The sequence below is a fragment of the Sabethes cyaneus genome, chromosome 3 (assembly GCF_943734655.1).
Source record: "Sabethes cyaneus chromosome 3, idSabCyanKW18_F2, whole genome shotgun sequence".
NCBI classification, from domain to species: domain Eukaryota; kingdom Metazoa; phylum Arthropoda; class Insecta; order Diptera; family Culicidae; genus Sabethes; species Sabethes cyaneus.
In genome coordinates, this window is record NC_071355.1 from 39947326 (window position 1) to 40080746 (window position 133421).

A 133421-nucleotide genomic window follows, 5' to 3' on the forward strand; every position below is an offset into this window, starting at 1 on the left:
TGGCATTCCCCATCAAACCAATCATTTTATGTACTCCGAGGTTCAATGTCTAGTGCCGCGATCTCAACCTCTCCGATGGCCGAGCGTATTCTGCCCCAACCGTCTTCGAGGTTTGAAGCACCTAACTCCTCGGAAGAAGACAGTGCCTCATTCAGTATTCGCGTGTAGTTCTAGGCAGCTTACGGGTTATCTAGCTGCTTGATATTGAGCCGAGGAGGGCGGCTTTGACGTGTCCGGTATACAGTGGACAGCTTTGAGCGCACATGTACTGCTACTAGGTAATGGACAGAATCAATATCCGCACCCCGTCGGAGCGTACGTTCGTGATGTTAGCGAAAAACCGGCCCTCTTTGAGAACTTGGTCAATTTGGTTCATTGTCAGTTTGGTTCATCGTTGGCCAGGTGATCTCCAGGTGGCTTTGTGGATACCCTCGCGCGCGAAGCTGGAAAGTTTATACATCGTTGGCCGTTATCGTTCGGGTCGGTGTGTAGGCTATGGGGTCCTACCACCGGTCTATACATTTCTTCCCTACCGACCTGGACGTTCATATTTCCGATGACGATCTTGATGTCCCGTGACGAGCAGCTGTCGTACGTTGCCTCCAGCCTCACGTAGAACGCGTCTTTCTCATTGTCGGGTCTACCTTCGTGCGGGCAGTGCACGTTAATGATGCTATAATTGAAGAAACAGCCCTTTATCCTCAATACACACATTCTCTCGTTGATCGCCTTCCAATCTATTACGCGATCTTGCATTCCGCCCAACACTACAAAGCCCGTTCCTAGTTCGTTGGTAGTGCCACCGCTCTCGTAAAACTGGGCCTTTCCGCCACGGATCTTCCATACCTTCTCTCCTTTGCGACAGATTTCCTGCAGAGCTACGATGCCGAGTTTGCGGGGTTCAAGCTGTTCAATCAGCACCCGCTCGCAACCTGCGAAATTTAGAAATTCCAAGTACCGAGTCTCCATTCGTCGTCCTTGCCCGTTCCCGAATATTCCGCTCCGAATTTGCTTGAATTTTGTAAGTTACTTAATTTAGGTGTGTAGTCGTACTGGGGCAACATTACCGAGTCTCGCGATGGGGCTGCCATCTTATAGTGCCGAGACTCACTATACCTACTTCCCGGTTAGTATACGACGTTAGTTTCCACCGAGGTTGGTTACCCGATCTCCGCTAAGGTTGCTCGTATTCCGCCTGGTACCACGGGGAGGTCGGGATCGGAGTTGCTGGATAAGAGGCTAACTGTCAAATAGACTGATGGTGAATGTTTTTATAAAGAAATGTGGCATTTCAGGAGAACGGCGAGACCGATGCATGAAGTTATCCAGTGAAGTGCCATTCCTAATGGTTCTTGGTCATTTTCGAAGAATTTCGTCGAGAGCCAGTCCTTTTCGGTTCTTCAGCTGACCGATTTCTCGCCGGATCTCTTTGAGATCGGGAGTTGATACACTGTTATTGTTTGTAGGCTCTCTACGTTAACTTTCATTTCATTTGCTTTTCCTATGTTGCAATTGAGATACCTATCAAAGAACTGCTTCCACTCACCAACCACTTCGCGCTCGTTTGTGACCAGGTTTTCCTTCTCGTTCCTAGACATGTCAGGCTTCGGTGTGTATCACTTACGAGACTGATTCATCTTCATCATAGAACTTGCGCGTCTCACTTGCCTGAAATAGTGGTTCTAACTCTCCTTCTGCCGGTTTGCGGCCTTACTGATGGCCGAGCGTATCCTGCTACATCTGTCTTCGAGGGTCGAGGATTGCTCTACCGTTGTGGTGAAATCCCCACCTTCTCACCTTTGCGACAGATCTCCTGTAGTGCCACGATGCCGAACTTTTGTTGTTCTAACTGAACGAGCAACACCCTCGCCATCCAAGAAATTTAGCGACTTACAGTTTCAGGTTCCAAGCATCCATTCCAAATCCTTGTTTCATCGCCTTTGTCCGTTAAATACTCCGAGTCAAATTTTCTTGATTTTTCGTAATATTTTGGATATAAAAAAAGTTGCCTTACTAGGGCTATGCTACCGAGTCTCATGATGGGGCTGCCATCGTATAGTGCCGAAACAACACAGAGCCTCCTTCCCTGTCGGTATACGACCTTACTTTCCACCGGGGTTGGTTGTCCGGTAAGGTTGCTCGTATTCCGGCTGGTAGGGTAATCAGCCTATTTTAGACCCCATCTGTAGCTGTACATAATTTGGACACTTATGTAAGTGTCCACATTGTACAGCTGCAGTTGAGGTCCAAAACAGGTCGGTTACCCTACCACGAGAAAGTGGGGATAGAAGTTGCTGGATAAGAGTCTAAGGACCACCAACCATTTCTTATACACCAGTCATTTTGACTGGTTTTGATAGAAATAGATATATTTAAAATGCTGGGAAATCTAGTGTTAATATTGACATAATTGGTCATTCGGTCGTATTACGCAGCAGCAAACATATATCTATACAGGCTGCGCGGACAGCGGTTCGCTTGAGAACGGTCGGTTTTTGCGGTTTGGCGACGGACTCACGTTATAAATACTACGCACTAGCTGTTTGGTATCGAGAGTTGAGAGGCGGGTGCGACTCTATGAATTAAAGTTTCTGTCGACTGCCGCGAACGCCCTGGTCGTGCATAAATGCCAGGGGGATGGACGACGAAAGTTGTTCCATGGGTCGCGTGCTGATAAGTTGATAATTACGGATGGTCCGAGTTTTGTCTGCCTAATAGCTCATTTGTAATATGACATTCCGGCCTCTGGCAGAGTCCGCGCAGGACCGGAACACCTCCGGGGATTAGTTATTCTATAAAATAAACCTTTTAGAATCTGAACTACTGAAATGCTTCTTAACAGATCTTCAATACGTATGGGATTCTTCAAACCCGTTGATCTTTAAAATATAAATTCCACTGCAACACTTTTCAAAGTAATATTTACTCAACATTGCCACATCTTACTAACTTCACTATTTAAGCACTTCAAATTGCCAGGAAATACTCTGCAGCTCCGGTTTATAGCGTTGATGTGGTTCTGGAAAAAAACACAGAAAAATCATAACCATGGAACATAGTCTATGTACCTCAATTCCACTTACTGATCATCGAATAATGCTGCACACTCTGAACCTTACTAAGATCCCCGGTTGCGGCAGCCATCTGCTCCACATCCTGCCCGCTACCGGGGACCACCATTTCCGGTATCCAAATCGAATCCAGCGAAAACTTCACCAAAGCGTACAACGCCGCGTACTCCCGTTGAATGTCGGCAGCCCGTTGCAGCTGATCCAACTCGATCGCCACCTTACAGACGGAACGAATGTGCCGCTGCCGCTCCGGTTCGCAGATTCTCAGCACCAGCGCATGCAGCACGTCAATCAGGGCAATATCTTCGAAGGGATTGCCCTCCTTCAGATTGAGCAGCTTACGTTCGTGCTTTCGGCGGTTTTTACTCGAACGGTGAGATTTTCTGAAATGGAAAGCTGTGAATGAGTTATTCGAATATTTGATTTTGATTGTTGAGGTACCCAGATCGTCCCGAACTGCTGGTGTACTTGGATGAGGCGACTGTTGATACGTCCGAGTACAGATCGCAATCATCCAGATCGGGATCGTTTTCATCGGTGTGTTTGTCTAGCTTTTTAAGTGCTTTCTCCTCCCGAACCAAAAGGAGTCGATTTTTGTGCTTTAAAAATTCCTCTTTTTCGCTTGAAAGTTTTTGGAGTAATGTTTGTAGGTACTCTTCCAGGGCTGGACGTATGACGGCTTCTACGGCTGTTGGATTCGTCAACTGAGCTTCCAAAAGTGCCTTTTCGAAAAGGTGATTTTTCAAAAGTATCGTCACGGTCAAAGTTTGATCTCCAAGGTATTCCTTAGCCAGTCGAGCTGCTGCTTCGTACTCTCCTGTTTCCTGCAGCGCAGGAATCAAGGTTTGTACCAACCTTCGGTTGTCAGTTTCATTATAATTAGCTATTTTGGCTAATCTTAGACACCTCTCCCATTCCACGGCATTCCTAGCGGACGCAATCGCTTGCTGGTAGTCACCTGCCTTTTCGTAAATTAGACTTGCATCCGATTGCTTATTGGACTGTCTCAAGAAGTCTCCGTAACAAGCACACACTTTTTGATAGCAGTCAGGGCTCCCGAGGAAAACTGCCATCGCTTTTGTGTGAAGGCCATGTGTAATTGTGAGTTGTAAAGTTTCCTGAAACTTTTCATCGTCAATCCCGTAGTGCGCCATATGTTCAATAGCTTTCGAGAACCGTTTCAGATGGCAGTCAATCTTGTACCGTTGATAACTCTGTTCCAGTCGCTTTAGTTCATTCAAGAAAGGAAGATATTCCTTCGGGTCTTTCTGCGATTTAGTGGCAACGTATAAAACCAATCCGAAATCATACATTCCAAGCGCTATGTTAAACAAATCGTTAACATCAACCAGATATAGCAGATATTTGAGGGCTTCCTCAGCAGCTTCATCTTTTCGTTGAAGCCGTTTCAAATCCCAAATCACTTCCAGAGCCTGCTCGAGAAGTCCCAGTTTTACATAGCAAGTTATCCTGGGAAGAGTGTAGTTTGGGTTATTATTCAAAACTTGAAGCAATTTATCACATAAATAGTTAACTTTCACTTCGGGTTTGTAATCATTTGTCACAGTTTTAGTTTCTCCCTTGCGATAGTTGCTTTCGTACATGCTCTGACAGACGTCCTGATTCTGCAAGTCCGTAATGAAAAGGTTGAGCCAATTCACATTTGTAACTTCCTGCAGGAAACGATCCAGATTCGATAGGAACAGCTGCGGATCATGATCCACAATCAAGTTGAGATTGATGCGCTCTTTTCGTAAAATATCGAAAGCTTTGTAGTACTCCAAAGCATTCAGATGGTCGGCCACTAGACAAAGAGACAGAACGCGTGGTGCAATTGCTTCCAGATTGCCACGAGGTAGTTGAAATACGGTTCGAGCTGCTTTTGGCACCACTGTAATCAGCTTCGAGCCCCGTTCGATACGACGATTTCCCACCACAGAGTTGTCCTGAAGGTTGAGGAATTTCAGCTCGGCAATTGTTGTGTACAAAAGGTAGCGCTCGGATAAAAACATGGACGTGACGTTGGAGGCAATCAGAGAACCATTAGCGTACAAGTTTTGTCGATTTCGTAGGGAATAAATCTGTAGTGTGTCTTTGTTGCCTGTTCGAATTCGCAGTTGCTCACAGAAATCAGGCAGCCTAAGGTGCTCTTCCAGAGCAATCGGTGCATCAACGTTTAGACGAAATGTCTGACCTGATAAAGCTTCAACCAAAGCGGAATAATTGCCGATGCCTTCGATGCAGCCGATCATTTTCGTTTGATCATTGACTGTTATACTCCCCTGCAGTTGGATTTTACTCTCGGAAATATTAACAGAGAAGATTTGGATCGTGCTTGATCCCTCAACTGCTAGTAGAATATCACTTCGAAGCCAGCAATAATGGGAATACACTTCTGGAGGAACATTCAAGCATCCAATCGGCTGGATATCTTTAATACGCCTAACAGTACCTTCCGTGAATTCCGGCTTGTAAAAACAGATTTTATTCGAATGATCTACCGTGAAAAAGCAGTTAGAATTGTACAATTCATCGTAATTGTTTAGAAATCCGACAGCATTAATTTGCTTCTCGGTTTTCAGAGTAAAACCACACATCGGGGGAGGAATGACAACACCACGAAAATTCGTGACCAGCAAAGCGGAACCATCGATGACCGCCACCAACGATTCATCCGTTTTTTCCAATCCTCGAGAGTGATCAACTGAAAAATTCCAACGAGTCGCCTGGTGACTCCCATCGTTCAGCAGAATATGCAGAGTTCGGCCTTCCGAATAATTCAAATCCCACTCAAGTGCTACGATTTGCTTATCGAATTCCTCGTATTGCTTAATGTACCAATGGTAGTTACAAACAATCAAATAGTACAAGCAATTCAGTTTGCTCTCTTCCTTGATGCTATGAATAACTAGCACTTCCGAATCGTGACTCCAGTATAACCCTTTCACGCGTTCTTCCTGCACCTTAAAAGGAAGTTCTATCTCCCTGTGCCTCAGTCCATTCTTTTCAAACAACGCAATCACCTGCTTCTCCTTCAACAGCTGTGGAATTGCAATCCACAAGCCAGACGGTCTCCAGGCCAGCGCTGTCTGTAAACCGAAACACTTCTCCGAAGTAAACTGTAGCGCTCCTTCCTTGTTAAACACTTTAAAAGCTCGCCCAAAAGGACCACGGAAACCAACGGCAAACAGTTCACCATCGGCCCGCCAGCTAATGCGCACCTTCGGATCAACTTGCTCTAAATCAACCGCCCCTACAGCTACGTCCTTCTTTTGCCGCGCAGCGGCTTTTCCTTCCGATCCGTGAAACTGAGTTTCCTTTTTTCCCCAACCGACACTCATAAACTCCCGATCGCCGAAGGTGTCGTCTTTCAAAGAAACTTCATTAATCGGGTCATAGGCGGCATTCATTGTGACAACGTTGAGATTGCTGCAGCGAAAATTAAAAAAACGTTTTCTAAAAGTGACCCACAAGTTCGAACAGAACTCACCAATCAACAAACACCACCACCCCTTGATCGGGACTCCAGCACATCGCATCCAGACCGCCGACACAGAAAGTAACCACATCCGGTTCTTCGACGGAAGAACTGTCCGCCGCACCATTCCGAACAACCATCACCTCCCCGGCGGCACTGGCTAGGCACAGTTCATCGCTCAAGACCAAATATTCCAGTCCGATCAGGACGCCGGGAATCTGGAGCAACAATTTGCAGTTCGAACCTGGTGGATCGTCAGCCGAATCCGATGAAACGCAACGGTACACAGTATACTGTCCAGAGGAACGATCATCGGGTGTTGCCACATAAAGAACGCCGCTGCTGTTGGGATCAACCACCATTAAGCTACCGCCGCCGGAATCCAGCGACGGAAGGGTTGTTCCGAAATTAGCACTTCGATGGCACAAACGATACAGGTTTTTCATTGTTATTGTATGGTTATAGAAACAATTCTCAGAAAACCTATTGTAAAAAACTTTAAAAACGATTTTTCTAAATCCGCACGTTGTTTTATTTATGTTTTGCAACTTATTTGTTATGTCAAATTACTCCGTGTTGCCAAGAAATCCTTAAAGTTAATGTTTATGCATTCAACCAGGCGTATGAAACTGAAGGGTAAAGAAGTAGCTAACATCTTTTTACGCTTCCTACACGTCCGACACAAAAAGAAAAAAAGCAAAAAAGTAACTTTGTTCGGGAGCTTACCAATACTGATTCATCCGAGGGTGAAGTTAGAGCGGGCTACTCACAAATACATTTTGTCCGAGGCAAAGTTTGTTGTGGGCTAGATGAGATGTTGGCTACACGAAAAATGTATGGGAATGACATTTGTGACAGCGGGGTGCATTCAACCGATTCAATCGGTTCAACTTGGGTTCAAATCTGGATTCATCACGAACATTTTCACGGATACTTTTTAAAAGGATCTAAATAATATTTTTAGTGGCTCTCTTTCGATTACTTATCTACTTTATTGGCGACGGTCCGTCATCGATCCTGCGCCGAACGAATTATGATCCTCCAGTACTATCGGTCCTGGACTGCCGTTCTCAATCCTCTCGAACACCAGCTAATCGTGCGTCGTCCTCGCTGAAAATAGTACTACTCTTTCATAGGGCATTCTGGTCACGTGCCCAGCCCACCACAGCCTGCCGCATTGTACTACCTTTACTCTACCATAAAGTGACCAGTTTTTTTTGGATCAGTGCGGGACATATTGAATGTATTGAATGGCTTATTTGCTAAATCGGTTCGGTAGTAAAGATGGGATCATTTAGAAATTGGGTACTTCATTGTGGCGATGGTGACACTCCCAGTGGCCGTCGATGCTAGTTTTTCGTAGCGTTGTGTTATTTGTAAACAGTTCTGCTCGGTATATTTTTTTCGTAGTTTAAAAGTAACGTGGTTTCGAGATATTCATCATGCAAAAGGAGAAATGAAAATAGTTGTGTGAGGTCACCTGCAAGATCCATCAGCGTCGGCTCGGGAGCTGGCGGGACTGACGGATTATCCTAAAAGAGCTGTGGTGTAAGTAATTAAGGCGTCCAAAGAAACTCTCAGGGCTGTTTGCAAGGCGCAGGCCATACGTTGGAGTTGAACTCTTGATCGTCAACGCGGTTGAGAGTTATTCGGAAAGTCAAGACTTATCTCAGCATCACGGATTGTGCTTTGGCGAAAAAACTGAATAGTGACCGCTGTTCTATACGGTGAATCCGTCTCGGTTACCGAATAAGTGGGCCCAACAGAAGCTTAAAACAATAAAACAGCAAAGCCATGGGTATAAACGTCCTTCGGAACTTGACCCGTCGTTAACGAGAGACTTCGCAGCCGGTTGTTAGAGTACAGGAAAATTACGAGGCTAGTGCAAAGATCCTATTAACTCTGTAGCGGCACCGCCCAACCGAGATTCGAACATACGACGACTGGCTTGTTAGGCCAGCATCGTACCCCGGAGCTAACTGGGCGGGCATAAACAAAGGCTAGAACTCGGTCTCGTGAGCTGTGCGGCCGGGTGATGACGAAACGGGATGCATGCGTCTAACTCGAAGATGAATAAGCTTCAGAAAAGGCCGATTTCAGTTAAATTCTTCATGCTCTAACTCGCGGTAGTAGTTTTGTAGCGGATTCGAGATTGGTTTTGGGGATGGGTTCATGATAAAACATCATGACTTGGCAAGGAATCTGTTTCATTGGCATCCGTGTAACAACCAGTGTTTTGTGATGGATAGGAATTCGGAGTTACACAGGAGTAGGTAGGATTTGGGCCTTCTTTAAATCCCATGATAGCCTGGCGCAGTTTCAGCATGTATGCTACAATGGACAATGAACTTCAGTTCATCTTAAAAGAGCTGAGTGCACCAAATTGTCCCCAGGTTCATCCAATATTGGTATACTGGGGGATAATGAAGTGAAAACTGAAAATAAAGAGAACAGTCACCAGCGACATTGGTCGATGAGGAGTTCGCAGTACCGGATGGCCGGGGCCGTGACAGGGAAGATGTGCACCGGCTGACGAGCGGTGTCAGCAATAAATTGCAATGTAACATAATTTCTTTTGATCCTTAGAAACTGTTTCGATTAAAAAACTAATCGATGCGGGACACTTTCCGGGACGCTTAGTAATCCGGGACCGGCCATCCAAATCCGGGACGTCTGGTCAGCCTACTCTACCAGCATATTTGTATACTTGATACAACTCATGGTTCATGCGTTTGCGCCACACTCCGTTTCCCATTTTGCCGCCAAATATTAATAGCAAAATTTTACGCTGAAAACCTCAAGCACTCCTCGGTCAACTTCCTTTAGCGTCTATAATTTATGTCCGTACAGGGCCATCGAAAAGATTAGTGTATTGTAGAGCGCCAGTTTTGTGCGAATTTGCAAACTACGGGCACCTACGAGACTTCAGCTGGTTACGTAATCCGTAGAAAGCCCGATTCGCGGCTGCAGTTTGTAGTTACACTTCGCGGTTTACATCGTTGTTATTGTTACACACGTACGAGCGTACCAATGTATATGAATTCCACCACTACTTCATATCGTTTCGCATCCAGCTACATCTCGGCTCCAGCACCATTTAGACTCCCATGTTCCCTGTCAGCAATCATATACTATTTTTTGCGGTGTTCAATAAAGGTAAGTCAAAATTTTGCTGCTTCCTGTTTAAAAGACCTAAAAGCCTCTTCCACTCCGCTACGTTTGTTTCCGATAATATCGACGTCATCCGCAAAACCCTGAAGCATGCGAAGTTTCGTGAAGATAGTTCCGTTCCTTTCCACGTTTGCTCTTCGTATTGCACATTGCACCTTCGAAGGCAATATTTAATAGCAGGTTAGAGAACGCATCCCCTTGCTTCACTCCAACCAACGTCACAAAAGCGGTTGAGGTCTCATCCGCTATTCTGACGCATGATTTTGGCTTATCCAGCATCGCACGAATCAGCATAATTAGTTTCGTCGCAAAACCATTGTCTAGCATTATCTGCCACTGTTCATTTCGTTTGACTGAATCGTACACCGCTTTAAAGTCCACAAACAGAAGATGAGTCGCCCGGAACTGCGCCTACCCAAGTAACAATTCCAGGCTGATCAAACGCTTTTATAGCTGATTTTATTCAACCTGTGGCTGATCTATGGTTTAGGTTTAGAAATAAAAACCTTTTTTCAGCTCTTAAACATCTAAATTTGGTGATTTTATCAAGCTTCAGGCTAATTAATAGCTGATTTCGAAGCTGCAATGAAGCTTAATAGAAACTTTTTTGCGCTTTTAAATAGCCAATTTGCGCAATGCTGTCAATTCTATTTTTAGAACGAGAAATAGTTTTGCAATTTACTTTCCCAGTCGCTTAATCAACGCTTCATCAACCTTTATGCAGCCAAAAAAAATCTATTTTTAAATTAAAAAAAATAGAACGCGTCTTATTTTTATTTTGCCGTGAACATTGTCGAGCGCGATATATTTTTAATTTCGAATAACTTTAATTCGTATAAGTAAGCTAACTAATTAAAAATGCAAGTCTTTTTCCGGGAATTGAACCCGCCAGCTTTTGATCCATAATCACTCACCGTATGATCCGCCCCATTTGCATCTGCAGAACAGACAGTGAGAATATCTTTACACCTGAAGCCTAGCCCGCCTAGCGTGAAGCAGTCGATAATGTCGATAACTGACAAACTTTTGCTGTCAGCCGAATTGCGAAATTCTATGATCTGACACTATGTGTGCTGTGAGCCGAAAGAAAACTTGGTAGAAGTTTGTAAAGCCACTTTAACACCCTTAAGCAGCCTTCAAGTAGTTTGAAAGCTGTGAGTTTAATGAAAGCTTCCACTCTACACTTTAACACTTTTAAGCAGCCTTAAAACGGTTTGATGTTTATGGCTGTTTAGAAGCAGATTGTTTAGCAGAAAAATCCGCTATTAACCTTGTTTATCAGCTTTTGGAAGAGAACTGGTTTGAATAACTTAAAGTAGCTTAAACATCGCTTATTTAAACACCATTTTAGTGCCCAGTAAACCATTTGGTTTGTATATCTTGATTGCAACTGAGATATACGAAATCATATCTGAACGAAAAAGTTATATTTCACGCCATATAAGAACATATATGTACCAAAGTGGAGGCGATATACGTGCGAAAATGTTGACAATTATTTGTAATTCTATTTTGCGTAGTTTTTATAACACGCAACTAAATACTCCTGAATATATGATTAAGATATAATCAAATATTGCAACCGTCTATACTGCTTTATAATTCACAGTCATGAATTGTATATGAAGACACGCACGACTGCAAAACAACTTATTGTTCACTTCGATTTGACATACTCTAATCATTATACAATTCCAATGTCAAATTGACATGAAAACGATTTAATGTGAACTTTCTATTACGATTTTGTGTTATCTGGGTGCTTACTTTATGCAGCTTTGATCGCCTTAAACCAACTCGTAAACAGCCATTGCTCTTGCAATTCTGCTACCATTGTTACTTGGGTAGTAACTAACGCAGGGTAAACATCTAATCTGTCGTGGAGCGACCTTCACGAAAACCAGTTGGGTACTCGCCGACGCAGGACTTCGCTGACGATCTCATCCTACAGAACAGAATATGGGGCATTACTTTATAGGTAGAATTGGGCAATGTACCTCGATAGCTTTTACGCTCGAAACCATGTCTTGTTTTGAAAATATCACAAATGCAACCACTCTTCCGGCATTTGTTCTTTCTCCCAGATCCTGACAATGACCCACTGAACTGCTTCGTATAGCCGCTCGCTCCCTACTTTTAGAAGTTCAACCGGGATACCGTTCTTCCCAGCAGTCTTACCGTTTTTCAACTCACTGATTGGCTTCTGAACCTCTTCCTGTGTTGGTGGCTCCATGTGTTATTGCTGGCGAATCTCTCCTCTCCTCTCCGAATCTTCTCGTGGTTTTCAGACAGTGGATTCTTTTTCCGCAGCTCTAGTCTCTCTATACTTTTTCCCTGCGACTGGCCTGATTCTTCTCACCTCTCTGGCATCAAACCTGCTATTGCACTGTCTTCCATGCGTCTTGTTTACCACCTCTCCGCTCTCCCTGTTGGTTCAAAAGCACCATGGAGGTTCCCCCACATCCCACTTATATATTGCCTTTCTTCCTGCTGTTATGCGACTCGTTGATCAACCTTTGTGGCGTATTCCGCTGCCACGCCATCTGCCGTCAGCCTCTGGATGTTGAAATGTAGCGTCTTCTCAGTGCCGCATTCGACGGCCTTGCGCGAATCTTGCACACGGCGAGATAGTGGTCAGAGTCGATATTCAGTACCTCAAAGAACCATACATCGAGGACATCAACCGACTGTCAATCAAGACATGATCAATCTGAGAGTTCCTATTTGGATGCCTCCTCCAAATATGTTTTCGAATATTCAAACGTGAAAAGTAGGTGCTACAGATGGCCGTTCCTCTGGCCGCGGCGAAATTAATGAGCCTCAGACCGTCATCGTTGGTCGACAGATGAAGGCTATGTCTTCCAATGACGAACGTACGGAAGAATTCCCCCTTCCGATCTGCGCATTTGCATCTCCGATGATGATTTTCACGTCATGTTTCGGGCACTCTCCATAGGTCCTCTCGAGTCTATCGCAGAACTCGTCCTTAGCATCATCGGATTTAAAAAGTGTCGACCGTCAATCAAGACATGATCGATCTGAGAGCTAGAGTGTCCATTTGGATGCCTCCAGGTGTGTTTCCGAATATTCAAACGTGGAAATAGGTGCTACAGATGGCCATCCCTCTGGCCGCGGCAAAATTTATGAGCCTCAGACCGTTATCATTGATCGACAGATGCAGGCTATGTCTTCCAATAACTGGACGGAAGAATTCCTCCCTCCCGATCTGCGCGTTTGCATCTCCGATGATAATTTTCTCATCGTGTTTTGGGCACTCTCCATAGGTCCTCTCAAGCCTGTCGTAAAACTCGTCTTTAGCATCATCGGATTTATCATTTGTCGGTGCGTATAAGTTGATTAGGCTATAGTTGAAGAATTTGCCTTTAATCCTCAACACGCATATACGGTCATCTACGGGCCTCCACCGGATAACTCGTTGCTTTTGTTTTCCCAACACTACGAAACCGACTCCATGTTCTGCTTTCTTATCGCCACTGTAGTAGATGTGGTACTTGAAAGAAGTGCCTGCAATAGGGTCTACTGCACGGAGCTCCCTTTCTCCGGAATTTGGCCACCGAACTTCCTGAATAGCAGCGATCTCCACTCCGAGTTGATGCAGCTCTCGAGCAAGCAAGCCAGCCCGTGCCGGTCCATGGAGAGCTCGGACATTCCAGGTACCAAGTTTCCAATCGTAACCCCTAATCGTTTCCTTGTCCCTTGCCGTGTCCTACACCGATTGTTCCGTCCTGAACCTGGAGAACAGGCGCTCTAGTTCGCACCTCCTAGCTTAGCTGCTTCAGTTAGTACATGAAGCATTTCCGGGTAAGGCCATCGACCGTCATCATTTGACTTAGATCTGCGTGGAGGCGCCAGGTGGGAGCTTGAGAGAGCCAGAGCTATGTTTGACGCTCCTTCCAGGTAACTCTCTCCATTTCATACCCCTCAGGATTGGCATTACAGTTTATTTTTTTCTGTTTTACTTGTCTTTGACTTGTCTTGTCCAACGTAAATCTTTTTTTTTTTTAATAATATAGGGCAGTGGTGCCCAGGCATAAGCGTGGTGCGGGCCAAATCAGGTCGTCTCATGAGTCCGCGGGCCGCAATGACCTCTGGCCATTCTTTCGCATACCAAAATGTAAAATAGGCGGAAGCAAAAGTAAATTTTTAGCAATCACCACAAGATTTAAACCGCAGAGCAATCAGATCTACAATATGCACGAGGTACTACGACTGAACTGAGTGACCCCTGTGTCGTGTCCGTCGGTTATTTCCAACCGAGCCCTCCGGAATACGGAACAACGTCCGTCAAAGTCTACGTTCGTCCAAAAACTGACTTGTTTAGAGCATGCTATATCATGCCACAGTATGCGTAAGTCTCATATTGAACGATTCATTTCTCTCCTTGTCTCTCATCGTTCGTATGACGGTATTCTTCCTATGCAAGGGGTTTCAGTTACACTCAAGTAAATAATTCAGTTTCATTAGATTTGTTTTACGCTGATTCATCTAACTCGGCTCGTTCCCTACACCCTGTGGCATCAATAAAAATATTCATACGTCTGCCATCCCTCAAACCCTCAAATCAGCCCGCGGGCCGCGCTTTGGCCATCAAAGGGGGTGTCGTGTACTGATAGTTTAATTGTCAAAACACTTGGGCGCAAGCCGAGAGAATGTGGGTTAGAGTTCCACTCAGTAATTGAACTACGCAATATATTTTTGGCCTCATATCGAGGTTTCGTAATATCATCCAGTCTACCATTCTTCCTCACCAAACCTTTAATAATAAAAAATTACAGTTTAAATATTGCACAGTTTCGAAACTTACCCGAGTCGAAACCAAAACAAAAAAAAACAACTAATATGAGGACCATTGGTCGGTTGACGGTTGGCATCGATTCAAAAACGGCAGGAACATGTACAGCACCTAGTTGTTAAGCCTGCTTCTAATTTGGGCCTATCCTCTTTTCTTCATATGCCAGGCGAAAAACTATTACTAATTTTTACCAATATACACTATTATACTTGCACATTTATTTTGTGATGATAAATTGATTCTTCCGGCACAGAAATAGAGCAGGCATGATTAGAAGCATGATGAAAATGCCATCCCATGCCCCATATTAATATTGACAATATTTTTCAGCTTGATTCGAGTCGCGGATCCCCCAGCTTAGGTAAAGAGGAACGATATACAAACTTATTAGGCGTTGCTTCGGCGGCGCTCCCTTACCTAGTTTTGCACACTTTTCTTTTCACATCTTATCCTACTCTGTTTGGATACTATTGATACTTTTGATGCCATTACTTTCTTCTACTTCCGTCTATTGGAAAAGACTACCGTTATAAAAAATCAATATTTTGTTTGTGGATTTGTGACTAAAATGTGACTAAAAACCTCATGGTTCTATAAAAAAATGGGTCACTCTCATATCTCAAGTAAATTTTAACTATGGTCTGAAAATGCAAATTCGGACATGCAATCAGTTCTGTAACAAATATTCACTTTGCAGATATATTATATATTTTGTAATATAATAAATTAAGCGACAGATTAGCACACTTGCCTAGTTAATAATGAAACTTGTTTTCATTTATGCAATTATATCCCACATGAAATACACATTGAATACTTACAATTTCATGCCCTTTTTTAAGCCGATCCCGTTGGTGCGCTGTGAAATTGCTGCAGTGACCGCGAATGTTTGAATGGAACCCCTACAGTAGCCGCTGTAATTTCCTCGATAAAGCTCTCCGCGTTGTGAATGGTCGTTCCACCCAGAATAACGTTGTACCCCTCCTGGTTGAACCGATGGACGGTTAGCGCTTCCTCGTAGGTTGCACCTCCAATGATGAAAACAATCACTTCCTGCGGTGGCCTACGGTAGGGCAGTTCATTTCCCATTATCGGGTAGGACGAGTCCAGTGGACGTCCTTTAAGGACTTCCTCTATCGTTTCCTTTAGTACGCAGTTATGTTGAGTGTAAACATTTTCGACTCCTTTGAGGCCCTTAATTAAATTACGTGTCAACTTGACTGCATCTGTGATTTTTACCAGATTGAATAGCTCTTGACGAGCACTGGCGCTTATATACTCGAGCATTTTTGGAACGATATGAGCTCGACCTCCCCGATCTTGCAGGATTTTCAGCAACCCGGAAGTGCCACAGTTAGCGTGCCGTTCGTAGCGCATCGAATACAGTAAAATCAAGCGAAGTGCATTGTGAAGGCTGATTTTTTCATCCGAAACTAGTCTTTTGACCCGCTGCAGTTGGGTGGAATGATCCGCACGGCAAGCGATCTCCTGTTCCAGCTCAGAAATCTCAAATAGTTGTTGCTTGCTGACCTATATATGAAATTAGAGTTTTAAATATTCTAAAATTGTTAGTAGTTTTATTGATTACCTGTAAAGATAATTCACTGATGAGAACCAAATGTTTATTGACTGTTCCGCTCATTTTTTTAAACTGTGGATATGTTTCCACGAAGTTTTTCATATCGTTAATGCTTTCGATCTTTTTCTGATCATGAACTTTCTTTTGGAATTCATCCATTAACCCCTTAATTGTGGTTGCAATCTCACCAAAATTGGAATATAAATTTGCGGCATAGAATTCATCCTGCTCTGACGAAAGTACAATTTCTTTCAGCTCCTTGGGAACACCCTGAGCACCGGATAAATCAACTCGCTGTTTGTTGATAGTCAATAGTTCATGGACCATGGCCTGATAGGTCCACTGGTTGAGTAGCGGCGTGATTGGGTCATCTCGACGATCCAAAATCAGTAGGAGTGGGGGCGCAGATCCATCTTCCGGTGGACGGAAACTGAACAACGCCGTTTCTTTGTTAATCGTTTCGTGAACCTTTTTAGCTAACGTCTGAGCTGCAGCGGAACTGGCCTTAAAGCGAATCGCTGGTCGCATTTTGAACGACAGTAGAACACTGATCAGCCCTTGGGCGGATCGATCCAGGGCTTCTGGTTCCCACGACAGAGCGCGCAGGCAAGTTGGAATGTTGAAAGAGAACAGATTAGGATTCTCCGGCAAATAATCGGCATAGGTTTCCTTAACTTCGCGAACCGATTCGCTTTCGTCACTTTCCGCTAACGATTTGATTTCCGTCCTCGGGATGATGTTGCTAAAATCTGAGTAACAAACATATTTTAGTTTAAATTCGAATTGCATGTTTGCTAGAAGGAGGACTTACTGATGAAATAGGAACCATACTTGGGAGACTTGAGCTCAGTTTGCAATCTTAGCACGTTGTCCCTAGTCGGTCGAATAAATACGATGCATTTTAGGTACTTGAGACGTTCATTCGATCGACCAGAGTCAATCCGCTCAAACAGATAAACTTCCTTCTGGAGCATTTCTGACTGAGCAAAAGCCATAGACACGATGCTGACCTAAAAAGAAAAATTGATAGAGATTAAAAGATTTATTATCAATTTCTGGTCGGGCGGCACACTAATACATTAGTAAGTAAGCATAACTTACGGTTTCACGATCCATCATCAGCATTTTCATTCCGGGACCTGCCTCGTTCACCATTTTTTCCACATATAGTTGGATAGCCCGGATCACATTCATCGCGGGATAGATTTTAGTACGATTCTAAATGGAATAAGCTCAACTATCGACAATTTCTTTACAAAAATCGATTGAAAACAGCACTTTTTCACTACAATCGTTCACTGCACTGCAATATGTTCTGGTTTTCTCGGTTTTCTATTTTGATTATTTTGTTTTTCTCTTCTTTCTGTCGAAAAGACGTTACGCATTATAGCAGGCATATTATAGCGAATTTGACAGCACCAATACGAAACTGTCAAATTTCTAAATTCCAAAACGCGGTGCGCGGACGCTGTTTTCCTTTTTCACTCCGTTGCTCGGCTCGGTTTTTCATTGTAAATTACCTTCTGTGTTTAGGTGTTTGAACCGTTTGAACGCGAATTCGTTTTTGCGTTAGTGATGTCCGGATTTAGTTTCGGAACCCCGACAACGAGTGCGCCAGCATATCCGTTCGGAGCGGGAGCTACAACCACTGCTACAGCCGCTCCTACAGGATTAGCAGCAGCAGCAGCTGGAGCTACCCCGGCGGCTCCAGGTTTTAGTTTTGGCACCCTACCTGCTGCGAGTGCAGCACCAACGTTTGGCACTTTGGCGGCCCCTAAACCCGCTCAAACAACTGCTGCAGCGCCAGGCTTTAGCTTCGGAACCACTACTACTCAAGCTACTACAACAAGTGCATCGACTGGCTTTGCTCTACCAGGAACAGCGACTCCGGCAGCTCCAGCTGCCACGGGATTAACTTTTGGTGCTAGCGCTACAGCAGCTCCGACTGGTACAGGGGCATTTGGCGTTGGCGCTGGAAGCGCTCTATTCGGCGCTAAAGCGACCACAGTCGCAACCGCTGCGCCCATTGCTCCAACTACAACCGTCACAGGATTGGTGCCCAAACCAATAGGATTGGGTGGCGTGGACATTAATGCAGCCGCACCGAAATCAGTGGAAGGCAAGCCCGATAGCACAAAAGCAAAGGAATTTCAAGTTCCACAGGAAATTATTAGCACCGTTGAACAGTTGAAGGAGTATATCAAGCGGCAAAAATCATTTAGTTCGGATATTGCGAGGACCTCATCTCGAAAACTGTACAACGTCTCATCTGAAATCAGCAGATTGAACTGGAGCCTGATCGATATCTCGAATAGCGTTACTAATAACCAATCTGCCATCAAAACGTTGCGAGCGGAAACGGCCGGCATCATTCAGCAAGCTGATATGGCTCAGCGGACCCACGACACGCCCGCTGGATTGCAATTCGAAAATACTATGCCACTGCAGTACTTCATTGAGCTCATACAAAAATACGAGAGAGATTTACTCAATCTTAAACACCAGGTTGATCATTTTAACACATTTTGTTATGTGCAATATTTTAAATTTTTTATTTTGCAGGTCGAATTAACGGAAAAACACATGCAGTCATTGGCTGCCCCGCAGCATTTTACTGCTATGGACCTGAAACGTGGTCTGCAGCAGATTCACGAAAGCTTCGTAGCCCTGGCAGGACGCTTGCACGAGACTCACCAGAAAGTGGAAGCCCAGAAGGAGCAGTACATGAACTTGCGGCGCTACTTGCTTCGCGACAATACGGACGTCTTCGAGGAGAGTACGCCGGGAGACAGCTCGTCTGCTCAGCAGCGATTTTCCAGTTCCATTTCCACTGGACCGACGCCGTTCTCTACCTTGATGGGTACAATGAACCTAGGCGTGTCGAAGTCTAGCCCTGAAACGGCGTTGTGGCCGCGAGTTTCCGGCTTTGCTCCAACTCCGGCCGGGGTGGCAGGACCGAGTGGTGCGTCCGCATTTGGATCCACTTTGGCAGGCGTAGGCGGTAGCAGTGCGCTGGGGAGAAGCATTGACAGTGCGGCCGCCGCGGCTGTACCCAGTGCTCCAACGGCTTTCGGCAGCAGTACCGGGTTTAATCTTCAAACGCCACCCCTAGGAAGTAAACGAAATAAACCGGAACGAAATTATTAGGTGGCATACCGTGGCTTATGCTTTAATTGCGAATAAACGATGCCTTAAAAAGTATGTTATGACGTTTTCCCGGATTGTACATAATGGCAATTTCCGTAAACTTGTCCACTGCGAGATATAGTCTAACTTCCGCCTGACGATTCATCTCCGCCAACAATATGCCTGTTCAACCAGAGTACCTCAGCTTGACCGTTGACTTCAACACATCACAAGCCCTTTTCGCCGGGGTTCGCAAAACTTTTTGAGCGCAAGTCCTTTTAGAAATACGTTACTTATCGTCGTCAGCTATCAAGTCGTCAGGGGTGGTTCGTTTCAATTAGTCGTCTCCATTCAACTCGGTCTTGGGCCACTCGTATCCAATTTCCCAGTCGTCTCTGAAGTTACAAATCACATTCTACCTGGTCGAGCCATTTTGCAAATTGAACTCCTCTGTTCCAGGTACCGGTGGGTTATTGAAGAGAACCGCCCAGATAACACAAAATCGTAATAGAAAGTTCACATTAAATCGTTTTCATATCAATTTCACATTGGAGTTGTATAATAATTAGAGTATGTCAAATCGAAGTGAACAATAAGTTGTTTTGCAGTCGTGCGTGTCTACATATACAATTCATGACTGTGAATTGTAAAGCAGGATAGACAATTGCAATATTTGATTATATCTTAATCATAAATTCAGGAGTATTTAGTTGCGTGTTATAAAAGCTGCGCGAAATAGAATTACAAATAGCTATCAAAATTTTCGCACGTATATCGCCTCCACTTTGGTACATATATGTTCTTATATGGCGTAAAATATAACTTTTTCGTTCAGATATGATTTCGTATACCTCAGTTGCAATCGAGATATACAAACCAAATGGTTTACTGGGCGTTTTCGTAGCTCTTATCTGGCAACATCTCCAAGCAGTGTGTGTAGCTCATGATTCTAATGCGTGCAGTACTCCGCTGTCAGTTTGTATTCCGCCAGATATCGTCCGCCGCAACATCTTTCGCTCTTCGACAAGAACGCGTACGTCCGTCGATCGACTGTATCGTATACTGCTTTGAAATCAATAAAGATGTGATGCGTAGGCAAGTTGTACAGTGGATCCCCGTTCGTTTGAACAATTCCTCATGCAAACTAACGGGGTTAGTTTTTAATTTGAACAACTGGCAACTCTACATATGCTGGAACTTGTGTGATCTGGTCACCCTACTCTTTGTTGTTTTGGTGGTTTGGTTCAGTTAGAAGTTGGAAGCAGCGAATATTTCATTCTCCGATCGGATTTCTATCATAATCGTTGGGAAAACGCAATGTGAAACAGATTAAACACGTTAGAATAATACAAACAAATCGCGTTTATGCGCATTGTCTGCATGAGCAAATGATGTCATGTTGAGAATGACATTTGAACCATTTTTAATTTGCACGTTGTGCAAACCAACGGGGTGCAAATTAAAAAGTGTTCATATTAAAAGCGGTCAAACGAACGGGGGTCCACGGTAGAGCTGTTGGCATACTTTTTATTCATGTACACTCAACCCGAGCTCAACCCCCGCTAATTTGAAAAATACCTCATTCAGATTAGGCGTATTCATTTTTAATCTGAATATTTGGCATTGCGGAGTTTCCACCTATTTAGAGTCCCACGCAAAAATTATGAGCGTGGTTATTTTCTGCGTTTGCCACACATGTTTGCAATTTAGCAATTTGAACCATCAATGTTTCGTTATTGCCTCCTCACTCCACCCCTCCTTGCTAGACAAGCATATTTTCAATGTATTTAGTAAGTACAGGATAATAATTATTAAAAAACGAATTTGCGTAGGGCTCGTAAAATTGCTGCAAGGTACAATAACTCTATTCATTTTAACATATACGAAAAGTGCGTACCCTATGATGAACTTGTTTTGATTTGACGAAAACAAACGTTGGACAGTAGCTGCTTAACTCTCGAGTCAAGCAGACGCTTTAACACAGTATCCAAACTTAGAAAATCGATCAAAGCTTTGTTCTTTCGTTTTGCCGCGTTTATCATCGCTGAGCGTGTCCACGGGCATACTAGAGCTCTGGCGATGGCGCGCCGCGAAAATACTTTCCGCATAGATTATGCGATAATGTCCAAAAAGCCAGACTTTGTAAAAGTCCAAACCTTCGTAAAAAGTGTGCTGGGCTTGAAGCAAGGTGAAGTGACGAGAATACAGTGTAGCCGCAGCCTTGGTTGTGCCTTTCCCAACAAACATTGTTTTGTTGTATAGTAGCTTATTCAACCATTGTGTAGCCAATTACCGGGTAACAAGTGCTTGATAAGCTGTTATTCAACAAAAATGTTTGTTGGGTTGTGAAGGTTGTCGATCTGGCACTCGCACAAAAAATATGTGATGAACACGACGGGAAACACGAAGTGGTAATGGAAGGTGGTCAGAAGATTACCCTGAGAATAACCATGGAAGATGGGGCAGTAGAGGTCAAATTATTCGACCTCTCTGAAGACGTATCTGATGAAGCAATAACTAAATTCTTATCTTATCCACGTACGGTGATGTAATCTCAGTACGTGAGCAGATGTGCGGTACTGATCCGAAATACGAATTCCCAAACATCTCAACCGGAGTTCGGGTTGCAAAAATGATTGTGCGACATAATATCGAGTCATGGGTGCATATTGACGGTGAATGGACTTATCTGTCTTACTTTGGTCAGCGTCCAACCTGCCGACGTTGTCGAGAATTCGTTCATATCGGCGTGTCCTGCGTGCAAAACAAGAAGTTGCTCGTGCAAAAATCTTACGCCGACGCGACAAAGCAACCAGCCGCAGTATCCGTAATACCACTAGCCAAGCCGCAAAACCAACACTATCGAGTCAATCGGATATACGGCATCCGCCCTCGAAGAAGCAAAAGCAACAACAGCATCAACCTCAACAAAACAAACGTTTTGAAAACATATAAAAAACGCGCGAATTCTGAACATCCGGACTGTAGAAGAGGAAATTAGCTCGACAGTTTCAATTAAAATGGTCTATCCAGCTTTCCACGAGCGATAATGGCGGATATTGGGCACAATCTTTTGACATTCATTGCAGAAGCGTCGAGTTCGCCCTGGCGGAGTTACTATGGAAACATCCATGATTGTTTGTTGTTCGAGTGTAAAAATGTAAACATTGTTTAATTTTGCAGATCAGCTGAAGAGGAAAATAACTGAACGGACTCAAACTTTCGTAGTGATTTGCGGCCATAATTACCTGAAAACATTGACTCAGAATACTTTTTATAATCGAGCGAATTAAGCATACGAGTGCAGTCAAAGGCAAACATTAACTTCATATTGGTCAAGCAGAAGCCAAGTTTGCTCTCGAGCAGCGTCTCGCGTTGATAAGAAACTTTCCGTTGCGTATATTTGGACATTCTCCCTGAAGTTTGCGAAAACTGCCAAGCTACAATCCATAAAACCTCTTATCCGTTCAATTATGTTCCGCTTCAGCTGATCTGCAAAATTAAACAATGTTTACATTTTTACACTCGAACCATGGATGTTTCCATAGTAACTCCGTCAGGGCAATACCAGATCCGTCATGACAGCTGTCAGCTAAAGCCGCCTCCGATAGTGGTGGTAATAGAGGTAGACAACAAGTTTTGAAACAAAATGTATACGAGACAACACATGTATTTAAGGCTGCGCAGTATGACGAATGCAGCCTGTTGTTTTCCCTCTTTCGTTTATCGTAAAAAATAAGACTATCAAAAGTCAGAGTTTTTCACTTCTTATGTTGCCGATAACAGAAAAAACGAACATGTTTCATTATCTACATCCCGCATGCAACAAATTTTCTGAAGCATAAAACCGTATGATTGCGTAATTCTTTCAGCTGCAATATCCGCCATTATCGCTCGTGGAAAGCTGGATAGGATGATTTATGTATCTTGGACAGGCGTTACGCGTACGCTATTTTGCAAAGGATGGCAAGGTTGTCATCTCCCATATATTTGGCGCGTAACCGATATCATTGGCACTGGCCGCACTGGCTCCCGAAAAATGGCCTGTTCATCCCTAGGACAGGACATGACATGTGATTTCTTGTTCTTCATTATTGTTTTGATCTAGGACAAGACATGACATGTGACTTCTTCTTCTTCTTGTTTTTGTTTTGGCGATTCCCTTTCAAAATTTACTACGGCAAGCGAAAAGTGTTTCCAAGAATGAAGCTGTTAGTTTATGATAGAAGCCACTTGTCCTTGTTGATCACTAATTACACAAAAATAGATCCAATCTGATCGAATAATACTTACATTTCGATTTAGTTTGTTTTATGTTAACACGCCACGATAAACAAACTCTTAAAAACCTAGTAACGTGAAAAACTTGATTGTTTCAGTGTTTGATGTGGTTTCCAGCAACACTTTTGCGCTTCCCTTGTGAATTTTTGTTTCTACAGTTGCACGCATGAAATCAGCCAATCAGGCAGCTGGCTCTTTTTTGACAGCAAATTGGCTCTTTTGCGATATAACATGTCACGTCCTGTCCTATAGGTTCACCCTATAAAGCAATGTTAAATCGGGTAACAAAACTTGTTGCTGGCTGTACCAAATGATGGCAGTTTGCGACTATTTATGCAGTTTAGTATTGCGGTTATTTACATAAATTTTCATCCTGTTGCGGCGGTAACCCGCATCGTCAATCACCGCAAAGAGAACAAGGAAAGGTGGCCAAATATTTTTTGGTTTATATGTGCAATTGTTACTGATGCTTTAGCAACTAAAAATACATAAAAAAAAACGTCTTTTAACCTTTTACATTCAAAAATATGTATTATATAAATCCATTGAATATCATAAGTATAAAAATATGTGTAAATAGTAACACAATTTAAGAAGTACGGAAAGGGGTTGCAAATATCTAAACAATAGAAATTAATCTATTTGTATGGCAGCTCTGGACAAAAGCACATCCTTCAATATTTGGCGAGGTCAGCATTGCGCGATAATGTATCGATATAACTGGTATCGATATTCGTGGACGAAATCTCGATTTAGTTTTTTTTTTCGAAATAGTTAATTTCGGCATGCATATAACAGCTTTGTAAATGTTAACACGTTATACGGAGTGTTAAAAATAAATGTAAAATGCAGATCGCCACGTGATGCGAGCAATTTTGCTGATTATGCTTTCAGCTGAGTATACGTATCGATATGTGAAAAATATCGATATTCAATTAACGAAAATTCGTCAGCTTCGCTCAATACAGAATTATTTTGACAGCTTGCTATGAACTTTCCGAGAATGAAAAGATTTCTTGCAATGCACAATACAATTTTCTGGATATTCTTGCGGTTTTGTAATATATTATACATCATATAATATTTTTCTATAGAATGAGTGAAAATACGACAACAGTTTATCCAGTTTTGGTGAAAACGGAATGAAAATAGATGTTCGTTACGCTGAAATCCTAGCGTGCCACCCCGTTGCTATTTTGGACATTTCCATTTGATTTTGCCGTAAATGTCCAAAATAGAGTACGCGTAACGGCTGTCCAAAATACTTAAATCGCCCTATATTGCCAAAGCTGCTGAGCCAGAGGATACTTTCGGTTTTTTGCTTTTTTCCATTTTGTTCGGTCAGATTAACCGTCAATGGATCATTGTAGGTAGCTTTTGCTCGTGCTTACCGCTAGATGGACACTAAAGCCCCACGTGGCATATTTAGAGTAAACTTTAAGGCTGATACAGATTACACGTCATAATTTCTTGCCGTTCCGTTGTTGTTGACGGTTGATAACGGTTAATTTGAACCGGTTTTTTTAGGTGGACCAATCAGATTGCAAGGCAGTTTGACAGTCGGTCATAGATGTTCGTCGAGTGTGTTTGACAGAACATGTCTATGCTGGAGCCATCTGTGAAATTTTTTAGCTTTTCCAATGATCCATTGCCGCCTACCGACCTAGCAACCGATGTGAACGCATTCATATTACCGGGGTACAGATTAAAGATGTTCAAATTAAAGATGGCCATTCCTGCGGGGGTAGGGTGATTTATATATTTTGGACAGGCATCACGCTTACTCTATTCTGGCAACTTTTACTTTTACGGCAAAATCAAATGGAAATGTTCAAAATAGCGCACGTGTAACGCCTGTCCAAAATACATAAATCACAAGCCACGGTTCACGATGCCCCAATTTCAAATCGTATACACACAGAAAAATTTCATGGTAAATTCTACCATTTTAGGGGTAAGCTTGACCAGAAAAGGATGGTGGTTTTCAACCGACTGGGAAAACTGGTCTAGACAACATTTTCATGGTTATTTCGACTATAAGCTTGAACAATGGACGCATGGTACGGTTGACCACGCATAGTAGGCATAACTATAATCTGTATACCATAAAATTGTCATCATTACAATGCTTTAGTTATCTTAACCACTTTTTGTATAGTTTTACTGACAAGAAAATAGTCATCTTGGACAAAAAAATAAACGGAACTAGCTGGTTGCAGTGACAATTTTATGGTAAAAATGACCATGTATGGTTGGGACAACTATAATTTAAAACTATACAATTGTCATCATGACAATGGTTTTGTTATCATGACCAGGTTTTGTATGATATTGCTGACAAGAAAATAGTCATCTTAAACACGCAATGAACGGGACGAGTTGGTTGTCGTGACAATTTCGTGGTAAAAATGACGTTATTAACTATTGTTGAAATAACCATGAACGTAGTCATCTCAACTATAAATTTTATAGTTTTTATGATCATTCACGTTATACTTACTCCGAATGAATCAAACGAATCTTTTGCAATAAATGAATGTGGTGCACCTGCAGGTATACTTGCAGAGAAACTTTCAAGTATACTTGCAGATGCACCACATTCAATTATTGCAAAAGATTCATATGATTCTTTCGAAGTAAGCATAATGTGAACGGTAATATATAAATAAATTAGACGGATTTCTCATTATTTCACAAACCAAATAACAAACAATCGGTTATGTCTATACATATATATCGTAGATTACTATAATTTTAACAGGAATTTTACGTACGTTTTTGGTGTGGCTCTGCAGTGTAGGTTTGCTGACTGTGGTTACCTGCATTCCGAGTATAGATTCATCCGCGGCTAAAACCACAATTTGCGATGTTCAGCCTGCAGCAGAGCCGGTCAGATCTGGCATATTTAGCTGGAATATACTGAAGTGAAACCACTGGCTACCTATTAGTTTGAACTGCCTGAACATTAATCGAATGTGGCATAGACTTCACGTTATCCTATTTGGGATGAGAAGCGGTTATAGACGTGTGCTAAACTAACACATACCAATATTTACCTCAAAGTTGTCGAGCCCGTGTAGCTACTACTCTAAAAATCCTTATCATGATGGCACATCCAATGACGATCATCGGTTATTGGGACTTCGAATAAATTGGAAACATCTCCCGGGGGCATTATGCAGCAGAATCCTGTACGGATGGGAAAATCGATAATCCTGGAAATAGTTTTCTGGACATATGCCGTATTCTTGACTGCAGACAACACGTCTAACTTAAGCCTATCCATGATGCCAATTAACTACAGGATAAGATTCTCCACCGTGCACCATGCATTGAAAATATTGTTATTTCAACTGTTATAAACGGCAAGCAAAGGTGATCTCCGTCAAGTGATTTAACAATTGGTTTCTGATCAATTTCATCAGAACAGGTTGGTACAACCGACATAATTAGCATTTTATATATGTTCGGTTCTAAGGGAAAGTATGTCATACGGCAATCTAATCATGCCGGCTGTCTTTCGTTGTCTAATGCAGATAAAGAGTGCAATAGGTCTGAAGCAGGCAACAGTAATTCAACTAGCGGAGCATCCATAAAATCAAACTGCAGGAAATCGTTAATTCCCACCTGAAATATCATTGTGGTCAAATCGGTACGCTAAATTTTTGGAACCAGCATCGGAAGCGTTTTACGTTCCATTCTAGTTTTTGAGATGAAGACTTTTTGCTCAACAAATCCTGGATTAACCACATAATAAATACCATCGACTGTGAGCGATGTTTTCGTTATGTCCGTTCGTAATGTGTCAGCAACTTAAATAACAGACGACTGAAATGAACAAAATTGAATAAACATTGAAATACGACAAAAATTAAATACTCACTTCGTTCGTTCGTTGGATATGCCGTAGTTTCGGGGTAGTTAAAAGGCCGGCCGAAATCTTCCGATCAAGTAGGACGTCATAACTGCTGGTAGAAGTAGATTTTACGATTGAAATATTTCAAAGTCTCGGAGTTGCTAATTGTGACTCTGATCGGTTTTAGAAGTCTATTGTGCTCCAGTGTCTGCTGACGGAAATAGTCTGACGATGGTCTAGCTCAGTGGTGGCCACGGTACAAGCATATTGCGGGCTAAATCAGATCTCCCCAATAGATCCGCGGCCCTAAATGACTTCTGACATTAATAAATTCAACCTATAGTGTCCGTCCGCCATCTATCAAACCAGTTCGCGGGCCGCAAAGGCCAAATTCAAGAGCCGCAGTTTGGCCATCACTGGTCTAGCTGGTGTTACATAGGATGTCATTTTGAATTATTCGACTGAAGGTACCGAAAGTGTAATCCTCAATTCCCGACACGAATCAGCCATCGTTGGCAGTTCCAGAACCTGCTTTTTGTTTGTACGTGTGGCAGGATGTTCGAACTGGTTTGTCTGATCATCTGGATGCTACGCTTGTTCCGCACCTGCCACTCTACCGGTCAGGAAAAATATGTACTAACTTTTGATTCCTGTCGGTCTACTATATTGCCGCTTTCCTCTGTCGAAACGTATTTACTTCTGTTTTTTTTGCTGAAATATCCAGTAAAACACTGTACCTGGAAAACAACATATTAGCCTCAACCGTTTGAAACAGTCCTAATCGAGTTCATTGCTGGTCCTAAAAAGAGTTATTATGGTGTATTTGAAGATAATAAAAGATGATTTTTCTATTTCTTTACCTAAAGCACAAATGGTGCTTCCTGTAGTCCGTACGGTATGGAGTTATGATGACGGCGATTAAAACTTTGGATTGATTCTTTTTTTTTCACTGGCCTAATAAAATAAAAAGTTTCACTGGCCTGTGGATTCCGATATAAAACATCTGTTGGTGAGCAAACCGTGATCATTGTATTGTATTTACGACGAATCAAGAAGATCTATGACGTGGATCTTGGACCCGGCAACAATACCGTTCGCACAATAGAGGCTAAATGTTGTGATTGCTGGATGGTGTTGGCTCATTCCTAGTTTTTGTAAAGAGCTGCAATCCGGTTATGTTCGATATTTCGGAAGCATGTAACAGATGCAAATTTTCTTAAAAATATGTTGCGGAAAATATAAAGAAAAAGAAAATATTGTACCCAACAAATATTTTTGTTATATAACAACTTATCAGGCGTTTGCTACTCGGTATTAGCTATACAATGGTTTTAATAAGGTATACTATTAAACAAAAATGTTTGTTGGGTATACAGAAAAATGAATTTTGTCTGTTCTGCATGTGCCTTATAGACTAGGAAACTACTAAACCGATCGGAGTGAAAGTTTGTATGCGGTTTTTAGGGCCAGGGAAGGTTCTTATTGTACTAGCTAGTGCTGCTAATGAAAATACGTCTGTGCCGCCCAGTTGTAAAGTTTGTACTTCCCAGTATGTATATTAAATAGCATATCCAAGAATCTATGTTTACTAGATCAACGGATAATAGAGTTTATAAATATTTTACTATACTACACAGGGTGGCTCCCATACAAATAAAACCCAAATTTTACATATCTCGAGAACCAATCAAGCAAATTGAACCAAATTTTGGATGAGGTGGGGTTTTCCCTTTTCTGGAAGGGGTTGTACTCACACAAATAAAGCGGATATTTTTGCAAAACTCATAACTTAAAACTAATTGAACTCGAGAAAAATTCTTCCATAAACATTAGTCAATATCAAGATCACTAAAAACTGCTTATATACACTAGATGATTCAGGGCGAGACGGCCGCAGGTCGCGAGTACTGCCGGCGGAAGCGCTGACCACTACGAGGGGGGCAGTCCCCAGAGAAAACACCTCTGTCTAGGTTTATTTGTTTTCCTAGGTCTACTGCTCTCTATTACTTTCCTTCAGTTGGGTCCGAACGAGCGACGGCGGGTAAGTGAGGATCGCACCCGCGAAATGGTACTTTTCGCTAAAAGGGTTTTCGCGAAATGGTATTCCGCTAACACTATATTCCGCATTATGGTCAACTGAGAATTGGTTTTCCGCGACAATTCGGCGAAATGTTATATAATTACGGTGAATATTTAAATACTATTAGCTTTATTTTATCTGTCGTAATAATAATGGTGGGAGCAGCCACGTAGCCAGGGGGGCCTGGCGGCCTTGGCCCATCCCCCGAAATATTTTGGCTCACATTTTTATCGCGGCACTGCAAGAGATCTGTCGCAAAGGCGAGAAGGTGTGGAGGATCCGTGGCGGTAAAGCCAAATTTTTCCAGAGCGGTGGAGCGATCGACGAGCTGGGAACGGGCTTCGTAGTATTGGGAAAAATGCAGGATCACGTAATGGACTGGAAAGCGATCAACGAGAGGATGTGTGTGTTGAGGATAAAAGGCCGTTTCTTCAACTACACCATCATAAACGAGCATTGTCCATACGAAGGTAGACCCGACGACGAGAAGGAAGCGTTCTATGTGCAGCTGCAGGCAACGTACGACAGCTGCACACGACAGGACATCAAGATCGTCATCGGCGATATGAACGCCCAGGTCGGCAGGGAAGCAATGTATAGACCGGTGATCGGGTCCCATAGCCTGCACACCGATACGAACGACAACGGCCAGCGATGCATGATCACCAGCGATGGTGATCAGAAGCACTTTCTTTTCCCACAAAGATATCCAAAAAGCCACCTGGAGATCACCTGACCAATGAACTTTGAACCAAATCGACCATATTCACATCGAGGGCCGGTTTTTCTCGAATATCACCAACGTACACTCCCTACGGGGTACGGATACCGACTCGGACAATTACCTAATAGCAGTACACGTGCGCTTAAAGCTAGATGCTTCGACCCTCGAAAACGGGTGGAGTATGATACGCTCGGCCGTCAACGGGGTCGCAACCTCGGCGCTAGGAGTGGAAACCTCGAGCGGAACCAAAAAAGTGGTCTCTAGGAAACTCCGGTAATATACGTGGGAAAGGCGAGACCACACGAAGCCAGCTCCCCCTCGATCCAAAGTGTGTTCGGCTACTGGTAGTAAGAAAACTACGGCCTCCATGAGGCCAAACCTCCGGTAATTCCGTCTCTCCTAAATGCCAGTGAGCGGAAAAATCACAAAAATACAGTGCAGATAAACCTTCCACTTGCGAAAGCTGTTTCGGGCGTAATTTTCAGGAGGTTTATCGAACACGGTGTGGACCTGGCCCTGGGGTGACATTGCGATTCTCGTTTCGAGTGATTTTGGTTCGTTTCGACCACGTTAAATGAATGGGCGAAACGAACTAAAATCACTCGAAACGAAAATCGCAATACCACCCCTGATTCAAGAGCCCTGGGTCTACAAAGGAAGAATACAAGGTATTCAAACAAGAACATGTAAGTTCTTCTATGATGACAAATATGATCCTCCGAGAGCTGCTGTCTTGGCCAACGCAAACATTAATTGTTTGCCCATTACAGAGTTCATCAAACGAGACATAGTGGCGATCAGAGTTGAGGTATCAATCGCCAAGGGAAATCCGATATTATCGTAGCATCGCCCCATTTTCCTGGAGACGTTCCTAAGGTTGCAACTCAAGAGGTTGCGGCGTTCGTCAAATTCTGCATAGAAGTTAACAAAGACTGTATTATCGGCTGCGATGCCAACGCTATCGCATTTTGTGGGGAAGCACCGACCAGGGGTGTGAAATTGTCAAAATTTTGCGGACTAAACATCCATGAATGGCGACAATTTGGAATCAGCCAGCGTATCGAAAATAACAGCTAATAATAGTTAAATTATAACTAAAAGGCTACGTTTAACTGCTTTCTAATTAATTTCAGTTGTTTTAAAGCGAATCAACCTTTAAGTAGGTCCCAGCACCAAAGGTATTAAAACCAATGAGTGGGACATGGACAATGTATGTGATTTGACAGCCACACCACCTCGCTGGCACCGACATCAACAATCGAGATGAGTGCCTTTTAGAATTTCTCTCGTTAAACAATATCGACATTACTAATAAAAACAATGAACCTACATTCATGAATGCTATGAGGCAGGAAGTCTTGGACCTGATCTTGTGAGAAGCTAAGAGGCAAAAGGTTTCGAATTTGTGGGTTTTGCTGATGATTTGGTCATCATGGTTCTTTGAAAATTCGACGACGTGATATCGGATAGAATGCAGAGGGCCTTGGTGTAGTAAAGAAGGCCTGGGCATCAATCCCTCTATAACAAAAATTGTTTGTGTTGTTTCACTAGGAAGAAGAAACTGAAATTACAATCTCTACACCTTAAGGAAGAAATTAAATGTAGAGTCTCGTCTCAGGAGTAATCCTATACGCTAAACTATCTTGGCACGCACACTTAGATTTAATAATTAGCAAGGCAGACTGCCTTATGGGTATGTTCTAGACTGGTAGGAAAAAAATGGGTCCTCAAACCAAAAATGGTGATGTGGGTCTATACCGCCGTTGTGAGACCTAAGATAGCTTATGCCTCGTAGGTATGGTGGCCAAAAACTAATAAAAGCCACAGCTATTGAAAATTTGAACAAACTTCAACGATTATCATGCATGGCCGTAACTGGAGCAATGAAAAGCACACTTTCAAAGGTTCTAGAAGCTATCGTCCACTTACTACCTCTGAACCAACATGTTCAGTTAGAGGCTAAGAAAAGTGTCCTAACACTTAAACGATTGAAGACAATACTCGACGGAGATAAAACCGGTCATTTGAGTATCCTGAATCTTCTACCTGTTTGTCGGTCCAGCTGCGGAAATGAATAGTGATTGGATGGAAGCTAGAACCAACTATGACATCCCATACACATTAAACGAAGACGAACCCTCACGTTCGGTATGAGTTGGGGAGGGACCTAGCCTCCACAGTGGTTCAATCAAGTTCTATACCGACAGGTCAAAAATGGAAGTCAAAATGGGTGCTGGAGTGTACGGTCCCAGAACAAGAATATCTGTAGCTATGGGAGACTGGCCCACAGTCGTCCAGGCAGCGATAACAGCTATAATAGAATATAGGGTCAGGTGGAGCAAGACGGGTCACCTAAGGAAAGTACCCGATGCGTTTTTCTACGAATTCAATTTTAAGCAGCTTATCATTTATTTAGTAAATCACTAATAATATAAATCCAAAAATAACCAAAATAAATAAAACGAAACAAAATAAAAGTTATATCAGACAAAAAGTGAAATGTCGGAAAACTAGCCTTTTGCCGCATTAACTGTTTTGTGGATAAAATATATGCCGGGCCAGCTAAAAACTTATTTAATAACAACAATAAATAAACTCAAAAATATAGATATATGGACAAACATAGAGTGCCACACAAGTCTTTTTCAGTCTAACCCATCTTGCCCCTATTGAGCTGGTAGAACAAAATACATGTTTATTTAAAACTTTGTAGTATATAACAAACTAGCTGACCCGACAAACTTCCCCCATTGCTTAGCCTGATAAAATAAAGCGGATAGCATTTAGATATTCGCCATCATTGCAAACCATTTAGCCGAATACCATTTTGCGGAACACCAATTCTCGGTTGACTATAACGCGGAATATAGAGTTTCGCAAAATACTATTTCGCGAAAAACCTTACGCGGGATGTACCATTTCACGGAAAATCTTTTCGTAGAAAGTACCATTTCGCAGGGGTGACCCAACTGAAGGAAAGTAATAGAGGTCAGTAGATCTAGGAAAATAAATAAACCTAGATAGAGGTAATCTCTACGGGGGGCTGCCCCTCACAGTGGCCGGCGCTTCCGACTGCAGGTCGCCGGCAACACTCGCGGCGTGTGGCCGTCGCACGCTGAATTATCTAATGTTACTATTGATAGTTTTTGGTGGTTAATCAATAACAAGATTAATGTTTTATGAAAGAATCTAAAATTGCTCGAATTCGATTAGTTTTTGAGTTACGCAAAAATTTCTGTTTTATTTGTATGAGAGTCCTTATCCCCCTACCACAGGGGTGAGGGGTCTCAAACCATCATTAAAAGAATGCTGGCTCCAAAACCCCCCCACATGCCAAATTTGGTTCCATTTGCTTGATTACTTCTCGAGTTATAAGGAAATTTGTATTTCATTTGCATGGGAGCCCCCCCCCCTCCTAAAAACCGAGAGGGGTCCAATTTCATCATAGAAAAAATTCATGCCTCCAAAAACACCCACATGCCAAATATGGTTCCATTTGATTAACTAGTTCTCGAGTTATAAGGAAATTTGTATTTCATTTGTATAGGAGCCCCCTCTCCTGAAGCGGGGAAAGGTTTCAATTCATCATAGAAAACATTCTTGTCTCCAAAAACACCCATATGTCATATTTTGTTCCACTTGCTTGATTAGTTCACGAGTTACGAGGAAATTTGTGTTTCATTGGTATGGGAGCGGCACTAAAAGCCTTTAAAGTTTTTAAGTGCTCCTCAAAAATTGTCTGGGATTGCAATTGCTTCTTACGGCAACTAAGCCAAGTGAACTCGGTAAAATTGTACTAGGTTCCTGGTCATTGCGCTATAGAGTGGAATGACCTTGCAGACGAACCAGCCAGATGTGGATCTAACCCTCCATTCACGGTTCCAAATCCATTTCGCTGCATCCCTGACTGTGTGCTGAAAAGTGAGCTGACACAACGGGAGAGCCGAACAGGCATGGCCAATTGGATGGCCGTACAATCCCTCAAACAATCAAAAAAATTATAACGCCGTGTATTAGGGTTACTCAAAAGTTGACATCAAGAAATCTCAGCACGCTTACCGGTCTTGTGACAGGACATTGTGCGAGTAAATACCATCTTCTGAATCTCGGTTTCGTACAAGATAACATTTGTCGCTTGTGTAATGCCGAGCGTGATACCTCGGAACACTTGCTCTGCAATTGTGGAGCACTAATAGGACGTAGAGTGCAGTATCCCAAAAATGGTCTACCAGAGCCAAGGGAGATCTGCTTTGCGTCGCCGATCAAGGTAACAACGTTCAAAAACCAAGTCATCCCTGATTGGTACCTGTCTCGCTCCAGCTACGAGCCTATTAATTACTTAACAAGTGATAGGTAAGCTTTAAGAGTACAGTGAAAGAAATAAACGGGGCATAGCACAATAGTTCAAAATAATGGACGCAGTGGTAAGAGTACTCAACAGAAGAGGGAGTTTCATAACACAATTCTTGACAGTTATTCAAGATCAGTGTTATCGCTCAGAAGTACGAAAAATCGAGCAGATATAGTATAATGGGGACATGGCAATCGTTCGCATTATTCCAATTTTTCTCGGTGACGGTAATTGCGGCTTTTAAAAGTAGAGAGTGTTGGTTATTGGGTTATTAGGTTAGGTTACATGCTATACATGAAACTAAAACTGGCGGTTGCTGAAGGACTCAACAAACCACCTACTCATGGAAGAGAAATTAATGTATCTAAAGTAATTGCTCAGATTGAGTAATTTTTATAAAAGAGAATTTGAAATCAAAGCATATTAATAGCTAATACAATAAAAACATTAAATGCATACCTGTCTGCAAGATTCTTGTGTTTCGCAACTTTTGATGCAATTTGCAATCTATGTTCAGTAATGATTCTCTGCTCAATCGCTTGCGATAGTGCTTTTCCACTCGCGCCTCCACATATTGCGATCTCTCTAAGGCCTAACTCAAGAGCATGTTTGTCGCTTAAGGATTACTCGATCTGTATAAAACATTTCAATTAAATTATGACTATTAAATTTTCAACCGTTACTCACCAGGTCATTGACTAATTCACAAGGGTATATTTTACGCTCAAGGATTGCAATTGGCAATCGTAAAGCCATAGCTTAGCCAGTACATTTCCTAAAAAAGTTATTTATCACAATTTGCTCCTAGTAGTTTGCGTCTCATGTGTATGTGTAATCCAAATATACCTGACGAATATTAAAGAAAAGATAATACCAATAATTCATACAATCAAAAAATATCGAATACTACCTATAGATGATGGTCTGCATGCAGATAGGATATATAAATTGCCTTTATTACAGTTCCAAATATACGTTTCCAACAGTCTATCCCGCAGCTCCCTCGCCGCAGTCAAGTTAAATGGAAATATTTGTACATCATTTCGCGTTTTATCCAAAAACACTTCACGGACACGTCTAAACCACCGATTGAACTGTTTAGAGCGGAAGTCCAGCACCATCCGCAATTAAAAAAATAAAACAGACAAGCTATAAATAACACCGATTACACCATAACAGTTTAGCAGTTTGTTTTTGTTAGTACACTACACAGTAAAATAATTCAACCTGTTTTCACGTACACAGAAAATAATTTAATACAATTTGTCACTTAAAGATTAGATTTTTTTTATTATTTGTTTTGCACTAACAAACTGTTCATAATATCAAAAAAAATTTAATAAAAACAAAAAAACTCACAACTAAGCACATCACTCGTGACTCAAATTTTTCGTAATGGCGGTGCGGTTTCAAATGACAGAAAGAAAAAGGGCAAAATAAACATAAAATTGTCATCAAGAAACGCGTTTCCATAGTCGGTTGAAAAGCACTAAACTTATACTGTTACGATAACCCATAAAAATGTTAAAACTACCATGATATTCTTACAGTTAGTAAGTTACCAATTTTATGGTCCTGTTGACAATTCAATATTGTTATATCAAGCTGCAAAAATATTATCATTAGAAGTATGAGAGAAAAGTCAATTTAACCACGGAAATAGTCAGCGATTTGCTTGTTGTCATAGTAGTTTTAACCACGAAACTTCTCAAGTTGACAATAATCATGGTAAGCGCTACAATATTGCAATATAGTTAAGATGACCATGCATACATGTTTCGCATTACCATGGTTTTTTTCTCAGTGTAGAATTTCAACGGTGTATTTGCTGTATGAGGAGGGATTTTTTATGGGGCGGGCGTTACACCGGGTATACGTCAATGTCTGTGGTAACGCGTAACGATTAATAGTGACAGCGCGTGACGCTTATAACCAGGGTAGTCAGATTCGGATATTGGACGAAATTTTTATTATGTATTAATTTGTTTCGAAAATTTTCTTTTTAAATTGCTTAGAAGACTCCGGTTAAGTATTTTGAAAACATGTAGGTAGATTGCGTCAAAACACTTCACATAATAACAATTGATTGCAAATATATCAAAAATTTTCAATAAATGAATAAATATTTGAATTGACTTTATTACGTGTTGTTGTTGGACGAACATCAAAGCTTCTGGCATCTCTGCTACTTCATATAAAAAAATAAAAAGAAAAACTTATAGCAAAATGCAAACCGTCGTCGTCGTTGTTGGTGGAGTGAAGTGAAGAGTCGTGTTCGTCGTTTGGTTTCGAATTGTGTATAAGAATTTTTGTAAAAATTAGTGAATATATCAGTATTCAGAGTGCAAGAAAAAAGAAAAACCCTTAACGGAAGTGGAGTGTATCGCAGAACGGTCCAACGTACTCGTTCCTCGAGGTCAAGGTTATCCGCGACCTGAACGGATTTTCGAGGTTAGTTTTTGCTTGTTTACCTTGGTGCTGTGCTAGTGAGTAATGCTGAGATTTTATGAAAATTTTATCTTATTTTTTGGACTATATAAAAAAAGGATGAACCACAACAACAGTAGTCGCCACACGTCGTTTACGTTCGCCAATGGTGGAGGACTTGGCGGACGTGCTGAAACGAGCAACAGTAATTTGAGCCGAACACTGAGCAGTCCGATGGCAGAATCTACTCATCTTGACAGCAGTGGCATTCGGGGGAATTTGTACGGCAGTCCGATTCGGCAGAATCAACAACAGGCGACAGGGGTGGTTAAGCGTAAGCCAACGTCTCCATTGCAGAACCGGTCCGTTTTCGTAAGAAGCAGTGGGAACTTGTCACCCATTGCATCGACTTCCGGGTTGAATCGAATCGATCCACTGTAAGTTACCAGGTGCAATATTATGAAATAGGTAAATAAAATTTTGTTTTTTTTTTCTTTTAGAATTTACACCGACGCGCAGAGCCGCGGGTTGGTTAGTCGACTGATAAAATATCACGATAAAACTCAATCACCACTGAATCGAAGTCAGTCTATGACCAGCCTATACAACAAGCCCGGTCAGTTTCCAGTGGTACACTTGAAGAAGACGGAAATAAAGTACTCACCTCGTCGTAACAATTCTGTCACATCCGTACGGATCGCTCCGCCGGAGAAATCTGTTTTCCAGGCCAACACTAGATCGAATATCTTGCGTGCCGGTTCGCTGTTGATCCCAGCGGAACCGCACCACAAAATGGCTCGTACTCAGCAAGGGGAAGAGATTGACGCTGAAAACCGGGTGATTGCACCAACCGCTGAGCTGGAAACAGCCCCGACTAAGAGTGTGCTGGACGCATTGAAGGAGATTTCTCGAAAGCGAATCAACAATGAGGAGCTGGATGCAGACCGGATTAAAAAACAATGTAAGGATTTATCGGAAGTGGATTCCGGTGGCGGAGGCATAGGTGGAACTGGCATGAAACGAACACGAGAGCTAGCTGGGTCAGCATCTCCGCCCTCGCAAGGCTCGCTTGATCAACAAAAGAAGCGATTATGTAGTAAAAATAACGATATTTCAAGCTCACTAAGCTCCAGTTTGGTGATGAATACTCCAAAGCGAGCGGCCGATACGGGCCCTCCTAGACCGGGAAGATTAAATGTAGACCAAACATTTTCGACACCAGCTGCCTTACTTCCAACGACTGTGTCCAGAACGGTTGAAACTGGAGCAGCGGTGAAGACAGTGCAGGTTGAAGCAGCTCCGCTGCCTGAAGTTAAAACGCGTGTGGTGGAAGCGCATTCACCACCCAAAAAGCAGCAGCAAAAACAGCCGCGACTGACCTTGTTCAACAAAAAGTACGATGAAACGGTCGTCCGACCCGCTTCTACAGATAGCGAAGATCAGGGCGACGAAGATGACGAGCTCGGTGCACGAATTAGCTTTATAAAACCGAAAGATCGGTTACCGGTACTGAACAGTGACAAGTTTGCGCTTAAAAAAGTGGAGAAATCAAAATTGTCATTGATTTTGAGCTGTCTGAGTGATGACGTTGATAGTGAGAATGAAGCATCTCCAACTCAAAGTGTGATGATTGCAAAGGATACCATCGATGCACCGTCGAAAGTGATCGAAAAGAAACCGGAAGAGGTGGCTGCTCCTAAGCTGTCCGGCATCTCTGCGTTGATGAATAGCCCTATTAAGGATCCCGGTTTAGGCAAGATAGAACCGCAAAAACAAACCGAATCAATTAAAATAATCGAAACATCAAAACCAAGTGGAGGATTCTCGCTCGGATCATCTACTGTTACACCGGCTGCGCCGGCTGTGGTTCCCCAAACCCCTTCCAAACCGGTTGAGAAAAGTTTCGCTTTCGGGACACCGACTAAGCCCGTAGAAGGCACTTCTTCTGGGGGATTTTCCTTCGGCAACACAGTCACAACACCAGTGAAATCGGATGCTCCTCCGAGTTATAATTTCCCATCCACAGCCAAAAGTTTAGCACCTATTCAACCCATATCAACGTCTACGGTGGGTAATTCACCGTCAGCAATTTCCAAGACCACTTCTACAGCTGATACTTCGGTCACGAACAACCTCATCAGTTTCTCTCCGGCCCCGGTGACCGCAATCAAGCCCACTGCTGAGAAGATAAGTTTTACGGCTCCACCCGCGAGTCCGACAAAAGCTCCAATTCCGCCTACGGCTGTTTTCGGTAGTGGCAGTGGATTCAGTGCTTTCAAACCGCCTAATACGTCGCCAACCTCGGCAGCCACAACGACAACACCAGCTTTTGGTGGTACTTTATCCGCAACAACAGCTCCTTCCACAACTGTAAATACTGGAACTTTTGCGTTCGATGCTACCGCTTCCAAACCAATTACAACCGGCCCGTCGAGCAGTTTTTCCTTTGGCGCAGGCGCGTCCATCAATCCAGTAACAACAGTTGTTACAACGACGACACCAGCAGCGGTCTCCTCGAATCCAGCCTTTGACAGTTTCCGAACTGCTGCAGCACCAGCGACGACAACAGCCGCTCCAGTCTTCGGTTCTTCAACGACAGCTCCAACTTTCGGAGCAACCCTACCTACTCCTGCCTTTGGCTCGAACAACACATTCGGTGGATTCGGAGCCACCACTAACGTTACTGCAACCAGCAACGTTTTCGGAGCCGCATCAACGACTGCAAGTGCTAAACCCGAAACCAAGCAACCAACTTTCGGTCAATCATCAATCATCGATTCAAGCTTCTCATTTAAAGCAAAACCAACAACGGCTACCGCTGCAACACATCCTTCCGCTCCGTTGAATTCAAGCAGCTCTTTCTCATTTGGCACATCTGGCAATGTCACATCTAACCAGCAATCCGCGAACATTTTCGGAAGTGCTATCGCTAAGAATACCGCTAATAGCAGCGCAAACAACAACATCAGCAACGACACCCGTACTTTCGGCGCAATCGCTGCCAGCAATTCAATTCCGGCGGCTACCTTTGGTACCGTCAACAATGCCTCTTCCGCCGCAGCAAGCCAACCCTCTCCGTTCGGAACAGCTAGCAGCAACAGCACCACCAGCAGTGCCTCAGTATTTGGCACCCCGGCAAACAACAACACCGCTCGAGGAAACACCGCATTCGGTGCCGGTCCGGTGTTCGGATCGGGCTCAAGTAACACCAACAGTACGGCACCAACAGCTGGGTAAGTTACAAAAAGCTCTCTTTACGTATTTGACGTAGGACTACGGCTAACGGGAAGGTATAGGTGTAAAATTAAAGTCTAAATATACGTTCGTCATGAAAAGTGGTCCGGTTTTGAACATTAATAACTCGATAATTACTCAAAAAACTCGAAAGATATTTATGTCAACCGTTCTAAAAAATTTCTGTGGATTATACAATATAGTGAAAAAATTTGTTTCTCGGAATTCATTCATAAAGGTCGAGCATTCGCCCCGATTCTACATTACGATCGGGACCAGGGATGGAAGATCAGTGATTTTGATAAAATCTGTGAATTATCGCCACACGCACAGATCACCATCCGTACAGATCATGACAAACAGTAAATCTTTTGCGTTGATCACAAGATTTTGTTCTCTAAACAGTCTCAGCAGTCGATCACAGTGTTACATCTTACCTGGCTGCGAGAAACAGGTCACACATGTTGTTTGTATTGTGATTCATACGATGCACACAACCAATCGTCTGTATCTGTAATATTTCTCAACGCAATCATGCAATGAACATGATCTGACATGAGGTTTGTCATAATCAGTACGGATCGCGACAAAGTGTTTGTCGCTTCCAAGTAGTGATGTCAATGAATCTGAATCTGATCGCTTCTATGATCTTGATCGCTAGCAGCGATTTTTTTTCTATCCCTGGCTATAGCTGATCTCGATCGATCGTGTCATACGCCGATTTGAAGTCGATGAATAAATGATGCGTGGGCACGTTGTATTCGCGACATTTTTGCAACACTTTCCGAAGCGCGAAAATCTGATCCGTGGTGGCACGGGCACCCATGAATCCCACTTGATATTGCACCACGAACCCGTAATCCTTTACGCTGAGGTTAAAAAACTTTCGGCGTTTGAATTTTCAGTCGAAAAATTGCAGCACTGGATGTAAGTGAAGTGAATAAATCGAAAAATTTCTGATGTTTTCTGAAAATATAGGTGATCTCGACTTTTTTTAAATATTGATTTATTTCATGAGTCCATTAACTGTGCCCGCGTACAAAAGTTTATGAAGTTTTGGGATCTTTCGATCCAGATCTATGCGATAATACAGTGGACCCGCGTTTGTTTGAACGATTCCTCATGCAAACTAACGGGGTAACTTTTTAATTTGAACAACTAGTAACCCGAAATATACAGAAACCTGTGAGAACTGGCCGCCCTGCTCTTTGTTATTGTTTTGGTGGTTTGTTTTAGTTGGCAGTTGCAAGTGCGAATATTGCATTTTCCGATCGGATTTCTCTCTTAATCGTTAGGAAAACGAAATGTGAAACCGATTAAACACGCTAGGTCAGTACAAACAAATCGTGTTTATGTGCATTGTCTGCATAAACAAATGATGTCATGTTGAGAATGACATTTGACCAGAGGTTGGAAAACTCGCAAAATGAATAGATACGCCGAGCATCAGCAAACGTGTTTTATCATGAGAAAACATCGACGCGAGTGGTTCAATTCGCCTACATATAACAATGAGTCACATACATTCACGATTCATATAGCATCGCTGAATATACGAATATCGTGAGCAACGCAAAAGTGCGAGTTAACACTTTCTACTGCTTGTAAAGCCACTAACACTACTTTAAACTATTCCCTTTTTGTGATAATATTATTTTGAAAACTTTCCGGCTTCTCCGGGCATCTTATATCCGCTAAATCGAACACACTCAATATTCAATTTTTGAACGAATTCTGATGTTCGCATTGAGGTTCTGTTCGTGATAGAATTTAGAGCTGATGCGTGCATTATCGGCGAGGCAGGTGAATATTATATGTTCATGAGGGATGTTCATCGATTCAAATGATCACTTTTTCGCGAATTCTCCAACCACTGCATTTGACCCATTTTTAATTTGCACGTCGTGTAAACCAGCGGGATTCAAAGTAAAAACTGTTCATATTAAAAATGGTCAAACAATCGGGGGTCCACGGTATTGATAGAAAATTTTCATATTTCTCAACAATTTTCCTCTTGCCAAAAAAAAAGTTAGCGGTTTATTTAGCGACATTTAAATTTAGCGGAAACTAACAAAAACGCTAACGGTTTTAAAAATTAGCGAAAACACTAACCGCTAACCAAAATGTTAGCTGAGTTAATTAGCTGTTAGCGCCCCCTAAAATTCGCACACACAGCATAGCAGCATAGCGTACTATCCATCGTTGCCAGTCTGATTAGCTTCCAGCAGAGAAAACCTCTCTCGGTTATGGTTTGTCATTGCTTTTACGGTGTAGCTCATGCTCATATTCAGCTTTGGTGAAGCGTATAGAGTTGGTCCATCGTTGATAGTTCTTCCTACACAACCACCTACAGAGGCACAGAGAACAGAGCCCATCTCAATAAGTTCCGCTTCGATGCCATCCTTGGCAGCATCCTTTATATTGTTCAATTTATTGATGGCGTGTTTAACTTCGCTTATCAGAGAGGCTGCCAGCTTTTCCACGTTTGTTGCACCGCTGGAATCGCTTTCCCCGCCGCCTGCTCAACATTCGTTGTGTTCGTTGAAATTCTGCACGCATCTTTCGGTTATCTCACAATCGTCCATCAAAATGGTGTTATTTTTATCCCGACATACAATCTTTTCGGAATGCGTAGGAGAAAGAGGCACAATCTGTGTAAAAATAACCCAACCAAGTACGTCGCTACCTTAATAAGGGGATTGTGCAATCTCCTTTTTCGTTACTTTCCCCTACCGTCCCTACGTCCCATTGCTTCAGCTCACCCTTCAGCACACAGTCAGAGATTCGGCAGAGTGAACCTGGACCCGTGAGTGGAGAGTGCAGTAGCCTACATCTTCGTCTGTCAACTCACAACGGGTCGGCGTGTTGAGGATAGATGAGGAACAGGACTGAACCTCTACTCTACTATATTCCTCTCACCCTCCTTCGTTTCTTTGTTTTTCGGCAGAGAGAAGATGCTCGGTAAAGAATGGTCCATTGCATTAGTGACCGGCTTAATGAAGCAAGGGCAAGTTACTGTGGAGGGCGCCCTGGTACTCCACGGGCTCCGTTACGGCAGAGTATTTATAGAACCCCCTCCACCATTCACCCCTCGGCACGGGTCGCGTCACACCTTGGAGTTTATACATTCAAGTCTTTACGTAATAGCCATGGATAACAGCTATTAATACCATCCTCCTTTTAGGAGCTTTGGGCCCTCTGCTATGGTTCTCAGTAGCCGCCGCCTCTACAAAGATCCATCATTTGCAGGCGGAGTTAACCCTCTCTGTCCCATGGTAGCACAGGTGCTCCATGACTTCCGATACTAAAATTGGCCGATAAAATTTTTGAGGCATTCAAATATGGATATTTTGATTTTATAACGTAGTAAAAACATTGTTTTACAAGCTGTATAGTTGCGTTTGACGAATTGCTGATTACTTAATAGTTTTTTTACATTATCAAAACACCTCATCATTACCAAAACACCCCTGGGACAGAGAGAGTTAATGCAATGTTGAACAGCAAATTCGATAGTCCGTCTCCTTGTCTCAAAACATCTAACATCACAAACGAGCCCGATGTCTCGTCCGCTATCCTGATACTTGATTAGGAACTATCAAGGATAGCAGGTATCAGCCTAATCAGTTTCGTTAGAAAACCATGTTCAAGCATAATCTGCCACAGCTCATTTCGTTTAACTGAATCGTACACCGCCTTGAAGTCTATAAACAAATGGGAAGTCTGCAAGTTGAATTCCCGGAATTTATTGAGGATTTGTCGCAAGGTGGACATTTGGTCGATCGTGGAGCTTCCCTCTCAAAACCCGCATTGCTATTCGCCAACAAAGGTTTCCTGCATCAGCCTCAATCAGAGATAACAGGATACGGGAGAGATTTTTTTATGCAAAATAGGGCATATGAGACCTTCCGTTCAATCCGTAGGTAGTTCCCCCTCATTCCATACCTTAAATATATAATCTGATGGATTGCACAATATAGCCGTTCGCTCCCGACTTTCAAAAGGTCGCGGGGTGCTTTTTAAACCTCGTCCAAAGTTGGTGAATCCACAGCTTGTCCGACATCCTCAATCGTTATCCTGCTTCTGTTGATCGCTTCATCTTGTTCACCATGCAACAATACAATGCATCGAAATGTTGTTTCCAACGCCTAGCCACCTCCGATCTTTCGGTAATCATGTTCCCCTCCTTGTCGTTGCGCATAACAGGAGTTGGCACGGTCCGGTTCCTTATTCCGTTGATCGTGTCGTATCGTAGCTCTCGAAGCAATAGGGGTTTTCCGTCAGATCATACCCCTCCTTTTCTTATTTTTTCTCGAAAGTACTCCCAATACGAGTGACAATGGTGCAAAAATACATTTTTCGTTGACTCTAGAATTTACTAAGGTTTTTTGAAAAATGCAAATTGCAAGAATGTTGAATTTCTTTTCATCATATCACGAATGTTGAGTTTTAAAAAATTCGTTTCGGCTGCACTGTTTATCAAAATTTTCAGATTTTCTGGCAGCATTGCACAGCAGATTTTGACATATGCTAATGCTAACAAAAGCAAATGATTACCTTCTTTTTCGTTTCGTGTGTTGCTTACCATAAGAGTAACGAGTGTCGCAAATGGTTTCGAAGTGGTGAAAATAGAGGACACTGGTACAAAAAGGCATGTAATACATCCGAGAAGTGACGGGTTGAAAGATACGTATTTTATATTTTCATTTTTACAGTAGTTAGAGGCTTTATTAAAGAAAATTTTATTTGGGTATCATTTCTAAGAGTCAAAACCGAACAATTAAAAAAAAATTTTTTTTTGACGAATAACCTCTATTCTCCGTCACCGCAAGAACGCTGGCGCTGGCGTTGGCGTTTCTTACGACGGTAAAGTTTCTTTTCGGCAGCTCTAGCATCTCGATATCTCTCTGCTCAGGCGTGTCACAATTGCAGCCAATATGTGACTTCTTGCTCGATTCTTCTCATCAGTCAACCACTGGCATTCTACGTCAAACCACTCACCGGAAATGTGCCTCCACTGTTCGTTCAGGTTCTCTCCGAGAGGTTCACCGATCCGCTCATCAGTCTTCCGAAAGTACTCTGCAGCAACTCGTTCCACTGATAACCGCCGAATGTTCAGTCGTATCTTCCTCGTAGGTTTCGATTTGAATACGTTGGACAACGAGGCACGGCTTACTACGAGATAGTGGTCCGGGAAGGATCGCACGTCTGGCTTGCGACATCAGAAATGTGTCGGTCAGAGCGTGGTCGATCTCAGAGCTGGTCTCTAGGGTCTGGTCTGGGGTGATATTGCGCATCTCGTTTGGAGTGATTTTCGTTCAAGACGCCCATTTGTTTAACGTGGTCGAAACGAGATGCGCAATGTCACCCCTGGTCTTAGGGTGTTTTCAGGTGTGCTTCCGAATGTTCCATCGGGCAAAATGGGTACTACACATAACCATTTCTCTGGCTGCAGCGAAGTTGATTAGCCTCAGGCCATTGTCGTTTGTGGTAAGGTAGAAGCTTTCCCTACAAATAATGGGACGAAAAAACTTTTCGCGTCTGACCTGTGCGTTTCTATCCCCGATGAATATCTTTATGTCATGCCCTGGGCACCCTCCATATGTCCTTTCGAGAAGATCATAGAACTCCTCTCTCACGTCATCGGGTTGGTCGTTCGTCGGAACGTACACATTTATCTCAACAGGCATGGTCGGTCATTAATGGGCCTCCCCCTAATGACACGTTTCATTTGTTTTCTATTTAATACGAATCCGACACCATGCTCTGCTTTATTGCCGCCACTGTAGTAAATGTGATACTTGAATTCCGTGCCCGCAATAGGTTCCACTGCGCGGAATTCGCGTTTTCCCGTCTTCGGCCATCGCACACACTTAAAAAACTCAGCAAAATTTGCCGAGATTTGGACAGCCGAGCGTTCGGAGAAAATTTTAGTTTTGCAAATCGACGTTTACGGATCTTTTCTAACGTTTGGCATCATAAAAAAATTTACCGAACGCTCGGCTGTCCAAATCTCGGCAAAATTTTGCTGACTTCGGCAGTTTTTTTTAAGTGTGCACTTCCTGGATGGATGGTTGCAACCTCGACCATCATCTTTTGCATCTCATTTGCCAGGATACCCGCGCGTGCCGGTTCAAGTATACTCCTGACATTTCAAGTACCAAATTTCCAATATGTATACGTTGTACTTTTTCTTTTGCCTGTGGTCCATACCGATTACTCCGTTGTAGGTCTTCTCCTGAATTTCTCCTAGCGAAAGTTTTTTAAGCATACCGCCTGGACAGGACTGCCCTCTTGGGTATAGCTGGCGAGACAGCGTTTCATAAGTCAGCCGCCCATTCCGCATAAGTCGCTGATGTATGCCGCCTCTAACCTGGGATATAGTCACATACCTGGTACGGAAACGGCGATTCACCGTGCAGTAGGATCCCCGGTCTGAGCCAGAGCCGCCCCTAACCTGGTGGCAGACGCTCACGGCTAGCAAGGCTGTTCCTTTTGCCAACACTCAGCAGAAGCGTGAGTGCCTCCTACCCTGTCGCCCGGTATACGACCACAGTTTCCACCGGGGTTGGTTACCCGATCTCCACTAAGGTTGCTCGTATTCCGGCTGGTACCACGAGGAGGTAGAGATAGGAGTTGCTGAATAAGAGGCTAGTGACCACTGTGAAATCAGTTAATTTACCTCTGGGTAGGCAATTGGGGGAAAAATATAGCATTTAAAACGTAATATTAAATAAGAATCGAAGAATTATTATGAGTTGCATTAAAACAGCGGGGTGCTATCCCTATCTTAACGAACGGTGTTTGACAGTCGACTTAACGAAGGGCGCTATTGCAGGAAAAGCGCCCGTCTGACAGGTAAATTTGCTGCCAACCTTGTCGAGATGTGCTGAGATGTTGGGAACAAAAACATGGCACCCATCGCAAGCCCCTGCATTAAAAGGATCTAATAATATTGCAGTCCTACGTCAACTTCTCGTATCATTTGATGTACCTACACCTTTAATATTTAAAAAAAATAATTTTTCATTTAATTTCTAATTGAAATTTTTCAGTGCCGTTTTCGGAAACACTTCGAACAGCTCCCCGTTTGGGTCGACGGCCACGATGCCAAGCTCTGCGACAGGAATGTTTGGTTCTGCGGTAGCATCTCCAACTAACAACACCAACCAAAATCAGGCGGCACCCAGTGGAGGCGCATTTTCATTCGGTGCTTCGTCGGCTGCCCCTGCAGCCGCATCGACCACCAGCAAACCCTTTTCCTTCGGTGGAATTAACAACAGCAACAACAATAATAGCAACGTTTCTAGTCCACCAGCGGCTCCTTTAAAGTCCAACAGTTTCTCTTTTTCGGCGGGATCAAACGCAGTGTCACCTACGGCGACTCCTTTGACAGGAAGTTCTTCCACTTTCAGTTTTGGTGGAGCTGGAACCAACAGCAGCGCCAACAATGTCGCAGCTCCGAACGCGCCATTTGGAGGCAACGCCGGTAATACATTTTCATTTTCGTCCAATGCCGCTTCCGCAAGCAACAACGTAAACGGTCCGAATCAAGCAGTGGTGAAACCATTCTCTTTCGGCGGAACCAACGTCAATCAGTCGGCGGCACCGGCACCGTCCGGAGGAATCTTTGGCAGTGGTGCACCCATCGCACCGGTTTCATCAAACCCCCCGCCTCCGGCATTTAACTTTTCCGCCGGAACTAATCAACCGACGGGTGCATTCTCGTTCAATAGCGCTGCAGCCGCTCCGGTGGCACCCGGGGGTCCCTTCTCGATGCCAAATGGAGCCGTAGCAGCACCGATGTTTAGCATAGGAACGGGCGGCGGTAATCAGCTACCACCCAATCGAAGGCCGATCCGGCAAGCGACTCGACGACACAAATGAGAGGTGACGAAAACCATCTTCAGTATGACAGTGATTTAGATGTTATTTTTTTTTGTTCCGGCTTTTTTGTATCATTGTATAGGTATAAACTTTATCGTTTATGTTTGCTTATTAAGAGCATGTTTCTAGCAAACAGAAATTATTTTCTACTGCAAAAACACGGCTCAGACAGTACCAACCAAATTGCTTGGGACGATAATGTCGTCGATATTGTAGTAAATTATACGAATAACTACAATTCTGGACATCCTCTGCTTTCTGGAAATAGAACGAAAGATCCTCAAGTGTCTGGAAATTTTCACACACTACAAGTTTCAAGTACAATGTAGTCATTTGTCTCATTTACTATATTATATTTATTGACCAATCAAAATCTAGTCTTCATCATCATAATCAGGTTCATCGTAAGATATGAAACCACTTCCGTCAAACGAGTCACTGGAGACCTAAAAAAATTTAAAACAATTTTACAATCTCTCAACCATCTATGTAAATCGGTTTCTTACCGTCACAATTCCGGACATCAGCGCATAGCTGACCATTGCGATGGTGGCAAAAATACCGGACACTACGTACCGCTTCTTTCGCTCGTACGGTGTGTCATCGTCCTTCTGAGTTCCATCGTAGGACTGCTTCTCTTCTGGCTTTGGTTTCGATTCGTTCGACGACGACGACGACGATGACGAGGACGAATTTGAATTCGGACCCACGGACCCGCTACTGGTGTAACCCTCTTTGGCAAAGTAGATCGTTGTCATTCGATCAACAAATTTGACTAGATTGGGGCACTGCTTCAGGTGGTTTTGAAGGACGTTATTAGGCAGTTTTAGCTTAAGAATAACCGATAGGTAACCATACAGAATAGCGTCCACTTCACTAGGCGTATCACCGAAAAAGAATTGGTTTTCGCTAAGCTTTTCCGACACCCAGTTGATGCATTTCTTTGCATTCAACAGCATCTAGAAAAAATAATTCGTTTAAATAACTGCTGATGAATACTGAAAAATTTCAAGCTCACATCCTTTACATCGTGCAACTCTACGGAATCGTCCAACACGAATCCGGCTAATGTTTGCGTTATTTCATTCGTTTTAAGCAAATACTTTCGCGGGCAGTAGAAATTAAACGGAATGGGAATTCGCTTGGCGTAGAGCGCACGTGTGGTGTCAAGATTTTTTGGATCACCCCATAAATTGTACATGAAAAATGGGGACAGATTTTCCACAACATACTGAATGCAACCGTTTATCACCATGTAGCTCTGGTCCTCGAGTTGAGCATTCGCGTCGAATCCTTTCGATTGCAGGAACTCCACTATGCGGTTGTAACCGGCCAGTTTTTTGCCCTGCTCCGTAACCAAGTACGGTAGCATTCCGTTTGGCGAACTGAACGGATTACCCTTGAAATTAACCGTCACTTTGGCATCCGCGAGTTTTAGATAGGCCTGTGATAACATAATAGAAATTAAACCGAATACAAGGCTCCAACACTAGGGAAATTTAGTAGTAACACTCACCAGCATTTTAGCGCATTCGGAATCTATCGTGGGAAGGCCCCATTCTCCAAGGTAGACGTACAATTCCATTTGACCTAAACACTGTTGATAAACTTTACTATTACTCGTTCAATCGAGATTTTTGTTTCGAACCGCGGTCCGGTCACAATCAAATTTTTGAGGCTTTTGACGATTGACGGCGGTGGCGGTGTGCGCAATGTATACAACTGTTGTGCAACTTTTCCCGTGGACTGCAGACAGCACGCAGCCAGCCACAGCAGTCGATGTGAATCCAGCAGATCCAGAGTTGAACTCAGAGATGGCAGATTGTCGAAAAAATTAGAGTGACTATATACAGAGTGGCGACAAGTCATCCCAAATGTATGCAATGCGGTTTTTCCAAGGTTTATCTTTCTCTTTCCTGCATACGCGTTGGATAGGTCGTCTGCTCGATTGGAATGACACTGACAGATAATTATCATTCCAATTTTGACATTGTCGCCACTCTGTATATAGTCACTCTAGAAAAAATATAGAGCTTTCTGACAGTTCTAGCACCCACACTAGCGAACACGAAATACGCGTGTATATATATGATGTTTACCTCATTTTGGGGAACAGCTGATGCTGGAGGAACAAACCGAAAAATAGCGATTACTAGTTGTGTTTCTCCGTTTGCCGCACTGCAGAGCACATATTTCGCTCAAACTTCCCATCCTGTTCCAAATTTAAGCACATATAAACCTTTGCACGGTGCCTAACCTCAACTCTGGTTTGACGTTTTTGTGTGTTTTGTTTTGATTCCCTTCGTAACCTAATTTTATTGCTAGTGGGTTTATTACTTGTAATTGGTACCACTTGTTTGCGGAAACCGGAAATACCCGACTTTTCCGAAGCAGGAAAATGATAACAGTTCTGTACAACATATATTTTTGCCCTTTTTGCAGTTTTTTGCTTCTGGGTCTTACGAATAAGTAATCAAAACAAACCCCACAACACTGTCAAACCTGGGAGGAAAAAAACGCACTGACATCTGCGTGCAATGCTTTATGTTGAAAATTTGCTGGTATTTAAGCCAGCGGAAGACGAAATTCATTCTGTACCTTGGTGACAAAGGAATGCATCTCTTTTGTTTACTGTTGTTGTTTGCCTCATTTTCAAATGCCAATACACACATAACTGGAAAGCTCTATTTGCCACTACTCGAAAACTTGAACCAAACTGCTCGACACCCTATCACACTCAAAAAGTTTTACCGAACACCGCAATTTTAAGACGAAATTAGAACTACCGTGCAAACCCGCTGGAATGACCTTCCTTAATCTGAACATTTTTAATCTGAACCCGGTTTGTATGAATGCGTTCACATTAAAAACTGATCAAGCGTCACACACTATTGACGGTTAAGTTGACCGGGCAAATTGAAAAAAAGCAAAAAAAAACTTAATACGTTTCCTCTTGCTCAGCAGCAGCTCTCCAGCACTCAAAATAGACTATTTTAGGTGATACTGTCGAGCTAATTTCCACTTCTACAATCTGGATGTTCAGAATTCGAACATATTCGACATGTTTTCAAAACGTTTGTTTTCGTCAAATCAAAACAACAAGGTCATAGGGTGCGCGCCTTGCGCGCATGAGAAAGTGAATAGAGTAACCAAATAGTCAGATTAAAAATGAATTCGCCTGATCTGAACGAGGTGTTTTTCATATTAGCGGGGGTTGAGTGTACTGAACGTTCGGTAGAAATTTCGGTGATAGATATCAACGTTGTCCGACTTTTCGGACCTTTGGTAATGTTTGACATCACCGCAATTTTTACCGAACATTTAGCCACGTTTAGCAGTTCCAATTTCGCCAAAAAATTGCGGTGTTCGGTAAAAAAAAGTTGGTGTGTAGAGCTTTTAATACACACACACACACACACACACACACACACACACACACACACACACACACACACACACTTAAAAACACCGAATTCGATAATTTTTTACCGAAATCTGAGCAGCTGAACGTTCGGTAAATTCAGTACAATCAATATATATAGAATGCCAGTGTCTCTGCAGTGCGCGTGGCAAACTTCATACATATTCAGATAATGTATTTACATTATACTTGCATATGTGTGTGTGTCTAAGATTCTGAAAAAGGGAATCTCATTGTCAAACTTTGATAACCAGTTTAAAATTTCGAATATGGCTGCCAAGTAATGTGATTGTAAACTTCGCTTGCTTCATATTTCTGAAAAAATTGATGCAAAAAGACTCAGTTGGGGGATTCAATTCATCCGGACGAAAAGAAAATGAGCGTTTAAAAACATTTCACTGGCATGAAAACAGCGATGAGCGCACTGATGACAGCACCAACCAGCGCACAGGTAAAGAACAGATAAATAACAATGAGCAACTTTGACAATGAAGCTCCTGATTCACAGACTTGATACAGATTGTTAGCATCATGTTTACCACAATGAGTCCTGTAGAAAAACAGCGACACTAGCATTCTATATATATTGATTCTACTCCAACGTATTTTGGACCCCATCAGCAGCTGTACATAATTTAGACACTTCCATTTGATTTTGCTGTAAATGCCCAAATTATGTACAGCTGCTGATGGGGTCCAAAATACGTTGGTTACCCTACTTTAAAAATAAGCTTGTCAAGCAAGGAGGGGTGCAGTGGGGAGGTAATAACGAAAAACTGATGGTTTAAATTGCTAAATTGCAAACATGTGTGGTATATGCAGAAAATAACCACGCTAATAATTTTCGCGTGGGACTCTACATAGGTGGAAACTGCGCAATAGATGCCAGGCTGAAAATACCATCCCAAGTAACAATTTCGGGATGATCAAACGCTTTTATAGCTGATTTTATTCAACCTGTGGCTGATCTATGGTTTAGGTTTAGAAATGAAAACCTTTTTTCAGCTCTTAAACATCTAAATCTGGTGATTTTATCAAGCTTCAGGCTAATTAATAGCTGCTTTCGAAGCTGCAATGAAGCTTAATAGAAACTGTTTTGCACTTTTAAATAGCCAATTTGAGCAATGCTGTCAATTCTATTTTTAGAACGAGAAATAGTTTTGCAATCTACTTTTCCAGTCGCTTAATCAACGCTTCATCAACCTTTATGCAGCCAAAAAAAAATCTATTTTTAAATTTAAAAAAATGGAACGCGTCATTTTTATTTCGCCGTCAACGTGATATTTTTAGTTTCGAATACCTTTAATTCGAACAAGTAAGCTAGGCTAGCTAATTAAAAATGCATGTCTTTTTTCCGGGAATTGAACCCGCCATCTTTTGATCCATAAGCACTCACCGTATGACCCGCCCCATTTGCATCTGCAGAACAGACAGTGAGAATATCTTTACACCTGAAGCCTAGCCCGTTTAGCGTGAAGCAGTCGATAATGTCGATAACTGACAAACTTTTGCTGTCAGCCGAATGGCGAAATTCTATGATCTGACAGTATGTGTGCTGTGAGCCGAATGAAAACTTGGTAGAAGTTTGTAAAGCCACTTTAACATCCTTAAGCAGACTTAAAGTAGTTTGAAAGCTGTGAGCCTAATGAAAGCTTCCACTCTACATTTTAACACCTTTAAGCAGCCGTAAAACGCTTTGATGTTTATGGCTGTTTAGAAGCAGATTGTTTAGCAAAAAAAATCTGCTATTAAGCTTTTTTATCAGCTTTTGGGAGAGAACTGGTTTGAAAAACTTAAAGTAGCTTACACATCGCTTATTTAAACACCATTTGAGCGCTTACTTTATGTAGCGTTGATCGCCTTAAACCAACCCGTAAACAGCCATTGCTCTTGCAATTCAGCTACCGTTGTTACTTGGGATCCCCTACCCTACCGCCCGCAGTCGAAGTCGAAACTCATGAGTGCAAGTCGAGGTGCAACTGCAAGTCAAAATAAAAATCTCACCGACGCAAACGGACAAATTTTTTATCGGGTAATGTGACAATTAGAGTGACTATATACAGAGTGGCGACAAGTCATCCCAAATGTATGCAATGCGGTTTTTCCAAGGTTTTTCTTTCTCTTTCCTGCATACGCGTTGGATAGGTCGTCTGCTCGATTGGAATGACACTGACAGATAATTATCATTCTCAGATTATCATTCCAATTTTGACATTGTCGCCACTCTGTATACAGTCACTCTAGTGACAATGTCAATAATCTGAAAGATTTATAAACAACACTTGGGACTTGGCAAAACAAGTCAATAGAAAATTAATAATAGCAGTTTACTAGCGTCCTTTACGTATATAACATAAGTAAAATTAAATTAATATTATTGCTTTATGCTTCTAAGATGAATGTATCGATTGAAAGAAAGCGAGCTGATTGTGCGGCCCTGCCAAAAGGCTGGCAAAGAGAGGAAGTTCTCCGCAAAACTGGCCTTTCCGCTGGCAAAGTGGATGTTTATTACTACAGGTAAGAAAGTGGCTCGATTATGGGAAAAGCAGTATACAGCTATGATTGTAGAGTTAAATCTAAGAACTCATCTTATTTCGCGTGATCATTTTATTGGTATGGAAATGATTAATTGTAAAAACATGACTGCATTTTCTGAGTCAAAAGATTGGTTATTTTCTTTTGCAATTAAGAACGTTGAAAGGAGCCGTTTTATAAAGTTCGCTATTAAATTTGACACATTCAGCCCGACGGGTAAAAAGATTGAAAGTAAGCCACAACTAGCCAGGGCCTTGGGGGATACAATCGATCTTTCCACGTTTGACTATCAGGCAGGTCGAATCGTGCCTAGCGCGACGCACATGATGCTGCAGCACAATGCGCTCAAGCGGAAGCTTGGTGCATCGCCAACCGGTTCGTCGGTAGCACCGTCCGGAGTAACTTTACCACCACCGGTTCCGATTTATCATCAGTTCGCATCTGCCAGCGGGGGTAGTGGTGCTGGAGGAGGGGTAGGAGGCAGACAATCACATCAGCAGTATGATTACAGGTACCAGCTGGTAGCCGGAACTTGCGTTTTCACTAGACCTTTCAGTTGATTTGGGTTTAATTTGTTCCAAGTTTGTAAAATCTTATTGGCTATTGGCAATACCCCGGTATTCTCCTTTGAGACACGAGAAGGACTTAAAATTCGAATTGGCGTGATGATGGCATTAAAGCGAAATAATTTTCGTTTTAAGGCACTGATAAGGCGTTTTGCTTTGTTGTTTATGATAAATTGCGCTTGTTGGGAAGCTAATCTAGTTAAAACTTTTTAGTCGTGGCATGCGAGCGGATACATCTCTGATTCCTCCCATACGGCAAACGGCATCCATATTTAAACAACCTGTGACCGTTGTACGTTCACAAGACAACGATAGTAAGGTTAAGCGTGATCTACAGCATGGGTCACAAATCAAACCCAAACAGTTATTCTGGGAAAAACGACTGGAGGTAAGCTTGTAAAACTACATTCAATTTCTTTCTCAAATGTAATGTGAAATGAAAATTTCCTCTAGAACCTTCGAGCCAACAACACATTCAACGAAGAAATCGGTTCCTTGGAGCTACCAAAACGCTTGAAGGCAGTAGGACCGGGCGTGAACGAAGCCACCGTTCTTCAGTCGCTGGCTACAGCGTTACACCATAACACGCATCCGGTAACAGGACAAACCGCTTCCAAAACTTCACTCAACACCAATGCCAGCGTGTTTCTCAATCCCGACCAACCGCTAATGCATGTGGCTACTGTGACAGAGGATGATATCAAACGACAGGAAGAACGAGTTCAGTATGCACGCACTCGGCTCCAAGAAGCTTTGCGGGCATAGGATTTAAAAATAAAAAAAACCGTATTTTTATTAACGCTGTATCAAGTAAATGTCCAATCAAGTTTCTTACATAAGCAGTAATTTTACATTTTATAAAGTATCATTTGACGTAAAAAATAAACATATTCAATGGACGCCAAACACAACGTAAGTTTATTTAAATTAAAACACAAATAATGGGAAATATTCTCTTTATTTTCTCTTCATACGAGCATTAATACATTGAACTAGTCGTAAATTGGTAAAAGTGATGTAAATTTTAATGTAATTAGTCATCCTTTATTTTCTCCCTGTCCTTAGCACAGTTTTTAATGATTCTCTGGAAATTCCACTGTATCAGCAGTCCAACCAATCTCAGTGGACCAAGCAAATAGAACTGCAGCAGACAAATAATAGGTCCCTTCCAGGGTGCCATCCCAACGCACATCGTACTCAAAACCCAACTTTCCATGCCGAGCACCGAAAAGAACGATCCATTCAAAGCATCGTGCACAATTTTCCGTCCAACATCTTCCGGTTTTGCCAGTCCACCGGAGCCGGATATAATCTTCGTTTCAAGTGGTTTCGATTCGTTCTCCCGAGCCAGCCCAGGTGTGTCGGTGTCAGCAGGTAGTGCCAGTGTAACACTCACACCGCAATGCTTTGCCTCCATGGCGATTGTTTCTGCCAGACCACGGAGCGCAAATTTGGAAGCACCGTAAGCCCCATATCCGTACAGACCAACCAGCGCCGCTTGCGATGCAGTGATAACTATTATTCCTTCCTTAGCTCGTTTCATTTTGGGCAGCACAAAACGGGTTGGCGAAAAAGTGGCAAAGTAATTGATATCCATCATTTGCTTGGCTTGCTCGAGCGTGGTGTCCTCAATCGTTCCACAGACGGCCATTCCAGCGCAATTGATCAACATGTAAATTGGTTGCACTGCTAGTTCAATCTCTTGTAAGCCTTGCTCGACAATTTCATAGCTTTTTGTTAGGTCGATTGACCGAAAATTGATTTTTTGCTCTGGTACAAGCTTACAACTGTCCAGCTGTTGCTTTGCCTTTTCTATCAAATGAATTATCGATTACCATTATTTTATTTCCATGAATTTATCAAGATTATCTTACCTAATTGTTCGACATTGCGTGCCACAATCGTTACATCAGCCCCAAGACGAGCGCATTCAACTGCTACCCAAAGGCCAATTCCACTGGAACCTCCGGTAACGAGAACATGTTTACCGTAAATTTGCGATCTCCGCTTGACATCCGACGAGTAACGATATCGACTGTTGGATCGGCATTTCCAACAGATCAGATAGAATATTAGACCATGCACAAAAACAATGCCCAAGATTGTTAAAACGATCTCCGTTTGATGTTCCATGCCAGGTGTGGTAAACTCCTGAACCCACACGAAGAACAATCCAACAATGCGGGTGTGGTTTGTTTGATAAGCTGCTCAACACAAATTCTAAAAATTCAAGAAACCAATTTGTTTAAAAAATATCAGGTATATGGAACAATGACGTTTTTTTTTATTAATTTAAATAATGTAAACAAGCTATCGAAATCAAAATTTTACCTTTAGCAACCCGCCAAATAGAAATAAGCTAAGAAATAAGTAACTTTAATGTTTTTTTGCGAAGGGTGATTCTGCTACTGATAACAAACTGTTACCTACCGGTGCGGTGACCATTTTTAACAACCGGTTGGGTAGCTGCATCCGAAACGTCTTCATGCAGCCAAACCAAAACGGAGCAGCAGCATTTCCAAAGAATGTCTAACTAAGGTATTTTACGTATTTTCTCCTAGGACCAGGACGTGGCCATCTGGCGACACAACAGAGTCCTGACACAACAGAGATTGCTAACACTTATCTTACGCACACTTTGCCACGGAAGTGGCTATCGCAAAAGTTCGTGAAATATAAAGTTTTAATGCAGAATCTTCTAATATTGGGGAATAAATCGTCGGAATTGTTGCTACCACCCTGCCAACAAATGTCCTTGCCAAGTTGATAAGCGTACAACCAATTTAAGCAACAGGGATATGTGTGATTTTTTGTATAAAAACCACTGGTTTTTCATGTCGATACATTCGCTATAACATAAAGATTCAAAATATAGGAAATCGAAAAAAATTCTTTGATTTTAGGCAAAATTAAAAAAAAATCTCCGTATAAGCACAGAGAACAGACATCCATTCAGGAACAAATTTTTCGAAAATTTTTGGATAAAATTTCAAATTCAAATCACCTAATATGCTAACGTCACCACCACTATAGTTTCCCAGCTAAATGATTCTTTTGATTTGCACACTGACAACCTTTGGCTCCTCTGGCGCTAGTATATATGGACTAAAAGCGTTATGCTAGCGCCAGAAGCTAGCTATTGTGAGTTTAGTGTAGAATTTTATGCGCCTTCAGCGACATCATCACTATAGTTTCCCGACTAATTTGACATAAGTTTTATCCAAGTGAGGACCTTTCGCTTGGATGTCTGTTCTCTGTGGTTAAGTGCAGTCGCACTTACAAACTGCGGAGTCCCATTTAATGTAAAGTGCGGTATACAGATTTAAATTACTTTTATCTGTCAGATAGGAGCAAATGAACACAAAAAATTCATCCAGTTCCAACCCGGATTGGATAAACAAATTCGCTATCCAGCTTTCCACGAGCAATAATGGCGGATATTGAACACAAGTGGGCACAATCTTTTGACATTCATTGGAGGAGCGTCGAGTTCGCCCTGACGGAGTTACTATGGATACATGCATGATTGTTTGTTGTTCGAGTGTAAAATGTAAACATTGTTCAATTTTGCAGATCAGCGATTAATAGATAAATAAAATTAATTACGACTTGTTAGCTTTAAGACACAACTCGCCGGTTAATTCGGTTAATGTTACAGCTTGGATGACAGCCATTGCTATAGATTCGTTAAAATTAGACACCAACAATTATTGATGAAGTTTTTTGTGGTCGTAAATTTTAATGTTGAAATGCAATCGGCTGCACATTAAAATCGTCTTTCAAGGTTTTCATATATTCGAGCGCTTTGAAAGCGTGATGGAAATACAAAAAGTCGAATTTTTCGTTCAATAAGATAATATTTTTTCACTCTTGCTATCAACCAGTTGTGTGTTTATTTACATGAACTAGACTTAATTACTTTGCACAACTCGTTGTATTAATGGATGAAGTTAGGCGTAGGCTCACGAAGCCCTTCTCTAAACAAACAGATGCCGAAACTGTTGTAGTTTGGCTTCGGTAATCACCGCTCCGACCAGCAGCCGCTGACTATCCCGAGGATCGGCAGCCGCATCCGTTACAGCTGCATTCTTGTATAGCCAAGCCACCTCTTGGCCGCCCATAGGAACGCGTATAATAAGCTTTTGGCGACCGGTAACGACCAGAATTTGCCGCTCAATTTCTTGCAACTGTACATGGACGATGACATCGGCAAGTATCGATCAGTCCCGTCGGAATATCCGCCATAAAACCGACGGTGTCCATAAAGAGTACTTCCACACGGAGAATAAAAGAATGTAGTTTCAACCATATTTATGGTTGTTTTACGCACAAACAAAAATTTCGTTTTGTTTCAAACTGAAATGTATGATTGAAATTAAAATATTTATTGTTACTTCAATGTCAACTTCAAATTTGAAAATACTTTACTTTTAATTCAAAACTGTTATTTACTTGATTCAAACAGAATCTCGTTTGGAAACAACAATATTTTCAGGTTGTTATAAAAATATTTTATTGAGGCTTAAAACAACAATCATTTTGTTAGAAACAAACTGGAGCTTTTTCGCTCCGTGCAGCTTGCATGGAAGCCAGCCAGCATGAGCCGTTACATCCAACGTGGCAAATAGCTGATTCCGCGGTTCGAGAGATTTTTCCTCGGTGAAGGCTTTAATCAGAGAGGTTTTACCGGCACTGGTGTAGCCCACGACAGCAACAATTGGATAGGCTTTCTGTTTGCGTCTATTGCGGAGCAAATCGCGATGCGACCGAATAGATGCCAGTTCATTTTTCAGCTTTCTCTCGCGGATGCGAAGCATGTGCCTTTGTGATTCGGTAAGATAAATACGACTTTTAGTACTGAGTCTTGATTCTTCATCTGATTCCAAATGTATGGAATTTCGGCCATTGAAACCTGTAGTTTAGCTTCAGTGCTTATGGCATGCAAGCGCAGAATCTGTATTACTACAGAATAACGGTCCATTACGGGAAGTTTAAAATGTTCTTCTAGTATCTGCTTTTGCACCAGAACGTAGAAGTATCGAACGAACCAACGCTTCCGCCTCCGCAAGTTGATGTTCTGATTTGCTGGAAGACTTTTTCGGTCCCCACTTTATGTATGGTTGAATGATAAACACGTTTTGTTCGTTGTGCAGTGTTTTCTGCACTCGCATGGCATTGTTGGCAATGGTGTCGTAGTCGGCATCATCCAAGCTGAACTCATCTAAATCTGCTCCATCGGTCGAGCCAGCGATCTCTCTGTTGGTACTCTTAAATTTCCCTTTATAGTCTTTGTATTTACTGGAATCAGTGTATTTATATCTCGTAGTAGTCACTTCAGCTGATCTGCAAAATTAAACAATGTTTACATTTTTACACTCGAACAACAAACAATCATGAATGTATCCATAGTAACTCCGTCAGGGCGAACTCGACGCTCCTCCAATAAATGTCAAAAGATTGTGCCCACTTGTGCTCAATATCCGCCATTATCGCTCGTGGAAAGCTGGATTACTGATTGAAAGAAAAGTCCGTTTTACAGTTTACGTAAAAATGAACGTGAACTAAAGTTTAAACTGTCACTTTTCCGCGCCGCGCTTCATTGTGAACGAGGAATTATTCATTTTGCGTTCATTTTTGAGTTTATATAAAAAGTGAACGTTTCCAAAATGCCGCGACACATTCGGAAGCGAATGTCCACTGTGAACAACAGTGACATTTATACCCAGATAACACAAAATCGTAATAGAAAGTTCACATTAAATCGTTTTCATGTCAATTTCACATTGGAATTGTATAATGATTAGAGTATGTCAAATCTAAGTGAACAATAAGTTGTTTTGCAGTCGTGCGTGCCTTCATATACAATTCATGACTGTGAATTATAAAGCAGGATAGGCGATTGTAATATTTGATTATATCTTAATCATATATTCAGGAGTATTTAGTTGCGTGTTATAAAAACTTCGCAAAATAGAATTACAAATAATTGACAAAGCTTTCGCACGTATATCGCCTCCACTTTGATACATATATGTTCTTATATGGCGTGAAATATAACTTTCTCGTTCAGATATGATTTCGTATACCTCAGTTGCAATCGACATATAACCAAATGGTTTACTGGGAGCTTTCTCCAATCCAGCTATTTACGAGTCATAATGGCGGACGTATTCGTAATATTTGAACAGCATTTTTGACATTTCCCTAATGCATCGCACGTTTTCTTTCCGTACATTCCTTTAGTTTTACCGTGAACACGCGGAAAGAAAACGTGCGATGTATTGGGGAAATGTCAAAAATGCTGTTCAAATACTCGTAAAAAGCTGGATAAAGTTGACTTAAAAATGTTATTACATGAAAATAAATAAGAAGCCAAGATTGTTTTCCGTGCCAATTAGTGGTACCTGATGCCAATCCATAAGCGCCTGGGTAACCGCGTACGCAGCCCGAACCGGTTGACATTCCTCAGTAGTTGTCAAACTTCGTTGCAGTTCGTTTGCTGATGTTCGCAGCGTATTTACTTGTTGTGGCTCTGTGTTGGTGGCCGAGAATCCAAGCTAAACGCATTGGTGTGGAAGAATAACACAGTGGTGTGCATGTATCGGACAGTGTAAGTTCACGACTTTGCCAGCCAACACACACTCATGCGACAGAGTCAGCAGTCACGGACACGAATTCATACATCAAGGCGCTGAAAAAGTGTCGTCGAGAAAAATTTTCGATAGTAAAATTTGATCAAAGGCAAACGGTTTGTGAAAATTAAGGCAAAAATGATTTAAAGTTCTTCGACTCGAATAACGTGATAAAGTTTACCTTGAACAAACGTGCGAAAGCAAGTTTCGAAGTCGTGATTCGCCGCGGCGTATTGTGCAAAACTAGAAAGAAAAATTGTCTCCGAGTACGGAAGGGTTGGTCGTCGTCGGACGGTGGAACGCGAATTTTGTGGCTATCTGAAAAGCACTTAAAAACGGAACGGAAGCAAAACAGGTGTAAGCAGGAAGCGGAATCTATTCCTGGAATATTCGGGAAGCGAGTCTTTCTAGTGGGGATTCGGTGAAACGAGGGCATAGTTGAGTGCTGGTCATATCCCTCTTGGCTGTTGGTGTATCGAGAAAAGTGGTAATCAAAATAGAGAAGAGCGTGTGGTGCGGCCCCGCTGGCTGATGTGTTTCATTGAGGCGAAGAAAGTGGTTCCGAAATAGGAGCACGAAAGTGAATGGTTTGTTGGTGTACGGTGTGAATCGGGCGCTGGTTTTTCTTGCGGATTTACAAATAATCAAACACGTAGCTCCAGCTATCGCCGACGTAACTTGAGTTCTGCTTCCCGAGTCATTGGATAGACATCTGGCATCCGAGAATACGGTAAGGTCAGTATTAGAACCTTTTGTAATTGTAAAAGTAAATAGTACCTAGGTAGAATAAAAAAACTCGTGTCGCAGTTATTGTTCCGGTTCTCTGACCAATATGTAAAGTAGCTATTGCTTCTCATTGAAAGTCGCTACCTCTTCGGATTTTTTGCTTGATGGATTTTTTTGACGGCGGCAAACCATTTAAAAAAGTGCCTTTTTTACAATTTAGATACCATAGATAGGTAGGTATTAGAGTAAACTCAGCTATTTATAGTAGATACAGATACTACCTGCTCAGTTATTTTATTTCATCTAGAGTTTGACGCTGAATCGGTCTATCAGGAGCCAGTCCGGTTTATTCTCATTGCTAGTCAGCTCCTGTTCGAAAGTGCATGAAGCAATAGTTAGGAATTATCAATTTGCATACGGCGAAAGGATGAAATTCGCCTGCAGGAAACAGATTGAGAGTAGAAAATTGTGAGTTTTTAAGTGATAGATTTTGCAGTGCGATGGCAACACAATCGAAACTAGATTCAAATCTTCTAAGCTGCAATCTTGGCATTATTGTTACACACCTAATAACCTTAAAATATTAGCAATCTCTTACTTACTTTCGGTCCTGGGCTGTGGTTATCCAATCTCCTCGTACACCAGTTAACTATGAGGTGCGGGATCTGCCCCGAAGTCTACGGCATTGCCGCCTTAAAGTCCACAAACAAGTGATGAGTCTGCTAGTTCGAACTCCTGGAACTTGTCTAGTAACTGACGTAGGGTAAACATGTAATGCCTCGATAGTTTTTACACTCGAGTCGATGTGTATATTTTCAAACTAGGGCAAATCCGTCCTGAATCCGGTGGATCGCCTCGTGCAGTCGTAGAAGTTGCCTGCATTTGCTGATCTCCGTGTTTACCTCTCCATTCAACAACATCTGCAAGTGCTCCTTCCACCTGGCTGCTACCGCCGTTTTGTCTGTAAGCAAATTGAACATCACAATTCCTGCACCTCACCGTTTTGTAGAAACTTCGTGTGTCGTTGCTGGCGAATCTCTCCTCTGCGCCGGCCTGCATGTGATGATCGTACTCATGTTTTTTAGACGGTAGGTTCGTATTTCCGCAGCTCACAAACTGCAAATAAATTGTGCATGACTTTGGAAGAAAGATATTGAATTTATGCTGACTAAAACGTCACATGCTTCAATTTTTGATACGTCACTAACTTCTCGTTACTTTTACAAGCGAAAAGCATTCGTATAAACCGTAGAAATCTCAAAGATTTGAAAAAACTTTCAAAATATCATGCAAGAACAGTTTGCGTACAATACACGAAGGTTCTATGAGCAGTGGAACCCGAAGACTCTTTGTGAAAGTCTGTAGAATTGCTACCGGTGATACTCCGATGAATTATCGTTGAGAAGTGCGCCTCAGCGTTCCTAAGCGGCTCTTTGGTAGTACAAAACCCCCAGCTCCGAGCCCTAACAATCGTTCCCCGTCGAAGACAATCCTGGCTTCAGAGTTGATGCTGCTGCTGATCTGGCGAGGGAAGCACAGGCACAGTGAAGAACCCTTATCGCTATGCATTTCGTCTCCTTTGGAAGAAAAAGTGGATGGAAGAAAAGTGTTGGGAATCTGCTTTGTATACAAGGACTTGACCACGAGGTTGTCTATTTAGAGAGTTCGATCCATCTACTCTACCCTATTATGGTAATCCCTGACTATTCCACCGTAGTCCTACCATTGTGACCAGTGCTAATTAGAGGTCACGGGCCTACGTGTACCGCTACAAGACAATCAGCCAGTGTATATCTGCCGGAACGCCGAAATTTGGGTTTTATAGGCTTTTGGAACGTACCGATCTCGGTACCATGGAAGTTCGCATTCTGCTTGTCGCATTCCTGCAATCTTTCAGCAGCCGTCTCAGATCTGTTTGTGAGTTCAGCAACCGCGGAAATACTAAACTGCTGACTAGGCAAGCTCTTACTTACTTAGGTGGCGTACCGTCCTAAGACAAAGCCTGTTGAACAAAGTTTCTCCATATAACTCGGTTGAGGGCTACCGCTCTCCAATTCCTCGGACACCGAGTACTGTACGCCAGATCTCGCTCCACCTGGTCTAACCATCTTGCTCGCTGCGCTCCTGGTCATTTTGTTCCTACCGGATTTGAGGCGAACACCATCTTTGCAGGGTATTTGTCCGGGCTTCTTGCAACATGCCCTGCCCATCGTATCCGTCCAGCCAAAGCCACCTCCTGGATACTGGGTTTGCCATAGAGCTGTGCGAGTTCACCAGGCAAGCTCACTGTTGCCAATTCATATCCCACCGTCATCCAGCTGGCTACTGAGTAACATATGTGTGACATCCAGCAATACAATACAATACAATACAGCTATCCACGGTTATCAGTTCGCGCGTGTTGATAGTCGATATGAATATGAAATATATCATTGTTTTAACCGAAGCATGGCTTAACGAGTGCACTTGTTCCTAACAATTCGAAGTCTTTCGGTGCGACCGGAGTATGCACAACGGCCTTAAATCAACGGGTAGCGGCGCCTTAATGTCAGTCAACAACTCAAAATCCCTGTCTTGGAACACAACGGCTACCTACCTGCTGACTAACTTTTGGTAACTATTAAACTACCCGATCGCTGTGCGCCATCTATTTCTTAACGATCGGGTCAGCAACAGAGTTGCGAAGCCCAAACTCGTGTGGTTTAGTTTTCTCACACACGTGTACTCGCTCTAACGAGCACGTCGGTATAAGCAATTCTTTCGGTGTTTCGCTCTTATTTTTCGTGCACTGTGACGAGTTTCTGCTAGTGTGTATTTAGCTAACAGCCACGGTCGTCATTGCTGATACCGATGTAGTAGATGAAGAAGAAAAGGAACAGTAATGTAAAATCTGCATCCCAGTTGCTTGCCTCGCGAGTGGGCTATGCAGAAAGACGCTACGAGGCTGTGCGTTCGCGAGTGTGTAGGTAGCAGAATGTCTTACGCTTGCGTGATTGACGTAAGCGTTAAATGCTATGTTTCTTATACTTCGCTTCTCGCTCGATTCGCAACATTGGTCAGGAATGCCACTCTGCTTAAAGGTTCGCATGCAGCGGTGGGAAAATTTACGAAAAAATGAATATTTGCAAGGATAATCAGCTACTTTCAATATAAACTATTTGTCGCATTTTTGGAAACATCAGCACACTGTGCGAGTGTGGTACGTTAATACAACGCAGATTAAGAGTCCTCGGTTAAGGAACATTGGAGCCTTTGAATATTTGGACTGAAAGTCCCAACAAGGTAACCAACTTCATAAGAAGTGCTGTGCCTAATTGGGACAACTGTGCATACTGAGTACTGACAACTGCTCGGATTACTGGTGGTATGTCAGGCAGTGCACATAGATTAAGGATGGAGCATACCAGAATAGATCTAAATGCTGGTCGCAGTGGTCTAGTCTCCTATAAACAAAAAAAAATTGTCGCATCCACCGACAATGGGTTTTATGTTTAGTTCAAATATTCAAATGACGATCGGATTCCGTGATTTTTAATATTTTACTACTCATTTTAAGAGATTTTAACGACATGAAAATCGTAATCGGAGATGCAAATACGCAAATGAAAAGGAAAAAATACTTTGGTCCTCTCATTGGAAGATATAGCCTTCATTTCTTGATCAATGAAAGCAATGTGAGGCTGATAAACTTTGACGTGGCCAGATGAATGGCCATCTGTAGTACCTATTTTCCAGATTTGAATATTCAAAAACACACCTGGAGGCTGCAAATCGAGATTCTAGTTCCTAGATCGATCATGTCCTGAGTGATGGTCGACACTTTTTCGGATGTTGTCGGTGTTTTCGGAGACCAAATCGTGTGTAAGATTCGCACAAGGTTATCGAACGGGGCGAAGGCGTGCACTGAGAGGACCCTGCGGTTTCCACATCTATTTGTTGACGGCAGATGGTGTGGTAGTGCAATGCGCTAGAAAGCTTGATCAACGAATGCAGCAAAGCAAAGCAAAGTCTAGGTGCTACATTCCTTTATCGAAACTTGACCTTCTGTTTTTATATGACAGACTTCGCAGCCAACTGTTAGAGTGCAGGGCAATTGCAAGGTCAGTTGCTACGAGCCTATTGACTCTAACAGCCTCTCCTAGCCGCGATTCGAACATTCGACGATAAGCTTATTAGGCGAACATCATACCTCGAGACCAACTGGGAGGCTTCAGGATGCAACGAATGCAGACCAGCAGTAAATTAGACAAGAAGATATAAATGGGCTGTAGAAAACATCCTTGGTCAACAACAAAATCAGAATAACACTGCTGATATACTATGGAAATGGGAATGTGAATGAAGGTATACTAAGGACAACCCTTCGTTATCGATTAACACTAAAACAACCAAAGAAGATTGGCAGACCTGTCATCACTTGGAGGACTTCACTCCGACCAGATGTAGAAAGAAGTGGAATTCCAGTTGAAGTCCTGCATGATTTGGTAATAGACAAAAACAAAATGCATACCGAGGACGTAAAGCTTTTTGAAACATTCGATGAATCCGACCGCGACGAAAGCAGCGTGAGCGAAGAGGAGCTGTCCAGCGATGAGCTGCTACCGTCTGACTTTGAAGACTTCTCCAGCGACAGCTCACCAGCATTAGTAAGGTTTGTGGGAGACAAGTAGCATCATTTATGATTTAATATTTTTATAATCATTTATGATATCTTAATATTGTCAATTAAAATGCCAATATTGTATACTGCATAGATACTTTGACTCTTTATGGTCTTAACAGTGGTTGAGGGTTCACTTCAAGATAATTGGTTATATCTGAGATTGACTTCTACTAAATCCTTTCGGCATTTTCGAGCCATGTTAATCTCAAGGACCGCTTAATTCTTAAAATTGGTTTGGATCTATCAACAACTGGTTTAAACAACTGGCGCTGATGCCACCTGTCTGGCCGCGTGGATTATTGCTCCGGGAATTTGTCGATATGTCATAAAACAGATATGGAGGAACGGCGGTGCCTGGCATAAACCCGCCCGATACAATTTAAATGTTACTGCGAATATGCTTTTACCTGTGGACGGTAGAAACCCTTGGGTTTCTGCCTCGAATGATGTTTTTATAATGCGATTGGATGTGGACGGCAGGAACCCTCGGGTTTCTGCCAAAGGCGAGTATTCTTCTGTTATTATAAACCATCCGGCATCTAGTTGTTGTACGTTGCAGCACGAATTTCGCACTGACGAGGTACGGATCTATTACCAGAATGCGAGGGGACTAAGGACAAAAATGGACGACTTGTTCCTAGCATCAATCGACTGCGGCTATGACGTCTTATTTTAACAGAATCCGGCCTGAATGACTCTATCAACTCTGTGCAACTATTTGGCTCCGCTTTCAATGTTTACCGCTGTGACCGCTCACCTCGTAATACCCATAAGACTAGCTTTGGTGGAGTCCTAATTGCCGTCGCTGCAAAGTATGTTAGCTCACTCATAGAGACGCGTAACGGCTTAACAATTGAGCAGGTATGTGTTACAACAATAATGCGTGGAAAGTAACTTTCGTTAGGCGCTGTATATTTGCCACCGGACAAAAGTCGTGATGTTGCAGCTTTCGAACAACACATTTCATCGATCCGTGAGATATGTGATTAAAAAGAACCACCTACTGAAACCGTATTAGTATGTGGCGACAATCAACCACACTTGCATTAGTCAATCACCGACGGCTGGATCACTTGCAGCAATACTAGTTTGTTTACACCGGCTAGCAGCACACTTATCGATGGAATGACAGAATTCTTGACCTGGTCTTCACAAACTCAGATTCAATGAATGTCAACGATTGTGCCGCTCCACTGCTTCGAGTTGATCCCCATCACTCCCCGCTTGTGGTTTCGGTATCTTTTCTTGCTGATGCAACTACCAGAAATATTGACACCAGCACTGAACGAAGTCTCAACTTCCGGAAGATTGATTTTAATGCACTGATCGATTATTTGCCAAGTTTGAATTGGTACCAGTCAGGAAAAGTCCCCGTTCACCCGCTTGGAGTACCGTTGAATTGGGAAGATTAACCCCTCTAAGGTCTACATCATTTTTAGCGCCGCAAAATTCACTAAAATGGCCATAACTTTTTTATTTTTCAATATTTTTTCACCAAATTTGGGAATTTTGCCGAAAATATTTTCTATTTTCATAATATCTATAGATAATGGCCATATGCCATATGGTCCCGGAGTTATTCCGGAGTTCCTTGGGGGACCGAGATATGGCTTTTTTAGATAAAGTTGCCAAATATCTAAAATTTGTTTGAAATCTGTTGATTTTTGAAAACATATCATCGACTGTGGACATATCAGTTACTTTGCCGCAGTTATGAGCCATGGTGCGTGCCATCCGGATCCGGGGGGACGCTATAAATCCGGAACCGGTTCCCGTAACGGGGCATTTCAGCATCAGTAAAGCATGTCGTGTCGCATATCAAAAAACATCAGCATTCGATAAAATAGCGATTGGCGATCATCTCATGTCTTTCAGAGCCCATATGGCCGATTCCAGGTCCCGGACAAGTTCCTCCGAAATCCGTTCTGTGCTTGAATCAGAAAAGAAACCCTCCCCGGACCCGGAACCGGTCATACGGCCTCTGAGAGACATGAGATGATCACCAATCGCTATTTTGTCGAATGCTGATGTTTTTTGATATGCGACACGACATGCTTTACTGACGCTGAAATGTCCCGTTACGGGAACCGGTTCCGGATTCATAGTGTCCCCCCGGATCCGGATGGCACGCACCATGGCTCATAACTGCGGCAAAGTAGCTGATATGTCCACAGTTGATGATATATTTTCAAAAATCAACAGATTTCAAACAAATTTGAGATATTTGGCAACTTTATCTAAAAAAGCCATATCTCGGTCCCCCAAGGAACTCCGGAATAACTCCGGGACCATATAACATATGACCATTATCTATAGATATTATGAAAATAGAAAATATTTTCGGCAAAATTCCCAAATTTGGTGAAAAAATATTGAAAAATAAAAAAGTTATGGCCATTTTAGTGAATTTTGCGGCGCTAAAAATGATGTAGACCTTAGAGGGGTTAAAACGAGTACCTAATGCCCTTTAGCGTCGACATCGGCGTTGCCGTTCCGCAGAATCAAAGAGTGCGTTTCGGTCTGCTAGCAATGCCTACCGGAAACTAAACTCAAACCTATATAAATCAAATGTATCGAGAGTGCAGTCTAACTTGAGGCGTAATCCAAAATGCTTCTGGAATTTCGTTAACTCGAAGAAGTAAAACTCAGCCATTCCATAACTTACGTTTCTCGATGATGAACAATCGTCTTCGGAATCAGAAACCTGCGAGCAATTTGCTAGATTATTTGCCTCTGTCTTTGCATTGTGCGTTGCTTCTGACCTAGAAGTTGAACAAGTAGTTACTTACCTGCTAACATATTTGACTTAAATACGTTCGAGATTACTCAACCCATGATTGTGGCTGGAATAAAAAAAATGAAGCATTCCTTTTCACCTGGTCCTGATGGAATTCCTGCGGCTGTTTGCGCCACATTGCTTGCCTACCAACTTAACGTGATATTTAATAGCTCTTTCGAACAACGTAAATTCCCAAAAATCTAGAAATAATCACTAATGTTCCCCGTGTTCAAAAAAGATGATAGAAGAAATGTTCGTGTAAAAATGGGTGCATGTATTTCGTCGCCATTTGGTAGCCTAAGTGGGGTACCCCAGGGGAGCATCCTGGGACCACTGCTGCTCACTATTTAATTCAACGATGTTGCATTATTGCTCGATGGTGGCTGTAAACTTGTTTACGCTGATGATCTAAAACTGTATACTGTGGTGAGATGTTTCGAAGACTGCAGTCATCTACAAAGATTACTAAATATTTTCGTTGATTGGTGTAAACGTAATAAACTGTCAGTGTACCAAAGTGTTCCGTCATAACATTTCAACGTACCGCACAGCCAATAGTTTTTGACTAGCACATTGAAGGCATTAAGCTCAACAGGGTCGTAGAAATAAATGACTTAGGAGCAGGGCTTGAAAAGGGATCGCAAGTTGAATGTGACTGCCGTGAATGCGAACTTTCCGCATTCAAACTCCGCTTTTTGAACGATCATTTGACTGTTTTTTGAATCCAGTCAATCTGCCGCTTGCGCTTCTGCCGTCTTACAATTCATGCGGCATCTCAGCAAGAGCAAACAGTCGATCTCCCGTTTGGTTTTGCGCTTTGAGAATATAAACTGCAAACTGACTGGAAGCATACGGTGACGTATTTTTTCGTTTCTCTTTTTGTCTCCAAATCGGCTGCTCGCAGTAATAGTTTGTCACCCGGACGTCGGTCCGACGCAAGCAAAATATTCGTTTGTATTGGACGGAGTTCGACCGACTTCTTCCATGCACATGTAGTGGTTGTTTTTTTGTAGTATTGAATCATACGATTGTGCGGTTGCTTTTCTTTGCGTGGTGATTGCCAGTTATTTGACTGTTTTGCAGTCATTCGATACTCCAAACGGTAAAGGCAACTTGATCGAAACGAAAATGTCAAAAAGCTTTAGAACCCGTTCGTTCTGCTGCGTGCAATTTGCGTTTGACTGAGCAAACTGCCAGTTGTGTTATGCAGAGCGTTCGTATTCCACCTCTAAACGGACGGTGTGAACTTGAATGCGCGTTGGTGTGACTGCGGTAGAAAAAAAGGATCGGTCGAAGCCCTGCTTAGGAGTTTTGAAGGACAAAAAACTCACCTTTACCAATAATCTAGGTTTCTAGGTGGTGTTACGAAAACAGAATATTGCTCAACATCAGCAAATGTTCAGTTGTGTCGTTCTCCAGGAAAAAACGGCCAATCATTTTAAACTATCATCTAGGCGGTGAACTGATCAAAAGAAAGTCCTGCATCAAGGATCTGGGAGTCCTTCTCGACTCACAGCTGACTTACAAGCAGCACATCAGCTATATCGTTGCTAAAACATCCCGCAGTCTTGGCCTAATAATGAGAACTATGAAAAGCTTCACCGATATACATTGCTTGAAGAATTTGTACTGCGCGCTTGTCCGTTCGACGCTGGATTATTGTTCGGCGGTCTGGAATCCCCATTATCTCAACGGTGTCGATCGGCTAGAGAAAATACAACGTAAATTCATTCGGTTCGCCCTCCGTCGCATGCCTTGGAACAACCCGCTCCAGCTACCAAGATACGAAGTGCGCCTGATGCTAATTGGATTGGACGCCCTAGCAACCAAGGGAAATCTGTGCCGAGCAATCCTTGTAGCTGATCTTCTAATGGGGAGGACCGATTGTCTATGGCTTCTCAACCATATCAGTCTACGGGCTCAACCACGACCTCTTCGTAGCAGAATGTTCCTCCAAGTACCGTTTCGAAGGACAAATTATGCAGCGAACGGGGCCATCGTCGGGCTACAACGAGTTTTCAGCCAAATGTCAGCTGGGTTCGACTTTTACCTAAATCGTAGGACTATTCGCAGGATCTTTTTATATATTTTACGTACTAGTTAGACCAGACCGTTGATATAAACAATAAACAATATTTAATCGGTCAGCTATCATTAGGATTTATAACGAAAATAGCCAAATATTTTAATGACCCTTACAGTCTCAAAAACGATTCATCTGCGTTGCTCTGCGCAATTTACCTTGGCGTGACCCTCTGAATCTCCCACCTTACCGTGATCGCTGTAAACTGATCAACCTTGACACTTTAACTAGACTACTAGGAAAATTCAACAGGTAACTTTTGTTGCCAAGCTTCTAAACAACGATGTCGACTGTCCACGATTGCCGTCGTTACTGGATTTCCGAGTATGGAACTCGCGTCCCTGAGGAATGGATCGTTGCTTCAACCAAGGTTTCATCGTACTGCGTTCGGGTACAATGAACTCATGTCTTCGATGTTGCCTCTGTTGAGGACTTGTTCGAGTTTGGGGAAAGCACCAGCACCTTCTCACGAAGTATCTGACTCCTTCGCAATGTGATAATTGTACTGTGCTATTTTTTGACGTAGGACTACGTCTTACGGCAAGTTTTGAGATAGGGGGCCCTATTCTCACAGTCACTTCACCTCACCTCACTTCTTTCACTTTCCTGTCACCTCACCTAAAGTCACCTCACCTTACAGGCCCCATTTGATTTGTACAGTCACCCAGGTGAGCGGAGTCACCCAGGTGACTGTGAGAATCGCAAATTGTCACCTCACCTAAAAAATTTAGGTGAGGTGACTGTGAGAATAGGGCCCAGGGTGTCATTCCAAAAAATCGAAAAATGCGAAAAAAGGTTTTGAGCGCTAATAGCTCAGCGGTTTTCCGATCGATTTTCAATATTCACCAATCGATCGGAAAATCTTCTAAGAATTGACCTAAATGAAGAAAAGTATGGATTCTTGATGTTGAACTATCGAAAAATTGAAAATAATGAACCTATGTTTTACCAGAATTCTTGCTTCGCGATTGATTGTTGGAAATGACATCATTAAAGTAAAAACGCGTTTTCACGCTTAGGCTCACAATTCAGTCAATTTTCAATAGATTTCCAAGATATTTACACTAATTGATCGGAAAATCGATTTGGAAAATATTGAAAGTACAGGAAACTATTGATTTTCAATGCGCGTCATTGAAAAATTGAATTATTTTCATATTTTTGCTTTCCCTCGTCACTGCTTCCCTAGCACGGATGACAGAAATATATACGATATAAGCTATGGGTTAAGCTTCCTTATGATTGTATTTAATTTACGCCCTATAGAATCCGATCGAAAACTGTTGAGCAGATGCTGAGCGTGTGTTGGAGCTGGAGCACTCGTTTCGCTGCCGTGAAGGAATATCTGGCTGCTGAAATTCCGGAATAGGCAGGAAATATGCTGCTCGCGACAACGAAACGATCAGAATTATCGTCACTTGCAGCTGGCCATCCGCAACAACGAAGAGTTGAACAAATTACTGTTCCGTGTCACCACTGCTCAGAGAAGTGTCTTTTCGAACATCCAAGCTGTTTTGTTGCTGCCCAAGAAGATGGAAAAGAAAGCTTCAATTTCCAACATATCACGTCGACAAAATGTTCTTTTAAGGACAAAACACAATGTTCATGAAGATTTGAGGAATTTTCGCTCACTGATTTTAATTCTATTTAATTTAGACTGATTCTTATTGTTCGCTTCTTATCAAATAATTTTAACCGATCACCTCTCGCGCCTCTGTTCGCTTGTTGCTGCTGGTTGAGTTGGCCGTCTCGGAAGGTAAGAAGGAGGTTTTCTCTAGCAACACAAATTTATCCATCACCAATGCTACAGTAATAATACGTAGCGTCTTTTCTTTGGCAGCAAAAGGCGAACGGCTCACTGGTAACTTTGCTCTTTTGTTCAGACAAATTGAAATGCTCCATTTTATTTAACGTAGATGATAGAATGAAGGACCATGAAAAATAGGAGTGGCCGATTCTTGTCGCTTGCTTTGGTACATAACACGTGGTAAGCCAGCGAGCAGCATTATTCAAACGCTAGCTGAGCTACTGCCAACATCGTTTGCCAGGGCAAACGAAAGTCACGCTCGACTCGTGCACGTTTGCAGTTCCTGGTCGGTCGTGTTCATCGGCTACTGAGCGTGTGTTGGAGCTGGAGTACTCATTTCGCTGCCGTGATGGAATATCTGGCTGCTGAAGTTCTGGAATTGACAGCAATAGGGATGGCAATTATCGCCAAAAATGGTCATCTTATCGATACGCAGGAAATATGCTGCTCTCGACAATAAAACGACCAGAAGCATCCCACGTCACTTGGAGTGGTATTTCATCGTGATTCAGGACCATATGCGAACGGCTTCGTTGATCGCATAGCTGCTGAGGCTTTTCGACTGGTCCGTTGCTACAATCCCTGCCTGCCTGCTTGAGAATTACGTCAAGTGCGTTAGTACAAGTTTATTGCAAGCTGGAGTTATGATAATCAAACAATCGGTCCTTTTAAGGTCCACGCGACGATAGAAGAGTTTATTATATTTTCTTGCCCAGTTAATACCATAATAACACAGGAAACGAGGGAAAAGTTGAATTTTTCGCCATTGCGGACGACCAACAAATGACGAAAATAAATTTTCTGATCACGGGTGACATTTTCTGCGACGTCTGCAGATTGTAAATGCTTTATCAGTGTTCTTTTGTAAGCCGCAGAAAAGTTCAACTTTTCAACTTTTTGTAAACTCGCGCGTACCGTCTACCGATTACCAGAGGAAAAGCACTATTCAACGTAGAAACAGATCATAAAAATTTATTTACTGTTTGGTTTCGTTTTAATAAAATAGATTCAATCAATTCATGGATATAACTCCAAAATCGGTTGAGGATTGAATGTATACAATGTTACTACTTTGATAAACGTTGCGTATGTAGCTTGTATACATGAAGAATCGTAGTATTACTTACGTGGATACATCCTACTATCGCTACAAAGAGACCAAGCGTGGTCCTACGTCACCTATGCGGTCGTGTATTGTGCACAACCCTTCTGATTTTTTATGTATTCTTATTCATTAAGACATTATGTTGGATGGATATAATGAGGTATAAATAAATAAATAAATAAATAAATAAATAAATAAATAAATAAATAAATAAATAAATAAAATCCGCAGGAGACACAGTAGCATTCACGAAAAAATCACACTCTCTCTCTCACAAATACTCAACCCTTTCACACTCATCATCATTCAAACTCCATCTCCTTTGCGGCCGTTCTTGTGAGAACTACCAAGTCTGTCTTATTCGCTGTGGTTTATTCTCAGGCCCCTCCAAATCTTTTCTTCCTAGCGTCGCTTTGTTCGATTGGTTGAAAAGTATTCAAAAGTATTAAAGGAAAAAGTCGTGAAAACACCGACACTTCAGCATGGCTAATGAGCAGCTCGCTCACTCTATAGCAATACTGTAAAAAGAACGAAGTGCGGAGTAAAATAATATGTCCACACAGAAAAATAAATTGTTTTTTGACTTTAATGCGGCGTAGGATTCAGTCAAACGAAATGAACTGTGGTAGATAATGTTAGAACACGGTTTTCCGCTGAAACCTGAAACCTCAGAGACGTTGCATACACTGAAGCAAAGGATGCATTCTTCAATATAGTATTCAGTACTGCCTTGGAAGGTGCAAGGTGGTGGAAGAGCAAACGTGATAAGCAACGGAACTATTATCATGAGATCTCACATACCTTTTAGATTTGCGGAAGACTTCCAAATCGTCAAAATCTACGATTTAGATGAAACGTAGAAAACTAACTTTTAATCAATGACTAGATGACGTGCGCCTGGATTAACTCCATAGTTCAGTTGATGGGCCGCCACCAATAGGGACATCCGTTTTTTGTGTGACTTTTTTCGCCACTCTCGAGTTCGAACCAAAGACTGAAACAAAGCCAAAGACGTTTCGGCTGATATAACAAAGACGCATTAGGTACGCCTCAACTTATAAACAATCTAAATTTGCAATAAATAATAGAAATTTGGTAAACTTAATTAATTTTCTTCAATAACCTTTATTAATTTTAATTTTATTAATGACTGTGACTATTTCTCCCATATTCTCTTGCGTATAAAACTACCCTACAGCTTTTGCCTATATTTATTTATTACCCAGCGTAGCATTCTGTCAGATAGCAGTACATAACTTGTGAAATACTTCAAACACAATTGGATATGACTAATTCACTGATTGTAACATAAACAACGCAATTCGCTGGAGCGCAAATAGCGTTAATGAATAGCGAGAGTTCCGTGCAGTTCGCACGTTTCGCTGTTGCCAGGAAGGCACACTGCAAATGGTACGTAGAATATGTAACCCGGCAGGCAGTCCTTCAATACCGGTTCTTCCTGGTCGGCGTAACAAGCGTAATATTTCGTACAATCATTCGGATGCGGCAATCGCCCGGTGAATCCGCTGTCACACGTTATAGGCTGATCGGTAGTCTCCGTTGTCGTTTGTTCTGTTGTTGTTGGTGTTGTTGTTGTTAATTCCGTAGTTGGTTCTTCAGTATCCGGTGGTGTAAACGTTGTTTGCGGCGATTCGCTTGTAGTTGTCGTTGCCGCCGAATCGTAGCATATTGCCAAACTTCTCGGCAAACAGTTCAACCTAATATGGTCGAAGTGTTGAAACAACGGACAGCTTCGTTGACAATCATGACGCAGGAAGCAAACATAATAGTTTCGACAGTCATCGGGATCTGGCAGGACGGTTCCATCCGGCTGGTTCCCACAGAATTTATTTCCTAAGCACAGTAGCCTCTCACCTTCGTCTGCTCTCGTCGCTAGAACGACTAGCAAAAGGAACACTAGATAAACGAACATTTAGTAGACGTGGCCAGAAAGCTTTGGTGGAAACAACTGAATCGGAAAATAAATGATCAGTTTAAATAGCTGTTATCGAACAGGAAGCGACAAATTGGGACACCGATTAAAACGGTACTTTTGGCAAGGTACTTCTACCAATCGTATCATCAGTACAGAAGGCAATCAGATAACATTTACGCGAAATTTAGTCAGCTGCTAGTTAATGTGTTAATAAAGTTGAATGCTCCAAACTTATATTGAGAAGAAAAAAAAAACAAAAATAACGCTCTGACCGGCGCACATGTTAGTTCATGCGTATCTTATGACCATCCCGGCGGGACTGGTATTAACTACCTACTCGTTTCGTTCAAAGGATACACTATGACGCACAATGGCAAACCCCAGCCAACCAGCCAGCCAGCCAGCCGCAGCACAGGCAGTGGATGCAATTCTTTGATTGGGTAGACATGCGCCGTCCGACGATGCATGCCGGAATTCCTACACACAACAATTGGACAACAGTGTGCTGATGCAGCAGGATTTCGCTTACTAAAAGTTACTGCGCGTTTACCTGCCCAGCCGTCCGTTATCCTCGTTTCCTGTACAGCGTCGTCTGACGTAGACGATAGAGTTGTACTCGCACAATACGCGTCGCTTGAGTACTATCATTTTACGTAGTGTTAGCATGTAGCTATGTGTTGGTGCATGTGTGCCGGTGAGAGCGGCGATTGTTCCAGGTTGGCATCGACGGAACCGGTGGTACCGTGCGGTGGCACGGTGGGACGGAGCAGGAGCTGTAGTATGTATGGTTTCGGCAGGTTGCGGGAGCAAATGCAAAAGTCCACAGCTGCTGCAGCTGGTGGAGCATCAGTGTTTGTGTATGGATTTCTGATTGTTTCGTCAAGCATAGTGGGTTTGATTGAGGTGAAAAAATTCCGCCCGCACTGTTTTGCCTTATCTGCGAAGGATGGAAATATTTGCCTTAATAATAAAATTCCTGTAGTTGAATATTGTTGTAAAAATTCATCAAATTTTCATTAGTGGTGACCTGAAAAACCAGTTTGCCACATATTTAACTGGTTACGAAATTCATATAAAATAGTAATGAGTATATTTGCAAATATGTACATGATACAATCCAGCATTACGGAACACAATGAGCAAACATTTTACTTGTGTGAATTGGTTACCGTTTCACCAAATTATTGGCAAATGGCCTCCAAAATAGGTGACTAAAGGTAATCTAATTTTTCAGTTGTATAATAGGGCTTTGGCGGATAAGAGCGTGATTCACGTAGTAACGCTGAAAAGATATTTTCTATTGTAATTTGAAGTCATTAAACGTTGATTTAAATTATTCATTGCTAAAATTTACGGTCACGATTTTTATTTTGCTTTGTAGAAGTATGAGAAAAAAATTATTTTAAGCCTTAAAAAGTAATAAATTTTAAAAATAGGAACTTCGCCTAACTGACAGAGGATCCACCTTAATCAATGGGCTCCGATAAATAATCTCTGGATCGTTCGACGGAAGAGAGCGCACTCCGCGCCTTAAGGATTTTTTTCCAGTACTCCTTTGCTAGAGAAAGCATACTGATACGTCACCTAGATTGGAGAGTGTACTATAAAATGCATTATACTGACGAGCACTGTACAGTTTTAAACGCGTGAATGTCGGTACCACTGTCTGTCTGTCTGTCTGTCAATAAATCCGAGTGCATAAATGGTTTCGCAGTGATTTCAGTTTCAGTTTTAAGGGCGTACCCTACTCTGGAGGACCGAAAAATAATAGGTTTTCATACTTTTTTTCAGATGCTAGAATTATAGTTAAGTGTTGGGGTATTTTGGTTATTGGTTAAGGTTTATTTGAAGATATATTTTGTATTTTGTGGATACCAGAATAGTGATTATTATGCTAGTGGCAGGTGAGCGCGTGAATGTCCTCTAGAAAATAGTTCCTTGCTGGCGGTACGTGCCGGGAACTACAGAGTATCATAGAACGGATTTCAAGGATAATTTTGAAGCATTAGGTTAATACCTAAATTGTTACGTAGTGGTTTTTGAAAATTCGGAAAATTACCAAAATTTTTCCAAAAGGAAGGTGTTTTATCATCACAAATTGCCAATTGAAAGCTCATATAAAATCTAGATATTAGAAAACGGCTACGTAACAATTTGGATAATTCATTTTTACATGCTGAAAAAAAATTTCAGCCAAATCGGTCCACTAGATTCTGAGATACACGTACCGCCAGCTAAAGTAACATGGTTTCGGGAAAAACGCGTTCAAACTTTCGTACAGCAATGGACTTCCCTTGAGGTGACTGCACAATATTTGCCGTAAGTTTTCAATGAGATCAGATATTAACAAATCCTTTTGGCATGACATTTCATGACAGGTATGACCATCTCGAAAATGCAAAAAAATAAAATTCGATTTGTCCGACTTCCCAGAGTAGGGTCCCCCACATCGTGTCCTAATTCTAATAGAAAAATTTCAGTTAGAAAAAATCTATCGACCACGTTAACACAGAAACTTGCGAATATCGATTGTGCACTGAATTGTTGCCTCGAGAAAAAAGGTAATGTTTCGCTGTTGGCGCGCGTTTCTTTGTTATTATGCCTGATTGCCATCGTATTCCAGTCCATCTGCAGAATCTCGTAGTTGATATGAGATGATGTGACGTGAATGATTTTCCAGTTTCAGCAAAGGATCATTGATCGAATATATTAAAAATTAAATAACCTAGCATACTGCCTTGTGGTACAGTAGATAGGATTTATAAGGCGTCTTACTGTGTAGAATTCATCATCCCGTATGCTGATTGAACACTATTTTCCTGACAAAACTGATATTACTGATCACAATTAGATTGGAAGCGGACTCTAAAAGGATTGGACTACAAATACGACGACGTTCTATACGTAGCTGAAGGCCACGTACGACAGCTACTCGCCACGGGTCATCAAGATCGTCTCTGGGGTATTTTTTTTACGTGTAGGGAAATCTACTTAGCATCTGAGAAGATACGGTGCTATCAGATACCTGGGAAGACAACTCAAGTAGTGTGGGGTTGGGTAGCAGCCGCATTGACCGCTATACCCAGACGTCCGAGCTGCAACACATCTTTTGGACTAAGTTATCCGGAGTAGTGTCCTGTCCGCGCACTGCCATCATGTTGCTTCTCGCACCCACGAAACGAGGGCATATGAAGAAAGCATGTTCTGCAGTTTCCTCTACATCCACGCATTCGGGACACGCGGGGGACTCCGCATGCCTGAACTAGTGCAGATACTGTCTAAAACTGTCAGTGCCGATCTTGTGATACTCCGTATGCCTCTAGTTCCACTTTGGTTGAAGCACTATACGTCCTGCCTGCCTGATGACGTTACCCGCTAAACCGTAAATTGCGTCATGTGAAACTGTGCGATACGCACTCGCGACTCTTAAGCACATCAGACGATAGGTACTTTCCAGCTTACCTAGGTAGCCTTTGGTTTCTAACGCCGATGACCACACCGGCCCGCCATTCCTAAGTATGGACTGGACCACGTTGGATAATAGCTTTCGCTTGCTGCCATATACCGCAGAGCTATTAGACATCATACGAGACAATCCCGAAATAGCTGTGGAAGCCTTCTTGCAGGTATAGTCGACTTAGCTCCCGAACCCGGGTTAACATTGCGATTCTCGTTTCGAGTGATTTTGGTTCGTTTCGCCCATTCGCGTAACGTGGTCGAAACGAAGCAAAATCACTCTAAACGAGAATCGCAATGTCACCACCTTCGTCTCCGAGGTATGAACGGCCAGATCGGCAGGGAAGCAATGTATTGACTGGTGATCGGGCCTCATAGCCTCCACACTGACACGAACGATAACGCCAAGGGGTTTCCAGTAAAACGCATAAGTGCGTAGTAATCAGAGATTACTTTTGTAATCATTTACGAATTAATTAGGTAATCAATGGTAATCAGTAGAGTAATCAATGATAATTTTAAGTAATCATTAGTAACCATGATTAATTTATAGTAATCACAAGAGATTGATTACTGGTAATCAGAGGTAATCAATAAAGTAATCAAAAGTAACTTTTTTCAAAGGTGCGTAGTAATTATTGCTGTTGGAAACCCCTTGGATAACGCATCAACTTTGCAGCTTAGCGAGGCCTGGTGATCAGAAGCACCTTGTTTCCCCGCAAAGCCATCCAAAAAGCCGCTTGGAGATACCCTGACCAAGGAAAACTCATCCGAATCGACCATTTTTTCATCGATGACCGGTTTTTCTCGAACATCACCAACGTACGCGCTTCCTATGAAACACAGATATCGACTCGAACCATTCCCTAGTAGCAATACATGCGCGTTCAAAACTATCAACGGTTTATACCTACGACGAAGCCGCACTCCTCGGTTAAACAACTCGAAATAATTTTTATGATGATCCTTTGATCCACAGAAGGACTGGACAAAAGAGAGACTCCACAACCCGCTTATTGAGCGTGCGACGCACTTTTAAACTCCAACACTCTAGTCCCTCTGTGGTTCAAAGAATTATCGCTACCGGCGAGCCACAAGGCCTAGAAGGAGTAGTGGATTCGAATCCGGTTGTAATACTCCGATTACAGCCTGGGCCGATCTATGAATCGCTCAGCATAGATAAAAGATAGCGGTACACAACTTCTTGCTGGGTTCTTAAGTATTAATTTATTATCTAACCCCACTTTAGTACATTATACGCAGAGAAGGCAGTAACCGGAAACAGTGTAAGTGCGTTCAATGGCCGCACGTTGCTTGTTAAACGAATTGGCGTTACACTTCTCAATGTTTGACGTTAAGTGGTTTGCTGTACGCCTATTTACATGTTTGGGAACTCTTGCAGTTCCACACAGTCGCTCGAACACGTAATAACCATGATTCTTTTTGTATAGTTGGTGTAAAACTGTTGACAACCATATGGAAGTAAATATAAAACATCGTTTATAAAAATCGAAAACAGCAGCGGATCCAATTTGCTACCTTGCGGGATTCCATGACGCTTGGGGACAGTAGCCCGTATGAATCAAACTGTTTGCTTTGCTTTTCTCGTGTTAATCTTATGGAGGAAGCAAGGTAAACTGTTTTGACGTAGGACTACGTCTTTGTTTACTATTCTGGGTAGGGTAGCACTTTGTGAAAAAGAAAATAGAAGTGTAACGTTTGAATGAATGAGATTTCAAATGCTTATAGTTTCTATACTACTGAACGAAACATAACTGTTAATATGTCGTTGGAAAGATAAAATGTCCAGCAATTTTATAGTAATATACCCATAATAATCTTTCATACGCTTAATAGTGAAAATGTATGTAGAAACAAGGTCAAATTTCGTTAATATAGAAGGATAGCTACTAGTAAAAGCTTTTGCAGGATACAATCAATCGATGCCGATAACCTACGTGCCTGTTGCCATCAGGGGTGTGAAATTATCAAAATTTGGCGGACTAAACATCCATGGATGGCGACATCTCTGAAGTAGCCTTCATATCGAAAATAACAGCTGGTGATAGTTAAATTATAGCTAATAGGCTGTGTTCAAAATCTTTCTGATTAGTTTCCGTTGTTTTAAGATGAATCAATCAGTAAGTAGGTACCATAACCAAAAGTACCAAAACCAATGAGTGGGACATGGGCAATGTATGTAGTTGGACACCCACACAACCCCAATTCATGCCAAAAGGGAACGACATCCGACTGACACTTCATATTTGCGCTGAACTTGCTATGGCATTGATGTTATTTGTAACCAATGGCCCTTTTAAGGGCAACCAACAAATTAAATGAAGGTTAAATAAAATTTTTCGTAATTTGCACTTCGCATTTATAATTGCAAATTGACTTTCTTGTAAAAATGTTTAGTTTATCGTGCTTAAAATGCTAAATATATGCTACTTTTGTGGCGTTCCCTTCAAACTACTAAGCTACAACACTTTAAAATTCCCCAAAACAATTTTTGGTGTTGCTAATCCATCGAAAAGATATTTTTTAGCTAAAAGAAAATACAATTTTATCTTCAATTATTACTCGATGTTGAAGGCCACCAAGGCTATTTGATGGATGACATTCACATTTATCTTGAAACATTTACTAGATATCTGGCTAATTCACTCACCAACAAGAAACGAACAAAGATCTGAACCTCACGAGCGGTTTCCGTAGCGCATCTGTTCACTGTTTTAATTAGTCAAGCTAGAGGCGATAGATACTTATGAACACATGCCAGAAATGCTATCATTACAATACAATATAATGTTAACATAGGCCTACGTCACCCTTTCGTACAACCCTTAGGGCTGTATACCTTGTAGTTTTATTCATACGGCCCAGTAAATCCAATTTCTGCTATTTGTCAGATAATATCTAAAGCGGCATACGGCAGCCTCAGATACACTCAGTAGCTCCATTTTGCCTAGGAGTGGCTTCTTATTATCCTTTACTATATTTTTGCGCTTTTCTTCCAAAACTTACTACAGCAACGGAAATTGTTACCAAGAATATTTGAATACCAGCACCTATCTATAATACGAAACCACTTGTCAAGGCCTGCACGCCGCAATAAACAACCTAGTAAGGCCATTACAAATATTTAAAAAAGTTTTTGTCCCTCCGGTGTTGGGTCATTGGAGGGGGGGGGGGGGGGGGGGGCGGTGAAAAAAACAGAGAATTTTTTAATCGAGCAAAAAAAAAATGGATTTAAGGGATTTCTACTTAAAGTTTAAACGTAAAAAACCAAATCTATTCTTGCTTTTAATAAATACGTTGTTATTTTTCATGCAAAAATCTATGAACAAAAAGACAAAAACGAAAGAAAATTTTTTTGGCCGAGTTTCGGAAATTCCACGGTTTGAACTTCCATTTCTATTTCGTGCTAGAAGCGTTAGCTCAACTCGTGCCCTCACTTTTCGAGTTTTTCAGGCTGTACAGCCCACAGACTATTGATTTTATAAAAAAAATTTAACTCATATTCTACTATTTATTTTTTTGCCCCCCGATTGTTCTGGTGAATTCCAGGGGGGGTGACAAAAACTTTGAAAATGATTTGCAATGGCCTAACAAGGCAACTAGCAATCAAGGCTTTTAGCTTTCTGTTAAATAACGTTTAAGTTTCTACATGTCATTCTCATGCACGCAATATCCTTTTGTATGGTATTTTAATGTTTTGTAATTAAAAATTGCGTTCACTCTCTTTTGACGAGTTGTAGGCTTCACAGAACCGACAGTTTGGAGTAAGCGTAGACAGAATTAATTCGGCGTTGTGCGTTGTGGGTATTGCACAACACTGTGCTTTTGTTACCTTTCTAGAAAATGGGGCAAAACTTTTGTTTATAGTCTTTTTGAAGTTTGTAGTCCTTTGTTTTTTACTCTATCTAGGCACTTTTAAAGAATGAACGTTCATGTCTTAGAAATTTGGAATTTTTACTCTCTGCCATCGGGTTTACTTTTTATCTGTGATTTATTCTTCATCTCAAATACAAAAAATCAGCATTACCGTCTTTAATAACTGACAAAAAGTGTATTCACGTTGAACAGAAATTGATCAATAAACAGTATGAGCCAAACGAAAGGTGGGAAAGGTGGCTAAAACAAGATCGCATGGTATATTGTTTAATGGTCCTTACGAAGTATTTCAATGAAATATGGTACAGCTTAGGAGGCATCGTAGTTGGTCTCGAAATACGACACTGGTCTAACAACCCAGTCGTTGCATATTCGAATCTCGACTATAGTCTCGTTTAACTATAATATTCAATTGGATCGTAGCAACAAGCCTTGAAACTGTTCCGTAGTCCAACAGTCTGTCGTGTAAAAAACAGAAGGTCAACGGAATGTGGCACCTCGGATTTGCTTTGCACCGCTTATCGTTTCCTAGTCTTTCTACGCTAGTAAGCTCAATTCTATCTGTTTAAGGGGTTATATACAGTTAAAATGTTCAAAAAATCGATTTTCTGGTTTTATGATGATCGTAATGTACATATATTTTTGCATTTACACAGAAAATTTCATGCCAATCCGTCAAATATTGACGAAGTTATACGCATATTTGTACCGACGTGTCAGAGCGATAGAAGAAGGGACACGGAACTTTGAACGCGTGTTTCTCAAAACCGTGCTATTAAAGTCGGTAAGATTTCTCGAAAACGGCTGAACCGAATCACTTCAAATTTTAACACAAGCGTTCTAAGGATATATTCTAGAGATTAATCGAAAGCTTTTGCTAACCGATTAATATTTCTCATTTTATGGACAATTTAAGAGCAAAATTTTTACCAAAAATCAATTTTTTATGTTTAGGAAGCCGCCATTTCGTCAAAAATGATTATTTTGCTAATTCGTTAGATCAATCTATAGATAATATATTTTATCACCGATTTCTTTTTCGATTTCCGATGATTCAGTCCATAGAATCGTGCTCTTCGCAGAATGCCTTACTTTAGAAGAGTTCCGGCAGATTGGCTATAGGCAACTATTTCAATAACCTTTTCAAAAACAAAATATGTTAAAGTACAGCCGAAAGCTGCCGTAATATGTATACAAATTTTCACTTTAATCTGTTAAAGGGGTTTCTCTAAAAAATTTCTAGAAAATCGACTTTTTTAAGCCTCCTGTATATATCGATATGCATATAAGTCTTTCGATGACAATATATGAATCAACAAAACCAAAGTTGTTCTGAAGTGTGCAACTAACTAGCTTGAATTCTTCGTTATCGGGCGCGCACTATTCGTCGAAAAAGGTAATATTTAACTTTGTTCTTTTCGATTACATTCTGTGTACCTCAGGATAGTACTTTAAGTTCACATATATTTATAATGTACCTAAATGGTTCAAATACCATTGTGTAATGAACTTGTTTCTTTTCGGAACATTTTGGACCAGCATTTTTTAGTTGGTGCTTAACTCGGTTCTAAATATCATGACTTTTGACTTAACTTTTGAACTATTGAATAGATTTTAATATCAATTGAAATTATGTACCTGAGGGAAAAAGATATTTTTGGCGGGACAATAGTTTGGAAAATGAAAAACATTCGTTTACATCATGCTCATCCATTTTAATTGCGTTATCGAAATCTCATTTGTTTAAACAATTCATGATAAGAATCAATTGCAAAGTTCTTTAAAATAGTTAAATGCATTGGAAGTGTATGACCAAATTAAAAAATGCGTGTGTATTCACAGAAAAAAATATCACGTAAAAAGTAAAAATGTACTCCTTAAATATAGGTATGCACTTTCAGAACCCGTTGTTTATTGTTGATCATTCCAATATAGTTCTGTCGGTGTACATTCGTAACGTTGAAAACGCCCCGGGCGAAAAAGGTTGAAGGTTCAATGCGGCACGATTGCAGAGCGATCTACACTTTGAAATTCCCTTTCTTTGCTAACACTTTGCTTTGTACGAGGCAAAAGTGTAAACTCAAATCGCTAACGGAAATTGTAAACTCGACTCGTCGAATTGCCTGACCAGAGCAAGAAGCGAGATGAGTCATGGATGTTTGCAGTTCGCACAATCTCAACAATTGCGAATTGAGTTGAGAATAGCGCGGAAAGGTTGAAAAAAAAAAAAGGATTCTCATTAAACAGTGCCATCTCATCGCAGTAAAACAGCATCACACATGCGAATGTCTGTATGGATTTGTGTGCTATAAATAAAACTGCCAGAGACTATAAAAATAAAACGATAATAATATTAAAAATAAACTCTATACTGTGAACAGTCAGTAGCCGTCCAACAGGAATGCACCATAATCTCGTAAGCTGATGTGGAGATGACTTTGTGAAGTAATCCTTCCGAAACGGGACTCGATAAAGTTAAAGTTATAGCCAAGTAACGTGTTGAAATATCTTCGTATTCTCCCCCTCCTACTGTCACTGTGCGCCTCAACCACTGACCGGGACCGGGGCCGGAGCCGGGGCCGGAGCCGGGGTCGCCTTTGATAAGCCTTGATTTTGATTACGCCCAGATTCATTTAAATACCTGCACTGTCATGTGCGGGGCGCGAACAGTGAATTTCAAATGCGAAATTCTTGCAAAAAATTTTCCGACTCTTCCGATCGGATCGGACGGGCGGACGGACGACGGAGTTTGTTGTTTTACTTTGTTTTTGGCAGTCTCATTTTTAGCCTCTGGGTGAATGTTTATCGAATCTCCGGCCGGTTGTCCTTGAAGCATAACCTTGACCGGTTGGTGGATTAGTTTTTTGCCTCTTCGCAAAATGACGCTGCTTGCCCTTTTTTGGTGTTTAACACTTACTGACAGGTGCCTGGGATTGTTGTGAACTTTTGTTAGGTGTGTAGTTTCGTGAAAAAAATAATTTTACATTGTTCAAATTATAAATTTGTAGGTATTTGTAGTGTACATTATGATCCTATTGTAGTTCAACGAGATCTGCTATCTCTAGTCATAACTATGCATGTCAGCATAAACGTAGAATGTCATCAAACCTCGTAGCATAAATTTGTTTGAATCAGCCAAAACAAGAATCCGCGTCTTTACGGTGACGTCGCAGTTTCAAATATCAGCATACATCGATCTTTTTCTCTTTCAAGATTTATCCACCGCAACCAGCAGCAGCAACAGCAGCAAGCACACAGGAAAACCTCTAATCCGTTCAAAGAGAAAAAAAACTCGCGAAGAACTTGGAATTTTAATTCATTGTCGGCCGGCTCGGTTGGCTTTGCTAATGCTTCTCGCCCAACCATTCGCCACACCAGCCAAACCTCGCCGCACCGCACGGCACAACCTCCATGCACAACGCGGTATGGACCAAGAGATATCCACATTCTTTCCTTCATCCCCGAAGGCTTGGCGCGCGTCGTCGTCGTCGTTGCCGTTCGTTCCGCGGCCGGCTTCCCCTCCACATCGTCGGAGCGGGGGGAAAAAAACTATGGCATCGCAGCGATAATCTCCGGGTGCCGTGCAAGAGATTTCGGGAAACAGGTTTGACTCGTCCTCTGTTCCGCATTTCGCACGGATTTTTGCCGTGCGCGGGCTTTGCGAATGCTGTTCTTGTGGTGCGTAGGGTTGCGTTGTGTGCGTGCAAAAAAGGCGTGTCATACATTTGGCCATTCAAATGACTTTCCTAGAAGAGCAAATAAACCGACAAATAGTTTTGTGCTAAAAAATTCGGTCATTTATTTGTTCACAGCGGCAAATGTGATTTTGCGTCTTTGACGAAGAACCGGATCGCAGACCCTATTTGCTCAAAACTGTTGTCTCAGGTGGATTAAGACTTGCGGAGTTGGATGTGGGTGGTGTTGCTTCAAAAGTCCATCGAGGACCTCTTCGCATATATTTGCCGATTGAAGTGTGTACCGATGAATACCTGCAGCACCACACGAGCGAAAAAGCAGAGAGGCACACACAACACAATTGCAATCGTAGGTTTTCGGTGTGCCTTATGATTCGCGTTTAGCATAGGAACGAGAAGCGGTAAAAATATGCGCCGGCCCGATCCGAACATTTCATCGTCTGAGCGCTTTCTGGCGTAGCTTCGCAAGGGACTTTGCAAGGTAGTTTGTTGAACTTCTCGAAAGACGATACGACCTACTGGGAAGTGATCGATAGTCGTCGTGGTAAACCGATAGGGCCGCCGTCTGTCCGTGTGGAATGTATGACGCGCTGTGTTTGCGTATCGATGCAAATCGATGTTGTGACTGAATGCGAAGCACAGCTAATTGGTTTCGTAAAAACAATTTGACGTTACGCAATTAGTTTTATTGCGAACCATCAGTCATTGCGGAGACAAAATCCATTACTGCTTCAAAACTTTTTCAGAACTATAAATCAATTGGACGTTCCGTAAATGGTAAAACTCCTTTCATTTTGCTGCATTTAGATGGGTGGTTGGATGGGTAACCTTGCTGTGACACTGCGACCACACTGGCAACCACTAGTTTGGTGCGGATCTTCTATCGCTACTCAAGGACGAACGGTGGCAGCCAGGCGTATATCCTCCCGGGTTCATTCAGGCGGTGCAAGTGGCGGCTGTTTGTTGTTTGTTGTTCCGCTGTATGCCATAGCTGCTGGGAACCTGTAACAATAGCTGATGACTGCTGATGGTAGTTGGGAACCTACCTCGATGGAATTTCTAACGTATGCTGCTTTGCTCGAGCGATTTGGACCCATCAGCTTGTCAGCTGATTAATTACGTTCCGGTCGGATCTTGACAGAAGGGTTGACTGGTTGTGTTTTAGAAAGAAGAAAAAAACATTCTCAGAAGTTTAGTGTATGAGTAACAATTCTTATTCGTAACTAGTCAATTTAAACCATTTTGTTCACCAATATTTATTTACTCTTTTTGTTCTTTGCAGGTGAGTCAATGCTTGGATAATGGAATTTCAATTCAGTTTTGATGTAAAACATGTATTTGGTCTGGCCAAGTAAGTAGTAAGTAAACCGGTCCAATTCGAATTACTTGTAACAAGAAATCCACAGAAAAACAACAAAAAGCATCATGTTTTTAATGTTTCTGTTATTTCCAGAATTTTCATAATTTGTATGTATAAATGCATAATAAAAATGGGGTAACGCTTTCATTATAGATTGACTTTCTTATGAGAGGAGTAAATATATTTTTGTGACAAACAAAAACTGAATGAACTGGGGAAAATATGTCGTGGTGGGACTTGAACCCACAACTCTCAATCTCTAGTCGAGTGCGTTATTCGCTACACCACCGCACCTAAGAAGGGCCCCACCCAAGTAACAATTCTAAGTTTTATTACTTTCCTCTAGTGATTTTCATGACTAATTTCATTAACGCGTTAATAAAACTATGAACTCCACCATAACTTCCTGATGACCGCTATAAAACTGCCTTCTGACCAAGTGACCCACTCTTCAGAAAGTTTTTATAACCTCCTTAAAAATTAGGTTATTAGCTCAAGTATTTGTATCACGCTGTGCTGAAAGCAACAATAAAACCGATTAAGCTTTCGCTGCTTAACTGCCTCCGCCATTATTTAATGGAGCTTTTCGCTTTTCGGTCTGGTAATTGGTAAATAGCTAAGTCATTCCGCCAGCTTTGTCAACTTGAAAATACATCTGTGAGCAGAAAAAAAAAGTTTTACTGTCAGATCATCCTGATCGATTTGGTTTATAGCGATCATAACAAAATATCCCATAGAATATTTAATAACTTTGTAGCAATCTCCGTTGGTTTGCAGCGTATGCTCATTAAATTTTATCTTGCGTATTGATGTAGGCGGATAAAATCAATGCGCCACCTAAAGTTTGCAATTTTCGAAAACTGGTTGTTTTAACAAAATAAATACCTCAATTGCTAGCCAAATCATTTTAGTTGGTTCTTGTGACAGGAAAACCGATTGCTGATAAGTTTCTTTCTGCAAAACACTGCTTTGATGAATTTTTGCTTGCGAGCTAATACAAAATACTAGAATATGGCAATATGGCCTCGCATAGAAAATGATTTTGGTGTTGAACTCTAATATTCTTCATAATATTTAATAGCAGCAATAAATTTGCTTGGTCTTCAGGATGTTATAATATTAAATGCCCTATAAAGCTTAAAAATTTATCATGGTTTGACAAGGATCAGTTTTGTATACGTACGGCACATTGTATTGATACACCACACTTACGGTAAGCCGGCGAATATTCCTTCAACGCATGTTAGTATTTGATACCCTGACTGACAACATCGACTGCCCCGAAATACTGGGAAAACTGCGATTTAACATCCCCACCCGAGTGATGCGTCAATATGAGTTCTTCCGAAGATCGAGTCACCGAACTACTTACGGAATGAACAACCCCCTAGCAATGTGCTGTAACCGTTTTAACTAAGTTGCTCATATGTTTGATTTCGCTATGACAAAGTGTGTATTTAGACTAAGAGTTAGAAACAACAGAACAACAACAATGTTTAAACAATCAATAAGTGATTTGGCACAGCCAACTAGGTTTATTGTGGTAATATAAGCAACCACAAAAAACTTGCTTTATTAACAGTTTTATTATGGACTGATAGCTAGTCATAAGCGTGTTTTGATTCTTATCATTTTGGTATGTGAGTTTTTGGTGACATGACATATATTACTGATGTTGAAAATAGATGTTGAAAACAGACAAATAGTGACCTCCCGAATCCTGCGGGGTCTGCGAACAGTATTGAGAAGCCCCCACTTATGACAAGACCTGCGTAACATAATTCCTCAAACTAATTCGGTCCATGGCAGCTGGTCTGCAGTGCAGCTGGTCGCAGTGCCCTTCTTCGTCTTGTTCCTACCGGATTCGATGGATAGTTGTCCGGCATTATAGCAACATGTCCTGCCCAACGTATCCGTCCAGCTTTAACCAATTACTGAGTACTGGGTTCGCCGTAGAGATGCGCGGGCTCGTGGTTCATTCTTCGCTTCATACACCGTTCTGTTGCACACCGTCAAAGATGGTTCTTAGCACCCACCGTTTGAAAACTCCGAGTGCTCGTAGGTCCTGTTCTAGTAATGTCAGCGTTTCGTGCCCGTAGAGGACAGCCGGTTTAATTAGTGTTTTGTACAGTGTGCACTTTGTACGGGGGCCCAGATGTTCGACTGCAAGTGTCCGTATCAGGCCCGATTTCCGCTGATAATACGCCTTTTAATCTCACGGCTGGTATTGTTGTCCTCTGTTGCCAGTGAGCCAAGGTATACGAACTCGTCGACTACCTCGAACTCATCCCCGTCGATTACCACAGCACAGTCTAAGCGGACCCTTTCGCGTTTTAGTCTGGTGTACTGATCTTCAACCAGTTCAAATATTCTGTCGACACCATCCATGTTCTCTTCAAAGCAGATAAATTGACTGGATTTATTGAAAACCGTGCCCTACTTTTCGAACGCCGTTCGTTTTATAACACCTTCAAGTGCAATGTTGAATAGCAGTTGAAGTACCCTGCGAGATTCGAATGGGTCCGACAATCCACCCGAGATTCTCAAACAGCACTGATTCATGCCCTCTTGTGGTCTAATTTTCTCAAACACGCGTACTAGTTCTAACGGACACACCGGCATAAGCATCCCTTTCAGAGCCTCGCTTTTATTTATTCATGCACTGCGACGAGTTTTTGCGAGTGTGAACCCGTAGCTAACAGCCACATTCGTCGCTCTTACTCATCGTTGAAGCTCGAGCAACTGATATAATCACTCGCGAGGGCTCGCACTTCCACCCGCGTGTAAAATCGAGGGTGTAACGTGTAAGATGAAAAAGAACAGAAAAAGTAATGCGAAATCTGTGCCCCAGTGTACCGCTAGCCCTCACGGGCAGCTGTCTGCTCACGAGTTGTTTGCTTCGTAGCTATGTAGAAAGACGCTACGAGGCTGTGCATTCGCGGGTGTGTAGGTAGCAGAATGTCTGCATACAGCAACGGCGACGTTTGTCGTATGCTTAGGTCAGTGGCGTAAGCGTTGGGTGCTATGCTTCTTATACTCGCTCGCGTGAAGGTAGACATCGTTTGCTGCTCGCTTGATTTGCAATATTTTTTGAGTGCGTAATCTGTACGCTCAATTTTTAAACAAATTTGTCCTTGCAAATAAAGCTTAACAAATTATTTATTTATCTTAATTATTTCTCACCTATCAATCCCCTCGGAAATAGTATGCATAAGCAAGTTTTGCGTATGGAATACGACTTAAAATTTGTGGCAAATTTTTTCACCATTTTATAAATTTCACTATTTTCCCAATAACATTCATGTTTCGATGAAAACCAAGTTCGAATCTTTTGTTTCATCCAACATGCCGTAATTGGTAAAGCAGGTTCCGAACCGAACCCCGACTTTTCTGCTCCAGAACTTGCTAGTTCATTAGCCCATTCATTCCCGGTTATACCAGAATGTTCAGCAATCTAAACCAGGCGAACGGTATTCAGAATGCTTGATTCTTCTAATTGAGTGTGGCAGGCAACGACTGGTTTAGATTTTGAATTAGCCGCACAAAGTGCTTTTATAGCAGTCTGGCTATCAGAACAGAAGTAGATAATCCTGCCTATCAGTTCTTTTTAAGTGCAAATTGAATTTCGCACATAAGTAATTCAGATTCAGATTTCAGTTTGAGAAACGGTGCAATAACCACCCAGTGAATAGAATTCCTCCAATTCCAGGTCACGGCAGAAACACCAACATCCGCGCGACCTTCGTACAAGGAACCATCGGTATAACAGACCCCATAGTCGGAAATTTTCCTTTCCATGCAGCATGACAACCACTCCTCTCTAGGAGCAAAGTTACTTGAGAAAGTCCTATACGAAAAAGTACGCATCAGCGTTACATCACTAGGAGCAAGAGCAAACTTGTCCTCAGTAACAATTTGCGACCACAAAAGGGTATGACAAAGGGGGAGTGGAACTGTCCACAGACTGCCAGAGGCCAATTGCGTGTAGTCGATAAACACATATCAATGTCTTTTGCATCAGATGGTAGTGAAGAAGTTGAATATTTAAAATAGCTTCTAGGGTGGCAGTAGGAATTGTAGTAAATACTCCAGACGTCCTTCTGCCACTGTGCCAAGAGTGCTGGCCCTCACGAGGGATGTTATATCAATCAATCTACCGCATCGAAAGTATCCAGCGTCGATTCGTATGCTACGCTTTTCGAAGGCTTCCATGGCATCAACCAATGAGAAACACGCGATACGAAGATCGTTGTCAGTTTATTCGTATCGACACTCTCGAACATCACAAAAAAAGAAACAGCACGCACCATGGTTGTTTCAGACACCGACATCGACTGCCCTACTATTCTTCAACAAATCAACCATTCATCAAATGAGTGCACCAACGAGAGTACTGCGTAGGCTACCTCTACTAAATCTACCTTTTCGTCGCACCAACTACAGTGCCAACGGCGCCATCATTGGTTTGCAGCGGTCGTTCAACCGAGTTTCATCAGTGTTCGGTTTTAATTTGTCTCAACGAGTGTTACGTTCAAGATTTGTGTCTGTTTCGACATTTTTTTTTGTATTAGTTAGTAAGGGCTATTAGGGCAAGCAGTGTTGGTAACAATAAATGATTCAGTTATTCATCAGTTGGGCTGCAATGACGAGCGAGAGCGACGATCGTGGTGGATAGCTAAATACACTCTCGCAAAAACTCGTTAGAGTGCATGAAAAAATAAGAGCGAGAATCCGAAAGGATGCTTTTACCAGTGTGTTCGTTAGAACAAGAATGCGTGTGCGAGGAAATTAGACTTGAAGAGTGCGGGCTTCACAACACTGGTCTTAGCGCAAGGCATAAATCTAGCTGTTCATCGCTTGCGTTAAATATTTTGTTCCACAAATAGATGACTGATGGTGATGGCCAGTTTTTTGCAACAGGATGGTGCAACATGCCAGACTGTGTCCGTTACGATGGGTTTAAATAATAATTATTACTTGAAAAGGTCGGTATATCGACAATATTCGGAATGAACATTTCATTTGGCCACTGAAATATTGCGATAAGAGGCCGTTAAACTAACAAACCGGTACAAAATAAGACTTCAAAATTTGATCAAGAAGGTGATCAATGGATTTGGATGGAAAATGGATTTTTTTGGCAATTTTCCCTTATCAAACAATAAAATGTTTCATTGTTAAGCCTTGTAACAAGGTAGCAAAATTTCTTTTGCAACACTCAAAGTTAAATTGTAGTGTTCTTGTCAGATCACTGACTGGTCACTGCAGACTTAATTATCAAATGGCTGCGACTCAGCGAGCTGAATGTTTTCATTTTAATTTATTTGAATCGGACTGCGGCACACCATATCACGTTATTTGCAACTGCCCTGCCGCAGCACAATTACGCCATTAGATTTTTAGACCCTACATCCTAAATGAAACGGATTGTAGGAAACTTGATGTGTTACATTTGTTTGTGTTGTTCAAATCCTTGAGTCATTGATGTTGAAGATGAAGAATGATGAAGTAAAGCAAAATCTATATCCATATATCCTGGCGTGCCGTTCGCAATGTTGGCAGCTCATGAGGTGTAGGCTTCGTGAGCAGGCTGTGCCGATAGACGCTACGAGACGCTGCGAGTGTGCAGGTAGCAAAACATAAGCAGAGCACACACTATACCGGCGGTTGTGTGTCCTACGCTTGCGTCAGTGGCGTAAGTGGCTCTCTTGCGTGTGAGCGGGCATCGTAGACTTCTCGCTCAATTTATAACAAATCGGCTAAGACCCCATCTTGTATGGATGTAGGACAAAGATCCAGCCGTAAAATATGCCAGATTGTCGCTGTGGAAAGTTCCCATTTTTGAGAATGACTTGGAACGGATTGACCGATACAACAGCAACATTCTCCTCACTACGAGCTATGACTGAATATCGTGTAAGGAAAATTCATTTTCCATCTTATCTTATCAACTATTCGAAGTACAACGAAGCAAAATGACGACCGTATTTTGTACGATATGCTTCTCTAATTTTGATAGAAAGTTTGGACAATTTCCAAATGTAAATGAATTACCTAATGAGACTAATTCAAATATTTTATATTAAGTTCTAATAGGCTTTTTCACATCTGCATGGCCAGTTGCTACGATCCTATTGACTTTAAGGGGAAACCGAAAGTGGCTCAAAGATGGCTGGATAAATGGCTGCCATTCGAAGCATGTATTGTTTTGCGCCTTAAAAATGCATCTGTATTGGCAGAGCACGCTTTCGCCACGTAATCAGTGCTTCCAGCGCTGTTAGAATGTCCTAAAACTTGTAATTCAATTTATCGATCTGCTGTGTATCAATAAACGCTCAGTAAAACATAATTGCTAATGGAAAATAAATTTAACTGAACATATCGATCATTACGTGTTCATAAAAGCGACAAATGTATAATTTGGAATTATTTAATAGGTATTTGGTTACGCACATATTTCGTTGAACTAGCGATTTCCGAAAAAGCAGCAACACAGTATCAAACTTTCGTCACATCAATGAGCTTTTAAAGAGCTTTCAACTTTCGCCGCATCGATGAGCTTAGAGTGAAATAAACAAACAAAACGCAAACACAGGAATCAAAAACGCAATCCGATGCAAGCGGATTAATTAAACATCCTAGTGATCCTACGCATTATTCAGTTGCTGCTGTTAATTTTCATTGAATCGGAATGCCTTGATAAAGAAAACAAACCCTTTTTCGGGATGTTTGTAGTCAGTGCGGTTGGCTGCGGATCAGCTGTTTATGTTTGCAAGCTCCGCTATTTGACATATATTACCAATACTAATGCAATATTCAAATAAACGTTTAGGTTTTTAACGAACACATGAGATGTACAGTACAGTATTTGTCGCACTAACACAATAACGTTAGCCACTTTCGGTTCCACCTTAACTGCCTCTCCCAGCCGGAATTCGAACATATGACGACTAGCTTATTAAGCCTGCATCATACCTCGAGGCTAACTGGGAGGTAAATGAATGGTCTATTCATTCCAATAAATACAACAAGTAGAGCGTCTCTAGCAGAAACCGTGTTGCATTGTCACGGTTCGCTTTTATTTTTAGAGTGGAGAAATAGAGATATTTCACAGAATTTCAACTCGTCGTTTTCTGTCGAAAACAGCTTAGGAAAAAGAAGTACCATTCCGTTGAAATTCCGTTCTAACGGATGACGGGATTATTACCTAAAGCTGTCAGTGGTTTGTATTATCCTATTCATCTTGGTCAGTGTCCTATCATTAATCATCTATCATGTAATTCAACATTTTAAATCAACAGAACAACCCTAAGTATATGTAGTATCATGTCAACCGCAACGACTGTGAGAAAAAGTGAATGAGTAACCCTTTCGACTGAACGTGATCGCGATATTCACACAGGTCACCAACCACGGACGGCTCACGGTTTAAAAGCTACCAGCTCACTCTGTGAGAGAGTGAGTACCGGACGACCCACACGAACCTGCTGCTGCTGCCGCTGCCACCGCCACAGTGCAGGTGAAGCGAAAGCTCCATTCTGCTATGATCTCCATTCAATAGATCTACTGCCTGGCCAGTGCTAGTCACCGTGTATAGCGCCATATCGTGGGGGCCTTATTCATCACTCCGACCTGACGCGGAGTGGTTTGGTTCCTCCTCCGGATCGCGCCGTAATTCTGCTCGAAGTTGACTGCAGAGCGTAAGTCGCGATTTTTTTGTTCGTTCGTTCGTTCGGTTTACAGTGTGAGAGAGAGACCTTAGTCAGTCATATTGCTTTGTTGTTTGCCAGTTCGCTTTTTTACGCAGCATTTACCAGCAACCACAAACTGCTGGATCTCGCCGGCGAGCGAGACACACGGTCAGTGTTGTTTTGGTGGTTGTTGAGTTCGAAAGCTCTTGAGAGATACATCTACTACTCGACGTCGGTCGATCGACGCGCGGTAAGTCTGACCATCTCGTCCGGACGCGGATTTGTCGAGTGTTGTGTGTTTTTGTTTGTTTGACGACGACGACGACGATCATGACGACGGATTACAGTTTTTTAGTGTTCCACAAGTTCTGAATCGAGAGCATTCAAACATCCTACACCTAGATTGGGAACGGTCTGACAGTGTGGTGAAGTGCATAATTTGAAGGTAACGATCGCAAGGAAGATCTGCAACAGCTGTGCCAGTGTTGTGCCAGTGTAAACGCTCCACCTACGGTGGAAAGCTGTTCTGTTATGCCTTCTCCTGTGATGAAAGTGTTATTAAAAGTATCGTAGGAGTGCGTTTTCGAGCAATGATTGTCGGTTGATTCGCTTTTGCTATTTGCCGCTTTCTGGATTGCGGAATTATTCTCAAGTGTACGAAGCGTGAATGGAGAAAAGTGCTAAGCAACAAAATTGGTCCCCTATGAAATTTACAGTTGCCGTGAATAATTAAATTATTGCTATTGACGCCAGTGAAGCGGATTTCTCAATGCGAGCTCTGTGGTAGCGTTCGAATTTTGGAACGGAGTAGTGTTTTGTAATTTTCAAAACTAAGGCCACAACAACACAGGTGCAACAACAAGATTGCAAGGATTTGTCATCATCAGGAAACGGATGTAATTACGTGATCGTTTTTAAGTGGAGTGTTTTTTTTTTTGAAAATTCGGCGATCGTACATGGAACAAAAACCGCAAAAATCAAAGTGAGTGCCATGTTTGCACTGTGCAAACAGTTGTGCAAATATTTGTATGTCGAAATGATTTCCCTTTGGATGAAATAAAAGATGTGTCGATATTAGCTTCCCCGCTGCGGTACAGTTGAAGTAGCTTCCTCTTCAAGTTACCCGCAATACATTCAGCCACATTTGTGTGAATCGGTAGAACGCATCCGCTGGGAAGATCATGCAGTGTCTTCGATTCTGCCAGCAGCACGGTGGGAACTGCGGGGGTGCTTATATAAAGATTTATGAAGGTTAGTTGTAGGTGTTTAGTTGGCTGCGGTTGCGGTTGATCAGGAGAGTCGCCGCCGCTGCCGTCACACAGCTCGATCTGCGTCAGTAAACACGCAGATTAATCGTAATCGTGCTTCGTTGTACGTATCGATGTTGTATTTGTGTTCTGTGTTCTCTAGTTCGAATTAACACCACCGAACGGTACGAACCTGTGTGGATCATTTGAGATACTACGATGTAGCTGTGATTTGTGTGTGGATTAGTGCCTCTGTCGCTATCGATGTTCGCTCTTAACGTAGGAAATGTTGTGCAGTGCTTTGTCAGCGGTGTTGTTATTTTCTTGTTGTCGGGGGAGTTTTATTGTTATTGCACTAACGTGCTGTTAGCGGTATTAGTTGAGTGTTATCCATCAAATGTGTCTCGTTTGATCAGACATCGGTACCGTTTTTTCCAATTCCGATCTTCGATTGCGCAATCGTTTTCGGTTGGTTTTCGATTGTTTTTCGTTAGCAAATCATCTTTCATGCGCAGTCAATACAGCTCTGTTCCGCGCTGAGGGAAAACTCAATTGATGATAAAATAATTTTAGTGTGCAGAATGCTCTCTATAAATTCAAAAACCGCTTAATCGATCACCTAGGAAATTAATCTATAGTAAATTTGCGTACAAGATGTTTTTGCTATCTGTTTTTCTATTTTCAGTAGCTTGGATAGAAAGTATTGGAGCGCAGTGTATTAATTTTCCGTGTTCTAACATGAACAAATAGCGTTTTAACCAATGACTAACCGTATGGTTCATTCAGAAAAACTCCAGCTACAAGTTGTTTCAGATATGAATAACATCAGTACTTATTTCTTGTTTTTGCATATTATTTTTTGCACAACTACAGTCTGCCGGCATTATATAACGGGGAAACAACATCGTTTATCTACATTCTACAATCAGCCGAGCATTGTAACAGCATCTTCAAGTTGACGCAATGTGCATAGGTTTTTCTGCCGCTGTCGATAAACTAAACCTACAAACAGGGAATGCTAGACTAGAATGTTTTCGATCTTGCTGGATGCTGATCATTACTGAATTGATTACGTTTCCACCTGGATATGCACAAAAATGCAGTAAAAATTGTTTACACGCCATCTGTATATTTTGAAATGTCTGGAGTACCTCAAGGAAGTATTGTAGGCCCCTTAATATTTCTTTTATTCTTGAATGGTATCCAAAAAAGTAAAGCCTTGGGCTCAAACGTCTTTCTAATACTTGACGCTTCTTTATCGACAGACTTCACAGTCAGCTATTAGAGTACAGAACTGTTACGGGGCTAGTGCAACAATTTTACTGACACTATCTAGCAGCACCGCATAGCCGAGATTCGCACATACGATAATTGACTTGTTAGTCCAGCATAACATAAACGTCTGTCGCTTTAATGCCGGAAACTGTCCATTGGCGATAACTTTACACTGTAGGATACATTATTCAAAATGCTGACGATTACAAATTTTCGGCCATGATTTATTAATAAAATTGCGTAACTGGCTCTTATTCGGAAAATAAATTTTCTGGTAAAACTACTATATACGAATGATGGTCCTTCAGTAGTGTCGTTTCTGGGCTGCCGTTCTCCAGTCTCCTCGAACACCACTGAACGTGCACCATCCTCGACAGTGCACATCAATCGAGTACGGGGCCGGTCCCGGATTCTACGGGTTCATTCTGGTTCTCTGCTCAAAATAGTTTTGGCTACTCGTTCGTTGGACATTCTGGCCACGTGTACAGCCCACCGTAGTCAACCATACTATATCAGCATATTTGTATATTTGATACAGCTCGTGGTTCATGCGTTTGCGCAACATTCCATTGGCCGCCAAATATTGATTACAGAGTTTTACGCTCAAAAACCCCAAGCACTCGTCGATTAGCTTCCTGCAGCCACCATCATTCATATCCGTAAAGGACCACCGGGATAATTATCGTTATGTAGATCGGCAGTTTTGTCCGAATTTGTAAACTACGGGACTTTAGCTGGCTATGAAACCCATAGAAGGCTCGATTCGCGCGGCGCTTACGTTTTTATCAGATGTTACGAGCGTACCAAGCTATATGAATTCCTCCACCTAGCTTTACCTCGGCAGCAACATCATTTGGACACCTGCAGGCTTGATTTTGCTCATCTTAAGCATACAGAGACACATCAATCTGCTTCTCACAACGACCAAGAGCTTTTATTTTCTGTTCAACTGTTTGCTCTGCTTCCGAATGATGCATGCATACTGTTTTCTCTGACAACCACTCATCTTGCGCAGAAGGAGCACAACTACAAGCAAAGCTAATTTTCTTTTCGCACACTGGATGGCGACTAAAGACTATTTGCTCCGAATCCCAAAGAGAATATCGGACAGGAAATTATATGGACTGAAACGATTGATTTGCTCCGTGACCTTGAGAGCATGCATTCGGTAGTGCTCCGGCAGAAAAAGAAAGTTGAAACAAAACTGACGCTCACTCGGCGAAGACAAAAAGCTCGTCGCTTGGCGGAGAAGGTAGTATCCGACAGAGAGAGAGAGAGAGAGAGAGAGAGAGAGCAAATTGATTTGTTTTCTGCGCTTTGTCGGTAAACACCGAGAATTGAGAATTTTTTCAGAGCACGACGGAAGCCTGCGACACCCACGTTCTCTGCTAGCAATAATGTACATATACTTAGCAGTGTTAATGGTGATTTTCAATTTAAGCAATGATAATAACAGCCGTAATCCGCAAAACCATGAGGCATGCAAGACTGCACGATGATAATTCGGTTTCTTTCCACAGTGGCTCTTCGTGTTGCACCTCCCAAGGCAATGTTAAATAGTCGATGTCTTACCCACTATTCTGACGCATGATTTTGACCCATTTGTTTCATTGTAAAACCATGTTCTAGAATGATCTGCCGCAGCTCATTTCGTTTGTCTAAATCGTACGCAGCCTTAAGGCAAACAAACGAATAGTTAGTCTGCAAGTTGTATTCCCGGAACTTGTCTTGTAACTGACGCAGGATAAGCATCTGATCCGTCGTGAAGTGATTCTCACGAACATCAGCTTGATTCTTACTAAGGAAGGACTCCACAAACAGTCTAGTAACTGTATCGAGGCGAAAACTGTCACGCGTTTATAAATTACTTCGTTTAGTTCTATGAAAAACATCTAATCTAATCTAATCTAATCTCACACTAACGCAGCCAATTCTTGAAGGCATCCTGGAAAATGACGATTACTCAAATCAATTATTTTTCTTGTTAACGGCCAGGCCAACTGCGCAGCAATGTACCGCAGAGAGAATTCCAAGGAATCAAGTGGAACCAGAAAAAATACCTAATTCCATTGAACTCCTTGAAATCAAGAGGAAGAAAGAAAGCGTGGACCTCCCGTACCAAACGCTTCCCATATACATAGATAATGATTTATTTACAGACGTTGGGAGTATCTTTGCTAATAAAGGTTAAGTGATAGTCCGGCTCCGGACCCTCGGGGATGAACTAGCCAAGGATATAGCGTCTTATTTCGCTCTCTGAAAATAGATTAGTTTGCTAAAAATATTAGTTTTAATCATATAACGGGTGGCAACTAAAATTTTGGAATTTTTTTCTCAAGCTGTCAAAATACAAAGGTACATGAAGCAAATCTGATTTACCGAAATTGAAGATACATTATCCATTGTTGAAAAAAAATTAGTGTGCATTTGAAAACAGTCCTTAATCGGCTGTTAGGCGAAGCTTTCGTTTGACGTCGAAACAGAAGCGTTGTACGGACATCATGTCAACTTTGCGAATGCATCTCTTGATTCTACCAATCAAAGGTTTGCAATTCGTGGCTCTCCAGTTATTTTTGTACACCAAGGAACTCAAAATCACGAAGAAATCTTCAATTGGGCGCACTGAGACAGATTTTTCGGATTGTGGTTTTTGGGTAAAAATGGGATCGAATGGGTATTCAAAAAAGATTGTGTTTTTTTGGCGTAATGCGATGATGCTCTATCCGACCAAAACACGTATTGTCCGTCTGCATGATGTTTTTGTAGAAACGGGATCAAAATTTTCTTCAAACATTCGTCTGGTTCATCTTAATTGATAGCCAAAGGCTATTGAAGGCTTGTTGTTGAAGAAACGAGAAAGAGAACGATGTCCTTCTGCGTCCATAATTTTGACTGGTTTGACTGGCCACTACCTTGCTTGCGAATAGTTGTTGGGCATCTCAGTGAATAGTGAATGGTGAATAGTCGAAGCCGCAACCTATTTGCTTTTTAAATGTTGTACCGTATACTTTTTGCCGAGATTTCTCCGTAGAAGTGTACAACGCACTCCCGAAATGCTTTTTGTTTCGACGCCATTTTTAGCAAAAGTGGGCAAGCATAAACAAAACAAAAAATATTAATAAAAAGAGGAGAGAGAGAGAGCTAACACATACATACTCTCATTTCTCTCTGAGCTCGTTTGTTGTTGAGCATAAGGGCCGCGAAAAAAAATCCAAAATTTTAGTTGCCACCCGTTAACATTTGAAAATAAAGTCGTGTGGTTTAATGGTTGCCTAAAACTACATTTGTAAGGCTAGGAACTGAAAACCGCACGATCCGGCACCTCCTAGCTTGGCTACTCAATTATGCAAATTGAAGTATTTCTAGGTATGCCCACGTGGAGGCGCCAGGTAGGGGCTTGGGATGGTTAGAGCTATGTTGGGCGCTTTTTCCTAGTTGCCTTCCCCATTTCATACCCTCGTTTGGTTCTATAGAAAACATGCATATAAAGTGTAGGCAGTTTAGTTCATGATGACATTATTTAGCAATTACACTATAAATCGTCTTTGCGTGTGTGTGTGTGTGTGTGTGTGTGTGTGTGTGTGTGTGTGTGTGTGTGTGTGTGTGTGTGTGTGTGTGTGTGTGTTACTACACACTGTAATGTGTAATTGATTTAAATCGGTAAATGATTCCGTTAAAATTATTCTCGTGACGTCCCTTATAAATAACAGGATGAGTTCTAAATAACAAGTATTTTATAACAACAACTCCTTTGCTTGGTATCGTTGGTAACTTGGTATCGTTAGCAGTTAAAATAACAAAAATTGTAACAAAATTTGCACTAGGCATATCACAAATATATCAAATTATGATATAACCAACATGTTCTATAGGGGAAAGTGTCGAACAGCTCCCAATTTCGGATACTTCTAATTGTCATAGTTCTAAGGGTGCATCCTAGGATCTCGAAAACAGTACACCCCGCGACTCTGAGGTGAGCTCTCACAATAAGTAGAAAATTTGTCCGGGTTGGAAGTTTTCTTGGTTAATACCAGAATAATATGTATCGTTGTGCTTATTCCACAATATGCAAAATGTGCCAAAAAACAATATCGAAATTTTCTTAACTATAATCATTAGTTAATCGAAACCGTATTACATCCCGCCCTAAAACGCGTATTATTATTGTCAAGCTGGGTTCATCTCGCTACTACCGTTTTATTATCATTACCGGAGTACCTTAGGGAAGAAACTTGGGCCCATATTGTTTGCAATCTTTTTTAAACATGTTTGCTTGACAAAACTTGTGTACGCTGACGATCTTTATCATGAGACTGCAAAGAATTAGGTTCCACCAATATAAGCACATGTTTAAATCTTTTAGATAGCATAGTTAGCTAGTACATTCTAAATTCGTACACAGATCATTTTGCACTTTATTAAGGTGAAATTAGTCGTCATCGATTCTGCCAATTTCAAAAGCAGTTTTTTTGTTTGAAACAAAAATTCTGTTCATGAACTTATATTCGCTGTGTTCAAATGGACAAAAAGAATGCAGTATTTCCATTTTTATAAACAGTATCCCGCTTTTGGGCCCAAAAACTGCTTCTGAAATTGGGCTTTCCGGCGAAAAGTTAATGACCGCTAGTTTCCCGTTAAATTCCCATAAACTATATGTTCTTCTTATTAGAGATTAAAGGTGTTTTTGTGAAGAACGAACATTGGAAGAACTGGGAAAAATGATATGCATATGCAAGGTGGGTCCTGGACAGTTAATTATTTTTCACAGTTTGCATATCATTTTTCCTAATTCTTCCAATGTTCGTTCTTCACAAAAACACATTTACTCCCTAATAAGAAGTACGAATTAACTCGACCAGTATAAGTCAATATCAAAAATGATAAAAAAAGTTTGAAAACTATGTGTTATTCGGTGTTTTGTTCACAGCAGCTTTTTCAAATTTTGGAAAGAGGAAAACTTACGATATTGATAATTCTTAACTGCACATACAGTCAAAAGCTCCGATTTTTCGATACCGGAGGGCTTGAAATCTTATAAAATGCGGAGATCGAATGTTATCACTACGGTATTTTTAATCAAAAATATCTTACCAGAACTCTCAAGGAGCTCAAGGAAGGCATTTCATCTGTTCTGCAATTTTATATATTTCAATGCGATGTCCGAGAGCAGCATTTTGTTTTATATTTTTATTGTGAAATTGAATTTTATACAAAATATATGCTTAAAAAGCCAAACCTATTGGTCCACAACGTCGTTAAATAAACTGCACTGATTCATATTGTCCTTAACCTGATGACCGAAAGATCGGATGTGGCTAGGCATTGGAAACAACACTTCGATGCATTGTTAAATGGTGAACAAGATGGAGCGAGCGGTCAACAGAAATAAGACAACGATTGAGGCTGATAGACAAGCTGTGAATCCACCAACTTTGGACGAGGTTAAAAAAGCAATGAGAGAGCTGAAAAACGGCAAAGCAACTGGAAGGGATGGCATTTCCGCCGAACTTTTGAAAGTCGGAAGCGAACAGCAACATCAGGTAAAGGTATGGACTGAGGAGGAACTACCTACGGACTGGTTGGAAGGTCTCATATGCCCTATTGACAAAAAGTGCCATGGACTGCACTGCAACAATTATCGAGGTATTACTCTCCTCAGTTCTGCATACCTTTGTTGGCGAAAATCAGTGCGGTTTTCGAGAGGGACGCTTCACGATGGGCCAAGTGTTTACCTTGCGACAATAAATTCCAGGAATTTAACTTGCAGATTCACCATATGTTTATAGACTTTAAGGCGGCGTACGATTCAGTTAAATGAAATGAGTGTTGGAACTGCGGTGATGATAGATGGAGGTACTTTTGAAATTGTTGGCGATTTTTTTTCATTGGTACATTAGTGACAGTAAATCTACGAGGCCTCGCACAATGGGCAAAAATGAGCTCGTAATCCCCATAATTAGAAATCGCTGGGTTGGAATTTTACAAGATACCTATTACTATGTAAATAAATACAAGGAATCGATTGGTGATAGTCCTTTCTTGCGCAGGTTTTGGAAAGATGTCGATTTTGCCCTATTATCCTCAAAAATCATGCAAAAGCTAATTAAACAGTATAAAAACTTTTTTGCCGCCCGTAAATTGAACTCAAATAACTTCCAAATATTGTTAAAACATCTGAAGAATCAAATCCCATCCATTACATACTGTGCGAAATGCAAGAATAGTCCATTTTGCACCGCAAAAGCTGTCTCAAAATCGGAGCGAATTAGCGATAAACAAAGAGCTTGGTTATGAAACAACTTTGAGATTTTGAAGACAAAACCCTTCGATATCATAATTTTACACCATCTGAGTTTTTTGTAAGTAGATTTGATGGCGGCTTTTGGAGGCGCTTTAAATTGGTTAATAAACCCTTGCTGACTTCGATCCGTTTCCAGCGAAATAAAGGGTGTTCCACATCAAATTTCACCACGGAAGAAACGCTGTAGAAAATTACCTATTTGACCGATCCTTTTCAAACTTTCAGACAACAAAATGTATCTCATTAGAAAGCTTTTGGCATATTTGTTTCATTCAATTTCAATACCATAACCGTATGCTCGCACCTTACGTTTACCTCCACTCAAAAAGTTTTGTACAACCTAGCTACAGCTTCATCTGTACGGAAGTCCACTTTTTCTTCATGTCTTCCCCAGACTTGACCTCCTTGGGATGTCTCCATAGTGCCTGCTTCATAATAGACCTAGGGCCTTAGTTCCGGTGCGTTGGAGGCGTTCATGTCACGATTCCGTTGGCTTCATACCACTCCAATACATCCTTTGAATATTGGCACGAAGGTAGATCCGGCCAGAAGATCGAAGGACCCTCGAGTTGCTTCGACAGAGGAGTAGATGCTTCTTGAGACACTCTTTGAGGTAGATCTGCCCGTTTACAGTCCCGGTAGTCACGAACGGCGCACTCCGTTTGTCACATGATGTATTTCTTGGCCAAATCATGTATTTCTTGGCAAACTATGAAAGTTTCTGCATCCTCACTTCCTCCGGAACATCAAACTTGTGCCGGGCGGTGAAGTACAGAAGCTGTCGGAAGTCCGCCTTGATATAAGTCTCGTCATTCATGATGAAAGAGTTTCCAGGGGTTTGCGCAAAATAAATTCGCGACGTTGCTTTTCGGGTGACGCAATTTTTTCCAATTTGCGAAAAACTGACCGCGGTAAAAACAGGGTGTAAACAATACAATACACTCTAAACTACCTCTACTCAAATTTTCAAGAGAAAATACCCATTGGGTAATTTTCTACAGCGTTTGTTCCGTGATGCAATTTGATGTGGGACATCCTTTATATTAAAGATCATCAGCTTATCATTGTTTCCAGTTCGCTGGAATCACGATACCAATATCATTAAACATTTAAGGAATAGTAATGGTCGTAAGTTGCTTGCTTGTGGGGCTCTAGAATGATTGCAACAATTTTACGATTTAGGTTAAGACTAATGTTTCTGAGATGTATCGATTTGTTAAATAAGCCAGCTGCTAAACGGCTCAGTTATCAAAAAAAAAAATACTTGAAAGTTCAGTTTTCTCTTTCAAAGATATTTAATATGGGTCATTCCATTTCAAGCGTACACACCGGTTGTATTTCAACCAAACTTGGCATAATTGTGTATGCCCTCACAACCAGTTTCTCAAAGTTTTATGCCGATCGATCATTCCCCTAGCAGTGGGGCTATTCCCGTTGTCCGGGTTCTAATATCTCTGAAACAATTTGATGTGAAGACATGCCAATATACTTTTTCTGTGGGTTTTTGGCCGCGCTAATTGGTCGACGTCGTACTTTTTTGCAATTTAAAATGAAGAATTAGAAAAATAATTTTCATCAAGCTGTAGCTTGATAAGTGTTCTTTACATATTTGTTTCTGGAACACCAAACCCATCAGTCGTCAATTGAACAGAATTCAATTACATAACGAAAAACGCGGAAGGACGGAACAATCTTACTTAACGGAATTTTCTTACTTCTCACAACATCGAAGTGGTGAAATATTTTGCTCTAATAAATACGTACTTTCTGTTTCATTTGTTTTGCTTATATCCTGATTGGCTGGAGCTGGCAGTCTTTATCAAAAGGTAAAGTAAAGTAAAATTTCCGAGCTTTCCAGGTTCCGAAAGCTTTTATTTAACAATGGCGAGACTAATGCTATGATCCTATTAACTGCAATAGTTGCTCCCAGTTGAGATTCAAACCTACGATATTAGACTGTTGAAACGTCATTTAATTTATTACTAAGAAAATCAAATAAACATAAAAAATAAATGTAACCTATAATTATTGAACTAAACGGTTGATCGAAGCAACATAAAGTAATAATCCAATTAAAGGACTAATCATTAGTAACCAGTCAAACTGAAATGCCTTTCGAATGCAACTGAAATTGATAGAAATTGGTCCAGCCATTGCAGTGAATCTTAATTGAAAATCGATTTTATGTTATTGCTGTACTGATTATTATGAGTCGTAATAAAATTTCAGGGTTATAGATACAGCCACTACGCCTGTAAGAAGATGTATATCTAACATTTTCGCCAATTTTTCTGCATGTCAAATCATCCAGAATTGACATGGATAGACGGGGTGGAGCCAATGGAACGTTCACTCATAGTATAAAGTAAGGATCGTTGCTTTTACACCTCAGCTTTTACACCTCAACGGGTATTCAATTGATTTCCATTCTTCAATTGTAAAATGTTTAATGTATTGATGTATATCATGTTTTTACAACAGTCAATGAAGATTCAGGCTTATTTCCACCGACTAGTGACGCTATTTAGTTAAACAGATTATAGAAAATGCGTCATTATACCATTACGAGCAATTCCGAATCGATTTATAGGTAATTGCGAACATTAAACCAATGATGGGGCTCATTACGAAGCAGCACCACACTCAACACACTCATTGATGTTACGCTGAGCTGGCTCAGCTCAGCTGGCGATGCTTCCTTATGCTCCATCCATCGAGTATGCTCACATTTCGCCTATGCTCTCATATCGACACTAACTTGCGTATTACAACATTGCTCGACGCAACTGCGTGAAGATTCCAACCCTAATCGAAGATCTTCGCTATCGTCATTAGTGGTGGCGGCAGACAAAAGAAAAACAAACGTCCGACAGGTCCACGGTCACATTAGGGTATTACACAAGGTAAATTGGATTTCCATAAACCGTGCAGTAAGGTGCGAGGCGCCCGTTTGGAATACAGATTCATTTCGTGCGCAATCAAGTTGCTTGCACCCCCGCCCGCCCGTAAAGGTGCCCGATTGCCTAATCGTAATCAACGTCGTGATCGGTATCAGTAACAATGGCAAACCAGCCAGCGTCATTGTCAACTCCGGCGATGCGTTTGACGACAATGACGACGACGTCAACGGTGTGTATGTTTGTTTGAAACCTTCATCAGAATATGTACATAATTCTCTTTACGGGTTGTCATCCTACCCATTAGCAAATTCAAAGAATATCACGCGCTCGTCGATCGCGAGCCTGCCTTATCGGTGAAACCGCGAATGTTCCTATTCTCGGTATTCGATCGAGAAATAATTCAGCTGCGCTGAATAGACAATTCACAGCAGCTGGAGTTAGGATCAGTTACAATTTTTCCCATCGACAGCAGCAAAAAAAGAAAAAAACTGCTGACTGCTTGCTTGCTTATTGCTTCACGCCCGCATGGCTGACTGACTGATGCATGAATTGCGTCTTTTTTAGCTGCGGCATTAATTTTCCGCTCGAGGAACTGCGAAAACAAACGCGCAAAATGTACATACACTTAGTCATCCATTCGAGTTGCGGTCGTCCGTCGACTAGAACAGCCCGGGCAGGGGCAGCGTACAGCTATTCTCAACCTACCGGCGCGGCGTTGAAGTGTCTTCTATTTAAGATGAGAAGAGCCTATTCATGTTCGCCGGGTTGTGGTGGGTCGGTCGCCGATGATAGCCCGATTGTATCCACTAGGCGGCGTCGCCGCACCAAATGGCGACGAGTTCTCTAGCTGTCTGCTTCCTGCTCACGCAGACAAACGTGACACACAACTATGCTGATTTGTATGTAACATTCATTAACGGAAATGTGTGACTAATAGTAAATTTTTCGCTACCTTTGTAATTGATTTCACACTTGTTCGAGCGAGCTGCCCTGCAGTTGTGAGTGGGCGTTTAGAATAAGTCACAGTGACTTTCAATGAGTTAATGCTGCCGTAAAACTTAAGAGAAATGCATGAAAATTCTTAAACTTTTTATTTTTATTTCTTTGTTTTTGACTTTTAAGTCAAATAAATCTTTACGTCCTCGACTTCAGAAATAAAAGGGCATGTGGCGTTATACTTTTGGCTCTATATCTGTTGATTTATGTCCGATTTTCATCTAACTAGTCTTGATTAAAAAATATATAGGCAAAATTTGTTCTTATTTTCCTGGAATTATATCGGCTCAGAAATATTAGCGGTAGCTCCTAAACTGGCTGGTTGCACACTCTGGAACATCCGTGGACAGTACTGTTGACAGTACATTTTTGGCAACAACTCGCTGATCGAATTTAGGAGCCGTCTCCACGTTTGTCGGTCATGGCCTGCCACTCTCAAATCGTCTCTAATTCTCGCAGTTCTAACAAACAAACAAACAGTGCTCATCTAACGTGTACGGGGTCTGTCGCGAAGTTATTGGGTTCTCTACTGACTAATGTTTTCCCTGGTTTCTCATCCGACATCCTTGCTACGTGGCCAGCCCACTGTGGCTTGTCGTGTTTTAGCCACTTCACAATATCCACATCTTTGTATATTTGCTATATTTCGTGCTTCATGCACCTGCGCCTTATCCGTTCTCCTAATATGCCGCACTGATCAGCACTGATCGCAGGATCTTACGCTCGATAACACCAAGAGCTCGACAGTCACACTCTTTCAACATCCACGCATCGTGTCCGTAGAGTATCACCGGGAGAATTAGCATCTTATAAAGCGCGAGTTTCGTACGGAGTTGCATGCTACGGGACTTCAGCTGGCTACGTAATTCGTAGAAGGCCCTATTGCTACCCGCTATCCACCTGTTTATTTCAGGGCTCACAACATTGTCACATGTCACTAATGTACCAAGGTAAACAAATTTGTCGATCACTTTTTAAGTATCACTACCATGCAGTTTCAATATTCGCTGACAGCAAAACATGGACCCAAAATTAGTAATTTTCAATTTCTTCTAGAAGCATGAGAATCAAATCATAGGATTTTTAAAGTGATCTTGGATGAATATCTCGCGGTCTGTAACTCTCGCTTCGCAGAATCCCATTGTTATTCACCACAAATATTGAATAAGTTTTTTGACGTAGGACTACGTCTTTGTTTACTATACTGGGACTGGGTAGCACTTTGTGAAAACGAAAATAGAAGTGTAACGTTTGAATGAAAGATTTCAAATGCTGATAACTACTAAACTACTGAACGAAACTGAACAATTTATATGTCGTTGGATAGATAAAATGACCAGTAATTTTATAGGGGGGTAAGAGAGCAATTTTAAGGGGGGCGTAAGAGGGGGGTTCCTATACAAATGAAGCACAAATTTCCTCAAAACTCCAGAACTAATCAAGCAAATGGAACCAAATTTGGCATGTGGAGGTTTCAGAAGGCAGGATTTTTTTTTGTACGGTAAAGAGGGGGGCTCCTATGTAAAGAGGGGGGCTCCTATACAAATAATATACAAATTTCCTCATAACTCGAGAACTAATCAAGCAAAAGGAACCAAAATTGGCAAGTAGGGGTTGTAGAAGGGTGGAAGTTTTTCTATGGTATAATGAGACCCATCCGTCTTTAAACAGGGGGGAGGTATTTTTCTATAATGGATTAGAACCTTTGCTTTCTTTAAGAAAGGGAGATCCCATACAAATGAAACACAAATTTCTTCATAACTCTAGAACTAATCAAGCAAATGGCACCAAATTTGGCATGTGAGGGTTTTTGGAGGCATGAATTTATTTTGAATTTATTTATTTTATGATGGTTTGAGGGGCTGGTACCGAATGGCCGAAACACAAAGGGCCGAATTCCAACAACAGTCACAGAAGGCCAAATCACGAAAGGTCGAATCACGAAAGGACGAATTTTTCTGGAATACCCAAATCATCAAAATTTTTATTGGTCATTTTGTTAGACCTTACACATTTTAAATAATTTTTTTCATCTATTTCTCTTCGCGAATTTGAAACATCCCCTCGAAAGAGCTTTAAAATTTTCCCCTCTATTGCCTTTTATTCCACTCGCAGCTCTGTGATGATCAGCGTCAATCATAGGTAAAGGAAAAAAGCTTTTCGTAAAATTCTGTCCCTTAGTTTCAGAAAGACAAGACATACTCTGCGTCTTATTTTTTTTATTTTGGTAGATATAGTACAGTGGGACTTCGAATATGGCATGGTTAGTTTTCGGCAGGGTTCGATTTTGGCAACAAAAGTATCCGTTTTTGGCAACACAAAATATTTTACTTCCAAAAAAAATGCTTAAATGCTTAAATCCAAATGCTTAAATATCAGTCAGTTTTCCCATACATACTTTGAATTACGAAAAAATATTGCCCTAAGTGTGTTCATAAAAAAAAAAAATTTCGGTTTCGAACAAAAATATTTTTATTGCCGTAGGACTATGTCTTACCGCAGGTCGCCAAAAACTTATTTGCATCGCACGGATAGCTCTTGGCGGATTTTGTAAACATAAAAAGGTTGCAATCCTTGATTAATAACATTTGGTCAATTTCTAACGCACTTACATTCAATTTTTTCATATTAAAAAAGAGTCTCGATAGGCGACACGCATTTGTTGCCAAATTCGAAATCCAACTGTATAGATGATTGATAGTTGTTTCTTCCCCTAAGCGCGAATGATTTACGTTTATTTTACGGTGCGAGGCCTATTGATGGTGTTAGTAGCAAATATTTCCTAGATGATTCAGGGCGAGAAGGCCGCAGGCCGCGAGTGTTCGCCGGTGACCCACCATCGGAAGCGCCGGCCACTGCGGGGGGCAGCCCCCCAGCAGAAACCACTACTATTTAGGTGCATGCAATTTCCTAGGTTTACTGACTAGTAGGGATTATCCCTTAGTTAAGTCCGAACGAGCGGCAGCGAGTAAGGACAGCATATACCCAGCATTTGTGCAGGCTGAAGGCCGTGATTATTTTCGGCCGAATATGACGTTCGGCCATTCGTGTTTCAGCCTTTTGTGATTTGGTCATTCGTGATTCGGCCGTTTTTGATTCCGCCATTCGTGATTCGGCCATTTGTGTTTTGGCCATTCGTAGGTAATCCGGTTTGAGACCCCTCAACCCCGTGGTAGGAGGAGGACTTTCATATCAATAAAACAGAAATTGGTCATTCATTACCATTTCAACCTTTATGACACACAAAAGTGATTTTTAAAGGAAATATCTATGTCTCAAAGATCGCAGGCGTTGTACTTATGAACCCCCGTCCACGTATTTTCAAAACCACCATTGCATTAACTCTTTAACGGGCAAGACCGTCTGTAGACGGCCTTCGCTTTTGTAGCTCCAGAGCTACATACGAAATTTGTCTTGAATTGACAATATGAAAAATTCAGAACAGATTTCCTGACATTTTGATAGTAATATCAATACATTCTGAACATGCGTTCAAAAGTTATCATTTTTCAAAAACAAGAATTCTAAAAAATTCTGAAAAAAATTATGGTGCGAATATTCTCTATTTTACTTTTGAAGAAAAATGATACTTAGAACAAACTGTTCGACCTCAAATTTTTTCTATGAGTAATTTGCGTGCTTTTTTTCAATTTTGTGATATTTTCGAACTGAACAAATATTTGGGTAGAGCGTTAGGCATGAAAAACTAAAAAGAGAAATTGGACTTTTTCATGCCTGGCGGTTCTCCAGATAAATATTTTTTCATGGAAATCAACACTCGAGCTTCTTTTGAGTGTACTTTCATGATAAAATAGTCATTTGCTTGATCGCATTGTTTTTACGATGTTGCCCGTTAGAGGGTTAAATGAAGAATTGAATCTGAATATTTCGCTCTTCTCCTTTTACATTCACTTAAACACTCACAGATTCCTATAAACATACTCTTGCCAGAAATGCAGTTTACATTAGTCTTTGATCTGATGATCTGATATAGTCCATCGTCACCCTTTCGTACAACCCTTAGGGCTGTATGCCTTGTACTTTTTTTGTTTCGTGTAAAAAACTAAGTCTGAGAACTGAGAAAATCCGGAAAACTGATAACGATTAGATTTTTGTTAACATGCAAAAAAGAAAAGAATTAAGAGGAGAACCTTGAGGAACACTAAAACAACTGGTTTTGAATTTCGCGCGTTATTGGATGATGAGTACCGTTCTACGCCCACCAAGGTTTTGGATTGGTAAATGCACGGCAGCTTGTGTCACCTAACAGTGTATTTATATTCAACGGGATTGCTGCCATTTTTGTTGAAACGAAAATATATAGCACTTGATCGTATTAAACATAATGCGCGCTTTGGGCATAAACGTCCTTCTAAGACTTGACCCTTTATCAACAGACTTTGCAGCCGGCTATTAATGTACAGGATAATTACGGGGCTAGTGCAACGATCCTATTGACTCTATCTAGCAGCACCGCCTGGTCGAGATTCGAACATACGATGACTGGCTTGTTAGACCAGCATTGTACCTCGAAATTAACTGGACGGTTCAAGTACAGTGCAAAGATGTTGATTAGACAGAGTTCAATGATAGCTGGAATATGTTCTAATCTTCATGATTATTTTCGGCCCGTTACAGCAGCGGTCCTAGGTTACTTCTCTGGGATAGGTACCACATTTTTATTGACGTAGACGCTGGTTTGCTCATGGTGGTTCACGGTCGCCATTTGGTCCAAAACGATTATCTGGCTAATTCGTTTGATTAATTCCAAGATAATATATTAAATCACCGATTCTTTTCTGGCTTTTCCAATGATTCAGTCTATAGAAAAAATCAGAGGGGTTGTGTACAAGACACGACTTATATAGGTGATATATAGGTGACGCAGGACTACATAAGTCTCTTTGTAGTGATAGTAGCATGTATTCATGCTTGTAATCATTCGATTCTTCATATATACGTACTATATGCAACATATATACATGCTACATGCGTTGTATGTAACATTTATCAAAGTAGTAACATTGCTTACGTTCAATCCTCAAAAGATTGTGCATTTGAAAACAATTTAACAAAATCAAGAACACAAACTATTGCTTTCCTGCTACCTTACTGAAATTAAAGGTTGGTTCCCCACGTTGAAGGGATTTTACCAATTCAATCCTATTTTATTAACAGCACATCTTTTCACTGCACTTCTAATGAAACGGCTAGCATGCGTATGCACACAGAGTCGTATTATAACCGAACACTACAGTTGTAGCACATTTTTCCAACACAGATATCAAATTCGCCTAGGTTCAATCGTCTCAAGTAAAGAATTTGCGATCTGTTGGGGCGACGAACTTCTGTCATCTTTTCTGGCACACTTCCCTAACACAGACACCAAATTGGACTAGGTTTAATTGCGTTCGTAAGAAATCTGTTGGCACGAGGGGACTTCGTCACTCTTTCTGGCGTACTTCCCAAGCAAGGACATCAAAATGGTCTAGGTTTAATCGCGGTGTTAAGAAATCTTGTTGAAATGAGGAAACTTTGTCAGTTGATTTGGCTTACTTCCCAAGCACAGATATCAAATTGGTATAGGTAAAGAATCTTCCAACCAATCACGAAGCGAGAATTCTGGTAAAACATAGATTCATTATTTTCAATTTTTCAATAGTTCAACATCAAGAATCCATACTTGTCTTCATTTGGGTCAATTCTTAGATTTTCCGATCGATTGGTGTAAGAATATTGAAAATAGATCGGAAAACCGCTGAGCTATTAGCGCTCAAAACCTTTCATTTTTCGTGACGCTCGCATTTTTCGATTTTTTGGAATGACACCCTATCTCGAAACTTGCCGTAAGACGTAGTCCTACGTCAAAAGTGCTCAAGGCAAGACTCCTTATTTTAGAAATGATTCGAAAGAATAACTATAGCAGGTATTTCATAAGGTATGTAAATAAATAAAATTGGTTTACATATCACGGTAACTTTCAACTGTATTTTAAGTAGAAAGTTACCATAATATGTAAACCGATTTTCAATTAATTCAGTGGAAAGGTTTTGTCTACGGAAATTCTGGAAAAATCGACTTTGTAGGCCTCCCACTGTATGTATGTATATCACGCATTGAAAGGTTTTAATTAGACATTGGAATTCAATACAGTTATAGTATGTTCTAATCTCCAAGTTCCAAGATCTTCAAGGCGGGGCTTCAGGGCTTCGTAGCCACCAGGTTACCGAGTCTGCTTTGACAAGTGAGTGGTCTTGGGTTCGAGTTTTAGTAGAATCAGGCCACTTAATATCAAGTGACTTTCGCATGGGTTTATTCTCTCGGGTCCCTCATTACCCAAGTAACAAATCGGGTTTTATTACACTCTTATGACGGCATTTAAGACTAAAATTGGTCTTAAAGACCACCATAAGAGTACAATAAAACTCACATTGTTGCTTGGGTACCTTCCTTCATGATAAATTCTATTTTTCCCCGATGAAACCCAATGACAGTGCATAAATCGCTCTTATAGTTAAAGTGTACTGGGCAGAAGAACACAATAAGTCCTCACCAGGGATGGCTATAGTTGGAGATAAGGACTGTATCGAAAAGTAATTAGCAACTTTTAAAATGATTTTACTCAAAAATGGGTAAAGTAATTTTTATGTGCGTGCAAGCAAAAGTTTGTTTAAATATCTAAAAAAAAAGTTGTGCAATCGATTTTTTTCGATTATTTTTTACTTTTCGTTTTCGTTATGCCTCGGATTGATCTTGAAATCAGAAAAAAAAATCTGCACACTTTGGTGCACTGAAAACGGTGTTTTCTATCAATCAAATCGCTAAACGGTTTAAAGTGCACCACACAAGCGTTAAAATATCATCGATAAATAAGAGAGGTTGTAATAATCCGGTTGTAATCTCAGATTACAGCTTGGTTCGACTCATGCACCTTCCAGTATTGGACAAAAGGTAGGAGTCAAAATGACTACTTGTCAAGCATAGCTACCAATAACCCCCCCCCCCCTTCCTTTCCGCTCTTCCCCACCTTCACCAAAAAATTTTCATTTCTTTCCCTACCGTCCCTTCATCAATTGTAGAACCATCGTTTCAAAAAATATTAATATATATGTATGACCGCATTTCAAGGTCAAGACTAAAAACTGGAGATTAGTCTAAATAAGAGAGAGTTATCCTTGAAGGATCTGCCTTGGTCCGGAAGAAAACCTGGTTCTAGTTAGCCCCCTTCTGAATTCTAGATTCTGAAGTGATAACTCATATTAAACGACAACGATTGGTAACGACGTCTTATTTGGCTAAAATACTTAAAACAAGCATTGCGATAATTCAGTGAATCAAGATCAGGAACTACGTAAAAACATACAAGAATCATAAAGGTATCTAAGAAATCCGGAGAGCAACAATCTCGACCCTAACTAAGGGCACGGTATTTATAAACGGATAATAGACAACGGCAACAAGTGCATCTATATGGACGACGAAACTTACGTAAAACAGGATCAAAAACGCTACGCCAGAGCCGAAATTCTACACGAAATCGACGGACGATGTGGTGGACGATACCGATAGTACGTTTAGGCTGGAAAAGTTTGGACAGAAGATTTTAGTATGGTATGCTATTTGTACTTGTGGTCTGCGAAGCGGATTTTCTTCCCAAAGTGTGCAATAAATGCTCAAATTTACAAAGATGAATAATTGTATAAATATTGTGGCCCCTCTAGAAACAGTATCAGTTTCTCCCTCTCTTTTGGGCGAATTTGGCATCTGTACATTGCGCTAAGCCTGTACTACAGTGCCTTTCAGACAATAATATTCAATTCGTCGAGAAAAACATCAATCCACCAAATTGTCCAGAGCTCCGACAAATTGAACGTTACTGGTCGATTGTGAAGAGGATCTTCAGGACGAAAAGAACAGTTTCCTAAAGCATGAAGGAATTCAAGAAAAATTGAACAGCAGCATTCAGGAAATGCACAAAAGCTGGTGTGCAGATTTTGCTGGGAGAAGTTTCATCAAAAGTGCACTTATTCTTCAGAACCTAATATTTTGACTAATGTAAGCCACGTTTTTGTTTCAAGTCCTACTGATCCTCAATAAACCGAAAACAAAAATTGAAATAATAGTCGTATTTCATTTTTATTCACGGATAGTTGTTGCTAAAGACTTTTCGATACAGTCCTTAGTACTGGCAGAGCCTCGAGTGGGTAAAGTAGAGCAAGCTTTGACGAAAAGATAAACCCCAGTGCACACAAGCATGGCATGCATAAAATTGATAAGCATTTCGCTCACTCAATAGCAATTGTAGTAAAAAGAAATGCAGTGCAGGTTATACAGTAAATACCCGGGCGATGTCATTATAGATCAACAGTAATGGTCGCAGTGATGAGTTCATACCTGAAAAAAAAATCTCCAAGAATGTTTTGGACCCGTTATCACTAACGGTGTGACAGGTCTAAAAACCTGTGACTTTTTTTTACGTGTGACTTGTTTAATTGCTGATTAACAGCTTAAACAATACCGATCCTAGGTTATTTCCTTGGGGAACCAAGCATTCATTGACGTAGCTGCGAGTTTTTTCATGGTGGTTTATGGTCTAATTTTTATATGAGGAAATTGTTGGATATCGAGCAATTCATAGTATGACTACATTGCACAACAGTAGCAACAACGTTGGCAGAAAACCAAGCAGATTGCTAATTTGCTTGAGTAATCCTTAGAGCGACCGCAACAAAATCAACTAAGTAAACGTGGAAGTTTAGCTATATAGCTAGAACTAAATAATGTCGCACAGCAGAACAATCAATATTACTAATAATCGGATTGACGGGTATCGGGTCGCGCAGTTCGAAACGATTGAAAGCGCGAAACACGGTGTTGGAATTTTAAAACGTTGAACGAAAGTCAAAACTTCAAAGCTTTCGTGTAATAAAAATATCCACCCTACGTCAGATTAGTGTTGATAAAATCACACCAGCAAGCTCATTGAGATCTCATGGGTACGGAATTTCAATCATGATTATAAACGCCAAACTTACACATGAATTTCTCTTGTATTTAAAGGCGATGCTTCTGTGAACCAAATTGAGCATTGAACGATTTCCTTTCTTTTTCCAAAGCTGACTTTTCTCTAAGGAACCAGACAGCGGAAGATTACCGTCTACCATAAGAGACAGTTTCAGTGATGAAAAATGCCTCAAACTTTCATGAATTGCGATGATAATTATGTTAGCGATATTTACATTTTTACGTTTACGAGATTTTTTTAACTGAAAAGAGAAAAAACCGGTAAGATTTGATTATCAAGGTTCATTTTGGTTTTTGACGAATTTGGAGATACTGAATGTTTCTCATCACTGCACTGTGGAAAGGAATTGGACAGAATTAACATCGTGTCCATGTAATGCCAGTGCATGTAAGTTTAATGAAGAGTTGTTTGATTCTTTGTAACTTCATTAAATTTGAATATATTTTCCTGGCCGTCAAAATTTGATCTTCTTTCAACGATAGTAAATAAATATAAATCTCGTGTCTTCGATCCGGATCCGGTATTCGTAAACTTTTTCACAAGACACGAGAAACTACTGAACTGAATGTCGTGTGAAATCATCCTCCTTCCTAGACCGGAATTGAAGCAACCTAGAATCATCTCCACACGCAGAGCCCTGCCCGGTCGCATCCCACGTGCCCATTAGGCAAACGGAACGGCAGCAAGTTTCCAAAGATAGAAACCCTAGGCAAAGTCGCCGAGTTGGGGCGACACACCGTTGGTTGCTTCGGCGCGGCGGATGTGTGGACACCATTAAAGAGCTGCGATGTTTGTGCAATGCGAAATGGTTGTTGTTTTTTTTCTCTCTCTTTTTCGTTCGTGCGTGTGTTGATTGCTGCGAAACTGTTGTTGAGGTCTTGCGATGAGTAGTAGAACGCTCTGCCGGCTAGAGACATTATTGCACAGCGAGAAATCACGCCGTTTGCTGTTCAACGCGCGGTGCTGAATGTAGTGATAATCAAACAATAAACGATCAATTGTGCCATTTAGCTTAAGTGCTTTTGCTGATTTGGCCGTAATGACACCGTCTTGGTTCGATTGCTCAGAACGGGAGGATTGATTTTTTATTGGTCGGTCGCTTACTTATCTGCGATTTTGGTCTTTATAAGGCCCTCTAATATTTCCTTTGTGCCGGTTGCATGTTTATTGTTTTTTGTCGGTACCTAAGTAACACTATTAAACAGTCTAGCAAATAGAAAGGTAGATTACCTAAGCACTAAGCTCGTCTCCTTGGGGTCGACAGCTATCCGTTCTTGGGAAATAACTCTGTTCCAATTCGAAGCTCCGAAGTGAGACCATCGATTGCTCCAACAACTAGCTGCCACTAAGCGATTTTCTTCTCAACGGTGTCATTGCGACGGTGTCAAATTCGTTACGAATTTCTTTTGCTCGGTGAACTGCATCACAGAGTGACTGACGGACGGCAGTAAGCGAATCAGTTCATTCTTGCTAGCTTTTCTTTGTGCACGTAATGTCCGTGGCAAGATCTGGCTCTTTTTATTTTCCTTCTGATTCGTTCGATTGTTGAAGCTGTTTTATGGCGGGGATAATCTTTTCTCTGCTCTACTCTGCTCAAGTCATGCACTGTTTTTTAATGCTAAGATAAGAAAATTCCAACGGGCAAAAATTCCCCTCGGTCATCTCCTAACTGGAATAGTAAAACAGCAAACGAAGTCGCATAAAAGTGAGTTTCATCATTATAAAGCGAAATGAATGAAGAGAACATGTGTTTTGTGCGCCAGTTCCGGTCCCCGATATAGTCTATTGTGGTGGCCACTCAGAACCTTCTAACTGTGAATGTTAAATTCATTGTTCTTCTCCCGGACATCCTTTTCAGTGGACTGTTTTATGGCGGCACAGAAAGTCCTCGAGTTCGGTGCGAAAGAACTGCGGAAATGTGCGACATGCAAGGTTGCACCTGACCGGCTGGTGGTATGTTGCACTCGATGATGGTGTAGCTCGACTCGACTCGACTGTACGAACAGAACAGACACCGGAGTTCAAGAGAAAGAACAAAACTTTCATTTGTCTTGAATTGTTCCTCCTTGCTTGACTGCCTTGAGTGTGAGTATTCGATTGTTTTTCTTCTTCTTCGAAAGCACGGTCTACGGAAAGACATTCAGATAGCTGTGTTTTCAATGTACCTTGCTTGGCATTTGTTTTGTTAAAATCGTTTGTCATCTCGTTACGTATCTCGATAGTAATGTTGAATGTATTCCATGCGTATTGGGAAAGAATTTTATTTTATTTCGAGTCACAAAACAAAGGATATCTTGGGAAATAGTCAACGTAAATTTTAACGGCTCTTGGAAAGAATCGTCATAAAAAAAACTAGATTGTAAAGTTTTTCATGTATCAATTTTAACGGTAGTCTGGCTATCATAGATTTTTTAGTGGTTTTGGCATCATTTTTTGTTTGCACAAATGTTACAATCGTGTCGAACGTACCAATAAAATAATGTTTTCCATGATATCGACTGCCTATCATCATTCGAACTTGTAAGAACAGCTTTGGATATAAATTGTTGCTTTCTATAAGTTATCTATATTTCAAAAATATATGTTGACCAGTTGCAATCCACGTGCGTCGCTTCGCGTCTAATTGAGAGTGAAATGGAGGTACGTTATGTAACGCTATGTAACTCAATGAGATGTAACTACATTACTTTTGCTCACTTTGAATGCAATCTGGTATACAGTGGGATTTCGAATTTGGCATGCTTCGATTTTGGCAACAAAAGTATCCGTTTTTGGCAACATAAAATATTTTACTTCCAAAAATATGCTTAAATATCAGTCAGTTTCCGCATACATACTTTAAATGACGAAAAAATATTGCCTTAAGTGTGTTCATGAAAAAAAGTTTTCGGTTTCGAACAATAATATATTTATTGCCGTAGGACTACGTCTTACCACAGGTCACCAAAAACTTACTTTCATCGTGTGGATAGCTCTTGGCGGATTTTATAAACATAAAAAGGTTGAAATCGTTGATTAATAACATTTTATCAATTTCTAATGTACTTACATTCAATTTTTTCATATCAAAAAAGGGTCTCGATTTTGGCACGGTTTAGATTTTGGCAACATAGGCGATACGCGTTTGTTGCCAAATTCGAAATCCAACTGTAATTGGTTTAAGCCTCTGCTTAATGTGAGCGATTCGTACCACGAAAATATGGTGCCCTATCGGGGCCTGGTTTTTGTTACAGACAAGGCTCTTATATATATAGATAGATGTGCGGTTATACAACAAGCAGCAACAAAAATGAATCTCACCTCATCACGTGAATTATAATTGCCTCATTGACGCTTCAAAAATTTTATTTGAAAATTTCCAAAACGGGTTTTTATATTAAATCCATATAAAAAACGCTGGTTTCGGGATTAAACGATCGATCAAGTCGGCCAAACTGCATTCGTAACCTAACATAAGATTGGTTCAAAAGGCCTCTTCATAGCAAATAGCCCAGAGCAACGCGGATAGCTTTCTTTACTTTAGTGGTGACGGTCTATTATAGAGCCTGCGCCGAACGAATCATGGTCCTTCAGTACTATCGGTTCTGGGCTGCCATTCTCCAATCCTCTCGAACACCAGCAGAATTTAAGTTCATGTCGTTACCCATCCAGCCCCACCTCGGTACGAAAATCATTTGAACTCTAACGTTTCCTGCCAGTAACCACATACTTCGTTTTGGCAATATTAATGGTATGTCCCAATCTCGCCGCTCTCCGTTAAAAGGCCTAAGCTTCGTATTATACCTTCTAAGGCAATGTTGAGTAGCAGGTTAGAACGTGCATCCCCTTGCTTGAGTTCATCCAATGTTACGAAAGCGGCTGACATCTCACCCGCTGTTCTAACGCATAACTTTGACCCATCCAGCGTCGCACGAATCAGCCTAACTAGTTTTCTCGGAAAACCATGTTGTACCATTAGCTGCCACAGCTCATTTCATTTGACTGAATCGTACGTCGCCTTAAAGTCCACAAACAGATGATAAGTCTGCAAGTTGCACTCCCGGAATTTGTCGGCCCCTAACGAAAACCAACTGAACTCCGGTCTCAGTCTACAGAACAGAATACGGGAGAGCACCTTATAGATAGAATTGAGTAATGTAATGCCTCGAAAGTTTTTACACTCAAGTTGTTATCCTTTTATAAAAAAGGGGCAAATGAGGCCATCCAACCACTTCTCCGGTATTTGTTGTTACGTACAACCACTCGCTCCCTGATTTTAGGTTGCTTAAGATTATCATTGGTTTTATTAAATTGATTATCGGTGGTTACGTAATAAAGACGCAAATGATTACAAAAGTTAACTACCCAAATCCTGCAGTAGTTAACAAACTACTTACCTTAACGCGTAGGGAACTGCGCACAATCACTCCTCACCAGACATTGTCCCACTCTTTACTATTTAAAGATAATTGGCAAGGTCTTAACCGACATTTGCCGCTTTTGCAATTTAGAACTAGAAAGTTCAGCGCACTTGGAATGCTTGCTTGCTACCTATTAACTCCATACTCAGTATGGAAACTTCATCCCAAGAAGGTAGTTGGTTTTATTAACCATGTAATACCTAATTGGGGCACAGTCTTACAACCTAGCTCAACTCCATCAATGGGTATCCGTAGTATTTATTTATTTATTAATTCGACATCAACAGACTATAGTCCCAATGATGGATAAGTAGCTTAATCTAATAACAATCACAGTCAAGAAATTACAATTACAAACACTAACAATTTTCTTAGTTGTCATTTGTTGAAAAAAACCCGAATTAATCCACCTAGCGGCGTGACCTAGCCTTTCTACTGTCACAATAACCATCATTTAATTTCTCAGGAACATCTATGTATAATTAACTTGACTATATTTTTAAATATCCGTTCCGTATTCCTCAAAATCCTTATTTGCCAGTAAAATTCACAACGTATTGCGTAGAATAATTAAATTTTCTTTCCTTGTGTGCGTAAATACTTGTAACACCTTATTTAGTTTTATAATCGGTCGGCCTAAACTTTCGGGCTTCAGAGCCACATAGGAAACTTGTTTTGAATTGACAATATGAAATATGTGTTCAGAACAGATTTTTTGATAATTAATTAATACCATGTGTTCAAAAGTTAGCATCTTTGAAAAACAAGAGTTCAGAAAAATTATTATTATACTTCGCCTTTGAAGATAAAGAATATCGACAACAAAATGATTAATCTCAAAATTTTACTATTAGTTTGCTTGGCTTCAATTTTGCAGTATATCTGAATTAGAAAAAATAACTGAATAGAGCATTAGATATGAAAAAGAGAAATTGAACTTTTTCTTAGCTGGCGCTCCTTCAGATAATTATTTTTGCATGAAAATCAAAACTTATGCTTTTTTTTTAATGTACTTTCATGAAAAGATAGTCATTAGCTTGATCGCATCGTTTTTACAATGTTGGAGGGTTAGGAAAACAAGAGGGTTGCAAAAGCTGCGCCTTAAACATGCTTGAGAATGGGAAATATGATCGATATGATTTTCAGTGCTTGTCATTTTTGATTTATTTGTTGAAACATGATACATGACATAAGATATCTGTCCTTTAAAATGTCATTAACGAAAACAAATCTTACAAAATTACTACCGTGCAACGTTTACTTCCTATTTTTCATATAACATTTCTAAGCTCTAGTATCTATTGATTGAAAAGAGCATCTATTGATGCGCAAAATTTGTTTGAAATTTGTATAAATTTATTTGGAAAAATCAACTCATTTTTAATCCTATACACCAGCATGAAGGTATGCTTAAATTAACTGCTTTTCTTCGCTGTTTGCTTTTTGTGTACAATTGTGAGTAACAGCAAGTGAACAAAATGACAATTGAAATCTGAAATCAAAGAAAAGAAAAAGCTTTTCGATTGAATCCCATTATTTAATATTTATTTGCAACAGATACGTAGTTCGCCTACGAAGTGCAGGCTTCAACAGTGTCTTATTTCAAAGCGTATACGTATCTGTTGCGAATAAATATTAAATAGTGGGATTTAGTCGGTAAAAGTTTTTTCTTTTCTTTAATTTCAAATTTCGTATTCCACTAAGAGGCTTCAAAAATTTCAGACAATTGATTCAGAAAAGTGAGAAACATCTTTTCTTGAATTTCAATGCAAATTTAAAAATTGCAAATTGTCATCCCAAGTAACAATTTGAGTTTTATTACACTCTTATGATGACATTCAAGACCAAAATTGGTCATGAAAACCACCATAAGAGTACAATCAAACTCACATTGCTGCTTGGGATCACATACACACACATACATACATACATACATACATATATACATACATACATACATACATACATACATACATACATACATACATACATACATACATACATACATACATACATACATACATACATACATACATACATACATACATACATACATACATACATACATACATACATACATACATACATACATACATACATACATACATACATACATACATACATACATACATACATACATACATACATACATACATACATACATACATACATACATACATACATACATACATACACACATACATCACACACATTGAATACAATCAACATTTGTTTTGAATTCACACGTTTTAACGGTTTAATATACGGTGCTTAAGTGTTAAAGTTTAAATAACTTTTGAATGAACTGTCCGATTTTAAATAACTCGGTTTCGTTTGATAGATCTCAGTAGTAATTTTCAAATAATAATAAAATGTGTGATATTTTTCATTGAATTAATGCTTATATGTTACAAAAATATGTTTTAAATACTATTTTTTCACATTTCTTTATGTAACTTTCAAACTACAAGCCCAATCGTCATGAAATTTGGAAGTTAAGGATTTGCAAGGCTCCTCTTTCATATGCAATCAATTTTGTTCAAATCGGTTAAGTGACCTATGAGATAATGAAGTCCCATATTTTTCATATTTTTATACATAACTTTTGAACTAAAAGTCCGATCAGTATGAAATTCAATAGCGACCAATGGGACACCTAGACCTTTCATTTGACACTAAGAACATTAAAATCGGTCCAGCCATCTCCGAGAAAAGTGAGTGAGATTAAAAGCGTCACATACACACACACACACACACATACACACACACACATACATACATACACACACACAGAAAATGCTCAGTTTTCGAAACTGAGTCGAATGGTATATGACATTCGGCCCGCAGGACCTTCTTTCCATTTCCGGTTTTCCAAGTGATTTCTATACCTTTATACTATATATTTATATAGTAGAAAGGCAAAACATAGCAAAGTTACGACGGACCGTTTTACGTGACAAAATAAAATCAAAAGCGAATGCAACCAGATTGAAAACTCGCTGTATACCAGTCAATGAGCTGTTTCGTCCGTAGTTGGTGCGTTGAAAAGGTACCCCCCAGCATTATTGAGTGCCCTGGGACGCACGTTTATGGTCATCCATAAACAAAGGTCCACTGCTGAAAATACGTAAGAGTTAGAAATTTGGAATGTTTAGAAAAGTTATGTGAAATTAATCTATCTTTAATGTTTTGAAACTAAGAAATGGAAAACAAACTTATCTAAAAAATTATTACTTGATTTGTTCTTACGGTATCATCTGAACATTGTCTGACCCTTTCAAAAGATGCATCATGTTTTCATTCAAAAAGTTGCCGAAGACTTCATTGAGCTAGAATATCCTGTTTAGGCGCAATCATTTTTGTCCGCCTAAAATCGTTTTCTGGACCATAGTGCAATATAAGAAATATGCCGTTTAAACGATAACTGGCTATCTAAAATAACACCGAGATGCTTTACCTAGTTGACACGTTGGATTTCTGTACCGCGTAGCTTGTAGTTAAAAATGACGGGTTCTCCGATCCGGGCAAAAGAAATAATGGAACATTTCTCAGGATTGACGAGCATGCAGTTCAGATTGCACTAATTCGTACAAGTCTTAAGCTCTTGTTGAAGACAAATTGCATCGTCCTTGGAACGTATCTTCAAATCGTCAGCGAGGATAAAAAATTAAATTTTGTAAAAAACACAAGATAGAAAATTTTAAGACCTTCTTTAAATTCACTGTTTTGACTAATACTGACATGCTGAGAAGAGAAATCTGAGGTATATGAAAGCTAAATAATAAGTGCCTTCGGAGATAGCGTGTGACATAATCAGTTTGAGTCTTCGCTTACGCCGCGCTGAGCTTTTAACCAGGGCACTGACATCTGTACACGAATATTGTTGATGTTATAACATCAACTTCTTTTTAGGGGCCAACGGTAAATTCTACCCCGATTAAGAGAGTATTTGCGGGGTGCTCGCATCACCTAAAGTTTAAGTGGTATTTGTTTTAGCTTTGTGCAAAGCATTTAGGGAGCAAGCTGTGATTCTTGCTACGAAAACATATCGTTCGGTCAGGGGTCTGGTTTTGGTTACAGACGAAATAAGGCGCTTATAGTACCCAATGTTACACCAATGTATGAAAACATCGGCGATAGAGCTGATTTAACTGAAGATTTTCATGCCTTTTATGAAAGACGAAATGGGTGCTGTTAGCTCAAAATTCTCATCGTTGAAGTACCATGCTGCATCAATATCCGGACACTTAGCAGGTCATATGTTTAATATGTTCCGTAAACAATAATTTCGCAACATTCTAGTAATTACTTTGCACTATAATCAAATATAAAGCCTAAATTTTCAATAACGTGTCAATTTAACAATGGTAACTCAATAAAATACATTAAAATAAGAGAAATAAATAGGCTTGTCTTGTTCATAAATCCGGACACCTCAGTGAATCAATATCCGGACATTTTTGAATCGTTTTCCGGACAGGCAAAACTTTCTAGTATTTTGTCTAAGAAATGTATGCCTATAAGTAAATAACTTAACACTTGTAAAATGTAGTATTAAATAATCATCTCTCTATACAAGTTTTTACTTTTAATGTCACTTTGGTGTCATTAACGGTATGATTTTAGTCAAGTGCTACACTGCACTATGGTCGAAAAAGCCAAAATTCCAGACAAAAATCAATATCTCGAAAACCATTGGCTCTACATATTTCATGTATTCAGAAGATTTTGTTTAGAAGAAAAGACCTATCTTTTGGTATAATTAGTCATTAGGGTGGTTCACTTTTACTCGTTATAAAAATTTTAACTTTTTTGTCTTGCGATATAGAGCAATACTTTCTACTACAAAGTTGTAAATAATTTATTTTGCAGAAACTTTGCTGAAGAAACCAAATTTGTATCTCATCCGTGTATCACTATACAACGAATTTTCTAGATTAAGTCAGGGTGGATCTTAAAAAAGCAGTTTTTTTGCTCTAACTTTTTTATTTGAAAACCAATTTGGAAACTGTGTTCTGCTGACTTTTAGAGCGTAAAATGATGCATTTTTTAAAACTTCTAGATAGTTGCTATCTATTGTCTGAAGGAAGATATAGAAGTTTTCGATTCAAAATATTATAGTTTTCCACGGCGTCTCACACTTCCGTTGGCACATATTTTCGAAAACGGAATGAATGGTCTAAAAGTACGTATCTGGATCTACAAAATCCATGTAATGGCATTTTTCCAGACTTCTCCTATTCTGAGAAAAACGCATTTGAAAAGAAAGTATTTTTCCATATTCAGCCCGCTGTGGCCCAAAGGTTCACCAATATCTACGATCCGCAGGACCTGGGGGAAAAGTTGGGTTCGAATTCAGTTATAATTGACTCCCATTATAGCTTGTTTTGTTCCATGGACCCGTAAACGTTGCTTCAAGGGCCATCCCTTATCTATTTTTTCGTTCTGGAGACACTATAAACACGTTTGTTTCATTACTTTCTTCTACCGTCCCCTCCATCTATTGTAAAAAACTATCGTTATGAAAAACAGTAGTTATAAAAAAGAGTATTTCTACATCTCTGGACCGAAGTGTTGCGCCTGCGTAGTTTTGTTTAAGGCGGAATTAGTCGTCATCGATTCTGCCAATTTCAAAAGCAGTATTTTTGTTTGATACAAAAAATCTGTTCATGTGTTTTGTTCTGTTCTGTTCAATATATTCGGTGTGCAGATTGGCAAAAAGAACGCAGGATTTACATTTTTGTAAACAGAATCCCGCTTTTGGGCCCAAAAACTGCTTCTGGAATTGGGCTTTCCGACGAAAAGTTAATGACTGCTAGTTTCCCGTTAAGCGTGTAGATCTATCGCGTATGTTTTCTTATTTAAAAACCTTCTGATCTTTTTAGAAAGAAAACTAATATAAATTCGAGGTATTCTAAAATGTTTTCAAGGTTTTTGGAATTTGCTATAATTTTTTTTAATATTTTGTATAGACAAGTATTTCCATTTTGCTTGCCGCCTTGCAGACTGATTCTAGCAGAATAAGCTCACAGTTGCTTACTTCTACGGCTTGATAACGAGAGATTTTACGTATTCTCTCAGCACTCAAGTCGGCCAAATGTTTTGCCTTTCTACTATATAAATATATAGTATAAAGGTATAGAAATCACTTGGAAAACCGGAAATGGAAAGAAGGTCCTGCGGGCCGAATGTCATATACCATTCGACTCAGTTTCGAAAACTGAGCATTTTCTGTGTGTGTGTATGTATGTGTGTGTGTGTGTGTGTGTGTGTGTGTGTGTGTATGTGTGTGTGTGTGTGTATGTGACGCTTTTAATCTCACTCACTTTTCTCGGAGATGGCTGGACCGATTTTAATGTTCTTAGTGTCAAATGAAAGGTCTAGGTGTCCCATTGGTCGCTATTGAATTTCATACTGATCGGACTTTTAGTTCAAAAGTTATGTATAAAAATATGAAAAATATGGGACTTCATTATCTCATAGGTCCCTTAACCGATTTGAACAAAATTGATTGCATATGAAAGAGGAGCCTTGCAAACCCTTAACTTCCAAATTTCATGACGATTGGGCTTGTAGTTTGAAAGTTACATAAAGAAATGTGGAAAAATAGTATTTAAAACATATTTTTGTAACATATAAGCATTAATTCAATGAAAAACATCACACATTTTATTATTATTTGAAAATTACTACTGAGATCTATCAAACGAAACCGAGTTATTTAAAATCGGACAGTTCATTCAAAAGTTATTTAAACTTTAACACTTAAGCACCGTATATTAAACCGTTAAAACGTGTGAATTCAAAACAAATGTTGATTGTATTCAATGTGTGTGATGTATGTGTGTATGTATGTATGTATGTATGTATGTATGTATGTATGTATGTATGTATGTATGTATGTATGTATGTATGTATGTATGTATGTATGTATGTATGTATGTATGTATGTATGTATGTATGTATGTATGTATGTATGTATGTATGTATGTATGTATGTATGTATGTATGTATGTATGTATGTATGTATGTATGTATGTATGTATGTATGTATGTATGTATGTATGTATGTATGTATATATGCTTGTATGTATGTATGTATGTATGTATGTATATATGTATGTATATATGTATGTATATATGTATGTATATATGTATGTATGTATGTATGTATGTATGTATGTATGGGAGTGTATGTGATCCCAAGCAACAATGTGAGTTTGATTGTACTCTTCTGGTGGTTTTCATGACCAATTTTGGTCTTGAATGTCATCATAAGAGTGTAATAAAACTCAAATTGTTACTTGGGATGACAATTTACAATTTTTAAATTTGCATTGAAATTCAAGAAAATATGTTTCTAACTTTTCTGAATCAATTGTCTGAAATTTTTGAAGCCTCTTAGTGGAATACGAAATTTGAAATTAAAGAAAAGAAAAAACTTTTACCGACTAAATCCCACTATTTAATATTTATTCGCAACAGATACGTATACGCTTTGAAATAAGACGCTGTTGAAGCCTGCACGTCGTAGGCGAACTACGTATCTGTTGCAAATAAATATTAAATAATGGGATTCAATCGAAAAGCTTTTTCTTTTCTTTGATTTCAGATTTCAATTGTCATTTTGTTCACTTGCTGTTACTCACAATTGTACACGAAAAGCAAACAGCGAAGAAAAGCAGTTAATTTAAGCATGAAGGTATAGTGGTGTATAGGATTAAAAATGAGTTGATTTTTCCAAATAAATTTATACAAATTTCAAACAAATTTTGCGCATCAGTAGATGCTCTTTTCAATCAATAGATAGAGCTTAGAAATGTTATATGAAAAATAGGAAGTAAACGTTGCACGGTAGTAATTTTGTAAGATTTGTTTTCGTTAATGACATTTTAAAGGACAGATGTCTTATGTCATGTATCATGTTTCAACAAATAAATCAAAAATGACAAACACTGAAAATCATATCGATCATATTTCCCATTCTCAAGCATGTTTAAGGCGCAGCTTTTGCAACCCTCTTGTTTTCCTAACCCTCCAACATTGTAAAAACGATGCGATCAAGCTAATGACTATCTTTTCATGAAAGTACATTCAAAAAAAGCATAAGTTTTGATTTTCATGCAAAAATAATTATCTGAAGGAGCGCCAGCTAAGAAAAAGTTCAATTTCTCTTTTTCATATCTAATGCTCTATTCAGTTATTTTTTCTAATTCAGATATATTGCAAAATTGAAGCCAAGCAAACTAATAGTAAAATTTTGAGATTAATCATTTTGTTGTCGATATTCTTTGTCTTCAAAGGCGAAGTATAATAATAATTTTTCTGAACTCTTGTTTTTCAAAGATGCTAACTTTTGAACACATGGTATTAATTAATTAGCAACAAATCTGTTCTGAACACATATTTCATATTGTCAATTCAAAACAAGTTTCCTATGTGGCTCTGAAGCCCGAAAGTTTAGGCCGACCGATTATAAAACTAAATAAGGTGTTACAAGTATCTACGCACACAAGGAAAGAAAATTTAATTATTCTACGCAATACGTTGTGAATTTTACTGGCAAATAAGGATTTTGAGGAATACGGAACGGATATTTAAAAATATAGTCAAGTTAATTATACATAGATGTTCCTGAGAAATTAAATGATGATTATTGTGACAGTAGAAAGGCTAGGTCACGCCGCTAGGTGGATTAATTCGGGTTTTAAGATGACCTATCAATACAAAAAAAAATCGGGCTGCATTTTGTTCACAGCATAAAATAAAATTAATTTTTGTATCTCGATGAGACTTGTTTAATGAGAATGCGGTATCAATCGATGAAGTAGTCGGGACATCATAATCATTCGATATTATTGCAATATTTTCAAAACTTTATCCAGGAATTAGTAATGGTGCATTGAAATATTCCTCATTGTACTTAAAAACTTATGTTGAGCTTTGTTAATACTTCAAATAATTCTTCTTGAAGAAAAAGGCATGTATCCCTTACAATTTAACTTTTTTTTTTCGATTCCACCGGCATGTCCTTCTTTACGACACTGTATGCTTTGAAAACTTCATCACATACTTTTCGGATTTTTTCGACGGAGTTTCCTTGCGTATTTTTTCACAAAGAAAACAAATCGCGTTTGTTCATTCATTTAAAAGTACCCCCAATATTATTCTTTAATAAAAAGGTTTTAAAGCGTCGTTTTCTAACTTACCTGTGATATTTATAACGGTAGTTTTTTTCTACAATAGCTGGAGGGGACGGTAGAAGAAAGTAATGAAACAAACGTGCTTATAGTGTCTGCAGAGCGAAAAAACAGGTAAGGGATGGCCCTTGAAGCAACGTTTACGGGTCCATGGAACAAAACAAGCCATAATGGGAGTCAATTATAACAGAATTCGAACCCAACTTTTCCCCCAGGTCCTGCGGATCGTAGATATTAGTGAACCGTTGGACAACAGGGGGCTGAATATGGAAAATACTAACTTTTCAAATGCGTTTTTCTCAGAATAGGAGAAGTCTGGAAAAATGCCATTACATGGATTTTGCAGATCCAGATACGTACTTTTAGACCATTCATTCCGTTTTCGAAAATATGTGCCAACGGAAGTGTGAGACGCCGTGGAAAACTATAATATTTTGAATCGAAAACTTCTATATCTTCCTTCAGACAGTAGATAGCAACTATCTAGAAGTTTTAAAAAATGGATCATTTTACGTTCTAAATGTCATCCTAACAAAGTTTTCAAATTGGTTTTCAAATAAAAAAGTTAGAGCAAAAAAACTGCTTTTTTAAGATCCACCCTGACTTAATCTAGAAAATTCGTTGTATAGTGATACACGGATGAGATACAAATTTGGTTTTTTCAGCAAAGTTTCTGCAAAATAAATTATTTACAACTTTGTAGTAGAAAGTATTGCTCTATATCGCAAGACAAAAAAGTTAAAATTTTTATAACGAGTAAAAGTGGACCACCCTAATGACTAATTATACCAAACGATAGGTCTTTTTTTCTAAACAAAATCTTCTGAATACATGAAATATGTAGAGCCAATGGTTTTCGAGATATTGATTTTTGTCTGGAATTTTGGCTTTTTCGACCATAGTGCACTGACCCACTTACCTAACCAGAGAACGAAAGTGATTAAGTACTTCTGCATTAAATCTCTTAAAGTATTTTGGAATCCCAAATATTTTGATGGTTCAATGGATCGAGATACCTTCCCTTATTACACCCTCTGCCTGGTTGAATGTGTCCTTTCGCATTTTCTAAGAAAAACATTAGGTAGTTATCATCAATAGTCAAACATGTCCAGATTTAAAAACATGGTTTTAAATCTGGACTGCGTAATTATTTATAAAAAAATCACTTTATTTCTCCACATTAATCAATGACACCGTCTCAATTAATTAAAACTGACCTTATTTGTTGATGCTAAGCCTAAGAAGTTGGTTTCTTCGTAATAATAAGTTCCCAAAACCTTAAATCGCGAAAGGAATACTTTTTAGTAATCTGAAAAAACTCGCAAAAAAGACAGTATTTGACACCAACGTTACGTTTGGATTTATTTAAGTTATTTCGCGCAGCCTACTTAACGACCGATTATGTTTAAACGATCTTATATAGAGTAGGGCGGGCATAAGTGCGATGTTTGAAGTTGCCATCAATCTACGTGAGATATAAAGATGGACAACAACATAATATATTTTATAGTGATGCAGTAACTCAATGTCTTCACATTCAACTATAAATCATATACGGTAATAGTGTTTTGCAAAATAAATTCTTCTTTCTTCTGATCATGTGCAGATTCGCACTTTTACCCCACTAGCGGGGCAAAAGCTCGAATA

The 133421-nt window shown here is 40.8% G+C and overlaps 7 protein-coding genes and 1 pseudogene across 8 annotated transcripts; 3 read left to right on the forward strand and 5 right to left on the reverse strand.

The window, feature by feature from the left end:
• Positions 1-2904: 2904 nt before the first annotated feature.
• Positions 2905-7057, reverse strand: LOC128741565 (elongator complex protein 1). The gene is made up of 4 exons (XM_053837481.1): positions 6562-7057; positions 3513-6500; positions 3084-3454; positions 2905-3019 (listed from the first exon to the last, which is right to left on the reverse strand). The coding sequence occupies exons 1-4, from the start codon at positions 6993-6995 to the stop codon at positions 2955-2957; spliced, it is 3858 nt and encodes a 1285-aa protein (XP_053693456.1). The 5' UTR covers positions 6996-7057; the 3' UTR covers positions 2905-2954.
• Positions 7058-15289: 8232 nt separating this feature from the next.
• Positions 15290-17403, reverse strand: LOC128742809 (vacuolar protein sorting-associated protein 45). The gene is made up of 4 exons (XM_053839280.1): positions 17214-17403; positions 16924-17122; positions 16122-16861; positions 15290-16063 (listed from the first exon to the last, which is right to left on the reverse strand). Exons 1-4 carry the CDS (start codon positions 17304-17306, stop codon positions 15371-15373), a joined length of 1725 nt encoding a protein of 574 aa, XP_053695255.1. The 5' UTR covers positions 17307-17403; the 3' UTR covers positions 15290-15370.
• A 240-nt stretch (positions 17404-17643) lies between these two features.
• LOC128743223 (nuclear pore complex protein Nup58) lies at positions 17644-19292 on the forward strand. The gene is made up of 2 exons (XM_053839757.1): positions 17644-18617; positions 18675-19292. The coding sequence occupies exons 1-2, from the start codon at positions 17688-17690 to the stop codon at positions 19257-19259; spliced, it is 1515 nt and encodes a 504-aa protein (XP_053695732.1). The 5' UTR covers positions 17644-17687; the 3' UTR covers positions 19260-19292.
• Positions 19293-36798: 17506 nt separating this feature from the next.
• On the forward strand, positions 36799-48308 carry LOC128741497 (nuclear pore complex protein DDB_G0274915). The gene is made up of 4 exons (XM_053837365.1): positions 36799-36981; positions 37077-37394; positions 37458-40190; positions 47247-48308. The coding sequence occupies exons 2-4, from the start codon at positions 37078-37080 to the stop codon at positions 48076-48078; spliced, it is 3882 nt and encodes a 1293-aa protein (XP_053693340.1). The 5' UTR covers positions 36799-36981; position 37077; the 3' UTR covers positions 48079-48308.
• A 107-nt stretch (positions 48309-48415) lies between these two features.
• Positions 48416-49773, reverse strand: LOC128743248 (metaxin-1 homolog). The gene is made up of 4 exons (XM_053839792.1): positions 49595-49773; positions 49097-49522; positions 48585-49037; positions 48416-48524 (listed from the first exon to the last, which is right to left on the reverse strand). The coding sequence occupies exons 1-4, from the start codon at positions 49661-49663 to the stop codon at positions 48453-48455; spliced, it is 1020 nt and encodes a 339-aa protein (XP_053695767.1). The 5' UTR covers positions 49664-49773; the 3' UTR covers positions 48416-48452.
• A 4042-nt stretch (positions 49774-53815) lies between these two features.
• Positions 53816-55497, forward strand: LOC128742974 (methyl-CpG-binding domain protein 2). The gene is made up of 4 exons (XM_053839474.1): positions 53816-54016; positions 54243-54545; positions 54814-54988; positions 55054-55497. The coding sequence occupies exons 1-4, from the start codon at positions 53895-53897 to the stop codon at positions 55363-55365; spliced, it is 912 nt and encodes a 303-aa protein (XP_053695449.1). The 5' UTR covers positions 53816-53894; the 3' UTR covers positions 55366-55497.
• Positions 55498-55549: 52 nt separating this feature from the next.
• Positions 55550-57144, reverse strand: LOC128742970 (3-ketodihydrosphingosine reductase). Of its 2 annotated transcripts, none has more exons than XM_053839470.1 (3): positions 57031-57144; positions 56475-56820; positions 55550-56412 (listed from the first exon to the last, which is right to left on the reverse strand). In XM_053839470.1, the coding sequence occupies exons 2-3, from the start codon at positions 56731-56733 to the stop codon at positions 55634-55636; spliced, it is 1038 nt and encodes a 345-aa protein (XP_053695445.1). In that variant the 5' UTR covers positions 56734-56820; positions 57031-57144; the 3' UTR covers positions 55550-55633. The 2 variants fall into 2 exon arrangements, with proteins under 2 accessions (XP_053695445.1, XP_053695444.1); XM_053839469.1 differs by having other exon boundaries at positions 56932-57031.
• Positions 57145-58773: 1629 nt separating this feature from the next.
• LOC128739490 (putative GTP-binding protein 6) lies at positions 58774-63527 on the reverse strand (annotated as a pseudogene).
• Between the last annotated feature and the right edge of the window lie 69894 nt (positions 63528-133421).

Coding starts and splice junctions, on each gene's coding strand:
- LOC128741497 (XM_053837365.1), top strand. CDS start 37,078: ATGAACCACAACAACAGTAGTCGCCACACGTCGTTTACGTTCGCCAAT. Junction 37,395..37,457: donor TTGAATCGAATCGATCCACT/GTAAGTTACCAG, acceptor TTTTTCTTTTAG/AATTTACACCGACGCGCAGA. Junction 40,191..47,246: donor AGTACGGCACCAACAGCTGG/GTAAGTTACAAA, acceptor GAAATTTTTCAG/TGCCGTTTTCGGAAACACTT.
- LOC128743223 (XM_053839757.1), top strand. CDS start 17,688: ATGTCCGGATTTAGTTTCGGAACCCCGACAACGAGTGCGCCAGCATAT. Junction 18,618..18,674: donor TACTCAATCTTAAACACCAG/GTTGATCATTTT, acceptor TTTATTTTGCAG/GTCGAATTAACGGAAAAACA.
- LOC128743248 (XM_053839792.1), bottom strand. CDS start 49,663: ATGGAATTGTACGTCTACCTTGGAGAATGGGGCCTTCCCACGATAGAT. Junction 49,523..49,594: donor CCGAATGCGCTAAAATGCTG/GTGAGTGTTACT, acceptor ATGTTATCACAG/GCCTATCTAAAACTCGCGGA. Junction 49,038..49,096: donor AGTTGCACGATGTAAAGGAT/GTGAGCTTGAAA, acceptor TATTTTTTCTAG/ATGCTGTTGAATGCAAAGAA.
- LOC128742809 (XM_053839280.1), bottom strand. CDS start 17,306: ATGAATGTGATCCGGGCTATCCAACTATATGTGGAAAAAATGGTGAAC. Junction 17,123..17,213: donor TGATGATGGATCGTGAAACC/GTAAGTTATGCT, acceptor TTTTCTTTTTAG/GTCAGCATCGTGTCTATGGC. Junction 16,064..16,121: donor TCAGTGAATTATCTTTACAG/GTAATCAATAAA, acceptor TTTCATATATAG/GTCAGCAAGCAACAACTATT.
- LOC128741565 (XM_053837481.1), bottom strand. CDS start 6,995: ATGAAAAACCTGTATCGTTTGTGCCATCGAAGTGCTAATTTCGGAACA. Junction 6,501..6,561: donor GTGGTGGTGTTTGTTGATTG/GTGAGTTCTGTT, acceptor TTTTCGCTGCAG/CAATCTCAACGTTGTCACAA. Junction 3,020..3,083: donor GCAGCATTATTCGATGATCA/GTAAGTGGAATT, acceptor GTTTTTTTCCAG/AACCACATCAACGCTATAAA.
- LOC128742970 (XM_053839470.1), bottom strand. CDS start 56,733: ATGGAACATCAAACGGAGATCGTTTTAACAATCTTGGGCATTGTTTTT. Junction 56,413..56,474: donor ACGCAATGTCGAACAATTAG/GTAAGATAATCT, acceptor TTCATTTGATAG/AAAAGGCAAAGCAACAGCTG.
- LOC128742974 (XM_053839474.1), top strand. CDS start 53,895: ATGAATGTATCGATTGAAAGAAAGCGAGCTGATTGTGCGGCCCTGCCA. Junction 54,017..54,242: donor GTGGATGTTTATTACTACAG/GTAAGAAAGTGG, acceptor TGACACATTCAG/CCCGACGGGTAAAAAGATTG. Junction 54,546..54,813: donor CATCAGCAGTATGATTACAG/GTACCAGCTGGT, acceptor AAAACTTTTTAG/TCGTGGCATGCGAGCGGATA.